The following is a 112,990-nucleotide window of genomic DNA, read 5'->3' as shown; positions in this document are numbered from 1 at the left end:
GTACTGGCACATGAGTACGTCTATTGACACCTTCAGCCCTAAAGAAGTATACGAGAGTGGCACGTCACTATGTGCCAGATCATTTCACTAATGTGCCCAAATATTACTGCTACAGCTACGCGATTCCTTGTTTAAATGAATTAAATTATGTTAATGGTTCAAAGAATGTCAGACTGGATGGTCGGCCCCCACACATTTTCACCTCACCAAATCTGGCCCTCGTTGCAAAGTTTGGGGACCCCTGGCTCACACCATCCAAGCTCAATGCACAGCTTTGTCTCAATCGGGGCCGGTGGCTCCACAGGCCAGGGGCGATCCTGCCCCTCCACCGCCTGAGGCAGCTTGCAGTTGCTGCCACCCCCCTCACCCTTTTTGTGCCGGAGGGGGTCCAGGAGGGTGGCAGAGAGGGCCAGGACGCTAGTGCAGAGAGCATAATTGTGCTCTCTGTGTTAGAAGAGCCAAATTTCTGGTATGAAAACTGGAAATTCAGCTCTTAAAGTACCAGGAGCGGCATTTTTGCCGCCCCTGGTACCTAGTGGGGCGCTGCCGTCTGAGGCGAGATTCTCAGGTTGCCTCATTGGTGAAGCACCCCTGCCACAGGCAATAGTGAGGAGGGCAAGAACAGAAATAATAAAAAGGGGCAGGACCCAGGCACTTCTCAACATTTTAAACTAAAAGTACATCCCAAAGGTATGCCAAATATAGTGCTACCTTCAATGTTTATCAAAAGATTATTTATTCCAACAATGTACACAATTACGTTATATGTCCCCTTTAAATTCTGATGCTAGTTGCACTGGTTTCTGAGCTGCCATGTAGTAATTATCTGTATTTATTACTAATCAGCCTTATATTGTGACATTTCTATTCTATGTGTACTGTATATTGTGAGTGGGTCCCTAAGCTCAGTAAGTGACAGCAGCACAGAGCATGTGCAGTGAATCAGCAGAAAAGAACATGGGGAGCTACTGGGGGAACTTTGGAGACACAGATCTTTTCTGCTAAAGGGCTGTGGTTGCCTTGGGCTGGTACAGAAGCACAAAACATAATGTACAGCATTTCCAGCTACTTATTTTATTTAGTTCTCATTTAAACAATGTTGAAAAGGTATTGGTTTCCCAGCAAAGACAGGTCTGTTAATCAGCTTGCCCCTATGGCCTGTATCCCTGTTATTATTATTAACATGCAGTGTCGGACTGGCCCACCAGGATACCAGGAAAACTCCCAGAGTCAGTGGACCTCTTGCTTCTAAACATTTGGCCTATTTCATGGTCATTCCCTATTTCTTTATGGAAACAAAAAGGCTTAATAATGGAAGAATAGAGTGTAGTATGTAGAGAAAATATACTAGGAGAATAAAGGGTGGGCCTTCAGTCTAAGATTTTGTGGTGGGCCCCTGGCGTCCCAGTCTGACAACGTGTATTATTAGAGCGCCAACATATTGCGCAGCGCTGATACCCGTTGCTGTGATGCAATTCCTTGTGATCGGATCACCCCGATATCGCCCACCTCACAAAACAAGTGGATCTTTCAATGAACGGCCATCTTCAGTGTCGGAATAGGACACCAGGGGCCCACCAAAAAAACCTTAGATCAGGGGTCCAGTCTTAGTACTGTTTTCTGCCTCTCCTCACTCAACCTCAATTCTCTTCTTTTCTTTACATACTATAATCTATTATTACATCTATTTAGCCTTTTTTGTTAAGGAAATAAGGAATTGCCATGAAATAAATGTTTAGAAGCAGGAGGGGCCACCGTGAGTTTTCCTGGTATCCCGGGTAGACCAGTCGGACACTGACCACCTTTACTGTAAGTGTAGCAACATGTGGAACACACAACACGAGGAGCTCCATGTCAGCAGCACTACTATAAACTTTGGGCCAGCCCTGCATTAAGACGCACAGTCGCTACAGATGATTTAGCCCTGGTGACTCAATATGCGTTTTCTTTAGAAAGCACCACGTCTTTTCCGGTCATAAGACTCCCGTCACCCCCAGTAACCGAGAAGCTCGCCAACGTGTTGCTAGGCAACGTCTATTAGAATCCGGAAACGGACCAATCTTCTTCCGGCACTTTCGCTCACCAAACCAAATACTCCAGCCGGCTCCGCCCACAAATTGCTCAGCATCACCGCGCCCTTTACCGCTGCTGCCACCACTTTCAATAGAGAACTTTCAGGCCCCGCCTCATTCCTGTCCATCATCTCACTGTCGCCCGGTCCCGCCCTAGCGTCAGACGTCACGTCAATCCCGCCCCCTCTCTCACGTCACTGGCCCTTGGCTGTGCCCGCTTGGTGCCGCCCGGTGTTTCCCGGTGTGAGTTGCCCTCCAGGATGGCGGCCAGCGCGAAGCGAAAGCAAGAGGAGAAGCATCTCAAAATGCTTCGGGAGATGACCAGCCTCCCGCATAATCGCAAATGTTTTGACTGCGATCAGCGCGGCCCGACATACGCCAATATGACTACGGGGGCCTTCGTGTGCACGTCCTGTTCCGGAATCCTGTGAGTAGCCGGCCCACATACCGCTAGCTGACAGTTTGGCCATGTATAGGGACGGGGGCTGCGTGTCGGGGGGTCGGCTGGGATATCTGAGCTGATGGGTAGTCCTGTTCCTCTGCAGTGTTACAGAGAGGGATTTAAACCTGCAACTGTCATTGCATGCCGGGACTAGTTGCCCATAACTGCAGTGGTACTAGACCAAGTCTTGCAGAATGATCAGCGAGTGACACATCGGCCCTTTAAAAGCCCATAACATGTTGCTAGCCTGATGAGCAGTGGGTTCAGCATTGTTTGTATAGAGGCATGCACAGCTCATTAGCCCCAGCTCATGGAAACTTTATAGCTGCCCTGAAAGCCAATGACAGGGGGGGATTTGTACTAAACTCTCAGCATGCTCAGACAACCTTTGGCTGCTAGGGATTCTTTGGTATGCACTCCTGTGTCTGCCTGGGGCTACAGTTCTGGAGAATAAACGCCCATGTTGCAAGTTGGCATCTGTAGTAAGGATCTTGCAATCCTCAGCATTTACTGGTGAGAGCTGTCATATCTGCTGGGCACAGACGCAAAGATCCGATCATACGAATCAACGTACGATCGGACTTCCCCCATCTCCCGACCTGCCACTAACTATTCCGACCAAATAAAGTAGTAAAAGAACAGATCAGACGATGTTCTGCCCCTGACAGCAATCGTACGAAAGTTATGTCTGACAAAGCTAGTGACAGTCTCCCACTGAAAATTGTACGATCGGCAATACATGCAGAGATATTATCGGTTAAATCGGTTAAATCTTTTAACGTGGCCATACACGGGCAGATAAAGCTGCCGATATCGGTTGTTTGGAACTTATCTGCCCGTGTATGGGGGGTTCAGACGGGTCTTCCCGATCGATATTGATCGGGAAGGTTTGATTTTTAACCGACCCGTCAGAGCCCCTTGGCGTATCGTAATTCGATCGTTCAGCCATACGGCTGAACGTTAGAATAACCCCTGATATAGCCATGCCGTTAGTGGCATATCGGGGGAAAGATCCGCTCGTTTGGCGATGACGCCAAACAAACGGATCTTCGAGTCTCCGCTGGACGAAAAATGTTGGGACTCTCCACACCCGATCCGAAAATCGAACGAATCCTCGATTCATACGCTCAGATCTTTGCGTCTATGGCCAGCTTTAACCTCAACCAAACGACCAATCTCTGCCGGACGTAATATGTCGGGACTCACCACACACAATCCGAAAATCGTACGAATCCTCGATTCGTACGATTAGATCTTTGCGTCTATGGCCAGCTTTACTAACATCTCTATATAAAGCTTAGGGCTTGAGCAGAAGGCAGTAAAAGCAGGGTCATTCCTGAACCCTATACACCTCCTCCAAAAAAACTAATGAATCAACTGTATTATATGTCTGTATTTCTACTGCTGTAATACAGTATCACAGGGCACTTACCTTTGAAATATTTGAACACTGCCTTCTAAATGAAGTGCACCGATATTGTCTGTATTATTAAAAGTACATGAATGGTTCTTAATGTCATTAGTTCTAATAAACCCCCCAAAAAGCAACTTTACAATAGGCAAAGTAGTTATGTATCACTGGCACAATTGCTTGTGCCTCTCTGTATATACTGGCTGTCTGTTTAAAGGCAAACCTCTTATTATATACTGTGATGAGAATCTAGACCTTGTGTAAAACTTTTATGGTATTACCCACTATAAAGCGTGGCAGGGAGAAGATCACATTCCAATGTAGTTTGCAGAAGGAAAGGTAACCTAGGCTACTGGTTTGCAACTTTAGGGCTCCTTTGTTTTGAATTGCATATTTGCATGTCAGGGATATACCGACCTGCCCTGGCACCATCCTGAAACCCTGAATGTGGAACTAAACCTGATGCAGGTGAATGAACATTGTAGCTCACGTTCCCAGAGAGATAAAAGACAATGCACTGAAATGAGAACCTGTATAATATGTGCTCTATAATATGTTGACAGAGTATTGTTGGCAAAATGTGTGCTTCATGGGAAAAGCAGGAAACTTTTTAAATACAATCAGTAAAAAATTCTGAAATTTTCTGAAATATTCAAGTTACTCTTCACTATCCCTCTCTCAGCATCTGTTTCTCTTCATTCTGTCTTCATGCAGAAGTTGGGTGTCAGATGGGTGTTCCTTTCCTAGCAGATGAATTAGAGCTCACTTAAATAGCTGAGTTTAGTACAAACAAAATCTAACCAAATAACTGCCTTTTGCACAAATTCTGCATGTAGAAAGACATGGTGTCTGGTAATACATCTAGGCAAACAGAGCTCCCCTAAAAGATATATTGGGTTTAACTGTCATTCAAAATCAGACTCCCAACTCCTGCATGAAGACCGAATGAAGAGAGGCTGATGCTGGAGAGGGGTACAGTGAAGAGTAACTTGAATATTTCAGAAACAGTTCTGAATTTTTAATTGATTATATTTAGAAAAGGTATTATTTCAGTTTGATGAAGCTTATATTCAATTTTCATTTATCGCAATAGTTCCCCTTTAAGGGCAGTTGCACATACAGGCCTTTGACTGCTGTGGTGCTCTCATTTAGAACCAAAGTGATCAGAGTGCCTTTATTTGTCATCACTGGGGGAGGCACACTAGCTCTTGTTGTTTAGGCTTATATAGTGATTGTCAATTGCACAAGATGTCCATGGCACAAGAGTTTGGGGGTTCTTTGTCATTTGTGTCCATCGGAGCACTATCACATTCTTTACACCTGATTATTTATGCCCCTAGCCTGTCCACTCCATAGATTCCATGTGTGATGGGATAGCTATATCAACAACAAAAGGAGGATACCCTTGATTGTGTACTTATAATCTACCCTTTAGATCAGTGCTGTCCAACTTCTATGGCACCGAGGGCCGGGTTTTTTTTTTTCTACATGGTGGAGGGCCGATAACGGAAGCCAGTGTTAGCCACTCCCTGTTTTAGACCACACCCATGTTACCGCAAGACCATGTCCAAATTAATAGCACACCAAAAAAACCAAATGGTTGGTGCTCACTGCAGGGATCAGTGCTGGAACTAGGGGTAGGCAGAGTAGGCAGCTGTCTGGGGCGCCATCATTGAGTGGCACACTTTTAAGGGGATTTTTTTTTCTTTTTTTTCAAGTGTTTATTTAATAATTTGTTTCAGTAATCATGGTCATCCAGTTGGGTGGAATTCATCTCCTTCACCTTCTCCCTCTTGCCGGCAAGTAATAGGTCCTTCTGTGCGGTGCACCGCGATGTGCATACACGCGACAATGACGTCACTGATGTGTTGGGTGACAGAGAGAGGCAGAGAGCTGGCGGCCTGCTTAGTGTGGCTCTCGCTGCTCTCAGCCTTGCACAGTTGCACTGACCTGAAGACATTCTTTCTATTTCTGTAAAGTGTGAAGCTTCCTGCTGGCACAGGCAGGTACAGATTTGGGGCCCATATGTTTGCTGTTGCTGCTGGGCGCTGGCACAGGTACATAAATACTTGGGGGCAATATGATGTGATCAGATTTATTTTTGGCTGCTGCTGGCACAGGTAAAGATTGGGGGCAATATGATGGCTGCTGGAGGGCTGTATAATGAATGGCTGCTGAGCTTGCTGGCACAGGTACAGGGGGCAGTAATATAAATTAAAAAATGTTTTCCACTTTCTTGCTCTCTTTATTTAAAAACCATCATGGTAAGGAGGGAAATGTTAATGCAGGACAGGGGGGCACTCATTGAAGCTCTTGCCTAGGGTGCCAAACTACCTTGTGCCTGCCCTGGCAAGGATGCCACTCATATGTGAAAAAAGCTAAGTCATATAAGACATACCCATAAATCCATATGCCTCCTCCTCCCCTGTGTATAATACAGTACCCCAGCATATGATTAAACACCTTAGGGGCCACTAACAATAATTTTCAATTGCTAACAAACCCCCAGAACAAATACCAAAGTATAACACACAGGGAGCATAGGGCAGACAGAGTATGGGACACACAGGGAGCATAGGGAAGGCAGAACACAGCAGGAGACAGGAATCAGGACCAGTCTAATATGCACTACATACAGTGACACAGTGCTGGTGCCCCATTAGCATTTTGAATAAAGTGGGAACAGGTGAACAATGTGGGCAGTTTCAGTCTGGGTCTCAGGTGTGAACAGTACAGGGCTGTGGGGGTATGAACAATAGAGGTTTAAATGTTACATATGGTAAATAGACACAGCACGCAGACTTTGATGTGGAGGGCCATATAAGGGGGGGTCGCGGGCCGCTAGTTGGACAGCCCTGCTTTAGATAATGGCTCTGACTTGTAGCTGTGCAACCTTTAAGGAATGGGCAATCAAATTATAGATTGCCCCATAATGATAGATTAAAGTGCTTAGTGCGATGAAATAAATATGTAAATATGAATTAATTATATACCTTAAATTAATTATAAATAAATTACTAAAAATTAATAAAGTGTCCAATGATAATTAATTCATTGACAAGTTAATTCCATTCATTAAAGTGCAGTGCTAATACATGATTAGTTAAAAATAGATAGAGATCCCCAATTAATGAATGACTTGATCAGTAACCTTAAAAAATTTTTAAGAGACACCTAAGACTAAGTGCTGGAGGGTACGAAACGCTCAAGGTGTGCCAAGTGGGGTGAGTATGTATCAAACTTTTAATGTGAATACTAATAAATAATTTATTTTTATTAACAATATGCCTTGGGACATATATCTTTTGATATAAACTTTTTGCGTGTTGGCTGCCTTTGGAACTGGGGCGTGTCCCTCTGGCTTAGATTCACAGAAATCAGCTGTATGGACTCCTGATTAGAAAATAATTTATGGCTGATGGTATAGCATGACCCCCAAACATGGCACATTCGATAACTGGCACATCACACAGAGAGCTTTGGCGACAATAGTTAAAAACAATTAACAGCAAAATATAACTTTCTATCCATACTAATAATGTATTAAACTTTGTGGTAAACTATCCATTGTCTTGCCATTTACCCTCCTTATGGAGCAAGGTTTGGGCGACAGCAGTTTCTTCCTTCACATGTATGATAGCAATTCCCTCCTTGAAATGACCTATCTGAAGCATGCTACATGTTCTTTGGGAGAGTGCTACTAGAGGAGACATGCTTAGTTGATGTAGGGCCCTAGGGTATTGCGTATAGATGTACACAACCAGTCACTGTTTTTCTCAAAAAAGAGGCTTTTAGGAAACCTCCTTTACATGAATTGAAGAAATCTAGAGGTCTCAGAAAGTAGGAGACATTAGACCTAGGGCACACAGACCTAAGTAACTACATACATCATATTTACGTATCATGTTGTCCTTTAAAGGAACAGTAAAAACAAAAAATTAAAGTGTTTTAAAGTAATAAAAATATCATGTACTGTTGCCCTGCACTAGTAAAAGTGATGTGTTTGTTTCAGAAACTCTTCTATAGTTCATATAAACAAGCTGCTGTGTAGCAATGGCAGAAATTGAAAAAAGTCTATATGGCACAGTTTAAATAGTGGATAACCGATAGCACCACTATGTACTACAGAGCTTATCTGCTGTGTAACCTGATCCGTTTCTCCTTTGAATGGCTGCCCCCATTGCTGTACAGCAACACTTCATTATATTTTTATTACTTTAAAACACTTTCATTTTTTGATTTTACTGTTCCTTTATGTTTATACATTTCTGCTTTGTAGCACTAGAAATGTTTGTATCCATTGCCCTTTAAAAAATATATTTGTACGTAAAAATTCAAGCTAGGTATATTGTGCAGTGGAATTTGCTTTTACTGGTTACACCCTCGGCTTGGCTATTCTGCGACACAGAGGAGGCCCATTGTTTAGAATGACATTTCTTTTTTTATTTAGCCGTACTATAAACATTGTTTTCCTAGTTAGAAACTGGGCACAGGACTCATGTACTTTGCATTTGTGGTGCCTCCATTTGTAGTACAGATGGACGTAGCTAATTATTTCCTATTAAGGACAATGTATTGTTTATTGATCTATAAGTGCAACATGGTTTATATGTGTTGTTTGTTTGACAATAGAGGGGAAGCCTTAAGCAAGGGAAACATACCAGTCACCAAGGAGGGTGGGGTAGCCTTGGCCAGTGAATCAAGAGGATTGTGTGTAATGAGGCTTTCTATAATCTGCATGTTTGTTTTTTAACTTGGTGCTGTATATAAGGTAGAAACCAGTAATCTAACTGGTGTATATAAGGTAGCAACCGGTAATCTACTGGTGTATATAAGGTAGAAACAAATAATCTAACTGGTGTGTATAAAGTAGAAACCAGTAATCTAACTGGTGTATATAAGGCAGAAACCAGTAATCTAACTGCTGTATATAAGGTAGAAACCAGTAATCTAACTGGTGTATATAAGGTAGAAACCAGTAATCTAACTGCTGTATATAAGGTAGAAACCAGTAATCTAACTGGTGTATATAAGGTAGAAACCAGTAATCCAACTGCTGTATATAAGGTAGAAACCAGTAATCTAACTGCTGTATATAAGGTAGAAACCATTAATCTAACGGGTGTATAAAAGGTAGCAACCAGTAATCTAACTGGTGTATATAAGGTAGCAACCGGTAATCTACTGGTGTATATAAGGTAGAAACAAATAATCTAACTGGTGTGTATAAAGTAGAAACCAGTAATCTAACTGGTGTATATAAGGCAGAAACCAGTAATCTAACTGCTGTATATAAGGTAGAAACCAGTAATCTAACTGGTGTATATAAAGTAGAAACCAGTAATCTAACTGCTGTATATAAGGTAGAAACCAGTAATCTAACTGGTGTATATAAGGTAGAAACCAGTAATCTAACGGGTGTATATAAGGTAGAAACCATTAATCTAACGGGTGTATAAAAGGTAGCAACCAGTAATCTAACTGGTGTATATAAGGTAGAAACTAGTAATCTAACTGCTGCATATAAGGTAGAAACCAGTAATCTAACTGGTGTATATAAGAAACAGTAATCTTACCAATATAATCATTTTGGCTGTTTGTGATTTGTGTGTCATGGATCTGTGTTCCCATGCAGTTTGGACAAACAGGGCTCAAATGTAGCAGGAGATCCCCGCATTTGCATTGGGACATAATTATGATAAGATGTGAAAAATGCTGAAAATTATGTTGCATATCTCTTCTATTGTAATTTTGGCAACACCCCGAGAGTGTGCTGTCAATGCAACTCTACTCTACTAATGCACCTTTACTCGGACCACATGCCAGATTTCAGCATATCCATCAGGTTGGTTAATAGGAAATATGTTGGCATCTGTGCTCAAAAGTGCTGTCCTACCCAATTTAGGACAGTGGCGAGGCTTATTTTGCAGTCAAAATATGTGATAGGAGGTTTCAGTGACAACGGAAATGACTGATGGAATAATATGAAATTAACATTGACAGTAATTGCCATCCCACTACTGGTCCCAGTAGCTCACACAGGCTCACGGTACACTAAGCCACCATAGTTATGCGCTGGGAATACATAAGTGTGCAAGCTGGGTACAGTTGATCCAAAAACCTGTTGTCCAGAATGCTTCAAATTATGGAAAGGCTGTCTCCCATAGACTCCATTTTATCCAAATTCTTCAAAATGATTTCCCTTTTCTCTTTAGGTTCAGTCCACACGAGCAGATTCGAGGGGTTAATTCGCCCCAGCAACTAATCGCCTCTTCTGCAGGGCGACAATCTCCCTGAACTGCCTTCCCCTTGCACTCCACCGGCTAAAATGAAAATCGCCTGCGGCAATGCACACGCAGCGCTTCGTTTTCTGAAGTTGCCTCACGAGGAAACCTTGGACGACTAAGGAAAACGTAGCACCGCTTGTGCATTGCCGCAGGTGATTTCGCATTATGGCAGGGGGAAGGCAGTTCGGGGAGATTGTCGCCCCGCAGAAGAGGCGATTAGTCCCAGGCGACTAAATCTGCCTGTGTGCTTGAACCCTAAACAATAAAATAAAACCTTATAATTGATCCAAACTAAGTGAAATTAATCGAGGCATTTTTGCACTGTGGCATTTTGTGACAATTTGCAGTTAATCCTCAAGTCTGGTTTGCAGATCTCCACTTTGGAATTTAAATTGCTTTTAGGTTGTGGGGTCACAGACACCATTTGAAATCCAGGGTGGTAGAAAGTCATAGGAATTATACAAGACCATACAAACCAAAAGATCATTGTCTTAGAATACCACTCAGTCTTTTTGCAATGCTACAAATTCTTGCTGTTTTCATGCAAATATATTGATAAGGGCGATGGATTTCCCACTTCACAGATTAGTAGACATGTGACCATGCTCATCTAATACTTTAGACCTCGGCGTGCTATTAAAATACATAGCGAATACAGGTATGGGACCTGTTATCCAGAATGCTCGGGACCAGGGGTTTTCCGGATAAAGGATCTTTCCGTAATCTACTAGAAAATCATGTAAACTTTAAATAACCCAATAGGATGGTTTTGCCTCCAATAAGGAGTAATAATATGTTAGTTTGGATCCAGTACAAGGTACTGTTTTATTTTTACAGAGAAAAAGGAAATTGTTTTTGAAAATTTGGATAAAACGGAGTCTATGGGAGACGGCCTTTCTGTAATTTGAAGCATTCTGGATAATGGATCCTATTTCTTTTAGAAATAGCTATATTTGCCTTTCCATGGTTATTCATTTGGTGGAATCGGTTATTTTCTCCTACAGTTCGTTATAGTATATACCTAATTGCTGCAGAACTGCCTTGTTGACAGACACAAGCCACTAACCTGTGCTAGGCACATTTGTCCATCGGTTAATGAGGTTACTGATTAACCTCCAGCACTGCTGCATTTTAAAACCCGGCCCAGTTTGTGCAGAAAGGAACTTGATCAGTCTGAAAAAGGGCACGACACAATTGTATATACTATATTCTTTTGTAGTTGCTACTGTAGGAGTTTCTTTACAATAACATGTTGGCAACTTCCCAATATACATTCATCACACATTTTCCAAAAAGTTTTTTTTTTTTTGTAAATGTAATTGCACTTCCAAGCAGGATTTGTTTATCCCTTTCTGTCCTCTGCTTCTGACTCATGTAACAGAAGTCAGTTCTCGTTTAATCATCTGCTTCTGTTGCATTGTTTCAGGAGTCTGAGCCAGCATTGCAGAGCATGGAAACAGTTGGATATTGCTGTAATAGCAATTAAACCAGTTAAAATCAACAGAAAATGCTTACCGTAATCTGTATTGGAAAGTTGCTTAGAATACATTTTTTAAGTATGCAAAATAATTTTTTTTGGGAGATCCTATTTAATGGGTTGGTTCCCCTTTATTTTAGAAATGATATAGAATGGCTAATTCTAAGCAACTTTTCAATTGGCCTTTATTTTCATTTTTATAGTTTTTGAATTATTTACCTTCTTCTGACTCGTTTCTGCTTTCAGATAGGGGTCACTGACCCGATCTAAAAACAAATGTTCTGTAAGGCTACAACTGTGTTGTTAGTGCTACTTTTAATTACTCATCTTTCTATTCAGGCCTCTCCTATTCATATCCCAGTCTCTCATGCAAATCATTGCATAGTTGCTAGGGTAATTTGAACCCTAGCAACCAGAATGCTGAATTTCCAAACTGGAGAGCTGCTGAAGTAAAAGCTAAATAACTAAAAAAAAACACAAATAATAAAAAATGAAAACCAATTGCAAACTGTTTTAGAATATCACTCTCTACATCATATTTAAAGTTAACTCAAAGATGAACAATCCCTTTAATAGCAATTATACCAGTTAAAATCAACTGAAAATGTTTAATCTGTATTGTAAATTGCTTAGAATACATTTTTTCATTATACAAAATAATTTTTTTGGGTAGCGATCCTATTTAAGCTTCCAGATCAGAGAGCAATTGTGGAGTGAATTCAACCAGTATTTTTCTTTCTTGCTGAATGACTATATCTAGTGGAAATTCTAGCAATTTGGGCAGTTTCCTGCATGTGAACGGCTTTTTAAGAGTTGAGTTTTAAGTGTCCCTGAGGGATTTCCCAGCAGCATCTGGTGCTTAGATTTCAGTTGGGATATATGTGTGTGCTGCATGCTGACACTCTGCCTACACAACAGCCATACATACTTGCCCAACTGTTGCGCCTCTGCATTCTTCTGTGGAAGCTTTTTGGCACGTGTCTGGCATCTGTAGCTGCCGTTCTGTTTTCTTTTATTCAGCGTGATTCCATGGAAACTCTGGTGTGAATGTTTGGATTGAGATCTCCTGGCAGTACTGAGAGCAGGCTACACCCTAACATTGTAAGCACAGTTCCTGTTTTCACATTTTTCATGGATTACTGTCATTAATTCTATATTTAAACCTATAGCACGAGTGCCATTTATGTCACTTACTGACATTACCATTTATATAGGCACCCATGCTGAACAACTGTGCTAAATGGCTTCATCTCATACAGGGACCCTCCACTGCTGATAGGGATGTTCCGAATACAACATTCACTTCAGATCAAGGGTCCCCAACCTTTTTTTTTTTTACCCGTGAGCAACATTCAGATTTAAAAGGAATTGGGGAGCAACGCAAGCATGAAAAATTTTCCTGGGGTGCTGAATAAGGGCTGCGATTGGTCATTATATGGACTGGCAGCCTACAGGAGGCTCATTTTGGTAGTACACCTGGTTTTTATGCAATCAAAACTTGCCTACAAGCCAGTAATTTAAAAAAAAAGCAGCACCTGTTTTTAGGCCATGGGGAGCGACATTCAAGGGGTCGGAGAGCAACATGTTTGGGGACCACTGCTTCAGATCCTAAGACAAATGGAACACCAGGCTATTTCTTTGCCTGCATAGAATCACAGGCAGAGAGAAGGCCGATTTGCTCCCATCCACATCTTGCTGTACTTGATCCCAACTAAGATATAATTTATCCTTATTGGAAGCAAAACCAGCCTGTTGGGTTTATTTAAAGTTTAAATAGTAGTAGTAGACTTAAGGTATGACAAGCAAAAAGATCTGTTATCCAGAATGCACCAGATCCCAAGCATTCTGGATAACAGGTTTCATACCCGTATTTAACCAATGCCACATAGCCTTTTTTCAATTTCAGCCATTGCTGCACAGCAGCTTGTTTATATGAACTATAGTAGTGTTTCTGAAGCAAAGACACCAGTTTTATCAGTGCAAGGCAATAGTACATGATCTTTTCATTACACGTTTCTTGGTGTTTTTGCTGTTACTGGTCCTTTAAGAATGGTCCCTTGACCAGAAAACTGAATGCAATTTTTGTTCAAAACAAATACAAAGCAGGCAGAAGATCCTATCGGGTGCGTGTAAGTTCTTGTGCTGTGAAAATATATTTATTTTTTAACCTCCACCTCCCAGATGCCCACCCACCTGCCTGCATCAGCTTTCGCAACCAGGCGGAAAATTATGATGGGTATTCTGCCAAAACTTGTGAAGTATTCAGTGCAAATCAAAATGTCATATTTAACTCCCATATCTTGCAAATAAGAAATGTGTACAGAAGAAACCCGAGTTTACTTTTTCGCTAAATTGACACTGTGTTTTATGATCCCATAAAAGAAAACTGTTACTATGGATTCTACGTTTATGGAGTTTACGCTGTTTGGGCTCAGTCCCCAGCTGAAAATAAAATCGGGGCTCTACTGTATTTTATAAACATATTGATGAATAGAGTACGGATTGCAAATGAATCCCGAGCAGCTTTGGACCTGCTATTTACAGACTGTGAGGAGAATGACTTGTGTTTAATATACACGCTGCCTTTTCACTAGAAACGGTTCTATATTGCTAGATAAACAGAAAGCCATAGAGCTGTCTTGAAAGACCTGCTTTTTCTCTGATAAATAGGCATATTGTATAAACACGGGAAATCCCGGGGTAAACAGTACATTTTACATGATAGTTTTTTTATACATATAGTCAAGGTATGTCCATCTCTGTATCTTTTTACCCCATGCTACTGTATATGGAGACTTTCATATATTCTTATCTTTCTGTAAATGTTTATAAACGTGTAATTGCTTCATTTTTCCTGACCATGTTTGTATGCAGAGGTGAACCAGATTTATTTTTCTCTGCAAAAGCTGAACATACTTTTAGATTGTACGGGCCAGAATCATCCCCTCCTTTGTAGTTTGCTAGTCCCCCGAATTGTCAGAAAAATATCCAATCTCATCTTTCCTATGACAGAGGCCAGGACCACCCAAAAGTGTTTCCTGGAAGATTTGCTCATGTTGGAACTCAGTTTCTGACTTTTACATTCACGTTGATAGTACACAAAGGCCATGCACTGTAAGATCTGCTTGTGTGACACAGTCACCTAATAAATTGTTTGAATTTTTAAACGTATTTTGGTCATTACTTTGTGGAGAAAAATTCACAATTTCTGGCTGCTGTTACATGTTTATGCACCCTTGGACTAGGGTGGACTGTGAGAATATGTTCTCCCCTTACTTTCATTGCCTTGTTATTAGATACCAATTTATAGTGGTGCTGCTACTGGCAATTTGCATCAATTTTGCCATTTTGTGTGAAAGTCACCTAATAATTAGCCACTCGGGCCAACAATCTGAATTGCCCAATGGGATTTTCTAACCAGCCCAATAGATATCCTTGATATCGGCTAGACAGCCTTTTTGAAGGGGCCAAGTCAGCAGCTTTTATCAACTTTATATATGGCCAATTACAGTTCTTGATAGATAGAGATAGAATGGGATACATAAATAGATAAATAGATAGATAGTTGGGGATCTCTTATCCAGATAGTTGGGGATCTCTTACTGACGGGCTGATGTTGTGCCTCTTTTGCTTTAAGACTTCCATCTTTACTTCCTGGTTGTGCCAAGTTACTGTATGCAGAAGACAAACTAGAAACACAGCTAGCAGGGAAGCCCTCTTTATAATGAACTGCTACTTATCTCAAAAACAAATGCTACTTAGGGCTATGATACATGGGACATTTTTCTCCAACGATTCATCTCGGTTACAGTGGGCAACTAAACATCACCCTTGATTGCGCTACACCAGCTAATCTGCAAATACCCCCTTGGGAAACATTTGTGGTAAGTAGCCACGCCGTGTACGTTTCCCTGGCAGTGATTCCCATGTTAGCCAGTGGAGAAGATGCAAGGGATGTTTTGTCATCCGCTGTAGCTGAGATTAATCACGGTTGATAAAAAGTGCAGTGTGTTATTGCCCTTGGGTTATTGTCACACATCGTGTACGCCAGTACAGCCTGGATCCGGATTTAGAAACAGTAGTTCTGGGAAACAATCATTGACTTTTTAAATGTTTATCAACTTCAGCGAGAGACCATCAAGCATGATCCTGTGAAACACTGCTCTGTATATAATTCATTTAATTATAAGGGAGACTCAAACTTACATAGCCATGACGTGCTCACAGAATCTGCAGCCAAAAAGAATATACAGGTATGGGACCTGTTATCCAGAATGCTCGGGACCTGGGGTTTTCCAGTAATTCGGATCTTCTTACCTTAAGTCTACTAGAAATCATGTAGATTTAAAATAAACCCAATCGGCTGGTGTCACTTCCAATAAGGATTAATTATATCTTAGTTGGAATCAAGTACAAGTTACTGTTTTATTATTACATAGAAATATATTTAAAAATTTGGATTAATTTGATAAAATGGCATTTACGGGACACGGCCTTCCCGTAATTCTGGCAGCAGACTTCACAGCATCCACCTTCCATGTCCTCGGTAAACTGACTGGGAGATCGGTATGTTGGATCATGCGCAGTTTGAGCAATTTGCTGGTTTTCGATAACTGCGTATGCTCTGAAATTGACTGAGATCTCCCAGTCGGTTTACCGAGGACCAGGAAGATGGATGCTGTGAAGTCTGCTGCCAGAATCTTCGACGAGGAGTAAAGGTGGCCATACACGGGCAGATAAAGCTGCCGATATCGGTCGTTTAGACCAATTTGACAGCTTATCTGCCCGTGTATGGGGGCTTCTGACGGATCTTCTCGATCGATATCTGGCCACAATTTTTACCCGACCGACCCGTCGGAGCCCCTTGGCGTATAATAATCCGATCGTTCAACCATACGGCCGAACGTTCGGATTACCCATGATATAGCCATGCCGTTAGTGGCATATCGGGGAAAGTTTGGCGAGTCTATGGCCAGCTTAAGTATAACATACGGGGCATTTCCCCGGAGGGGGGTAGTTAGCCTGGGAGGGAGGGGGGTCTACGTGGGGTGGGGGGCTATAGGGTTTTTTCTACAGGGTTTCCTTCTCCTTTAATAATGCTTTTCAGTTGCTCCTTTCATGGATTTTACATCAAAACATTGTCCTGATTATCCATTGTCCTGATGGCTGTTCGTCTTTTGTGAATGTTATTGTTAGTGGAATTAAGAAGTTTAAACCAAGACGCGTATTTTTGCCATTTTCCTGTCTGCACCTCCTACAGTCATGAACCAATCACATTTAATAACATTAAAGGGGTTGTTCTCTTTTTAATGTTTAGTATGATGCAGAGAGTGATATTCTGAAACAATTTACAATTGGTTTTCATTTTTTTTATCATTTGTGCTTTCTGAGCTATTTAGCTTTTTAATCAGCACTCTCCAGTCTGCAATTTTTAGTAATTGGGTTGCTAGGGTTCAAATTACCCTAGCAACCATCCATTGATGGAAGAAGAGACTGGAATATGAATAGGAGATGCCTCAATAGAAAGATTAGTAATACAAAGTAGCAATAGCAACAAATTTGTAGCATTTGTGTTTAATATTTGGTCAGTGACCCCTATTTGAAATCTGAAAAGAATCAGAACATGGCAAATACTTAAAAAACTATAAAAAAAATAGATAATGAAGACAAATTTATTATATAATGCAATGTTTAACCCTTGTCATTAGCGTTGTTATTATTATTTTTTATTTAAAAGTAAAACTGACCCCTGTGCTTGTATCCTTTCCGTACTGCTGCTTTAAAACGTTTCCCTGATTTTAATTTTTTTGTATGCAGAGGTGAATCCCGTACCATGGGGGTTCTACTGAATATTTGTATTCCTATAGTTCTAATGGAAATGTGTTATCTGGATTTGTAAGTGAAGATGAAAGAAAAGCGAGCCTGTTTTTTTATGAGATAATACCAAATACCCACCCGTATAGATTATTGGGTGGAATTGGCCTCTATCTGCCCTAAACATAAGTATTCTGGAATTTAAACACTGGATAAGAGGCAGAGGCCCACCCAACCATCCCAATTCCATGGTGATATTGCTTCATAGCAGCATCTGCAAATTTTAGTTTAAAAAAAAAAAGTTTATCTTTTACCTTGTATTGATATATGTACAACACATTACTTACAGGGTCCTTATAATCATACTTTATTCAAAAAGGTAAATGCTTTTACAATGCAAGTTACATTTAAGTAGAATTTTATACAGTAGATAGTCTATTCAGAAGTATATATGTACATTTAAAAATTAAGATTATTAAACTGAACAGTTACTACTAAACTCGCCGAGGTGGGTATATCACTGTAAGAAGGATGGATGGACAGGAGCTTAGTTGATTCTATCTGCAACATACTGAAAGTCTTTGGTGAACTTTAATTTAAAGGGTAGATCAACATTAAAATTCATTTTTTTCGAATTATGGTGGCAGTGGTATTCTATGGCAATGTGCAATTTGTCTTCTTTTGCTTTTTTGTTTTGTTGCTTTCAGACTTGGTATTTTAACTATTTTCTGGTTACTGGGGACTTTTAACCTTAGTAACCAGGCAGCAGTTAGGATATCAGAATGGCATATGAAAAGTATGGGGTCAGATGATTAAATATAAGCAATTAAATAACTATAAAAATTAAGCCTCACCATATGGTTGCTGGGGTGGTTGATTCTGACAACTAGACCATAAAAGAGGTAATAAATTTAAACCAATCACGGTAACAGGTGAAGACCAACTGAAAATTTGTTTAAAATACATCTGCCTAGAACATTTTAAAACTTCACCAGGTTATGGCACCCGTCATAGCTTCCCAAGGCCTTTAAAGGGGTTGTTCACCATTAAATTAACTTAGTATGATGTAGCGAGTGATATTCTGGGATAATTTGCAATTCATTTTCATTTTTTGTGTTATTTAGCTTTTTATTTAGCAGCTCTCCGGTTTGCAATTTTGGCAATCTGGTTGCTAGGGTCCACAATTATTATTTGAATAAGAGTCTGAAATATGAATAGGAGAGGGTATGAATAGAGAGGTGAGTAATAAAAAGAAGCAATAAAAATACATTTGTAGCCTTACAAAGCATGTTTTTTAGACAGGGTCAGTGACACCCATTTGTTAGCTTGAAAGAGTCAGAAATAATTTAAAAATGAAAAAAATAAAAGACCAATTGTAAATTTGCTTAGATGTATCAATTTTATAACGTACTAAGGGCTATTCCACACGGGGAGATAGCGATGCGTTTGCGGTCGCGGCGACAAAGCGCCGCGACAGTCGCCGCGACCGGCGCAGGCGACAGTTTTGTATGGGCGCCTATGTAAAAACGCCTGTGCTAACCACACGAGGCGATGCGCTTTTCAACAGTCGCCTGAAAATGCCTCGCCAGGCTTTTTCAGGCGACTGTTGAAAAGCGCATCGCCTCGTGTGGTTAGCACAGGCGTTTTTACATAGGCGCCCATACAAAACTGTCGCCTGCGCCGGTCGCGGCGACTGTCGCGGCACTTTGTCGCCGCGACCGCAAACGCGTCGCTATCTCCCCGTGTGGACTAGCCCTAAAAGTTAACTTAAACATGAACTGCCCTTTTAAATTAAGCGAGATCCCTTAAAACCTTTTGTTGTGGCTGAATACATTTACACCAACATTACTGATTCCTCTTTTGCCCTTCAGTTCTGTCGGTCTGTATCCATTGCTCAGGCTGATTGATTGCACTGGTAAGAGATCTTTAGTGTGTTGTGCCCACACACAGAGCAGTTAAGCTGTCAGCTATTGAGTCACTTAGAAGCAGTGCCAAACTATTGCCCACAGAGGGATCATAGGAACAGATTGAAGGATCACAAGAAAGCTGGATAGTTGCTGTCTAACAGTATTTCTGGCATAGCAGCCGTTTCCATAAGGCATGTTCATTGCTTCGATTTTTCTTGGTGGGTGTTTAGCTGTCCTCTTAATACCCGGTAAAGGGTATTGTGTTCATGGAATGTTCCTTCTTTTCCATTAAAGGCCCCCCCCCTCAATTTACTATCTGGTAACCAATCAGTGTAAAACAAGAGATCTAAAAAGCACGAAGTAGTGTTCTGACTATTATGTTAGACATCCAGTCACTCCAGCCTTTAAAGATTATATTATTGGCCAACTAACTATATTAGAAACATTTTTATTTTTCACAGCCTATTTATTTTTATACTGAACAATTCTTTTAAAGGTCGACCACCACTTTAAATTACAGCTCAAAACATACCTTACACATGTCTGTATTGTTTTTAACACAAATAAAATAAAAGAGTGAAACGTACAAATTACATACCAGTAAAAAAGTATAAAAAGGACCCTGCTCATTAGAGCTTGCAGCCTATGAGGCACAATGAGTGGGAAGTTGACTTTATCTTTATCCGATATCAGTCGTTTTTCTCTTTTTCCAAATCTGCAGCTAAAAGTAAATTCAGATTTCCTTTTGTTTTTCCACCGCTTTTTTTTTTATTTCTCTGCTTCGTAATATTTGGCTAATGGATGGAACATGGAGAGAGAAGCTTAGTTTCAGTGAAGAATGCAGGTTGATGGAGTAGTTTGTAGCAAGTAGAGAAAGATGCTTGTGAGTGAGAGAAATTGAAAGCGGAAACATTGTCATACTGAGAGCAGTATGTGGGAGTAGAGCAGTTACATAAAGGTAATTGATGGTGGTAAGCTTTGGGTAATTTCCTTGCAGATGGGTATTAGGTTTAATAAAGAGCACTTAGAATGCATGTCATCTCAAATCTAGCATAGTATGGCTGCCTCGTTCATGCGGATATAGACTACAGGGGGGAGCATGTTGAAGCTATATCAATAAAATAAATACAAATCAGATCTGCTTTGTATTGTATAACATAGCTCTAACTTGCCTCTCATTGGCCTATACTGGACAATCCTGTATAGTGTCTAATTAATGGGCTCACAGATACCATACAGGGTATTCACAGTATAGAATTTTAGGGTTAGGTAACCCTATATATTTCTATACACACACACAACACAACACAAACACACACAGACACACAACACCAAACACACACACACACACACACACACACAACACGAAACACACAAACACACACACACAACACCAAACAAACACACACACACACACAACACCAAACAAACACACACACACACACACAACACCAAACAAACACTATACATCAAACACTATACACACACACACCATAGTAAAGGAGGGCACATGCAAAAATTCACCAACTGCTGGGGGGTAGTTCTACAAGCACATCCACAACAATGACGCAACATTTGCAGGACTTGCTTAAAAAAACAACCTTTTTATTGTGCAAAATAAAAGGATTTAGACTAAAGGATTGACCTTGAGAAAGGTCCCGGAGTGGACCGAAACATCACGTTGGCTGTTTATATGCTCACACAAATATAATCTTTATTTTTGCACAAAAGTCCCAGTGTTGCTGGTCTTCTTGGAGAATATATGAAAATTTACCTTGCACCTGGGCACACAGTGGAAGCGGAGTGCCACCCTCCCTCTAATTGATGAGTCCAATTGCTGCGTGTGCAGGATTAATGGCCAACCAGGAATTGCACAGGCTGTACCTATGTGTAACATCCAACTGATTGGCCTACTGGCCTGTACGTGAGAAATCTGTCACTGACATTTGCTGTAAATAACTCACTTGCTTGACTTGGCTTATATAAAGCATGTTGCTTAAGCAAGGCAATGGATGAAAAATTTTGGATAATAGATTTCACACCTATATTATATTGTACAAGTCATGTGTGACATTAACTTAAAGGCATTGTCCTGGCTCTCTTATTATCTAACAACAGCCGAGTAGTTGCCTTGATGCGAGCAGTATAGAATTGTTAAGAACTAGGAAAGGAATCGCTGATCTACAGCCACCAAGCAAAAAGCCTGTCAATGAGCTGCACGCATTGTACTAAATATATAGACCATTAGTATAATGGTAAGGAGAGGGGCTGAAATACTTGTGTGCAGTACTTGCTAAGGGCTTATATCATGGAACTAAGGCCATAAATGTAAAATTCCTGTTTATAATGCACAGTGGTTCTCAGCAAGTAGAACTTCCTCGCTGCTCCCCTCCTCTCCCTCTTCTGTTTTATAAACTGAATTAATCGTTGGGAGTCTCTTGTTCCTTTGGGATAGATTAATTAGCACATGTATAAATTTATAATCATATATATATTTATATTGAGATGGTACAACATTTCCAGCTCCAAATCTTCAGCAGTTGCTTCACTTACAATTCAAAACGCAATGTTCATGCAAGAGAGTAGAGGTGAAATTCATCTAAAAATTAATATTTAGTGCTGTACAGGTATGGGACCTGCTATCCAGAATGCTTGGGACCTGGGGTTTTCCGGATCACAGATCTTTCTGTAACTTGGATCTTCATATCTTGTCTACTAGAAAATCATGTAAACGTTAAATAAACCCAATAGGCTGGTTTTGCTTACAATAAGGATTAAAGGGTTGATGTACTGTTAAGCTGGCCATAGACACAAAGATCAGGTCATACGAATTGAGGATTCGTATGATTTTCGGACCGTGTGTGGAGAGTCCTGACATTTTTCGTCTGGTGGAGATTGGTCGTTTGGTCGATCGGAGAGGTTAAAAGATTTCTGTCGGCTGCCGATAATATCTCTGCGTGTATTACCGATCGTACGATTTTCAGTGGGAGACTGTCACTAGTTTTTTTTTACTTTATTTAATTTGAATGGTTAGTGGCAGGTCGGAAAATGGGGAAGTCAGATCGTACGATGATTCGTACAATCGGATCTTTGCGTCTGTGGCCAGCTTTACTCTGCACTGTTTCATCTGGTGTATTTGCTTCAGAAACACTACTATAGTTTAAATAAACATGGTGTTGTGTAGTCATGGGGGCAGCCATTCAAGTATCAGGTAACATAGCAGATTCATTGTGTAGAATACCTTTGTATTCAATTTCAGAGTTTATCTGCGAAGTAACCTGTGCCTTTTCTGCTTTTCAGCTTAATGGTTGCCCCATAGATACACAGCAGCTTATTTGTATAAACTAAAGTAGTCTTTATAAAGCAAAGGCATAATGTTTACCAATGCAGGACAGAAGTACATGCATGTATTGAATTTTTTTAAAGCGCTTTTATTTTTTGGTGTTACCATTCCTTTAATTGTATCTTTGTTTGGATCAAATACAAAGTACTGTTTTATTATTACAGAGAAAAATAAATAATTTTTGAAATTTAGTCTGTGAGAGAGTGTCTTTCCGTGCTTTCTGGATAATGGGTTTCCAAATAAAGGATCCCACACCTGTATATAGCAAACAGGATTAACTCTCAAAGCAATTTTTATATAATTGAAAGGCAAGGGCCATGGAGGCTTGCAGGGTTGATGTGCTAGAGAAGCTTAGTTTATACGTTGTGCAGAAGAGAACCACACATCACCTAATAATGTGGGGTGCATGGGGACTGAAGCCTGCTGAATATTTGGTTGTGAATGGAGTTGGGACAGCAAGCATGAGAAATTTCAACAGAGACAATGTTTTCAATGGGACTATACTCTTCTTGAGCTGTTTAAATTTAAATGGAAATTAAATGGGTGGTTCACCTTTAACTTAACTTTTAGTATGTTAGTGGCCAATTCTAAGCAACTTTTCAATTGGTCTTCATTATTTACTTTGTATAGGTTTTTACATTTTTGCATTTTTCTTCCAACTGCGAACCGCCGCGAGTGCCTTGCCGCAGGCGTTTTTTCATTTTAGCAGGCGGAAGGCAGTTTGAGGAGATTGTCGCCCCGAAGAAGAGGCGATTAGTCAACAGGCGACTAAATCTCCCTAAAACTGCCCGTGTTTAAAACCTAAAGCTATAAATGTATAGTTATTTCTACTTTTTGTTACTCCTCTTTCTATCCAGGCCTTTCCTATTCATATTCCACTATTCCAGTCTCATATTCAAATCAGTGCATAGTTACTAGGGTAATTTGGACCCTAGCAACAAGAATACTGAAATTCCAAACTGGAAAACTGCTGAATAAAAATCTAAATAACTCAAAAACCACAAATACTAAAAAATTATAACCAATTGCAAATCGTCTCAGAATATCACTCTCTACACCATACTAAAAGTTAATTTAAAGGGGAACAACCTTTACATTTTTTCGTGTATTTAATTTTTATGCAATTTAAAGGACATTGGCTTTATTTTTGGTTCATGTCTTTTGAAGTCTCCAAGCTAAATTAGCGAAACCTTGCCAAGAATACTGTATAGTAAATATTGTTTTTGATGACGGATGATTTTTGTACCGGTTTGTCTCGTGAATCGAGTGCTCTGACCCTGGATGTATATGTAGACTCCCTGGCTGTATTTGCTAAAAAGAAAGGAAAACATCAAAGGAACAAGTGATTTAGACTTTAATTGAAAAAAGAAAGCTTTAGATGAATTATTGCTGAGAATAATACAGGTATGGGACCGGTTTTTCAAAATGCTCGGGACCTGGGGTTTTCTGTATAACTGATATTTCCGTACCGGATCTTCATACCCAAAGTTTACTAGAAAATCATATAAACATTAAATAAACCCAATAGGCTGCTTTTGCATCCAGAGGATTAATGATATCTTAGTTTTCAAGATCAAGTGCAAGGTACTGTTTTATTATTACAGAGAAAAAGAAAATCATTATTACATATTTGGATTATTTGGATAAAATGGAGTCTATGGGATATGATGACCTTTCCGTAATTTGGAGCTTTCTGGCTAACAGATTTCATACGTGTGTTACCTTGATTTTCTGCGTAGCAGGTTTATGAATACAAAGCCCCAGCTTTCCAGTTTATTTCTGTGAGCCATATATTCCTTGTAACTTCTGTAATGATTTGTGTGAAAGGCGTACACTGTATGTTATGCGTATATGTGCTATTCTGATTTCAAGATCACTGAGAGGAAAGGGTGTCTGTCTACCGGTGCTTGCGACACACCACAAACCCATTGCACAACAGCCACTGAAACTGAACAACCACATGCAGTGCCCCTATTCCCTTTCAGCTCTTCCTTGTGCAACAACAACAAGACAGCAGCCTATAAAGTTCTCTGGTGTGACTTTTAAATTGTATGATCTTTTGATCAGGGCTCTCTTTACCTCCTGTAACTTGTGGAATCTTTATGTATACAGTATTCACAAAAATAGAAACAAAAGGCACACTCACTCCAATGCTTCTGCATAAATTCAAACTGTTTTCATTTTTATCTTGGTGAGATCCCAGCAAACGTTTCGGGGTCAAGCCCCTTCATCAAGTGCTTCTTTATGTATACGCCTGTCTGTTGTACAGCGCTTCAGTATATGTGGGTGCTTTATAAATTTGTGTTCATAATAATCATTTTCCCTTTGTGATAGCAAAGCTTCAGCAGCCAACTTTTCTATTTTGCCATTGGTCTAGGCTAGCCGAGTGATATAGGCACACGGTTAGTTTCTGTCTGTACCTTGGCAAGTTATACAGGTATGGGACCTGTTATCCAGAATGCTCGGGACCTGGGGTTTTCCGGATAACGGATCTTTCCGTAATTTTGTTCTTCATACCTTAAGTCTACTAGAAAATCATGTAAACATTAAATAAACCCAATAGGCTGATTTTGCCTCTAATAAGGATTAAGTACAAGCTACTGTTTTATTATTACAGAGAAAAAAGAAATAATGTTGAAAAACTTGGATTATTTGTATAAAATGGAGTCTATGGGAGATGGCCTTTCAGTAATTCAGAGCTTTATGGATAACGGGTTTCCGGAAAACTGCCCCATACCTGTAATGGGGATCCGTTATCCAGTAACCCGGTATCCAGAAAGTTTCGGATTACAGAAAGGTTTTTTTTTTTAAAGATTTCCTTTTTCTCTATAAGAATAAAACAGTACCTTGTACCTGATTCAAACTAAGATATAAATAATCCTTACTGGAAGCCAAACCAGCCTGTTTGGGTTTATTTAATGTTTTAATGATATTCTAGTACAGGTATGGGACCTGTTATCCAGAATGCTCAGGACCTGGGGTTTTCCGGATAACAGATCTTTTTGTAATTTGGATCAGAACTATCGGCGAAAAATGATCAACATGACCTATAGGTAACCTTTAATGTAGATTAATATTTTCAAAAGAAAATTTTTAGTGTAAATATCACTTTAAATTAAGTCTACTAGAAAATAATATAAACATTGAATCAACCCAATAGGCTGGTTCTGTTTCCAGAAATGATTAATTATATCTTGGTTTGGATCAAGTACACGCTACTGTTTTATAATTACGGCGAAAAAGGGAAACTGTTTTTTTTTTAAAATTTGGGTTATTTGGATAAAATGGAGACTATGGGAGAAGGTCCGTCCGTAATTCAAAGCTTTCTGGATAACGGGTTTCCGGATAACGAATCCCATACCTGTACAGATTTGTATTGGAATATTAGGCTAAACTGTTTCACATGACATATGAATACATGCAATTAGGGCATTAGTAGTAAGGAGAACAACTGACACTTGTTCACAGAACTATTTGATAGAGGGATGTGAGTTTTTACCAATGTATATGCATCTTCTTCATTAGAAGGTATTACAAGGTCCCAGTAACCTTTAGGATTTTATCAATGAGAGATATTTCTGAAAACAATCTGTAGTCATGCTTGTAATTTATATAGGAAATAATGTCCTCCGAAATGTAAACTACAAGCATATTCCATGACCACACCTTGCACTAATCTAAGCTTAGTCTCCCAGAACAAGCAAACTGAGCATGTGCAGTGTCGCTGACACTATTTAGAAGATCCATAAAGGAAAACTTGTGTGGACAATTCGGAAGGCATAGATCATAGCTGTTGAACCTCTAGGCTGGAGCAGTAAATTTACTATAAAAATGTGCTACCCATATTGGCCATTATTTTGGATATTTAGTATATATAGCCGAGGAAAGCTGAAGATCTAGCACCCGATATGCAAGTACCATACTAAGAGCTTTAATCCTCTTTGTGCGTAATTCTTTGTAACTGAGTCAAAGGGATTATCACATGTTTAATAAGGGATTAAACATAAAGCTAGATTTGAAAATTCATGTTGAAGTGGTGTGTAGTATCTACTACACACCACCTAAAGGAGGAATGTGGCAGCTTCAGTGTCACCCTTCTCTGGATACGGCTGGGCAAGATTCCTTTAGAAACTGGACAAGAAAAGCAACTTTAGTGAACTTTGGCAACTTTCAGTTTAACTGAATATCTATGGTCCCTATCACATTTGCAGACACTATGGCCAATTTTATCCACAGCCAACCTGCCTGTATGTTTTGTGAGTATAGGAGGAAAGCATACTACAGGTATGGGATCTAGGGTTGCCACCCTTTTGGCCAGTGCAATCCGGGCAGGGGTGGGACCGGATCAGAGGCAGGGCTATGACGTAGTGATCGTTGATTGGCCCATCGCCGTGTCAATTACCGTATATACTCGAGTATAAGCCGTCCCGAGTATAAGCCGAGGTACCTAATTTTACCTCCAAAAACTGGGAAAGCTTATTGACTCGAGAATAAGCCTAGGGTGAGAAATGCAGCAGCTTCTGGTAAGTTTCAATCAAAAAATTGAGGGTTTCTGCTCCCATTGGAGGTGCCGGCGTCTCGTTTTTGGATGCCGGCGACCATTCTTGGACGCCGGCGAATATTCTTGGACGCCGGCGACTATTCTTGGACGCCGGCGACTATTCTTGGAGACTATTCTTGGACGCCGGCGACTATTCTTGGACGCCGGCGACTATTCTTAGACGGCGGCGACCGTTTTTGCGCTTGACCCGAGTATAAGCCGAGGTAGAGTTTTTCAGCATATTTTGGGGGCTGAAAAACTCGGCTTATACTCGAGTATATACGGTATAGGAAATCCTGCCCAGTTTTCCTAATTTGGAAAACCAGGCAGGTAGTTTTGACCCGGGCTGCCCTTCAAAAAACCTGGCTGTCCAGGTCAAAACTGAGCAGGTGGCAACTCTAATGGGATCCATTATCTGGAAACTCAGAATTACAGGCAACGTTTATTAAAGCAAAGAAGTGGAATATTCCTGAATGGCCAAGTCAGTCACCTGATCTGAACCCAATTGAGCAGCATTTCACTTGTTGAAGACTAAACTTCGGACAGAAAGTCCCACAAACAAAAAGTAACTGAAAGCAGCTGCAGTAAAGGCCTGGCAGAGCATTAAAAAGGAGGAAACCCAGAATCTGGTGATGTTCAAGACTTCAGGCTGTCATTGCCAGCAAAGGGTTTTTTAATTTGTCCAATTACTTTTGAGCCCCTGAAATGAAGTGTGTTCAAAAAAATGTTTTACTACTCACATGTTTATGCAATCTTTTTGTTCAACCCACTGAATTAAAGCTGGAAGTCTGCAGTTCAACTGCATCTAAGTTCTTTCATTTAAAATTCATTATGGTAATGCATAGAACCAAATGTTGTCTGTCCAAATATTTATGGATCTAACTGTGTAGTGATGGGCAGTGAGTGTGCGGATAGACTCACTGCTAGAAATGAGTCCGCTTCCCTGAGCATCTGCTTGGTGAATTCATTGCATCGCATGCTCACTGCCAGGAAACCTAATGGCACTGCTGTTATGTATGGCTGAGCAGAAACAACATAGGGGCCAGATTGTTAGCAGTTATTATGTTCCTTCACCTGATACTCCAAGCAATGGCAAGCTGTTCAATGAACACTAAATAATATAGACACCATTGTGCATTCGGATAGAAACGCCTCCTCCTGCAGCAGCAGCAGAAGAAAGATTACATTCTCTTCATCATAGCTCAAGCCTCTTGGGAAAGAAGATGAAAATAACCATCCTTCTTATATATAAGCAGGTGGTGACATTAAAGAGCCGGTAAAGCCCAAAAATGAGGAGCAATACATAAACACTCTGTTACCTGATGTTTTTCACAGGGATGTGAAGTCGTTACATAAATCCTTCAACTCCGACTCCTCATTTTATGATACCTCCGACTCCAACTCAGACTCCTCTGTTTTTAAAAGTACAGTAACACCACAATCTGAAAATTTATCAAATTAATTAAAATATAATGTACTGTGGCTCTGCACTGGTAAAAGCTGTGTGTTTGCCTCAGAAAGAATACTATAGTTTATATAAAAAGACTGCTGTGTAGCCATGGAGACAGCCATTTAAACTGGAAAATGGAGAAAAGGCACATGTTACATATCACATAACAGAAAAGCCCTATCCAATACAATGGTGTTTTATCTGTTATTTGTTATATAACCTGTGCAAACACACAGCTTTCCTAGTGCATGCTAACAGTTTTTTATATGTTAATTCATTTAAAACACTAATTTTTTGGTTTTACTGTTTGTTTAATATACTAATGTATTTTCCATGTAGATTGAAAGGAGCTAAGTACACAACATAAAAGGCATTTTATCACTGCCAAAGCTCAAAGATATAAACCATATCATTTTGTAATCGGAGTTAAACTACTTAAAAAAACAATTGGGAAAACCTAAAATAAGTTATATATTAAATGAACCTGGCATATAGCTGTAGATTAGCTGTTACATACAATCCAACATTAACTAAAGTATTGTTCTTAGAAACAGAATTGCTTCTGCCAGATCCTCCTTCATAGAAGCTCTTAAATCTGATTTGATTATTTTCACTGCTTGTATTTAAAGTCATTAGGAGTCGGTACATTTTTGGAGACTCAGACACCAGATACCCAAAATTGCTTCCGACACCACACCTCTGGTTTTTCAAAACAGCGTCTCCGATTTAAAGTACAGTATATTTGTTTGTTTCTCTGTTTATGCCTTTAGAACTCTAATAAACCCTCCAGATAGTTCACCTTCTGTGAGTATATGTCATCTAAAATCTATTTGTTTTGCATCCTCTTAGGCGCGGTCTGAACCCACCCCACAGAGTGAAGTCAATCTCTATGACTACTTTTACCCAGCAAGAAATAGAATTCCTACAGAAGCACGGCAATGAAGTAAGTTTATCTTGTATCAGACATTTGCTTATAGTAACCAAATATAACAACTATTGTCCCCACCTTATGATATATAGCAGCCGATTAGAGAAAATAATGATCTGTACAGGTAATGGGGGGGAAGAGTTCTGCACTTGCTGTAGTAATTCACTTTGGTTGGGGCTCGTTTGCTTGTCACCAATCAGATACACCTGCTTGGACAGTACATTAGAGCACAGACTTCTGTTCACACTGTGCAACTCATCATGGTGCCAGTGTTGCAACATACTACAAACTTGCTCTGACAATCTAAGTCAGATTGTATGTACATACACTTGTGTAATCGTGTGTACTCTGAACTGAACTCTGGCTTTCTCCAAAGTGAACTAGAAATTTGGCAGAATTTCCATTATTTATACTTTTCACCTTTTTTATTGATGTTCATATTGTATAAATCGGTGATCCCCGACCAGTGGCTCATGTGCAACATGTTGTTCACCAACCCCTTTAAAGTTGCTCCCAGTAGCCTCAAAGCAGGAGCTTATTTTTGAATTCCAGGCAAGTTTTGGTTGCATAAAGCGGCACACACTTATATAAGCATACACCTGGTTGCAGCTCTGGGGAAAAATACACAGTATAGTAAAATGCTGATGCACACCAGGAATTTTCTCTTTTAAAAAAATATTTATTATTAAATTGACGTTTTGGTCCTCACCAGGGACCTTTATCAAAATATATATATTATCCTTCAACGCTGCCCTTGGTTCTATCGCTCTTTCCATTTTTGCAGTCAGATCGACAGTAAAGACGGTGCAGTCGTTATATCGCTGATCAAGCTGAAACCAAATGAATGAATAAAACTTTTTTTAAATTTCTATTTCTGTCAGGTTTGAGTAGTTCCCAGTTATTTGTGTTCTCAGCAGAATGACAGGAAAGTCTTGTTACATAGCAGGAAAGGCTAAGAGATGACCTCTCTATCCTGCCCCAGGTACAAGGAAACATGTGCATCTTCCCCTCATATAATGACATGGCATTTTCTCTTTTATGACACTGTTGCACTTTTCATAATGTACTGAATGGTACCTTCAGGGCAAGGCCAGACGTGGCATTTTTACGTGGCGTTTTTTAAAATGGAACACTGGGCGTAAATACGCCACTAAAACCACACACGACCGTCAACGTGCATTTTTCATGCGTTTTTCAGCACGTAGGTTTCTTTTCCCAACATACACTTCTCATTGTTCTCTTTGAGAATTTGGACGCCATATTTAAAATACGCTGCGTATTTACACAAAGTGTGGTTTCAAACGTGCAGATCCCATAGAGTCTATTGATTTGGTAGTTTCTTATTCAAATTATGTGACTTTTCATCACAAAGTAAAACATTTCTCTCCCCTCACTGATTTGCATACAGTATGCAAATTATGGTTCGGATTTGGTTCAATATTCAGCCGAATCTTTCACGAAGGATTTGTCCGAATCCAAAATAGTGGATTCGGTGCATCCATATATTTTTGCAATGAAAATACGATCAGGTTGTATTAATTTTTGCAAATTATTTGTCTTTTAAGTTTCTTGTTTTTACTGTAGTATTTTTGTTATTGTCTGATTTAGTGTGGTTCATGCAGCATGCAGTTTTTAAACATGGAAAAACACTTTATTGAGGACAGTTTTTTTTTAAAAAAAACCTTTTATTTAGCATATTAAGATGTACATAGGGCAGCAATACATATATAGATATGGTATTCGTTATCCGGAAACCTGTTATACAAAAAGCTCCAAATTACGGAAAGACCATCTCCAATAGACTCCATTTTATTCAAATAATCCAAATGATTGCCTTGTTCGCTGTAATAATAAAACAGTACCTTGTACTTGATCTTAACTAAGATATAAATCCTTATTGGAGGCAAAATCAGTCAATTCGTTTTTTTTATAATGTTTAAATGATTTTCTAGTAGATATAAGATATGAAAATCCAAATAACGGAAAGATCTGTTATCTGGAAAGCACCAGGTCTGAGCATTCTGGATAAGAGATCCCATACCTGTACGTAACTTGCATTAGTCTCTCCTTGGAACATGCTAACACACAACACTGGGGATAGTCTCATATGTCTCTCATTAACAGATACCAGGCATCAACCACCAAAGCTTCACCCAGAATATGCCTGAGCTCTGCTCCAATGATGGAAATGCTTTAGGGTAAGGGCACACCTGGAGATTTGGGGAGATTTAGTCTCCCTGAACTGCTTCCCCGTGTCTTCCCCGTCTTTAATGCAAAAACACCTGTGCCAATGCACTTGCGGTGCTTCGATCTCCGAAGTTGCTCGAAGTTTACTCGAGAGGAAACTTCGGCCGACCTTGGAAATCGTATGGCCGCGAGTGCATTGTGCATACCTTAAGGAAGCCAGATGGTGTCAGTTAAAGGGTAACTGATACCTTGTTTATTTATGCTTTATGAGACAAGTGCCTTGATCTGAATTGTATATCTAAGCAATACAAAACAATGAAGAACCATCTGGTGCAGATCAATGTGCAAATATACGGCTACTTGTTAGATGGGAGCAGAAATGTGTTTTTAAAAAATATATATATTTGATCAAATTCCAGTTGGTGGTACTTGAATACCAGCACCTCTGGGCTTTTGTATTATTCACTTTGGAGGTGCATACAGAGCTACTTTTTAGGTCGGACAACTGTTCAGCAAAGACTGTGAGTAATACTGATATATTGTATTGTGAAAAATTTCAATTGTTGAATTTCCTATTATTCCAAACTTTAGCAATAGGACCTGTGTGTTTTTTTGTGTGTTGTTGGATTGTAAGAAGCGAGGAACTCCTATAACCTGCATGCCTACCGCTTTACACAATGCATATATTTTGTAGGTCAGTACAACTAAAAGCTTTGGAAAGTAATTATCATTTATTATAATGAAAGCTGACAATTCCATGATCACTTTATCCCTTTACTTGAGTGCATACCAAAATTCTTTAAAGGAGAAGGAAAGGCAAAACATAAATGCCTTTCTATTCTAAGTCTGTAGTACTGATAACTTACTGGAGCTTTTGAAAGTTGTCTGCCTGTTGTTCCGTTCAAGAATGAGCGCTCTGCGTGACTTGGGTGACATCACTGATTTGGCAGGCAACTTCCTCCTTGCTGCCAGAGGCAGCCTTGAAGCGCGTAGATAACAATTTATGTTCCGTGCGCATGTTTTAAGGGGCGCTGCTTTCTCTGTCGATGACGCACATGCAAATGCAGCTAGGTGCGCATCATTGTTGACCCCTGATAACAGGCCCCCCAGCCAATCAGATTAGAAGCGTCTCGGTACTAAGGAGATGCACAGGCCTAATTTAATGTATTACACTGGGGACAGCAAACAAGCATCTTTAAGCGATTGCGGTGCGCAGCGAGGGGACACTATATACAAGCAGGCTACGGTGAGGCATAAACCAAAGGTTTATTAGCTAGATTTATACACAGGTAACACTGGATTTATTATTAATTATCAGTAATGATATGCGCGAACTGCTTAGTAGGAATGAGCGCAACGTCATCAGTCACGTGCTCCAGGGGGTCACGGGTTTTTTTTACCGCGCATGCGCACTAAGGGAAAAGAGGCAGAGGAAGCATTCTTTCCTTTACAAACATGGCGCCTGCATTATTCAAAATGATAGCAGAAGAACAAGACAGATTGTAAGCGATAGGTTTGGCCTGGGTAAGTTAAAACTTTAGCGAATTAGGAGAACTTTAGGAGTACATTAAAGGTAGATAGGTAATGTTTCTTGCCTTTCCTTCTCCTTTAATGATTAGTAGTTTTAATATGTTCTGCCTAAGGAAATTTCATTGCTGCTGGTAAGTGCTTAGTTTTCTTTTTTGAGATCAGGACTTGGGCCTGCACTGTACAGAGGCCTGTTCTTCGTTATGTACCTGATAAAGTCAAGCAGAATTGACTGGTGGGCCTCTGCCATGGGACTCATAGCAGATGTAATAGTTTCTTGAGCACACTGTAATATTTACCAGGAAGCACTGGTGTTCCTCATGCTCAACATCCTTTCAAGACAAAGTCCACTCCAGCACAATAAAGAACAGAGATACCTTTTGGAGGGACATACAGAGGCCTACACAGTTTCTTCACTAAATTCAAGGAACACCACACAAACTTTTGAAGAGGACCCCTTTGTCAGGCACAGGTGTGGGTTTTCTTGTATCCACCTAAAATACAAGTAGGGTTTGTTTGGCACACCAATATCTTATTCAGGCAGTATCAGTGGTGCTCTGTACTTCTTCTAACCTTTAATGTTGATTTGTCTTCATTTTTTTTCCATTAGTTAATCCAGTTTTACTTGTCTTGTTGAGAAATGTTGTTTAGTCAATATTACATCAATCATACTGCCTTGTACACAACGTCTCCTGGGGCGTCTAGAAGAGAGATAATTATAGCTCAAGGAAAAGGCATACCTTTTTATATGAAGGGAAAGCTTTCATTATTTATCAAAGGTCGGGTTTGTGAGGTTTTTTTTTCTACCTCTAATAAACTCACAACTCAAATGTTTACTTATTTCTGAAAAATCCCAAATGTAAAAAACTCAAATCAATGCAATCAGGCGTAAAAAAAAACTAGCACAAATTGATCAAGTTTTTGAGCGCAAACCACAGAAAAAAACAACAAAAATCATGAAGGCTGAAAATATCTTCAAATGGTTCAAGGGACCTCTGCCATTGGCTTCTACCATTGACTTCTACATGACCTCGACAGATTTTAGCTTGAGTATTTTTGGATTCGAGCAATTTGCAGCTTTTTTTTATCCCGAAAAATCTAGTTTTTACTGAAACTACCGTCAAACTAGAGGCTGGCTTAAGTGGGTCTTAAAGTTCAACTTGCCCGAAAATGTCCAGCAATCACTGCTGTAGAGCAAGAGAGAACCAATGATAATTAGCAAAGAGTGTTATCAAGTCAATGATGGCCAAAAACTTGAGAAAATTAAGGCACAGTATAAAATTGAGCATAAGTGGAACAATTATTTCATGATATATAGTAGGTAGTAATCTGTTACATACAATACTATACATGACCTGAAAGGCAAAGAATGATAATTGCTTATGAGTGCTGATGGGTATTTATCATTATTAATGATTCAGCCAGTGGTTCCAGTTAATTGGTATTTTTTTCCCAATGTCTTAAATGCTTCCATTAGACAAGGCATCTAGCCTACCTAGGACCCTTTTCATGGATTTCTATCACTGGACAGATGTTGGATTGCACTTCTAGGAAACATTTCTTATCGTCTGTGACCTGCAACTCACTGATCAAATTGTAACATCTGCTTCAACATTTTTTGTGCCATGGCGATCGGTCGTTCAGACGATCGGACAGGTTAGAACATTTCTGTCGGCTACCGATAATATCTCTGCATGTATTGGCGATCTGATGATATCAGTGGGAGACTGTCACTAGCTTTTGTCGGACCTATCTTTCATACGATTGCTGTCAGGGGCAGAACATCGTCTGATCTGTTCTTTTACTACTTTATTTGATCTGAATGATTAGTGGCAGGTCAGGAGATGGCACGATCGTTCGTCCGTTTTATAGGTAAATCTGCACGTCTATGGCCACTTTAACATACTGTGGGTTGTTTATAAACACTGGGCAAATTTGCACCTGGCCAGTAACCCATGGCAACCAATCAGATGATTACTTTCAGTATTCAACCTGTTGCTGGCTGAAAAAAGCTAATCACTGATTGGTTGCTATGGGTTACTGCCAAGAGACAAATTTGCCCAGTGTTTAAAAATGAGCCCCACTGACACAAATCAGAGGGATATTAAAGGGGTGGTTCACCTTTAAGTAAACTTTTAGCTTTAAATAGAATGGCCAATTCTAATCAACTTTTCCATTGGTTTTCATTATTTATTTTTTATTTTTTTATAATTATTTGCCTTTTTCTCTCCAGCTTTCAAACCGGTGTCGCTGACCCCATCTAAAAAGCAAATGTTCTGTAAGGCTACAAATGTATTGTTATTGCTGCATTTTATTACTCATCTTCCTATTCATATTCCTGTCTCTTATTCAAATCAATGCATGGTTGCTAGGGTAAGTAAGACCCTAGCTACCAGATTGTTTATAATGCAAATTAAAGAACTGCTGCATAAAAAGCTTAATAACTCAAAAACCTTAAATAATAAAAAATGAAAACCAATTGCAAAATATCTCAGAATATCACTCTCTACCACATACATAAACGCAATGATGAACAACCCCTTTAAGTGCTGTAGGTTACAGTGGCTGACATCCAGAAAGCTCTAAAATACAGCAAGCCTGTCCTGTTTAAATATACTTACATTTTATATTTTGCGAATTTTCTGTAAAATGACTGTGAGCTGGATATTACCATAGCTTGCTTCAACCCATGGTGCTCCATGTTACAGAAAGGCCACTTATCCAGTGAATATTACATGAAATTCATCCCATACCTGTATATTTTGGACCAAAGTTGTTGAACTGGGTGGTCTTAGATGTGTTTGTGAATATGAAAGGCAACTGATGTAAATGATGAAAAATCTCTTTAAAAGCCTGAGTTTACAATAATTATTTAACAAACAGAGGACTTACGGTACAATGCTAACAAGGTTTACAACATCTAACTGTTGGATTAGGTAACTGATAAATAAATGGAACCTGAAGCTAGAGATTTTGACAAAACTGACAAACCCAGTGGCTTGTGTAGCCTGATTTCAGATGTCTTCCTTTTTTATGAAGTATTTATTCAAAGCTTTGTCTGTTAATTATATTTAGAAAAGTCGAATTGCTTCCTGATGTTTCTGTAATTGTTTCAAGCCCTGCTGTAGCTGGCAATGTTAGAGATCTTCTATTTACTTGTGATAAAGATGGATACCCACACCTTACTGACAAGGGCCATCTGGTACTAAGGCTGTTGATGTTGGTAATACAGGGGGGTCGTACAGTAAATAAAGGTCATGATGCTCTTAGGTTTCAAGCACACGGGCAGATTTTGGGAGATGCCTCATGAGGAAACCTTGGGCGACTTCGGAAATCGAAGCGCTGCGAGTGCATTGGCGCTGCCGTTTTGTCATTCTAGCACGGGGAAGGCAGTTCGGGGAGATTGTCACCCCGCAGAAGAGGCGATTAGTCGCCAGGCGACTAAATCTCCCCGAATCTGCCTGTGTGCTTAAAGGAGAAGGAAAGGTTAAAACTAAGTAAGCCTTATCAGAAAGGTCCATCTAAATATACCAGTAAACCCCAAAAGTAATGTTGCTCTGAGTCCTCTGTCAAAAGAAACACTGCATTTCTTTCCTTCTATTGTGTACACATGGGCTTCAGTATCAGACTTCCTGCCTTCAGCTTAAACCTCATTGCCCTGGGCAAGAGCATGCTCAGTTTGCTCCTCTCCCCCCACCCCTCCCTTCTCTACTGTAATCTGAGCCCAGAGCAGGGAGAGACTCAGGAAGGAAGTGATGTCACACCACATTAATACTGCAGCTCCTATTCTAAACAAACAGAGAGTTTCTAGAGCTTTTTACTCAGGTATGGTAAAATATTCTACAGAATAAATATAGCATTCTAGCTTGCACTATTGTGGCTAATCTATTGGCAATAAAATACCTCAGTAGCTTTCCTTCTCCTTTAAACCCTTAGCAATGCTTATGAGACCAGAGAGCACACACACAGCAGTTTACAGGAATCCCAAAAAACACAAATAATATAATATGAAAACTTATTGCAACTCAAAATACCACTCTCTACATAATACTAAAAGTTAATTCAAAAGTGAACAACCCCTTTAATACAAAGCTTTTTAATCTGCAGCAGCACCTGCTGGCAGCAGAAAGGGTCTCTTTTGCTTTCAACCCAGCACCATCATAGGATGTCATGTTCCCAACAAGTCACTTAATCAAATTTCTGCCGGGCCTGATGTCCAACATGGGTGCTCAACCTCTCTTGTGCAGAGTTGTCCTGGTCAACTGAAAGCGAATGGATTGGGAAGTGGAAATGTCTAGGGTCAACAACAGTTTACAATTCAGGGATCGACAAGTGCTGATTTGTGTAAAAATCATATATCCTCAGTTGGAACACTGCAGAGTCAGCACAAGAGCAATTCTTCAGAAGCTTAGCAAAATGGGTTTTGGTAGATCGGCCCTACATCTTCTTATCAACTGAAGTTGTGTGCCAGGTTGTGTGAAAGTTGGAAACGCTGGAAAAGTGGAAATGCTTCTTTGAAGGTTCCACTTAAAGGTATAAATGTCATGGAATTTCCTACCACTCGGTTGAACTGCAGAAGCTGCTTGGATGAGGGGCGATATGCTTTCAATATTTCTTAGCAAGTCCACTTGCTTTGGATTTAACACTAATCAATACTATATAATAGGGGTCCCAAACCTTTTATTACCCGTGAGCTACATTCAAATGTACAAATAAGTTGGGGAGCAACACAAGCAAGCAAAATGTTCCTGGGGTGCCAAATATGGGCTGTGATTGGCTATTGGTAGCCCCTCTGAGGACTGATATCCTACAGAAGGCTTTGTTTGGCAGTATACCTGTTTTGCGTCCAAACCAGGAATTCCAAAATAAGCAGCTGCTTCGAGGCCACTGAGAGCATCATCCAAGGGGTTGGTGAGTAACATGTTGCTCACGAGCCACTGGTTGGGGATCACTGCTGTATATCATGACCTGGAAGGATAAAACCTTCATAGAAATATTCCCTGGAGGTTCATGTAGAGGATTAGTAACAATCCATGTGTTGGGTGAAATGTAATAAAATTCAGAAAGAGAACAAGTTTGCGCACAAATAAGAATTAAAATCCACACATTGCAATGTAGTATTTTTCATTAGAATTTTATTGCATAGCGCATCTTAATTGCACATTGAGCACTTTCAAGACGTGCTTGAAGGTGGCCTTAACTTTTGGAGTAAATGTAACAACTTTTTCAGTAAGAAGTTTTATTACATGCACTGGGAAAAGGGTCCACAAACCATTTGTTACATTGGCACAAAGGCAGATTTCTTAAAAATATAAATATATTATTTATTCGCATTTTGAAAAAAAATTTTGCGTTAGCAACCTATATTACATTCCCCCAGTTGTGTTTTTATGGGCTGTTTCAGTAAAAATAACAATCCTACATTTTTGATAATTTCATTGTTTTGTTGAGATGGAAGTGAAAGAACTTGATTGCCTTGCACAGAGCCCTGACCTCAACCAAACTAAATACCAGTGAGATGAAGTGAAACACACACTAAAACGGGCATGGCGTCCAACACTTATGCTCTCGTGACTGAATAGAACTAAACCACAGCATCATTTTTTCTAGCATCTAGTGGAAAGCACTTTTGGTGTGATTTGTTATCTGAAAACCTGTTATCCAGAAAGCTCCAAATTATGGGAAGGGCATCTCCCATAGACTCCATTTTAATCAAATAAGTCAACCTTTTGAATTGTTTCCTTTTCTCTTATAATAAAGCAGTACTGTACCTTGTAATTGATCCTAACTAAAGCATAATTGATTCTTACTGGAGGCAAAACAACCCTTTTGGGTTTATTCAATATTTGAATTTTTTAGTAGATTTAAAGTATGGAGATCCAAATTAGGGAAAGATCCCTTATCCAGAAAACCCAGGCATTCCAGATAAAAGATCCCATACCTGTAGTATATTTTATAGAGTATGTCTGGGAGATCCTTCCTTCAAGAATTATTGCAGGGATTAAAATAATATTAGCCTATCCGAACCCAAGAAAATCTAGTTGTTTTTTTTACCCTTGTAAAGTGACTGGGAGACTTTGTTCTGCAACGTTTATCAGGGTGGATTTCAGCATAGACAGGATCCCTGTTTGTTTATTAAAGATGACTTTGCTTACCCTCCACATAATGCCTGTTTCTTCCCTTCAACTGCAGTGTTTTAGTAAATAGTTTTTAGAGATTCGTGTCAGCATACTCATAGATACCTATAGAGGCTGATATATTTGTAGTTTGCAGGCTAAACCATTGATATTGCAGGTAAGCCTCACGTGTTGCTGTCGGTTTAATAATAGAGCAGCCGTGCTCCCTAGAGTGAGGTTACTATGGATGCTAATGTATTTTTCTGGGCTGTAAGTTCATTATAAATGCATGATTTTATTCATCCTCGCTTCTCAAAGCTTTAGTGGGCCCCTCCTCAACATGAATTTAACCCTCGTTAGGGTAAAAACTACTACCTGTTTGTAAGCAAAATACATGGTGCTTATACCTTGGGGAGCGGTGGTATAAGTGTTTAAAAATCATTTCGAGGGGCAGATCTGGCACATGGTCCTCCAGTTGGACAGTCCTGATCTAACAGTTTAAAGGGCAGATTTATCAAAGTTTGTATCTTTTTTTTTCTGTGAATCATACTTTTTTTTTTTTTGTTAAAGGGGTGTATCACCTTTAGGGTAAGGGCACACCTGGCGATTCGGGGAGATTTAGTCGCCTGACGACTAATCGCCTCTTCTGTGGGGCGACTAATCTCCCCGAACGGCTTCCCCCTGTCTTCCGCTGGCTATAATGAAAAGTCGCCTGCAGCATGGCACACGCGGCGCTTCGTATTCAGAAGTTGCCTCACGAGGAGTGTCTACATCATACTAAACTTTAATTCAAACGTTAATTAACATAAAACATTGGCATCTAATAAATAAGGAAACATTCTTGAATGGGAGTTTATTTGTGTTACAAAACAAATACACAAATATGAATTTTGACAATTAACCCCCTTTGTGTTGAATTTATAACGTTTTCATTCAACCAGCATCTGTGAAGGTGATACTGCTAAAAGTGTAAGCCATCATACATCCCTGACATATGGCTTCAGCCTTTCCTATCACTACCATCAAGCCTCTTGTAGGTCACCCCATTATAGAAAGTAAATACCATCAGATGCAACCACTATGCTGGACAGTCACAATTCTTATTATTCTTATTTTTTTTTTTAAATTTTTGTAGGTATGCAAACAGATATGGCTAGGATTATTTGATGATAGATCTTCTGCAATCCCAGATTTTAGAGACCCACAGAAAGTAAAAGAATTCCTCCAGGAAAAGTATGAAAAGAAGAGGTGGTGAGTGGCATTTTTTTGTCTTTTCTTTTTCTCTTGAAAACTGTGTCTTATGCTTTTGCCTGCATATAAATATCTTATGAAAAGGGGCTCAGTAGGAGGAGAACAAAGTTAACATTTTAGCATTATAGATGTATTACACCCAGGTAATGCCTACTATGTTTAAAAATATACTTAAATCATCATCAATGGAACACTTCTGACACGCTCCTCTTATTTTCCTCTTTTGCTGTGCTTCTTCCCTTGTCACACTCCCAGGTACGTCCCTCCAGAGCAAGCGAAGGTTGTTGCGTCTGTTCATGCTTCGATTTCTGGGTCTTCTGCTAGCAGTGCCAGCAGTACACCGGAGGTCAAACCACTGAAAGCACTTCTAGGCGATGGTGCACCAGCATTGCAGTTGAATAAAGGGACCCCTAGCCAGGTAAGTGCTGGAGAAGGTTGAATAGGAACAAATGACCCATGTCATACATTGGGCATTCTCTAGTAGCTTAAACAGGGCTGCAATCGGAAATCATAGGGCCCGTACAAAAATATTATCAGGGCACCCCATATTATCAGCCCCCCAGCAGTCTAGTGGTTAAAAATCTTAAACGTAACTGGATTAGTGGGGCCCCCTGCTTTCAGAGAGAAGGGAGGGCATGAGGTTGGGTGCATGCATGGTATTCCCCTACACACACAACATTATCACATTGAAAGTTTTAAAAATGCCTTTAATGCTTTAGGACGCTAATATAAACAGTGTTCCTAAATATTAAAAAAAATTGTTGGGCAGGTTTTATATCAAGGGCACAGAGCATTTAAATTAATTTAAAAAATATACACCGTACTGCAAAGGGAACATTGTACACTGTAATCATTTGCCAAGAACTGACTTAGTCCTGCACTGCATGGAGTACCAGGTAATGTCCATGCAACCAATGTATATGTTTTTTAAGCACAAATACATTAAATATTGCTATTATTCAACTCACTTCCTAAACAAAATAAGATTCTACATGCTAAACATGTAAGAGCTGTCTGTGAGCTCATTGGCCCTGGTAGAGCAGCACAGGGATTGGATGGGCGAAGTTTAAACTTCACCTCCAGTTTATCTAATCCCCATGCACCTTTTTTGGGACTTAACGTCATTAGCCAATCAGCTCAGTGACAGCGTGGGGGCCCGGCTTTTTCAAGGAAGTGCAGTGAGTCCATGCCTGAGACAATTGTACCCCCTGTCCCCTCTGATGGCAGCCCTGAAATGTTTCAATGTTCTTAATGTATTGGTAATGGGTTGTATGCAGAGGATCTCTTGTATTTGTTTGTATGAATTTTGTGGTCACACTCTTTGCACCCCCTGCCTAATAGTTTAAAATGAGCACACTGCTTTTTTCCTTGTCTCGTACTAGTATATATAAGCAATGCAGAAGTATGGCACTCACAGTACTTGCTGGATCAATCTTCCAAAGGTTTATTTTGCTCAATGTTGCACTGTTTGATTCCTGACGAAGGTCCCTGTGGGGGACTGAAACGTTGAGCAAAATAAACCTTTGGAAGATTCAGGGGCATAACTACCAGGGGAGCAGGGGGTGCGATTGGGCCAGGGCCCGCACCCCCCTCAGGGCCCCCCGGCAGCTCGCACGCCACTGTCTTCTACGGAGTTCCGGGCGTGCGGAGGCCCGGCTGCACGTCCCGCACCAGGGCCCGCCCGCCTCTAGTTACGTTACTGGGAAGATTGATTCAGCAAGTCCGGTGAGTGCCTTTCTTCTGCATTGCTTAAATTATTTCTTAGCTCAGGCACCCAGGTGAAACATCTCTCTCTCTCGGCCAGATTTCGATCGGGCAGGGTAAAAAATATCGTCGGATCCCGGCCGCTGTTTGTTGATGCGGCCCTGCGATCCGACCTCCCGTTATTCGTATTTGGTTATGCTTCTACAGCATTGGCAGTAATAGATACACAAATGATTTCATTCTACTCTCTGTAGAGCAGAACAAAACAGCAGCACTTTGGTCACAGACTCATTCTTTAGCACATACTCAGGTTTCAGCCATATGTTGTCTATTGAATACTTTTCTGCTGTCATTTCAGGAATACCTTTGGGTAGTTGTTGCTCTTATACCAAGGGAATATAAGCACATATATAATAAGCACACAGCGGCCTGGTTTCTCTGCAAAGAGATGGGTGAGCAAGTAGAGCCTAGGCTAATCAAAGTACAGGCATGGGATCATTTAACTGGAAAACCTTCATCCAGGAGACTCTTAAAGGAACAGTAACACCACTAAATGAAAGTGTTTTAAAGTAATGAAAATATAAATAGTAAATAACAGATAACACCATTATGTTCTACAGAGCTTATCTTATCTGCTGTCTGCTGTGTAGCTTGAGCTTATTCTCCTTTGAATGGCTGCCCCCATTGCTACACAGCAGCTTATTTATATAAACAATAATAATGTTTCTGAAGCAAACACAGCAGTTTACCAGTGCAGGTAGGGTTGCCACCTGGCCGGTAAAAATGTTGCATGATTGCAATGTTAAGTATAGGGAAAAACCATAAAAACATAGGTATTTTTTTCTAGAAAAGGTGGCAACCCTAAGTGCAGGGCAAAACTTATATTTTTATTACTTTAAAACACTTTAATTTTTTGGTGTTACTGTTCCTTAAATACGGATGCCATTTCCCATAGCGCCAAACAAACAATTCTTGTTTTCCTCTTGAATAAGACAGAACTTTATGTACTAGATGTTAATTAAGGCTGAACCAATTCAACCTACACATTGCAAAAAGCACCTGACTCATAAAATCCCAGTTCCCAAGTGTTCCAGATACAGATCATTCACCTGTAAGTTAAATGGTCTTTTTGTTTTTTTTTTACTTTGCATCAACAAAGATTCCTAAATCTGAGTGCACACAGGGAGTATTTTTATATGGAAGAGAAGTGCTGAAACCACCTTTGCTGCCTCCCATTGATTTCAGTGGGAGCTGCCAGTACTGGCTGTTCTTGGCCTGAAAAGCTGGCCGTGTCAGGCAGTTCCCATTGATGTCAGGAAGCAGCAGGCGGTTTCAGCTCCCCATATGGCATAGCCCTTAACTAATTCACTCCCATTGTTCAAGCAGTCTCAGTCGTCCTAGGCAGCGGATGTGTTAATGAGTTTACAGGTAAAGAGCAGATGATCCTGCCTTGTCTTATGAGACAGGTGCTCTGATACTGTGTGCTCACTGTCTAGAATAATTGACAGGAATTTTGTTGAATGCCGGAAACGTAATTTTGTCAATAGTACAGGTATAGGATCCATTATCCAGAAACCCGTTATCCAGAAAGATCAGAATTACAGCAAGGCCACCTCCCATAGACTCCGTTTTATCCAAATAATCCAAATTTTTCAAATTGATTTCTTTTTTCTCCGTAAGATTAAAACAGTAATTGTACATGATCCCAAGTAAGATATAATTAATCCTTATTGGAGGCAAAACTAGCCTATTGGATGTATTTGATGTTTAAAGAATTTTCTAGAAGACTTAAGGTATGAAGATCCGAATTACAGAAAGATCCCTTAACCGGTATACCCCAGATCCCAAGCATTCAGGTCCCATACCTGTACTGTCTTACTAGATTGGGTGGCAGCAGGTTTACACTTTACAGAAATACCCTTTAAGTTAGTAGGAGCAGATTTTTTTTATACTTTAAAGGACCAGTAACATAAAAAAAATGTAAAAAAATTAGTTTCTACTTAATGTAAAAAAACACCAAGGCAGTTTTAACTTTAAATTCGCAAAGTCTCTATTAAGAAATTACTTAACGATTCTCTGCTTGCGCTCCTTTTCAGAAACGGCGACAGGGTGACAATCCATCTTGCAACACTCGATTTCCCCTCCCTGGCTATCTCCTATACAAGACAGGGAGGAGAAATCGAGAGCCGCACAATGGATCGTCGCCCTGTTGCCGTTTCTAAAGAGGAGCGCAAGCAGAGAATCGGTAAGTAATTTCTTGGTAAAAACGTTGTGAATTAAACGGTAAAACTGTCTTGGTGTTTTTTTTTCCGTTAAGTAGAAATTAATTTTTTTTTAAAAAAAATGTTTATGTTGCTGGTCTTTTAAACATGGCAACTACTTCTCCTAGGCCAATGAAGGGCATAGCATGTTTTTCTATTTAGGAGCAGTCACTCTATCTTAAAGTTGTTTTGTGCCTGCCCCCTCTCCCATTCCTTCTTTAGTTAATGAGTAATGCACATAAATCATTATCTGCTTTGTTTATTGTAAAGTGCAGTAACTGACCTCTGTAGCACACAGGCATTATTGCATTCTTACAGACATGACCTCAGGGATTGATTCTGATTTGCAGCAATTTAACCTTTGAGCTTTGTAGTGGACTGGCTAAATCCAGGGAGAGGCTGACCTATCGGCCAAATAACTATTTCTTTTTTGAAGTCACTATTTAATTTATCGTCCAGCCTGTCATTCAAACCAATGCCTGGTTGCTAGGGTAAATTAAACCCTAATAAGTTGCTGAAAGTCCAAACTTGAGAGATGCTGAGCAGAAAGCTACGTCATTCGAAAACCACAAAAAATATGAAGGCCAATTACAGATTGTTTGTCTCAGAATATGTCTTTCTACAGCATACTAAAAATTATTTTAAAAGTGAACGACCCTTTTAAAGGGGTTGTTCACCTTCAAACAATTAGTTTTCATCTTGATCACCAGAAATAACAACTTTTTCCAATTACTTTCTATTTTCTATGTGTCACTGGTTTTCTAATATTGAAGTGTAAAGTGTCATTTTTCAGCTTCTAAAGCAGCTCTGGGAAGGGGGGTCGCCAGAGACAGGGACATTATTAGATTATTATTAGATTTTGTAAAAACAGTAAAAAATAAATAATGGAAAGTAATTGAAAAAAAGTCATTAATTCTGGGGAGAAATCTGAAAACAACTGAAAAAAATGTTTGGAAGGTGAACAACCCCTTTTAAAGACAAGTATGGAGAAATAACACTACCTGGTTTGTGGGGTAAATTACAGCCTAGCAACCAGATAGCTGCTGAAATTTCAATATGGAGAGCTGCTGAACAATCTAAATAGTTAAAAAAAACATAAATAATAAATAAAGACGAATTCCAAATTGTCTCAATAATATCACATCATATTAAAAGTTAATTTAAGGGCAATGACCCTTAATTTATGAGTCTGAGAAAACCTGTGTGTCGTTTCAGTCTCCCAAAATCGTTTAAATTTACCTCTTGAGACAACTTCAAGCAATTTTGGGAGAATGAAGCGACACATGAGTTTTACCACCAGTGATTCACATTATTGCCTATGAGAAAGCTTTTAAGGAGACGTCACCTGCAGAAGCAGAGATTTATTGCTGGCGATTAATCTAATGTTGTGCTTTTCCCCTAAATATCTGCTCATTTTTGTAAGGTTTCCAAAAGAGCAGACCATTCCCAGATATGCCCACCTGGAACTTGGTGATATCAGATTTATCCCTTGGCTACATAATCGGATGCCAACAATGGTAAATGAAGGCTGTTGGACCCCTATACATATATCGGATTGGGTCAGCCCAATGTTGGTAGGCATGCTATAGCTATGCTCTGTTGCCTGTATTATAATGGTGTTATTGGTAAGGTGTCTAAAAGATATGGTAAGAAGTGGCCACACTCTCTTTAGGGGCACGTCCCACGAGGGATGGAGAAATTGGTCACCAATAGTAACAGCTGGCATTTTAACTGCAGGCAAATGTGTTAAGATGGTTAAAGATTGGCTTGTCTATCTCCTGGTCTCATTATCAGTCCTACAAGATTAATTCATTAAAAATAAATGTCCATGTAACTGCAATATATTTAAAATTCAAGCACTAGAATTGCTTCTATTTAAAGGGGACCTGTCACCCTAAGAAATAATTCCAAATTTTTTTCTGTCATGTTGGTTGAGCAAATTAAACTTTACTTACGCTATATTTATGATTTACATTTTGTTTCCTTCAGTCTTTGAATTCCACAATTACAGCAAACAGGCAGGAGCCATTTTGTGGACACTGTTATTAACACAAATTATGCATCACCCCAAAATCATTTGTATACCCCAGAATGAGGGACCTAATGCCCATGCGCAGTGCCGGACACAATTATAGAGAGTGAGGAGGAAAGTGGAAATGTGAGGAATGCAATGGCATGTAGGAAGTGCTGAATGGAAAGTGAAAGTAATTGACTGTCCCGCCTCTATGCCTCCAGCACAGAGGTGGGGCAGATAATATTTGAAAGCTCAGATGTTTTCTCACCTTTAAAATAGGTATGGAATTTTTTATGGAAAAAATAATTTTTGTTCCATGTTTAATTTGCAAAGGACTTTCATTATGCAGCTTTTTATATGTCGGTGACAGGTCCGCTTTAAAGGGGTTGTTGACCTTTAAATTAACTTTTAGTGTGATGTAGAGAGTTCTGTTCTTAGACAATTAGCAATTGTTTTTCATTTTTATTTTGTGTTTTTGAGTTATTTATCTTCTTATTCAGCAGCGCTCCCGTTTGCAGTTTCAAAAATGTAGTAGTAGCCTTACAGAGCATTTGTTTTTAGATGGGGTCAGTGACCCCCATTTAAAAGCTGAAAAGAGTCGGAAGAAGGGGCCAAATAATTAGAACCCTATTCAAAAGAAATAATAAAGACCAATAGAGAAGTTGCTTAAAACTGGCCATTCTATAATACTAACTAAGTTTTATTTTGCAGTCTCCTGTCGTCACTCGAAATCAGGTGCCCCAGGCGCATCATGACAAGAAACAGTTTGACCTTCTGAGTGACCTTGGAGCAGATATCTTTGCTACCCCTGCCTCCCAGCCCTCTGCCAGAGCTAACTTCGCCAATTTTGCAAATTTCAACAGTCATACAGGTACAGGAATGAGTATATTGAAACAAGTCATTTTCAATACCACTGTTCCCAGCTTATTTCTTTCTTTTATTTTCACACTAAAAAATTATAAAAATAGTAAAAATTTAATTTTTCCATTATTTTAGGGTTTCTGAATATTTCGCTATTCTGTATTGCAGATTCTGTTGAGCTGTTACACCCACTGTTTTCTTAGCATATTTTGTTGGTTGCCTGTGTCTTCCAAATCAGCTTTAATGAATCCCCCCTCATTTGTCACCACTAATAAGAGTAGAGTTAATAATGTACAGTGTTGTTGCATAATTCAGGATGCTCTGGTTAGCAGTATCAGGTGTGTTTGGACACAGGCCGGTTGCTAGGGAGAGGATTTAGTAGATGATGGTATACTCGATTTACATATTCTTTCTACGCATGCCACATTTTGTCTGTTTCTCTTTTTGAATAAAGAAGAATGCTGATTTCTCTATATTTATTAATGATTTTACAAAACGTGCCATTGTGTGACTATCCAACTAATAATCAAATATCTAATAAAATATACACCAGTCCATCAAAATTCATCAAATCAGCCAGGTTTATTCAATAATAGCTTTTCATAACACTAAAAATTGCCGAATTAGCTAAAATGTCCGCAATCTGCATCTTTGCTGCCTTTTTGGGCCTTTACAGCTGATGGTTATCGCCCCATTGGGCCTTTGCGGCTGACAGTTGTTGTCCTATTGGGCCTTTGCGGCTGACAGTTGTTGTCCCATTGGGCCTTTGCGGCTGACAGTTGTTGCCCCATTGGGCCTTTGCGGCTGACAGTTGTTGCCCCATTGGGCCTTTGCGGCTGACCGTTGTCGCCCCATTGGGCCATTGTGGCTTGACAACTGTCACCCCATTGGGCCTTTGCAGCTAACCGTTTTCGCCCCATTGGGCTTTTGCGGCTGACAGTTGTCGCCCATTGGGCCCTTGCGGCTGACAATTGTCGCCCCATTGGGCCTTTTATTAACACTAAAAATTGATGAATTACCGTAGCTAAAATGTCCACAATCTGCATCTTTGCTGTATTTAGGATCTTTGTGGCTTGACAGCTGTCACCCCATTGGGCCTTTGCGGCTGACAGTTGTCGCCTAGGGTTGGGCAAATTTTAGCCGTTACGTTTTGCAAAAAATTCGCCAGGGGCAAATTGTCCCTGATGCCCATTAAAGTATGTATAATTTTTTTGACGTGCGTCTTTTTTTTTTTTTTTATGGCGCACGCGTCCATACAAGTCTATGGGCGTCATTTCCATGGCGAAACAAGGCAAAAAAATTCGCCCATTCCTATTGTCGCCCAATTAGGCCTTTGCGGCTGACCGTTGATGTCCTATTAGGCCTTTGCGGCTGACAGTCGTCGCCCAATTGGGCCTTTGCGGCTGACAGCTGTCGCCCCATTGGGCCTTTGCGGCTGACAGCTGTCGTCCCATTGGGCCTTTGTGGCTGACAGCTGTCGCCCCATTGGGCCTTTGCAGCTGACAGTTGTCGCCCCATTGGGCCTTTGCGGCTGACAGCTGTTGCCCTGTTGCTGCCTCTTGGTCCTCTGATCATTGCTGCCTCTAGAGACTTAGTGGTTACCTGTTACTGCCCTTTTAATGCTATACTTTTTAGTGCTTTCAGGCATGTTTGTGGCCAACCAGGCACACTGTGGTGACGATGAGTATGAAAAGTGGTGCAGCACATGACAATGATATCATGCCTACACTAGATACAGTCTTGCCAAACCAGCCTTCCCACCATAATGTCATTGGCCACACTGCCAAGTGTGTGAATTCCGCCGGAATAAAATTTTTAAAGGCAAAGCCTGAGGTTGGTGTGCTTCATATCCTATTATTCAAGATTTGGCTGACTTGGAGGCAGCTTGGGAGTGGATGCACCCTGAAACAGTAAGTGGTGTGCTGAAGAAAATTGTTTTTTGGATTGGCCACATTGCACCAAGAGTCTGGGCCATAGATCAGAACCAATTAAATGCAATGAAGGCTGAAGTTGTCACAGAACAGAACTCAGAATGACCTGTTGCCTGGGTAGTTCAACCTCTGTCGATGTTTGTGTATGTTACTTTGGAAAATGAAATTCAAATGATAGGGAGGAAATACAGTAGATTTGAGCATTGTGTTCAGATCACACAGTGAGACGGTAGAGGCAAGTCTTAACGAAAAATATTTAAAGGATGATGGAATTATACTGAACACCTTGTTAAAAGTTTCTTTGATGCATGGGTGGTATTGTGGCAGGTTCTGAAGCATTTCTATACAATTTTTCTGCTTCGGTTTGTGAACATTTTCTACTCGTGAACCAATAAAGGAAGGCTAAATCCTTTATAATCCTTACATTTATATTTTCTAGTGTTCCCAGTAGTGCATTGTGCCCCATGTGTTGGGTTCACTGGATTAAACCATGTGTAAAATCCATGGGAGAGGGCTAGGAGTGCATTTGTGGATATTTAGGAAAGACCAATTACTCACCCAAATGTGCTTTTGTATCCAAAGAAAGGAAAATATTCAAAGTCAGAAGTTTCACATGGAGCTGTTGCTAAGGGGATGTTTGCATGAAAGAATATGTGAACCAAAAGACCTGCTACAGTTCTCAGCTTGATGTGGCCACCAACTTTGTGTGAGGGAAAGTGTCAGCTTCACAGAGAGCAAACCTATATTATCCTAAGACATCTCTCTCTCTGCCAGCTATAACTTGCCATTATTTATCATATCATAAACAGGCACTACTGACCATGACATGCATATCCATATTTATTGACTTTTGAAATGGCGTTTTTGCAGAAATAACGATTTGTAGGCCTGATTAAATTGATTTGATCAATAAAATGGGAATTTCCCTTGCAGATTTACTCAAACTACACTTTATAGGTTATAATGAGGTCTGATTACTAATAAATATCAAGAACAAGAGAGCAGAAGTAAATTAACCTCACAATTTAATTATAATTCTATCAATCAATTTGTGTTAGAGTGCTAACGTGCAAAGTGCTAATTCAATTAATTTGTGCTTTTTACTGTAAATTAACTATCTCAGTTCATTGGAAATTGATTTCATTTAAATGTAGGAAAAGTTAAAAATTTTGTTGTTTGCATGGGTCACTACTTGATAAGCCAAAGTCACAGATCTGTTATGAAAGTGCCGGCTAGCTTTTGGTCTTGTGATATTAGCCTAAAACTGGCCGTATATGTGCTGAAAATAGTCAGAAGGGGTCAAACAATTAGAAACCTATTCAAAATATGAACCAGAATGTTTTATAATTTTCAGTATGTATATTGGTGGGTTCCGGCTGGAAAACCGTGTCAGCCTGATGATTGGCTATATCCTATTTGTTCACCTTCACCTTTTTCATTACAGTGTTTTTTTCAATTACTTTTTAGCGTTAGCTCTAGTATTGAAATTTAAAGTTCTGTTTTTCACAGACTCTGTAAGTGATCTAAATTGATACATAAGTTGCCTGTCAAGTGGCCAAAGGGCAGCCCCACTCACACAGGCGCACAGGCAGACGCAGTCCCTCATAGGCTGACAGGGAATGCGAGTATGGCCGGTTGCGATTGTCGGAAAAATTGCGAGTTGCGACACGGCTGCAGGGGGCACAATGCACAAGGGGGCACAAACTTTCCGGACTTGTCCGGCATGTAGTTTCCTCAAGGCAGAGACCAAGGCAGATAGATCGCTGTACAGTATGCAGTGCCGAACACTTTTCCTGGCTCAGCCTTGAAGCCCAGCCGCCCCAGCTTCTCCGCAAACATGCAGCGGGTCTTCTTCTTGGAGATCACTGATCTGGATGGGCCTCCCGCCCCCCCCTCCCCCTCCCCCGGGCACAGCACTGAGAACAGCGCTGAGATCATCATCTTCACCGAAACAGGTGGGTCCTGCCCTCAGGTGCTCCAGCCCGGGGCAAATACACGGCTTTGGTGGAGATGGACCCCGAGGTGAAGCCTGTGGTGGTCGGATTCGATGAGCATTTCAGTGTGGGAGCTAATGGGGTGCCCGCTGGCATCACCTTCCTCTGAACACACACGGAGTTTCTGTAAGTTATTTCTTAATAAAGGCTTTTCTATTTTAAAGTTTAATTTGTCTTCGTGTTTTTATGCCGTTACCCCTTTAAACGTCAATTTTAGAAAACCAGTCCAAAAAAAAAAAAAGAAAGGAAAATTAAAAAAGTTTATCTCTGGTGACCAATCTGAAAACAGCCAAAGTGTTTGGAAGGTGAACAATTTAAGACAAAGACTAACACATAAAAAGATGAGACAGCGAAGAGTTTGTTAACCCTGTACACAGAACAGCTCAGAGCTCTATTTAAACAAACTCTGCTGATTAAGTATAAAAACAAAATGGTGCTCTAAAAATATTAAAATCATGGAATGCTTTATTTTTTTTTAGCATAAGTTTTGTTAATATCCCCCCTGTTATAAAAGGATATGTACTGTCTGTTTAAAATGTGTATTATTTTTCCAATTTATACTGTGTAACATCCACTCAGAGATTAAATAAAGTGGCAAGTTGCCACTGTGTGACATCCAATGCTGAGGACAGGGATCACCTTACCTAATGAGAAGCCATCAGTTTGTGAGTAGTGAGTGCAGTGAAGGCATAATTGCAAATTTTGATATTTTGTCAAATCAATATGTGAACAAAGAAAGCGGCACCTTTCTTGTTTAGACTGCTTCACATCACCATCAGCTTCTGCCACCAGAGGTGAGGGCTAATAGAGCTCTTGGTGCAGTCGTGCAGGTTCTCCGTGCCACAGATTTTGCTTGTTATGCGCATGCGTGTGATGTCACATGTATGTGCGTAATAATGGGCATCCACACCACTAAACATGGCCTCCTGCTGTGGGTGCCAGCAGTATAGTGCTCACAGGGGGCTCTTTTAAAAAGCATTTTAGTTTTTTTTTATTCTACTAACCTGTACCTCCTGTGGGGAAATTTTTGTTGGGTACCCTTTAATAAAGATTTTTTTTTTAAACAATAGTCAAAACCATCTGCCTCTAAGAGGTACTAAGAGGTTCAATAGAGCAGTGATCTTCCAGCAGTGACGTTTACTTACTGCAAGGGCAGTGAGCAAAATGCAATTTCGGACACTGTTATCATTTTCTTTTGACCCACAAAATGCAGCATTTTCCCCATAACTCCAGCATAATTGCAGTCACGAGGGGGAGATGCACTTGGTGAGAGGTTCAAAATCTGCTCTGTGTTTTGCATGACAATATGGCCTCTGGAGGTAGTTTTATTAGTCTACTTTTGGTCTTAAGTTTTACTTTGGTTGAAGAAGTGAAGGATAACAGCTTCCGCTTAAATTAATAATTGCCCATATTTAAGTAAAACTTCTGTTTAGTCATAATAATGCGTGGCAAAAATGTAGAAAATGTATGGACAAATAAACTTAAAATAGTTTATTTTCTTTGGAAAATATCGGTGCAGTAATGCATGCTTGTCTAGTTCAGAGTAGAGTGGTAATCTTTTTTTTTTTTTCAAAGGAGAAATCAACCTGTTCTGCAAAAAACCCATTTTCCTGGGCAACCTCTAGCCATATCAATTTCTGGTTTGAGAGAGAGTCATTTATCAGTTTTTGCCAGTATTGTATTGGAAGGGCGGTTGATGGATTTCCAATGCATTAATATGGCTTTTTTGGCATAGTATAGCAGCTGTAAGTAACAGATTCAAGAGTACGAATGGAGCTGCAAATCCACTGTGAACCCCAACAGAAAGAGTTCTGGTGAGCGAATATTTGGTAATGCAAGCTTTTCATTTAAGTATTAAAGTATTGCACCCCAGAATCTCTGGGTTACCGGACAGGACCAGAATATATTGAACATGGTGCCAATTTCAACTCTACATTTGGGGCATTGATCTGATACTGTTCCATAAATTTTTGCCAGGCTATAAGGGGTTAAGTAGACTTTGTTTAGAGATGGATTCCGTTACAAGCTTAAGAGTATCCTTCCATTTTTCTTCATCCAGGTCGGGGATATCTCTTTGCCATTTGTCCATAACTCTCTCAAGGTGAGAGGAACCAGTGGTAGAAAGTATATAACCAGGATAGGGGTTTTGTCAGGTCTTGCCTGTATGAATAAGTCTCGAGAGTTGTCACCTCTAGGTTTACAGGCCTTACTGGAAACTGTACATGAAAAGCGTGGAGTACTTGCAAATACCTAAATAGCATGTCTGGGTGGGGGTTGACTTCCTGTCGTATTGTGTCATAAGTTTTGCATTCACCCTCAGAGACAATATCCCTAAGAGTTTTTATCCCCAGCTGTGCCCACCTGGCGCTGCCTGGGGGTGAGTGAAAGTGGGGGAGGTAAGTATTGCTATAATGTGGGGACCAGGCTGCAGAGGTGCCCCGGACTAGTTTTTGAGACATCTGAAAGACATGTACCACCGGATGCATAGGAGTAGTGGTGACATAATGGGATGAGACACCTCGGTAGGGGAGTTTAGCGAGAGCCTCAAGGGAGCCTATGACTGCATCATATAAGACTACTGCTGAGTTACTCAAGTCAGGAATCAGCCACCAATGGGCATACACCAACTGGGCAGGAGTGGTTATCTTTAGAGGAGAGCTGTAATCTTTAGAGGAGAGCTGTAATCTTTAGAGGAGAGCGGTAATCTTTAGAGGAGAGCGGTAATCTTTAGAGGAGAGCGGTAATCTTTAGAGGAGAGCGGTAATCATTAGAGGAGAGCGGTAATCTTTAGAGGAGAGCGGTAATCTTTAGAGGAGAGCGGTAATCTTTAGAGGAGAGCGGTAATCTTTAGAGGAGAGCGGAAATCATATAGCAGAGCGGTAATCTTTAGAGCAGAGCGGTTATCTTTAGATCTTCAAATCGGGTTCTGGATCAATTATAGGGAATCCTTCTGTACCTGTACCAAGAACTGTAGAAGAGGTGTTTGCTATAGCATATTCTATTATTAAAGGCAAGCTATTTATAAGTGACACTGCCCCCATAAGGCTGGTGACACAAAACATATTCTCTGCCAGTGTATTTCACAAAAACATGAACCTACCCCTGATAGTGCCAGTACCAGGACTTTTTGGCCCAGAGATGCTCCAGTGATTGTTTTATGCTGAAATACACTAGGCAACTCCTGTTAATCAGCACCATTTGATCTTTGTCATATATTTAGCAATTTATAGATTTTGTGTTTCTAACTGCTCATTCTCATTAACTCCATTCTGTTATTCTTTTTGTTTTTTTTGTTTGTTTGTTTTCCTCGTCTTACAGCTCACAATTCTGCCCATGCAGACTTTGCAAACTTTGATGCATTCGGACAATCTAGTGGTGTGAATAATTTTGGAGCTTTTCCCCCGTCAAGTCAGGCACCCACCCCATCCTTAAACACAGGTAGTCATCCCTCGTACAAAGAAGCATGGGAAAAGGATTGTGCTTCAAAACAACTTCTTCTCTCTGTGCTTGTGTTTGTGTCTTCTCTATACCTCCGTTTCCCTTGGGGTGGTCCTGTGTTCTTCATATTCTATTCATGCTCCTATGATATAGCATTAATGACCTGCTTGCGTGTGTATTTGTATGTATGTTTAATATATGTATATTTGTAACACACACACACACACACACACACACACACACACACACACACACACACACACACACACACACACACACACACACACACACACACACACACACACACACACACACACACACACACACACACACACACACACACACACACACACACACACACACACACACACACACACACACACACACACACACACTGTGTTATGACCTGCTTATCATGCATTCCATTTTATCTTGTATCTTTAATATTGTTTTTATTGTGACATATAGCAGTTTTGTATGTTGCGGGTAAAGCTCCATAATTTGAGCGGGACCAGAACATTACTCATGAAGAGCAACGTGTTACAGTATTTGAATTATGGTGTCGAAGTGAACATCCCCACATCCAAGGAAGAAATGCTTATAAATACTCTTACTGTATCATTTCGGCCCAGATGAGCTATAAGTGCAAAATTTAGAGGTTCCACCAGCTGTGTTTTTGTGACATTTCTGGCTCTGGCTTCAAAATTATAAATGAAACTTGGCTTATTTTTATATGACTGGGTCTTTAACTTTTTCCTTGAAGTAATTTCATATTTGGCTAGGATATGTTCTATGAACCCATATCCTTTTTATTTTTTTAAATACATTTTTTGCCCATGAGCCACATGCAATTGTAAAAAGAGTTGGGGAGCATCACAAACATGAAAAAAGATCCTGGGGTGCCTAATAAGGACTGTGATTGGCTATTTGCCTCTGCCAGTTAAAGGAGGTTCTGTTTGGCAGTACATCTGGTTTTTATGCAACTAAAACTTGCCTCCAAGACTGGAATTCAAAAATAAACCCCTGCTTTGAAGCCACTGGGAGCAACAGCCAAGGGTCACTGGTCTAGAGATATCATGCTTGGCAACCTTCATGGAAGCGTACTAATCATTACAGAATTCCCTCTCACCTTAAATATTTTGTTTATACAAAATATTTACCCATCTCATTATAAACCAGGGGGATGGAATACATTTACCATTAATTTGCAAATACAGGCATTGGCTCTATTATGTGGAATTATTGGGGCCTGGGTTTTAATGGAAAAGCAAACTTTCTATAATTTAGAGCAGCATATTTTTAGTCTACTAAAAACATTTAAAGAAACCCAATAGGTTTGTTTTGCCACCAATATGGATTCATGCAACTTAGTTACCATCAAGTACAGGGTATTGTTTTATTATTACAGAGAAAATAGTAATCTTAGAATCCGATAATTTGGCCCTGCGGCCAATGATTGGATCATAACAGAAGTCTAGCATACCTGCTGGGTGAGGCCCACATCAACACCCTCAATTGATCATTGGCCAACAGGCCAGATAGACATCTGCCTGTTTTTTCTAGTTATCTATCAGGGAGTCCATCAGAAAGGGCCCATACACGGGCAAAAAAGGGGTAATTTAGCCTGAAGGGGCTGAATCGGGCATCTTAAATATAGCTAGCTTTACAGTAATTAATGTCCCAAGCCACCTTCAGAAGAAGCTTTATAGAGGGAATAATGGACCTACCACCAGTTGAAAAATAAACTTAAAGGGGTTGTTCACCTTTAAATTAACTTTTAGTATTATATAGTCAGTGGCGGAACTACCTGGGGAGCAGGGGGTGCGTGCGGGCCAGGTGCCCCCCCCGGCAGCGCCACTGACAAATGCGGCCTTACAGAGGGGGGTGGGGCGCGGCTGCGCGTCACGCACCAGGGACCGCCCCCTCTAGTGACGCTACTGTATATAGTAAGTGATATTCTGAAACAATTTGCAATTGGTTTTCATTTTTTATTATTTGTGTTTTTTGAGTTATTTAGCTTTTTATTCAGCAGTTCACTAGCTGGTAATTTCAGCCATCTGGTTGCTAGGTCCAAATTACCTTAGCAACCATGCAGTGATTTAAAGAAGAGACAGGAATATAAATAGGAGAGGGTCTGAATAGAAAGATGAGAAACATAAATAAGCAATAGCAATACACTTATAGCCTAGCAAAGAATTTGTTTTTTTAAACAGGGTCGGTGATCCCCATTTGAAAGCTGGATGGAATCAGAAGAAGAAGGCAAATAATTCAAAAACTACAAAAAATAAAGGGCAATTGAAAAGATGCTAAGAATTAGAATATATTGCTTCTTAAATCAACTGATAACATGCTGTACAGGTAGGGTGCTTTAAACTCCTTAAAGGGTTTGTTCACCTTTAAATTAACTTTTAGTATGGTGTAAAGAGGGATATTCTGAGACAATTTGCAATTGGTTTTCTTTTTTTATTATTTGTGGTTTTTGAGTTATTTAGCTTTTTATTCAGCAGCTTTCCTATTTGCAGTTTCAGCAATCTATCCAAATTACCCTAGCAACCATGTATTGGTTTAAATAAGAGACTGGAATATGAATAGGAGAGGGTTTGCATAGAAAGATGAGTAATAAAAAGTAGCCTTGCAAAGCATTTGTTTTTTTAGATGGGGTCAGTGACCCCATTTGAAAGAGTCAGAAGAAGAAGGCAAATAATTCAAAAACTATAAAAAAAATAAATAAATAAAGGCCAATTGAAAAGTTGCTTAGAATTAGCAATTCTATAACATACGAAAAGTTAACTTTTAGTGAACCACCCTTTTAAAACTCACCAAGAACTTCCATGACCATATTATGCAGGGCCTAAGTAGTGTTGGTAAGGATATAGTTTATTTGTTATACATGGATATTATGTATTGTCTATCACTAAATAACAATTAACAAAGTAAGAAATTAAACGTTTAAAATTAGCAAGTCATCTTTTAGATTCTACAAAAACATATATACATTAACATCACTCATACCAAGAGATATTCTCACTAGAAAGAACTACGTCCAGGTGATAGTTGCAAGCATAGTTATGGAGGCCCGTGTTCAGTTTATAACCCAGGGTGAATCAGTACAGATTCCTGGGAACAGACCAGAAGATAGCAGCAGTGCACTTAGCAGAAAAGACCCAGGGAAAAAATGGTTAGCCAACCTTTTGTTCTTTAAACAGGAATTAACTGTACGAATCTTCCCTTAAAGGGATACTGTCATGGGGAAAAAAAAAATTCAAAATGAATCAGTTAATAGGACTGCTCCAGCAGAATTCTGCACTGAAATCCATTTCTCAAAAGAGCAAACAGATTTTTTTATATTCAATTTTGAAATCTGACATGGGGCTAGACATCTTGTCAATTTCCCAGCTGCTCCTGGTCATGTGACTTGTGCCTGCACTTTAGAAGAGAAATGCTTTCTGGCAGGCTGCTGTTTTTCCTTCTCAATGTAACTGAATGTGTCTCAGTGGGACATGGGTTTTTACTATTGAGTGTTGTTCTTAGATCTACCAGGCAGCTGTTATCTTGTGTTAGGGAGCTGTTATCTGGTTACCTTCCCATTGTTCTTTTGTTTGGCTACTGGGGGAGAAAAGGGAGGGGGGGGTGATATCACTCCAACTTGAAGTACAGCAGTAAAGAGTGATTGAAATTTATCAGAGCACAAGTCACATGACTTGGGGCAGCTGGGAAATTGACAATATGTCTAGCCCCATGTCAAATTTCAAAATTGAATATAAAAAAATCTGTTTGCTCTTTTGAGAAATGGATTTCAGTGCAGAATTCTGCTGGAGCAGCACTATTAACTGATTCATTTTGAAATAAAGTTTTTTCCCATGATAGTACCCCTTTAAGATCATGTTTACAAAGAGTTTGCATTCTCAGACAACTGTGTTGCATGTTACTAATCTGTGATTGTCAATCTGCCTTTGCATGCTTTTTTTGTTTTGTTTTTTTATGAGGCTTTTTATCTTTTGTGCACCCTTTCATTTCTTCAATATAGCATCTTTTGATTTTTCTCTGCACCCTTTTTTTCTTCCCACCTTCCCTGCACCTTTCTCATGGCCGCCCAGCGTTCAGAACGCTCTCTTCCAGTTGCAGTTTTGGCGACTTTACGCCAGCTTTCTCTCTGCCGACCACTCACCACCGTAAGTCTTCCTGTCTCCATGGGGGAAACTCTCCTCTTTCCTGTTTGCTTTTGTTATATGTAGCTCTTTGTTGCACTGTAGAATAGAATGTTGTTGTGTGCGTTTTCCAATAACTATATCTGGTGCAGGTACATTTTTCTGCATTGCCTGCCTCTTTCCAATGACTGTGGTTTAGCATTGAAAGTTACTGGAAGTCACAAGTCACTACATCAATAGAAGTGACATTTATTACAAACTTGTTTTGCAGAGATATTCCCACTGGGCATATTCACTAATTATAACTTATTTACTTGTTTAGAGTCTGACTTATGCCATTGATGTTGGCACTATGTGAAGCACATATATTGTTCACTTGATGTTTTCATTTTTTCTTTTTAACTTATAAGACAAGTTATAAAGCATTATTATTATTTGTTATTTATATAGCGCTTACCTATTCCACATTGTTTTACAGAAATTAATTTATCATTCACTGCCCCAGTATCAATTACTATTAACCATAGTGCATGAGAATATGATTGTGACCTTTGATTGTATCAGAAACCAATGAACAAACACATAAACAGAGAAAAAATTGCCTAAGTGCAACCCCTGGGTTCCAGTCTGTACTTAATGTTGGTTTAAAGCATCTATGAGGATCTGAGATTTTTTCTGATTGGGTGCTGCTGGTTACAGGCTTTTCAGGGTCTGTGTTTGCAATGAGAATCTTATTCCCCAGAACACATATTCTCACTCTCAACGTGCTTTGCTGGTAATCCATAAATGTGTTCTAAGAAGCTTCTGAGTTATTACCTCTTTTCTTTCAGGCACTAATGCCAATGCAAATTTTGCTCAGTTTGACAATTTTCCCAAGTCATCCAGTGCTGATTTTGGCGCATTCAATTCGACAACACACAGCACGGCACCTAGCAAACCTGCCTTGAAAAGAATAAGCCAGCCTGCAGCTGATAAATACGCAGCACTTGCGGATCTAGACAATATGTTTAGCGTTGTACAAGGTAAGGACAAGGTTTAAATTATATTTTCCATTATCCGCAGTGCCTTTGTTTTATTGTTTAGGTTAACTTTCACAAACTGAGGGACTCTCAGCCAGTAGCAAGGGCTTAAAGGGATACTGTCATGGGAAAAATGTTTTTTTTTTCAAAATGCATCAGTTAATAGTGCTGCTCCAGCAGAATTCTGCACAGAAATACATTTCTCAAAAGATTTTGTTATATTTAATTTTGAAATCTAAATTGGGGCTAGACTAGAGATATTGTAAGTTTCCCAGCTGCCCCCAGTCATGTGACTTGTGCTTTGATAAACTTCAGTCACTCGTTACTGTTGTACTGCAAGTTGGAGTGATATCACCCCCTCCCTTCCCTCCACCCCCCAGCAGCCTAACAACAGAACAATGGGAAGGTAACCAGATAACCGCTCCCTAACACAAGATAACAGCTGCCTGGTAGATCGAAGAACAGCAGTAAAATCTAGGTCCCACTGCGACACATTCAGTTAAATTGAGTAGGAGAAGCAACAGTCTGTCAGAAAGCAGTTCCATCCTAAAGTCTTGGCTCTTTCTGAAAGCACATGACCAGTCAAAATGACCTGAGATGGCTGCCTACTCACCAATATTACAACTTAAAAAAAAAATACACTTGCTGGTTCAGGAATGAAATGTTATATTGCATAGTGAATTATTTGCAGTGTAAACAGTTTAATTTAGAAATAAAAACTACATCATAAAAATTATGACAGAATCTCTTTAAGTTCCCCTTACACGGGCAGATATAAGCTGCCGACAAATTAAGGCAGCATCTTATTGGGCAGTGTATGGGGGCCCGCGAATGGGTTTCCCCGATCAATATCGGACCGAAAGTCAGGCAGGTGTCAATCGACAGGTTAAAGAACTCTTTTGGATTAAGGACTGCATCAACGGAGTTCTTAAACCTGACCACCTGTATTCTCCTCGTCGTGATCAGATCATGGGTCCTAGGGTCCATTTTTGGATCAGCCCACCTCAAGGTGGACATATCGGGGAGAGAGGTCGCCAAATGAGTGGATCTCTATATGTATTGCCATCTTAAGTCTGACGGTCATCTAGGGTGAGATTTGGGAATAATACCTATATGCGATGTGATGATGGGCCAGACTAAAGCTGGCCATAGACGTTAGGATTTTTAAAAGATCTTTTCGTTATCATAAGACCAAACTTATCTTGAAACAATCGTTTAAATGTATGATTTGTCCATCAACTAGGGATGCACCTACCGTATATACTCGTGTATAAGCCGACCCGTGTATAAGCCGAGGTACCTAATTTACCTAAGAAAACTGGAAAAATGTATTGACTCGTGTATAAGCCTAGGGGCCCCATGTCAGATTTCAAAATGTGAATGTGACCCAGCCGCAACAATTGGGGGACACTGGGCAGGTACCTGTTACTGTCTGTGACTGACTGTGTCGCCGACCGGATTTCATGTTTGCTTCCCTCTGCCACCCCTATTTCATGTTTGCTTCCCTCTGCCACTTCCCCCCCCATCTGTCGCTCTCCCCACCCTGGCTGCTCTTCCCTCTGTCCTTCCCTCTGTCACCTCTGCTCTTCCCTCTGTCCTTCCCTCTGTCACCTCTGCTCTTCCCTCTGTCCTTCCCTCTGTCACCTCTGCCCCAGCCGGACTGCCTGTGACTGCCTGTGTCGCCGCCCGGAGCAGGTCCAGGAGCTCCGGGCGGCGCGTCCTTCCCTGCCGGCGTTCGCTTTCAAAATGGCGGCGCCCATGGCCGCCACGTGGGTAGCGGCCGGCGCCGCTACCCACGTGGCGGCCATGGGCGCCGCCATTTTGAAAGCGAACGCCGGCAGGGAAGGACGCGCCGCCCGGAGCTCCTGGACCTGCTCCGGGCGGCGACACAGGCAGTCACAGGCAGTCCGGCTGGGGCAGAGGTGACAGAGGGAAGGACAGAGGGAAGAGCAGAGGTATGACCCGCGTATAAGCCGAGTTTGAGTTTTTCAGCACATTTTGGGTGCTGAAAAACTCGGCTTATACGCGAGTATATACGGTAATCCAGATTTCGGTTCGGGATTAGGCCTTTTTCAGCAGGAATCGGATTCAGCCAAATCCTTCTGTCAGGCCGAACCGAATCCTAATTTGCATATGCAAATTAGGGGTGGGAGGGAAATCTGATGACTTTTTGTCACAAAACAAGGAAGTAAAAAATGGTTTCCCCTGCTCACGCCTAATTTACATATGCAAATTAGGATTCGGTTCGGTATTCAGCCGAATCTTCCGGGAAGGATTCGGGGGTTCGGCCGAATCCAAAATAGTGGATTCGGTGCATCCCTACCATCAACTAAAAAAACCTTTCAAACAATGTTGTCTAGTTGAAGCCAGGGAAACTGAGGGGAGCTGCCTGCTTGGCCCTGCAAACAATTGGACAATAGATCGATTTCACTGTGACCAATGAAAAATTTCTAACCTGGCCAATCAATTTTCTGACCGATGTCAGACGAAAAATCTTAGATGCACGATCGTTTGATTCCCTCTAACATACTCATACAAGAATTGGTAATTCGGGAAAGGAAAATCTTAACATCTATGGCCAGCTTTAGTTTCTAAATGGATATCCGATTCAAGGGTTCTGCTCTGGCCAGCCATGTTATGTTCTAGAGCCGGTGCCCCAAAAGTTTCACCCATGAGCCACATTTAAATATAAAAGACTTTGGGAGCAACATAAGCATGAGAAGGTTTCTGGGGTGCCAAATCTCATGTGGATTTGCAGCCTGTAGGGACTCTGACCATAAATCTGTTTTTTATGCAACCAAACCTTGCATTCAAGCCAGGAATTCAAAAATAAACACCTACTTGCTGAAACCAACATCCCAGGGGTCGGTGTTGCTCACAAACCACTGGTTGGGGACCACTGATGCTGAGTAACCTCTGTGGTTATGTTCCTGCTTTATAATCTGCTATTCGCACCTGATGGGACCATGGCTTTTTGTGCATCAATAGTACTGCTATGTTCCTATTGATGAATGCTACCAAGGAACTGTAGATGCAGCCTAAAAATAATTGCACTTTAATTTTTTATCCACCCAAGTCTGATTGTATAGAGGGAAGATGGTACAGATGGTCTCATCTTTCAAATTTAAAAATAATCCAAGAATTAATATTTGCTGTGCACACTAAATATTGCTCTATAGAAATGTGTATAGTTTATAACGCAGGTATATATTTGCTTTTATTTCTTCAGTTTGCATTTTAGCTGGTATATTATGCATTGCGTGATAGTTTCACTGCTTTCTTTCTGCTGGAGGGTAATTGTACCTTATCTTAAATTCCATCAAGTTCTTAAAGCAAATATCTGTTAACACTACAGCAGGATTAATCCTAGGGGCCTGTGTGTGTGGTGCTGCACAATACCAGAACTTGTTTCTTATTCATTTATTGTTTTGCAGGTGGAAGTAGTGGTCAACCAAGCAGCTTTAAAAGCACGTCTGTTCCTGCATCAACTGGCCCAGCAGTACCAGCACCTACAGACAAGTATGACATGTTAACTGAATTACACCTCTTCTAATAGGTCATTCATTTTCTCTAGTAGTGTTAGTAAGTAAGTGACTCTTGTCTTGCAAACCATGACCTACACTTAGTGGCTAGGAGCTTTCCATGATATATGCATCCCTAAAGAATCAGAAGTGTAGTGAAATGCATTGGCTTACATTCTGATGGGGAACAACAGACATATATGCTAAGGTCAGAAGCACAACCTTTACTTTCATCATCTGGCACTAAAAGGGTTAAACAGGTGTTTCATTTCACCATGAGTTCTAGTGGCATAACATCAGAACCACCTTATTTAAACACTTTAAAGTATAATGGAGGAGGACATTTTTGTCTGTCTTTTTACGGTACAAGGTAAAATCTATATGATCGACCTGCCTCCATAGTTCCACATCTAAAAAATGTATTCGGTCAGTGTGAATTTCGTGGGTGATTTTTACTGGGCCATCACGTGCAATGAGATCATGTAACATCCCATGAAGCTCTTCCTCCGTGCCACACCTCACAATAATACAATAAAACATATATTAAATATATGAATGGGAGATAAATAAGTGAAGAAATTCCATACATCCACGTTTTATTTTAGACAGGGTACAATCAAGTCATTTATTAGACAATTAGAGATTGGGGCACACTTGTATGTATGTATGTATGACTGCAGACCTTTATGGCTGAACTTCACGCGTGTTTTCAGTCGGAACGAGAAAACGCAGGCTCCAAATCGGATGTAGTGGCACGCATAAATATATAATGGGACTGAACAAAAAATCGCAAGTATAAACTACATTTCATTCGACACTACTGTCGAATGTGAATGCAGCAAGCTGCGTCTTCATCCGTCAGTCTTGTTGTGTGTAGTTTATACCTGCGATTTTTCTTCAGTCCCATTATATATTCACGCATGCCACTACATCCGATTCGGCGCCTGCATTTTCTCGTTCCGACGCGAACCAATGGAAAACGCTTGTGGAGTTCAGCCCTTATGGTTATGTAATTGTCCAGTTCCAGGTAATAAATGATCCACAATATTCAACCTTATGCGACTAAAGCAGATTATTCTTCCACCTGTGACCTAGTATTCGGAGATCACATTGCCTCCCTGCCTGGTCCCAAATAAGTGTCCGCATGTTATACATTGCTTCCTGAGTCTGAAACCACATTTGTTTTATGATCTTTTGACTTCCCAATATTAGCCCTTAACATAAAAGCCTCTTTATTTTACAGCAAAGTTTTCGGGATGGGTTCAGCAGCTCCCACAGCACACACGCACACAGTTGCATCAGCAGCAGGACCTTTTGCAGGTAAGTGAATAGGCTTATAATGATTTGTGTTACCTTGCTTCTGCTAAGAGCAATACATGTGAACCTGAAGCTCTCTGGAAGTTGTTGAACAGTTATACTGACATTTTCTTATAAACAGTAGAAATGCGTCAGTTTTGCTAATAATCATGGACTGTAACCTTTAATTCTTTATGCAACTACCCCTAAAATGACCCAATCCCAGTAGTCTTACCCACCCATCACTCTGAACAGGACTGGGCTGCCTGGGTGCAGTATAATCCTTTAATACACTATTCAGTTTGTACTGTGGCCTGTGGAAGCTCATTCACCTAAGCGCTGTTTGTTAAATGGAGGGGATAAGTAAGTAAGCTGGGCTGGCAAAAGAAGATTTCAGTCCTTAATTACCATTAATACTGATGTGTTCCTAGTTATAGGTATCTGCCTTCATCACTGTAAATACAAGAATCCCAACACAGCTAAAGGGTATATGTGTGTGTGGGGTAGCTGAGGCTTCTGTAATTTGTAGTTCAGCAACATCTGGACTGCCTCAGGTTTCCAAACCCTGACTTAGAGGGATAACAAAAAAAAAAAAAGGCATTTCAGCATGTCTGGCATTTGATGAAGCTGTGTGCATAGATAAACTGTGGCTGGTTTTGTTTTTCCATTGGGTCTTCCAGCAATATGAATACTGTCCGTCAAGTTCACGCCTCTCGTCTATGCCCCTGAATCACTTACCTGCAGCAGGGAAAATAAATGTAAATAAATACCATGTAAAATAAAATCTTATAAAATCTAAAATCCAATAGAAAAGGAAATTGTCACATGCTTTATGGGCTTTATTGAATAGCTGTTGTTGCTTTTTAATTTACCTTTTTAGCTCCTGCCTCCACAAATCCGTTTGTCTCAGCCTCTGTGGCCCCTGCCGTTAATCCATTCCAGACTAATGGCCGTGCCCCTCCAGGTAAGTAACACTTTATAATGTGAAAACCCTAAATTGTGCAGAATATGATATTTTTAGTAGCAACAAAAAAATAATGTAAAAAGGCGAATAGAAATGACATTTATGTCTATCCAGAGCAAAAAGCGAACAATTCAGCAAGTATCTGATGTTGATCTATAGAGATGCAGAAGAACAGCATATGGGGTGTGCCTGCGGGGGGGGGGGGGTTACTTCTGACCTCCCTGGTGACCCATTGAAGATGTTAATTTCATTTTCTTGTATTTAGATTGCACCGACACATTTCCACAGTGATTTACAGAGATTAAATTATCATTCGCTTGAGTCTCTGCCCCAGTGGAGTTTACAGTTTTAGGGTCAGGGCAAACTCGCAGATTTGGGGAGATTAGTCGCCCGGTGACAAATCTCCTCTTCTTTGGAGCAACTAATCTCCCTGAACTGCCTCCCCTGCCTTCCCGCCGGCTAAAATGTAAATCGCCGGAGGGATGGCACTCGCAGAGATTAATTTTCCAAAGACACCTGAACTTTCTTCGTCGGGCGACATCGGAAAACGAATCTCTCCAAGTGCCATTCCACCGGTGATTTAGATTCTAGCCGGCAGGAGGCAGTTCGGGGAGATTAGTCGTGCCGAAGAAGAGGAGATTTGTCGCCCTGAATAAGAGGAGATTTGTCGCTGTGCAACTAATCTCCCTGAATCTGCCTGTGTGCTTTGACCTAAGACTGTTTCACTTTCACACAAAGTAGGGCCAATGTAATTAGGAGCCAATGATCCTGCTTGTATGTGTGGGAGTAAACTGGAGAACTTATGATGATAAAACAGAATACTGAAAGGCCAGTCTGGAGTTTAGGCAATATTTATGGATGGCCAGTTGCTACAAAGGGCATGAACCTATTACCGTATATAAGGAAACTGTAAAAATGTATTTGTGTTACTTTATAAGTGAATGTACTCCCTGCTGTAGTGGTTTAGGCTCTGCAGTAATAAACTGCCTAACATTCCACTGTATAAACATTTTTGTCATTTACAAGTTAGGATACGCTTCAGCTTCATATAGTCGTCCTTATGTAGATGTTTCTCTGCCTGTGTCTTCTAACCTGCTGGTTACGTCCCTCAACCTTATCTGCTTTATGTAAACAGGGTACCTGGTTGCTATCCACAATCACAATTAACTGCTATGTTGATAAATAAGCCATTATGTTCAATTATCAGTTATAACTCAATAGTTTCCAAGCCAATCATTGCACGGTAATTCTTACCTATCCAATATACTGTATTGCAGTATGACCTGAGGACACTCACAGGCAACAAAGTTGTCTCCATTATCAGCCATTCATTAAAAAAAGTTCTTAAAGAATAAGTAAACCTTAAAAAAAACTTAATATAAAATTGCCCACGTTGCTTTTCTAAGCACTTTTGCAATTCACGTGAGTATTTTTTTCTGTTTTAGAGCTGAGTTTTTATTAACTGCCTATGTAATTCGTTTCTGTAATTGTACAGTCAAGAGACATACCTTCAGAAGGAAAACCGAGAAGTGTTCTGGTGTTGCTCAGCTCATGAAGGAAATGGGAAAGGGCATCTGAAGCTTCTGATGTATTTTCTGAGCAGAGCAACACCCGCACACTTTTCTGTTTTCTTTCTCTTTATATCTGGTGTTTCTCTTCGCAGGAAGGAAATGGGAAAGGGCATCTGAGATTTCTAATGTATTCCTGAGCAGAGCAACATCAGAATGTTTCTTTGTTTTCCTTCTGAAGGTTTATCTCTTTGTGGCCACATTTGTTAGTTAAAGTGAAGCAGGGAATGCCTGGGAAGGGAACATGTTGGTAGCCCACCCTACTTACCCCCATATGTAATAAAAGGCATTAAGTTTGCCTATGAGCAGTAACCCAGAGCAACCAATAGGATGTTTGCTTTCAAACAGCTGACCGGTAAATGCTACCTTCTGATTGGTTGCTATGGGTTACTGCTCCTGGGCAAACTTAGTGCCTTTTATTACATAACCCCCTAAGAGTTTAGGAGGAGATTAGCAAATAGAGCCATTGGGGATACCAAACAACTTTGCACCCTATCGTGAACTCTACCATTCCTTGTTGAGAAGGATAGACTACATACAATTAGCGAGCTGTCCCTTCCACCACAGATTATTCTGTATGCTGATATGTTAACTGAAAGAGTGTTTTCTTTTCTTTACAAACTGCATTTCTATTGCTAGGGGTACGAGACGGTCACACAGCAGAAGCCCCATTCCATGCTTTCCACCAGACCCGGCTAGCGACAGCTGCAGGAGCATTGGATGCCTGTGAGTAAATTGCCTTGTGTTCTCTTACTGGGAGTATAAAACCCCTGTAACAGTAAAGGCATATGATGCCATTGTAATCCTGGCCTTTGTGAATAATGCATGAGTTCAGAGGCAGTATAGCTATTCACACTCATGCATATGTCCATGTACTTGACTCCACCTAAATTCAGTGCTTCTGAGTGATGCTAAGATAGTGGCAGGGTTGGAATGATGTTGCATGAATGTTGACGCGCCCCTTAGCTGGAATACAGGGTCTACCTTGCATGCAACTGCTCTGCTGTGCCGGTGTCTGTATTGTAATACCAGCAGCTCCATGTGCCTTTAACCCATTTCATGCCCATAAGGCAGTGTGATGCTCTCTTTTCCCTACACAGGCAGAGAAAAGCATATTCGCTTCTTCGTGTAGCTCCGCGGACACGTATGGTGTTGCCCTGTGTGCAGCTACACTGAGCTGATTTTGGCCAGACAATACTTATTTTTGCTTGGGGCTGAAATCTTCTCAGTGTTGCTACACACAGTCTGACCCCATCAGTGGAGCTACATGAAAGAATGGACAGAGAGGGTTAAGCAAGGAACCACTTTCTGTTACTTAATAAAAGCAAAATCATTTTCCTATTTTCCCATTTTCCCCAAACACAGAGGCGATTATAGAATGGCCCAAAAACAGATAAACTCCATACACACACAGTGCCTTCATCACAGTAAGGCATCCACGCATGTCTGTGCCATTCTTCCACTGTAAAAGAAAAAAAGATTTTTTTTTTGTGGTATAGAGACTAACTTGTAAGATTGCAAACGTTCCAGAAAACAAAATTACATCACTTCATCAGACATGTTAATGTTGTTTCTATTTCTACCCTCCCTTCTCTTAAAGTATCCTTTGCAATGAATTTCCAGCCCCCTTCTGTTACAAACTTTTTATTTTTTTGTTACCACAAATCGCACTTTTTTTTCTAATGCTTCTTTTCTCATATTACTCAAACACATGATTTTTCCGTGATTTAAGTGTAAAAAACACAAAGAACTGTAATGAGGAGTACTCCGATAAAAGTACCTGCTCATAATTATTACAAAGGCCAGCTCTTTTGCCAAAACAGTGGTAAAACAATCTAAAGTGAGTAATTTCTGTTTGTCCTAAATAAATAGAGAAGAAATACACATGTGCCTTTATTTCTTTTAGTCTCCTGGCTGTTATTCCATACTTTGCATTCCATTCATTCAGTAAATTGGTTTTTGTTAATGATGAAGGCATGCATAAATACAGGGAAACCTTTGCAACAGAATGAGTTATTTTATGTTCTTTCCACAGCTTCCTTTGGCACAGCATCTCTAAGCATGCCCGCTGGCTTTGGCACACAGACACCGTACAGTCTTCCTACCAGCTTTAGCGGCAGTTTCCACCAACCTGCCTTCGCCCCTCAGACAGCCTTCCCCCAACAGACTGCTTTCTCACAGCAGCCCAATGGGAATATTCAAGGTACCCCAGACAATTGGGTGGATATAGATCTAAGTTTACCTGAAATGCTGTGTTGAGTATTCTGCTGTAGATAGTGAGTAGAAGTATAACATTGCAGTTGTGCAAGGAGATCATTTTTTCCCTAAATTCCCCTACAGAGATGGTCTTCACTTGCTCATGTGGAATATCGGCATGAAGTCAGGTTGTGACATTATTTATCAAGCCCCAAATTAGGGTCACGTTAGTAGAATTTGTGTCATAAACTACTCTCTCTGCCAGTTTGCTTTGGTCCCCAGAACTGGCCTTTGGGGCAGGTTTTATTTTGTGATCCCCATACTTCAGTTGGATTATAGAAATCGTGCTTTATGAAGCTGAAAATAACCACATGGGGCAGTCACCCATATGCACCACTTAGCTCTGTTTATAGTAGCAGTTGGATGTGAACTCTGCGCAAAGTCCAATATACGTTGTGATTGACAGCCGGACCGCTAATTGTGGACAAACTTGTCCACAGGTAAAAGAGACAATGGATTCAAGATTTTCAAGTAGCAGTGGTCCGGTATTCGGTACAGGGTATCGCGTAATGTGTCTGACCCAATATTTTGGATTATCAGGCCCCTTGCTGTCAGTGAGCTTCAGCCTTCAAAACGGAGTTGCTAGGTTGCTTGCATGGTCTTTCCCCAACAATCCCAACACCGCAAGTCCCTGCTTTAACCTATGACAAGCTTGATTTTGCAGGGAAAGCTTTCCTTATACAGGTATAGGATTTGTTATCTGGAAACCCGTTATCCAGAAAGCTCCGATTTAGGGGAAGGCCAACTCCCATAGACTCCATTTTAATCAAATAATTTAAAAAATGTCCTTTTCTCTGTAATAATAAAACAGGAGCTTGTACTTGATCCCAACTAAGATATAATTAATCCTCACTGAAGGCAAAACAATCCTTATTTAAGTTTTAAATGATTTTATAGTAGACTTAAGATGCGGAGATCCAAATTACAGAAAGATCCCTTATCCGGAAAACCCCCAGGTCCCGAGCATTCTGGATAATGGCTCCTATACCTGTACAAGATAGTGACTGCTCAGGAAGCAATTTATGGTCAGTGTGACAATGGGAAATATAAAAATAATACAGACAGTACAGTGTGTTTATGTGCTGTATCAAATAAAAATTTGTGAAAATATAGAAAATTTAAATATATACGCTTTGTTTTATAAGTTTAGAAAAATAAATTCACATGGGTCACAGTTTGTTTATATTCATACCTTAAGTCTACTAGAAAATCATGTAAACATTAAATAAACCCAATAGGCTGGTTTTGCTTCCAATAAGGATTAATTATATCTTAGTTTGGATCAAGTACAAGCTACTGTTTTATTATTACAGAGAAAAAGGAAATCTTTTTTTTTTTTTTTTAAAGAAAAAGATTTGAATAAAATGGAGTCTATGGGAGACAGCCTTTCTGTAATTCGGAACTTTCTGCATAATGGGTTTCCAGAAAGCAGATCCCACACCTGTAATAGCAGCTGTGATTGTCTGATGGGTAATCCTCCTCTAAGAAGAAATAAGAAGCATTGATTGCCCCCAATGGCTAATCCATCTAATGAGAAATGCCCTCTGGTGGCCAAACACTTGCTTTAGCATGAATTAATTATCCTTTTGCCCATAGGAATACGGTTGAATATACATCATTTATATAGATAGATAGATAGATAGATAGATAGATAGATAGATAGATAGCTGATGGGTTGGGGTTGCACTTTTCTTCAGAATACTAGAATGTTTTGCCAAAATATTCCTTTCTGTTTTTGTATTTGTGTGATAAAGGTGCAGGGTTTGCTGTTTTTGGGCAGACCAAGCCTGTCGTTACTCCATTTGGCCAGATGGCAGCTCCTGGAGTCTCTAGCAATCCTTTCATGGTAAGGTTCAATCCTGCTTTGTACAGCAGATTATTGTTTACATTATATGCCTTAAAGTAATGCATGCTTTATATATTCACTATTATTGTTTTTACATGTTTATATGTATTTACTACATTAATTGCTACAATATAATGTCCATGATTCAGTAAGTCAGTTAGTCAATTACATCGCTGAGTACCCAGTAAAACTGCTGACATCACTAAACACCATTTCTAAGAATAGAATTTACAGTACATTCATGGTTCTTGTGTGCTATGTATTTATAATACACAAGAATCGTGAATATCCTATAAATGATATCCTTATAAACGGTACATAGTGATGTCATCGGTTATAACTGTTGCTTAATGATGGCATTTCTGTCACATGACTGACTGGAAAGTGTGTGTGTCTTATATTAAATATAGAACCCCCTGTTGAAAAATATAAGGATATTAAGTCACCTTGGAGTTCTATGACCTGGATAAAAGCACTCAGACTTCGACCTTGTGCTTTTATGTGGTCACAGAACTCCTCGGGTAAGATCCTTATATTTTACAGTAGGGGGTACTTTATTCACTATATAATTCCATCAGTTCTAGCTGGTGGTGCCAACAGAAACCTGTATTTTATATGTAATAATGTACCATGTATTATATTATATATGTAAATTATATGAATTAAACTACAGTTATGCGACCTGTAATCCAGAATGAACGAGACCTGGGGCTTTCTGGGTAACAGATCTTTCTGTAATTTGGATCTTCATACCTTAAGTCTACTAGAAAATGATGTAAACATTAAATAAACACAATAGGCTGCTTTTGCTTCCAATAAGGATTAATTGTATCTTAGTTTTATTATTTGGATTAAATGGAATCTATGGAAGATGGCCATCCTGTAATTCGGAGCTTTCTGGAGAACAGGTTTCCTTATAACAGATCCCATACCTGTAGAAGGTTTTTAGAAGCCATGTAATATCCTTATTTTCACCATAGGGAATACATTCCCTATATAATTATATATGCCGACAAAAACGAATGGATGTTTGTCTTCACATTTTACACTCATTACACATTATTTACATTGTATCAATAAAACCTAAACCCTGACCGGTAACTGGGTAAACAGCTAAGTACAGGTATAGAATCTGTTATCAGGAAACTCATTATCCAGACTGCTCCGAATTACAGAAAGGCCGTATCCCATAGTTTCCATTATAATCAAATAATTCAAATTTTTATAAATGATCTCCCTTTTCTCTGTAGTAATGAAACAGTACCTTGTACTTGATCCAAACGGAGTTATAATTAATCCTTATTGGAAGAAAATAATCCCATGTTTAAATATTTTTTTTACTAGATTTAAGGTATGTGGATCCAAATTACAGAAAGATCCCTTCTCCAGAGAACCCCAGGTTCCGAGCATTCTGGATAATCAGTCTCATACCTGTATAGTAAAAGTCCTGAATGTGACACTGATCCTGTCTCTCTGTTTGCAGGCCGGGGCACCTTCGGGGCAGTTTCCAACTGGAAGTTCATCCACGAACCCTTTCTTATAGCCTTAGACTAACACAGGAGATTACCGGGCATCACCGTACATGTACTGCCTCTTGCACTTGTTTGTCTTGTTTAACCAGCGTAAGCTTTAAACACAGGGAGTTCTTTCAGAGCCTGCAATTATATATATATTTTTTTGTATTTAAACAAAAAAGGAGGACAAACAAGGTAATATGTGCAATTGGAAAGCCTTTTAGCATCAAAACTCTTCGCTGCCTGGAGGTTTTACTGGCAGTTTCGTAGCAGAGCGGAGTGTCAGTAGCTCCTCGACAGCGAAGGCTCTAACCTGAGGCATATCATGTATATTCAATTTGGTAAGTTATTGCAGATTCCATATTCATTAAGCTGCAATACTGTACATATATTTTTTCTTAGGGACTAGTTAATTATTCATATCAGTATTTCTAACTCTTTAACACCGTACCCGATGCTGGACAGCTGAAATGTTGCAGGTTCCGGATCCGTCACGTAAAAAAAAAACAGTTTTAACAATCTGGGGAGTGGGGATTGCAAAAGCAATGATGTCTTTATTACAAATTGTATTTGTTGACAAAAGACAAACTTTTATTTTGCCCAACAGAGCTGCCCATTTCTATGCGTCTAATCTCCATACTAAAGACTCATCTCTGCATTAAAAAGCTAGTGTTTTGCTACAGTTTGCAGGTGAAAATAAATAATAAAACATTAGAAAAATGTGCAGTGTGGCTGGGTGATTTATGTGACTCATGCCTTGTGCATACTGTGATTATTGGTTGAACTGCTGACTTGGGAGTCAGTAGCTGTGGGTGCTCAGCCTTTGTATCTGCTGAAATGGAAGAGTCCCTGGTTTAAATCTTCTTGGGAGTTCCATGTGATCTTGGATACGTTGTCCTATGAAATAAATGCTCGTTGTTGCTGTAAAGTGCTTTGCCAGTACAGTAACTACCTGTGTTTATAACTTTATATACTCATTATTATACAATATCTCTTGATTTTTCATATAGTCTTTTAATACGGTCTTAAGATGTCCACGTAGAACCAATAACACCACGTTGTGCCATTATTGGTATATGTGTGGCTCCCTACCAATGTCTATGCCAATGTTTAATGTTGGCCAGTTGACCATAATGTAAAGAAGAACCATAGCTCCATGGGACAATCAGGTGGAGAGGGTTCTTGGTTGGCCCACGTATGCCCACCTTTAATCTGCTGCTCGGCCTACACCAGAGATCCCCAACCTTTTGAACCCATGAGCAACATTCAGAAGTAAAAAGAGTTGGGGAGCAACACATGCATGGAAAATGTTCTTGGGCTGTCAAATAAGTGCTGTGATTGGCCATTTGGTAGCCCCTATGTGGATTGTAAACCTACATTGAGTCTCTGTTTGTCAGTGCACTTGGTTTTTATACAAACAAAACTTGCCTCCAAGCCAGGAATTCAAAAATAAGCAGCTGCTTTGAGGCCACTGGAAGCAACATCCAAGGGTTGGGGATCATTGGCCTACACTAAGAGGCCCATTTATCAAAGGTCGAATTTTGAATTCATGTGAATTTTTTTAATTAGAATGTCTAATATTTGATCGAATGGTTCTGACCCGAAAATTCCAATCGTATTCGGTTTCTCCCAAATAAAAACTCGAATGTCAGGAAGGCTATTAACATCTTCAGATGGCTCAACAGACCTCTACCACATGAACTCGGCAGGTTCTAGGTGGCGAATATTCTAATTAAGACCGCTTCCATGGTCGAGGTGTGAAAAACCTCACATTGAAATTTACATTCAAATAGGGGGATTAAAATGTAATATGTGAATTTTGACACTTGAGAATTTGAGTTTATTATTCGACCCGTGATAAATCTGCACCTGAATGTACATTGCTTGCTTTTAAAGGAAACATACACATTTCCAAAAATGATAACCTATTCCATAAGTACAGTTTACCTCTCATTTTTTTCCCCTTTATCCATATAGTAGGGAAGAGGGTATTTTGCAACACACCTGCCAAGCATACCTTTTTCTTCATGTATATCTAATATAAGTAATTCAAAAAACAACTGGACTTGCTGAGTAATTATTGAAGACGTTTCACTACTCATCCGAGCAGCTTCTTCAGTTCAACTGACTGGTGTGGGAAGTTCTCGGCATATGGACTCTTCCACTAATCCTATCTTACTTTTTCTTCATGCTCACCCTTCAGTCATTGCTAAAAATTGCAATTTATTTTACAAATATTACTTAGATTTTATGGTATCTCTTATGTACATGGACACAAGTAACAACAGTGAGAAGACCCTGATCCCCAACTGATCCACAGCCTACACTCCAGAGTTGGTGTTATTGTCAAGTATGATGATCATTCCAATTGCAATGAAACCAGCATTGGACTGGGAGGACTGTGGCCCAGCTCCCAGGCTCCTTGCCCCCAGCCACAACTTCCCCTCTGTACTGTGCCCAGACCCCCCCCCCCATGTACTTTATTTTATTGTGTTGTGGCGGCAATCAGGGCCAGGGTTGAGGTAAAAGTGCAGTGCTCAGGGCAGGGAGCAAGTCTGTATTGGCGGGGCCCACTGGGTTTTTTCCTCTGTGTCCCACCGGCCCAGTCCAACTCTGCCTGAAACATGTTCCTTGAATAACAGAGAGCTTGCTTAGTGTTTGTAATAGATGGATGTCTCTAAAATTGTGTCTGCTCCTTTGTAGTTTCTTCTGACTTCTGGCAGTATAGAGATATTAAGATGTAAATGCTTCTTACAAAGAAAATTCCCGTGATAACTGCAAAGTAGCATCCGTACACCAAAAACTAGGGAAAGAAGAGAAACATTGAGCTGTCAGATTGGAGAAATGTGCTTCTGGTTGAGAAGGAATAGAATTTACCACAGATCAGTCACTGGGCAGCAAAATATGTCCTTTAACAGAAAATGACATAAAATCATACTACTGGATATTTACATTGACTTGTGGCTTTGAAATGAATACATAATATATATTTTGATTTAATCAAATAAATGCTTCTTTACCAACAAGAGACTTCAGTTTAGATTGCAGATTCCGCTTGGTGCAATAATGTGTGAATGTTGGCCCTTTATTCTCCTATCTCAGCATTGTTACACCTCTAATGTCACAGTTTGAGGTCTAAAAAGAGATGTAGCTCTATAGCCAAAGAAGAACAAAGTATGAATACCTGTTTGAAATATTAATGGTGAATAAAGGTTCCCAAAATGCAGGGCTTGTCACCATAGGAGCAGCAGTCATTGTTCAAGCACTATTAGTTTAAATAATTCTTATTTAGCATTTAGTTGATCCAACTTGTCTTATTTGCCAACTTTGAGGATCATTGTATGGCAAAAAGTTTAATTTGGAACACACACACTACTGTCCCATGAAGCAATGTCAGCACAACAACTATATGTAGAGAGTGTGGGGGTTTTTAAAGGTGATCAGAAGCAAACAAACCTAACATTTATGGAAATGCCAAGTTGTGGCTAGTCTAAAGATCACCACCACTAGACTGGAGCAGTGGCAATGTCTCGTCTGAAGTGATAAGTTGCATTTTCTCATCCAGAAGTCTGAAAGAAAAGTCTGGGTTTTGCAGATTCCAGGGGAACACTACCTGCCTGAATAGTAAATAATATTTTCCCCACCTGAGTAACAATGTCCAGTGCCAGGCCTCGCGGATCAACCACAATTAGTGTCAGGATGGTCTGAAGAGCCAGTGCCACAAAGGTGTTAACCCCAAACATTAGAGCATATCGTTCCATGCTCAGATTAACAGCAATTTGAAACCTATGGAGAGAGCAGTAGACTTGTAAATGACAGTGCATCTGTTGCTATATGTATGGATCTACCTTAGAGTCCCTTCCTGTTTGCCTTTGATACCATGGGAAAATCCAAACAATGCTCAGTTATCGACTTCTACAAGTCTGGTTCCTTTTTAGGAACAATTTTCAAAAAAGCTGAAGGTCCCACTACATTGTTCAAGATGGAGCCTCAAATTAACTTCCAGGGATGAATGAACTTTTCTCAGAAAAGTTCAACTGACCCCAAGAACAACAACAAAGGTACTGGTGAAGGAGTAGAGCAATTGGGTACCAAAGTATAAACATCCACTGAGAAAGTCCTTCATTGTTATAGCCTGAAAGGTTCTTGTGAAAGGAAGAAGTACCTTTTTCTATTTTGGAGGAGGATTCTCTGATCAGATGAAACAAAAATAGAACCGTTTGGTCATATTGATCATTACTTTGTATGTAGGAAGAAGGGGAGTATTTAAGACAAAGAACACCATTCAAACTGTGAAGCATGGGCGTACCAACGTCATGGGGGTATTTACTGTTGCACTTTAGGAAATAGATTGCATCATGAGGAAGGAGGCTTATGTAGAAATTCAAAAGCAAAACTTTGAGATATCAGCCAGAAACTTGGTTGCTCCTATGCCTTTCAGTACTGCACGATCGTGGGGTGCTCTACCTGTTCGAAATCCACTTGTTGAAAGTGCTGGGTGGTCAACTTGAAGAGGTACATGTAGAGAATAATCCAGAAGCACATCAGTATATTGCTCAATGAGATCGGTGCTTTATTTAGCCCATGTGTATCCGAAAAAAGAGGGCAACGTTTCGGGCCCTTATGCAATCTTTGTCAAGGCTTGACAAAGGGTCCTGAAGGGCCCGAAACACTGCCCTCTTTTTTCGGATACACATGGGCTAAATAAAGCACCGATCTTATGAGCAATATACTGATGTGCTTCTGGATTATTCTCTACTATGCCTTTCAGTGTGACATTGATCTAAAGCATACCTCCAAAGTTGTAACAACATATAAAGACAAAGTAAGTATGAGTATGACATAAAAAATAAAGTGAAATACTCTATTTGACGGAACACAGGCAATTTATGGAAACTATAAGAGTGAAGTTGTAAAAATCCAGTTTGAGCAACTATAGCACAGGATTGGAGGTCTTAGCTGTAGACCCTTATTAAAGGATGTTTAATATCTACAGAAAGAAAGCAAGTATTGAACTATTACTTCCTTTTCCAGGGTAGAGAGCGTTGTGACAATTCCTTGAAACAAAGCCTGAAGGGAGCAAAAGTGTAGTGAATTCCTCATGCACAGAACACTTGCATCTGGGGCAATGACTGCTCTGCACCTTGAACCAGACTGATGCGCAGACTGGATAGAGGTCTATGGGTCGCCCACCTGACGCTGCCTCCAATACCAGAAAAAAGACATTTATTTAATAAGACTTGTGACACTGATCAGTAAGCTTATAAAAGAAAGTGACTTATTGTTAATATATAATCACATTTCTTGAGTTTAGGCAAGGATAATGCAGGATGATTGACACATGGAGCACTGTAAAAAAAAAAGTTGTCAGCACCTGATAGATCAGTAGAGGGGCAGCCAAACTTTTAGTGGAGAAATCCTGATACTGGCTGAAAATGTATGCAACATGAATGGAACCCAGAAAAAACAGAGGTAACATAGATGACACTAATAAAAAGCAAGTTATTTTTCAGGCAACACAACAGGTTTCTAGTTCTTTTTAGACTTTACAGGGCTTGTTTATTTTTTTATTTTTTTTAGATGTATAGGTTAGATTTGGCTGTACTTACGTAGCAATGGTGATGAGGAGCATGTATGATGACTTGAATATCAGGTACCCCGCATAGCACATCCAGATGTTAATGCTGTAATCCATAAGGAATAGGGATCCCGCATCCACTGCTGAGAAAATGGCAAGCGCCAGTTCTCCGGAAACTTCCCAGTTCACTTTAACATAACCAACCACAAAAGAGGCTAGTGCTCCTGTAATGTAATGGTAATGAAAATAAGGTACACCATTTCTTGAGTGACTCCCAAACTTTGCATAACTTAAAAATGGATGCCAGGTTTAGGAATTTGTATGTATTCACTTTTGTGGAGTGCTCACCTCCCCGGAAAAACACTTTTGTTGTGTCAGGCGCTGTACTGGAGGACCCACTCCTGCCACCGGGTCACAACAATAACTAGAGAGAAGTACCAGCAGCACACTGAAATACTTACTGTAATAGTGTACAAAAATAATTTATTAAGCCCTCATACAAAAAGGCAATGTTTTGAGTCTACCAGGCCCTTTATCAAGCCCTGTGTTACACCATATCAAATTCTTTAAAAGTGAGGAAAGGGTTGTGAGCACATGCTCCACTCTCTCCCTGTAGTGACATCACCAAAGTGTTAAATATAATTAGAGATTATTTCAATCCAATCCGGTATAAAGTCCTTAATCCAGTGAAGAAAATAGTCCTAAAAGTATTTTTAGTCTATCAAAGTGTCCAAAATTGTTATAAATAAAGTAACAAATTGATATAGTGAAGCTCATTTGTATCCAAAGAAATAACTAAAGCAACAAATAGATACTGTAAAAAATTAACATCATCTCACTATGATCTAGCATACCTGAGACGCCAGTAAGATTCCCTCTGCATACCGTACTCGGCACTTTTTCTTAGACACTTTATGATATGCAGAGTGTGTTGTCTGCACTCAGGGTGTTCTATGCAGATCTTCAGTAACCTTAGATAAGGATTCCTTAGATTCCTCACTTTGATATGGTGTAACACAGGGCTTGATAAAGGGCCTGGTAGGCTCGAAACATTGCCTTTTTGTATGTGGGCTTAATAAATTCTTTTTGTACACTATTACAAAGTATTTCAGTGTGCTGCTGGTACTTCTCTCTAGGAATATGTGTGAGAATCTGCACTTTTGGTATAGAGTGAATGAGCAACCTAACACTAATGTGCATAATCTCTCCTCCACTGGAAGATATCACATGAATTGATAACCAGGTGCTCTGATGGTGTATCCAGTGGCGCATGACTATTTAATGGTGTCCACATGAACCCTCTATTGTGGAATAATGAGAACGACCTACAGTAAAATTATCTTCATTATTTATATATATAACCTTACCAATGAATACATTTATAGTAGCTCCTGTCCGTTTAGCAGGACATACTAACATTGTAAGACATGTTCATCAGGTTCAACCCATCAATGTACAACTTGGTGTTACTGTTCTAGAGGAACACCAAGATAATCTTACCTAGAAATGTCGAAACAGCTTCTACACCTCCATTGTATACAGTTGCGTTTTGAGCAGGTTCAACGTGTTCCCACAAAACCTGCACATAATTTACTACTTGGTTGTATCCGGCTGTTGCAAGAGCCCACCACAAAGACCAGTAGATGAGCTCCTTTGAGGAATAACAATGCTTCAGGTCTTTACAGAGCAGCCATAGGACCTTGAAAAAGTGATTGTTGGTTGTGTCCTTCTTCTCCTTCTCCACATCCTCATCATTCTGTGGTGTGGGCTCCCTGGATGCCTCTTGAACAGGTTCTTTTTCCATCCTTTTGTGGAAGAACATGGTCTTACTAGGCATTGGGAGAAATATGGAGGCTACAAAAGCCACAGAAACTGAGGCCAATGTAATGACATTGAGATAGAAATATGACACTTCAGCCAACGACACCAAGACTTGTCCAAGCACAGCGGCAACTGTAAACCCCACTAATGTTACACTCCTGCAGTAGCTGGTGACCTTCTGGTAATGTTCAGCATCAACCACGCTATAGATGTAGGCATAATAGGCTATTTCTGTAGCAGTGACCATGCCATAGACAAACTCCATTCCTTGCATGGCTGAGACTCCCTCAGCAAACAGCAGAAGAACCCACACAACGATATAACAAAGTCCCTGCAAGATTATGACTGGTTTGTATCTCAGGTAGTCAGTGAGCAGGAACACGGGGAATAGAATGGCGAGATAACTGTACGTCCATACTGGGAACACCGAGTTTGTCACCTGCAGTGAGAGAGCCCATTCATATAAATGATCAACCATTTATAATTTTTAACGTGCCAAATTAATATTTTTTAATATTCGAAATAACTTTCTATCTTTCAGTGGGATACAAATTTTAAGGATAAGATAGCTACTTAATTCATAATGCACATGTAATGACTGGGGATAAGAGACACAATGGGGTAAATTTATCAAAGAGTGAAGTTCCGCCTCTAGAGTGAAATTCCGCAGCTCTCAATTCATTTCTATGGGATTTTGAAAGGCGTATTTATCAATGGGTGAAAGTGAAAGTTCACCCTTTGATAAATACGCCTATAAAAATCCCATAGAAATGAATGGAGAGTGGCGGAACTTCACTATTAACTTCACTCTTTGATAAATATACCCCAATATGTTTCACATGAACTAAACATAGGAGTCATATATATTTATACAATATGTATTCAATGAACGACATAGATTGTATTACAGGTATAGTATTCATTATCTGGAAACTCGTTATCCAGCCAGCTCCCATAGACTCCATATTAATCTTGTACTTGATCCCTAACAGAGAAAGATCCGTTATCCGGAAAACCCCATGTCCAGAGTATTCTGGATAACAGGTCCCATACCTGTAGTCAGTTGTTGTAAATCATAAAAAAAACTAAAAATAGCAGGTGAATAAGAGTTATTATTGATGCTGTACTATTTGAAAATGAGTGAAGTATCCCTATGTAAGAGGTTTGTGTGGGTGATGTGGCAGCCTGCACTATACTGTCAGTCAAATGTATTTAAATCATTTGACTTCATAGGGGGAGATTGTAGCTTTCTTATAGAAAAAAGCAGGGTAATCTGTCCTCATAGTAATGCATTAGGGGCTGCTGATTGGCCCAAGCTTACCTGCAGAGGCAAAGGCGCGAAAACTGGGAAGTTATAAATAGAGGCCCAAATCTGGAGTTAGCTCAGGCGCCTGCAAGATGGGCAGAGGATTCTTTCCCACGCACCCTGTTTATTTCAGATTAAGAAATATACTGTATAAATGTAAAAAAAAAAAAAATTATTGTCGCAGCGGGAGAATATGGAGAATTGTTTTATTGGGGCTCTTGGCTAGTATATATGGCAAAGCCATCTTATCAGTTTATGGCAGCCTATGTTTGTTTCATGTGCAAGTCTGGCTAGGTGAAATTAAGGTAATATTAATTTCTGGAAATTTTTGGGCATTTTCTGTTAATAAACGGGTTGTTTCTTGAGTCTTTATTTTACAGTTATGTGTTATAGTAAATATATAAAATATATAAAATGATAGCATGGTTCTGGATATTCATGCTACATACGCCTCCCATGTGTTTCAACTTCCACTCTGCAGGAGATGACAACACTTATCCTGAGGGATTAAAGAAAGATGTATATACTGTAGGACAATATATTCATCAGTTTGCTTTGACATATAGTGTAAATATGCCTCTAAAATAAAATAAACATACTCTTGTACCACAAACCTTAATAAACCATAATAATGTTGGTTATATAGTCTTTATATTCTTATGAACAGGTGCGTAACCAATGCTTGTTTCAGCCAGGCTGTTCTCATTGTATATTCTATTCTGCTTTTTTATTTATTCATTTGCACTTTCAACATAGTTAATTTTTTGGTATTATGGTAATATCAGTTTCCTATTAAAAAAATAACCTGACAAATAAAATGTTCTACATTTATGGTTTAAATGAATGAGAAGCAGTTTACACCATAAACCCCATCACATTCCAGATACAAATTTTGGGCATTTAACCACCCATAGCCAACCGGTCCATGTGTAGCTCAGCCCAGCCAATCTTAACTCACATTCTAGTAAGCCATGACCAGGTTCAGAACTCTGATTTGCCAACATCAACATTGGAGCTATGGGAAAGGACAAACAATATTTTTTTGGAATTTTAGATATTTTCTTTCAAGCCTCTCATGTGATACTAGGGGCCCAAGATACATTCACTCTGAACCCTCCCTGAAATGGCTCAATGAATTGGTACAGTTTATTTTTTACAATGCTTCAATTTTTATTACTTGATAGGAAGACATATATAAAAAGTGTCTTTTGACAGTGGTAAATTGTTCCTTTAATGTAATATGCAACTATCAATGGACTGCCGCGCTATTTGCACTACAAGCAGTTCAACAATGTTTATGTACATATGGACTATGTAAAGATATATAAGGGGATCATATAATAACCTCTCTAATGCTTTGTTTACCAGTAGACACAAGGTCACCATTCCGATTACAAGAAAAGAGGTTCCGTCTAAATATTCTAAAGGGGTTTTTTGAAGATGTGGAATTCTCTCCCTGAATCAGTTGTACTGGCTGATACATTAGATAGCTTTAAAGGAACAGTAACACCAACAAATGTAAGTGTTTTAAAGTAATGAAAATATCATGCAGTGTTGCCCTGCACTGGTAAAACTGATCTTTTTGCTTCAGAAACACTACTATAGTTCATATAAACAAGCTGCTGTGGAGCAATGGTGGAAATTTAAAAAAGGCTATATGGCACAGGTTAAATAGTGAATAACTGATAACACAATAATGTACTACAGAGTTTATCTGCTGTGTAACCTGAGCCTTTTCTCCTTTGAATGGCTGCCCCCATTGCTACACAGCAGCTTATTTATACAAAAATAGTAGTGTTTCTGAAGCAAACACAGCAGTTTTACCAGTGCAGGGCAACACTGCATTATATTTTCATTACTTTTTAACACTTTTATTTTTTGACGTTACTGTTCCTTTAATAGGGGTTTTGGCTAATACATTAGATAGCTGTAAGAAGGGGTTGGCTGATACATTAGATAGCTTTAAGAAGGGGTTGGCTGATACATTAGATAGCTTTAAGGAGGGATTGGCTGATACATTAGATAGCTTTAAGAAGGGGTTGGTTGATACTCTAGATAGCTTTAAGAAGGGGTTGGCTGATACATTAGATAGCTTTAAGAAGGGGTTGGCTGATACATTAGATAGCTTTAAGAATGGGTTGGCTAATACATTAGATAGCTTTAAGAAGGGGTTGGCTGATACATTAGATAGCTTTAAGAAGGGGTTGGCTGATACATTAGATAGCTTTAAGAAGGGATTGGCTGATACATTAGATAGCTTTAAGGAGGGATTGGCTGATACATTAGATAGCTTTAAGAAAGGGGTTGGCTGATACATTAGATAACTTTAAAAAGGGGTTGGCTGATACATTAGATAACTTTAAAAAGGGGTTGGCTGATACATTAGATAGCTTTAAGAAGGCGTTGGCTGATACATTAGATAGCTTTAAGAAGGGGTTGGCTGATACATTAGATAGCTTTAAGAAGGGGTTGGCTGATACATAAGATAGCTTTAAGAAGGGGTTGGCTGATACATTAGATAGCTTTAAGAAGGGGTTGGCTGATACATTAGATATCTTTAAGAAGGGGTTGGCTGATATATTAGATAGCATTTAGAAAGAGTTGGATGGCTTTTTAGCATGTGAGAGAATACAGGGTCATGGAAGATAGCTCATAGTACAAGTTTGTACATTTTGGAGTCAGGAAGGAATTTTTCCCCATCTTACGAAAATTAGAGAGGCTTTAAATGGGTTTTTTGCCTTCCTCTGGATCAACTGGCAGTTAGGCAGGTTTTATACATAGACTTAAAAGAACTTTATGGACGTGTGTCTTATTTTCAACCTAACTTACTGTGTTACTATGTAACTACTTCATTATTCATAATTCAGTACCCAAATGTAGAACTGCAAGCCATGCAAGAAAACTGCTGAAAATTTTAAAGAAACAAATGTCAAGAGTTTAATTCTTAATTCTTATTGCTCAATTGCAGGTTTAACAATCTTACTGTGTTTGGTGGGGCAGATCATTTCTTATCTGGGCAGGAGCAGACTTGTACAGCATTGGCATGAAGAGACCTGTTCTACCAGTTGGTGATTGGAATGAATTAACATGAAAAATCTGACCTTTAATGCAGCTTACCTGCTCTATAGTCAGATTGTGGTCCGGTCCTGTAAGGTATGGAGTGAGGAAAGGCTCTGAGGGTCTGAGGAAGGTGAAGAAGCCATAGAAGCAGAGGAGAACTGTTGGGTAAACCCATCCCCTGGTGTTTATGCAGCCAGGAATATCCATGTTTCCGGTGTGCCAAACGGATGATGTTAAAACCTTTCAACTGCCTTTTGAATGTTACCAGCTCGCCTCTAGTTAGTTCCATGTGCAGAGGAGGTTAAAGTACATTGTCATTGTTTGGAAGGGAGGAGCAAAGAGATTCACAGATTATAGGTTCATCAGATGCAGGGAATGTTTATTAGCATTAAATGGCAACATCAATTTCTCAATGATCAATGTGGGTACAATTGCTAGGTGCAGAAACATAATACATAGATGGGGTTATAAAAGACACTGGGCAAATCTGCACCTGGGCAGTAACCCATGACAACCAATCAGATGGTTGATCTCAATGTTCAGTCTGCAGCTGGCTAAAAAAAAAGCTAGCCATTGATTGGTTGTGCTATAGTAGAGTCTGAATTTGTTGGCACCTTACCATCAGTCCCAATGGAAATGCTGGAAAGAATCTATGGGCTTCTAGAAGCTGCAGCGGAACAATAGCTGATGTGTTAAAGCTTTCAGCACTTTGTGGATAATGAATTAACTTTATTAACACAAAGCTGGGTTTCACCATATCCCTGTGCCTTTTCCATCCAGACTCCTATGTAGCTCAGGACAGAAAAATAGCGTGAATAGAAGAACAACCGCTGTACTAAATAAAAGCAGGGTGATTTTTTTTACAAACAATAAAATATTACTTTGCCCAATGCAAAGTTTATACATAATATATAAATTTGTTTTCAACATACGGAATAGGTGCTGCAGAGATACGTTTCCCTTTCACACCCATTCCCTCAACTGATGTAAATTGTCCGTGACTTGCCATACATGGCCACGTAGTTGCGATGTATCAGAGCACAAGTCACATGACCAGGGACAGCTGGGAAATTGACAAAATGTCTAGCCCCATGTCAGATTTCAAAATTGAATATAAAAAAAATCAGTTTGCTCTTTTGAGAAATGGATTTCAGTGCAGAATTCTGCTGGAGCAGCACTATTAACTGATTCATTTTGAAAAAAAACATGTTTTCCCATGACAGTATCCCTTTAAGAATTTTGCATAATATATATAATATACATGTGGGCTGTTTTATGTGATATATTTTTACAAAGACCTGCATTGATCAGGAGTGTAGTTTCCCTTGCCATTTCCACATTTTATTAAAAGTGCCCAAAATGTCACAAAAAGCAGTAAATGCCATACACCCATTGTTTTCAACAATCAAACATAAAAAAACCCTCTTATGTAAGTTACAAGGTTGCACAGCAAGGGCAATGCGGAATTCCTAGGCCACTTCTGCAAGGCTTGTATTTTAGAGTTGGGAGTAACTAATATATACTAAACTAATTGTGCCATAACATTTAGAAAAGAAGGAAACATAATTGAGATCAATGAGTAGTGGGAAACATAAGAGAAAAAACAGGAAAATATAGATTAGAATGAAACTGAGCACAGAAACATCGGAAGACACTTCCAGCATCAGCGAATTAAGCTTTTGCCAGTGTCCAGAAGGGGAGCTTCTGTTACACAAGCATTATATGAGAAGTTCACAACTACTAATATCATGAAAACATGGTTGCTCAGTGTGTAGCACTTTAGTCTTCCAGCACTAGGTCCTGAGTTTGAGTCTGGTCTGGGCATTATATGCAAAGGGTTTGTATGGTTTCCTCCCACACTCCAAAAATATACAGGCGGGTTAATTGGCTCCTAATTAATTTGAGAGGGACCATGGATTGTAAGATTGCTGGGATGGGGAAAGGTGTATTTTCTCTGTAAAGTGCTGCAGAAATGAGTTGTTCTATATAAATACCTGGAATTAAATAAATCAATTTTACATGGTTATGTGGGTGGGTACAATCTCCTTTAAGTGTTCCAAACAATTAAGAGGGGCAGCTTTGAGGAACCAGAAAAGTGAAGGAGTAAAGCAATTGCCATAGAACAAAGTAGAAGATTGCACTTCTGGTGTCAAATATTTACAACATAGGTTTCTCATTGCTCATTATTGGGTTTGTTACCTGCAAAACCTTACAATGAGATAAAAGGCTGTATCTTATGCTAAAGAACGTAAAGTACTGGGTGTGCAATCTGTGTTCATAGTGGACTAATCAATAGCAACATTCTTTCCTATGAAACAGCACACACAGTTCCTGATATAAATTGTGTATATAAAGACACAGCGGGAGCTGCAGATTGGGTCAAGAGGGTCAGGACAGTTCCTGCTCTTGAAATATCCCTGATGTCTGTATATTTCAGTTAGTTATCTTGGGAATCCAGACATTTATCATATAGTTCAGCTGATTGTGTTGGAACAGTTGATCATAAAACAATTAATATCCACCAGCATTAGAGATTGGCCAACATCTTTGAATTTATTGGCCTTCCAAAGTCTAGTTGACCTGGTGTAATCACGTGTTGTGTAATATGAACTGAAGTGAAATGTCCTCACAGGGAGCCATAAAACTGCATACACTATTGCCAATAGGCCAGATAAGATGATGTTGCTCAAACACCAATAGTGTTGTTCACAATAATCCTTAAAATATTATATCTACATTAGAAATGAAATATGTATGACTCAGGTGCCCTGCTAAAGGGCACAAAAATGTACTTCTACTGCCATCCCTTGTGGAAAGTTAAAGCTTAAGACTGTATATTGTGTATTTGATGCTTAGTCTTTATAGTTTCTTTAATATATATATATATACACTATATAAAAGAACCACGGAGGATGGGCAACTTGCCTGGGTGCTGGTAAATAAAGGTAAATAAAGTGACATAATACGACACTCAATGGGAATACTTGTGAAAAATCAAGATTTATTGAAAAAATCTGACCTTTCGAACACCAACTGTGCTTTTTCTCAAGGATAACTCGAGGACAGCTGGTGTTCAAAACATCTGATTTTCTCAATAAATCTTGATTTTTTTCACAAGTATTCCCATTAAGTGTGGTACTATGTTAAAAAATGTGACCTTCACCCGACCTCAATCCGCAAAACCTTAACCCACACCCTACCCTTGCAACCTACCCAGACTGACCTGTACCCCCATCTTCTTTCTGTTTACACTACTTCTGGGCTCACCTCTGGTTCCAAAACAGGGAATCTTCTGTATCAAAGGAGGATTGTACTTCTCGAGTCTGACCTGCACCCAATCCCAGGTTTCAACCTGAACCCACCCAACTGGTGCTCAACCCTTGGCCCCGCGTGTTTCGGGTCAACCCGCACATCACTGGACTAATCCAACTCTAATGGAAAAGAGGCAGTGAAATTGAATACCAAATCTAAATAAATGATGTGTAAGGGACCATCAGGAGACCTGGAAACGCACTGACCATACTTACACAAACTGATCAGTAGTGAACCACATTGTTGAGAAAAAATACTAGGGATGTACCGAATCCACTATTTTGGATTCGGCCGAACTCCCGAATCCTTTGCAAAAGATTCGGTTGAATACCGAACCGAATACTAATTTGCATATGCAAATTAGGGATGGTAAGGGAAAAACATTTTTTATTTCCTTGTTTTGTGACAAAAAGTCACGCGATTTGCATATACAAATTAGGATTCGGATACGGTTTGACCAGGCAGAAGGATTCGGCCAAATCTGAATCCTGCTGAAAAAGGCCTAATCCTGGCCGAATACCGAACCGAATCCTGGATTTGGTGCATCCCTAAAAAATACATGGGCTGACAAATGATCAGCCCAGTCTTAAAATAGTGTTTGACTTTTCGAATACCTTAAGTCCTTGACAATTCAGGGCACCTTCAATGTGCAAGTAGCTGCCCCATGCGCCCTGAAGGTTCATACCAACTCTACCTCCCTCCCTAGAGCACCACCAAAATATAATGGAAGGCAGTCTGCATAAACAAGTTTGTTGTGGGGACACTGCTCCCTAGTGATCTTCCATTTGCCTATCCCAACATTGCGTAAACCTGTTAATTCCAATCTATGAATCATTAGTGTACTGCAACACAGTCAGGTTACAGATCTCAAGCAATGGAGTGGCTCTTTCCTAAATGTAATTGTCTTTGGTTCCTAAACTGTAGTTCCAGCTCTTTCCTTTCAACAAGTATTGAATAGCACCAATCCCTTGTCGTCTGTCATGCCACCCCAAGACATGCACATCCAAGGTTACAGCCAATCAGTTTATTACAGAAAGATTTTTATTTCAGTGATTTTTATTGCTAGAAGCCAAGCCATAACAGGTATATAAATGTACAGATTCATCGATCCATTGATTCATTGATTAAAACAAACATTGCCTAAAACTAGCTTGTGGTTCCAGCTGAGGTTATCAGTTCAGTCCATAAAGCTGAGTCTCAGACTTGATTGCACTATGTAAACTGTTCCTTGGGCTCCTGCAGAACGTTGAGATGAATATATAGATGTTCCACACAAAGAACATACCAGCAATGACAGCGTAGTAGCACCCATACACCAAAAACTGCAAAACAATATTGGAATGATATTAGACTTTTTGCCCTATTATTTATAAGCATTGGCAGCAAATCATTTAGCAGTCATTTTCGGCACTATCCATTGGTCACTTTCATGCCACTATCAATATCAGACTGGGGGTCCCCCACACCCCCTCGTTCCCCAGCCTCATACCACCCTCTGGGCCCCCCCATCCCAGCCACAAAGTTCCCTCTGGCCCCCCATCCTCGCTGCAACCCCCTCCGGCCTCCCGACAATACCATTTCTCTTCTCAGGGTCAACGGGGGCCAGAGAGGCACTAGGCTTCTTATTTAGTAGGGGTCCTAATGCCAAACTCAATGCATTAGACCTTTTGATTCATCATCATAACTTTATATTGGAATCTTGCCCTTGTATATACAGGTATGGGATCTCTTATCTGGAAACCCATTACACAGAAAGCTCTGAATCATGTAATGGCCATCTCCCATAGACTCCATTTTATTGAAACAATCCAAATTTAAAAAAAAAAGTATTTCCTTTTTCTTTGTAATAATAAAACAGTGCATTGTAAAGGTTGGGACCTGTTATGCAGAATGCTCGGGACCTTAGGTCTTCCGGATAACAAATCTTTCTGTAATTTGGATCTTCGTACCATAAGTCTACTAGAAAATAATTTAAACATTAAATAAACTCAATATGCTGGTTTTGTTTCCAATAAGGATTAATTATATCTCAGCTTGGATCAATTACAAGGTACTGTTTTATTATTACAGAGAAAAGGAAATCATTTTTAAACATTTGGATTATTTTGATAAAATGGAGATAATGAATTTCTGGATAACAGATCCCATACCTGTACTTGATCTAAACTAAGATATAATTAATCCTTATTGGAAGCAAAACCAGTCTGTTGGGTTAGTTTAGTATTTAAATGATTTTTTAGTAGTCTTGAGGTATGGAGATACAAATTACAGATCACACGAATTACAAGATCTGTTATCTGGAAAACCCCAGGTCCCAAGCATTCTAGATAACAGGTTTCATACCTGTACCATTTTGTTAGATGAGACATAAGTGGCCAGGGCCGGAACTAGGGGTAGGCAGAGTAGGCACGTGCCTAGGGCGCAAAGCTGTGAGGGTGCCAGGCACGTACCTCCTCTGTCGCCTACCCCAAGTCCGGTTCCTTCTCTGGCCGACTGTTCGCGCTTTATTCGCTTCTGCGCATGCGCACACGAGCGCAACTTTGCGCATTCGCACACGAGCGGAACTTCGCGCATGCGCGCATACTAAATAGGCGCTGCGACTGCCGGGCCTGCCTAGGGCGCCTGCCCACCAGCATGGCCCGGCTCTGTAAGTGGCACATGGAGTTGAATTATGTTTTAATTATGGATTGTGGCACATACAGTACCTCTCCAATTGATTTTGCAATGATCTCATTGTCATACCATTAAAGTGAGAATTGAGCTGGTTGTCAACTCCAATTGGTCTGCATTTGTTTAAAATAGTTTTTTAACTATCTGCCTACCTATTCTGCTTCTTTCTATCTTGCAATTAAAATGCTACCTGGTTGCCTCAATCCATTCATACCCTCTACTCTTCCTCTTCTAGTCTGACATTCAACCCACTACCTGGTTTCTAGGGTAGTTTCAGTAAATAGCTACTGAAATGTCAAACTGGGGAGATGTAGGCAAAAAATTGAAGGACAAGTTCTTAGGAATGACATACGAATTTGCTTATTGTTGAACCTGGGAGGTCTGTGACTGTTAGTTCCAGTTATTTAAAAAGATCAGTAATACATCAAGAGATGTTTCTAACCCAACACTGATCATATGATCATATGTAAAATCCACTGCTGTAAAGTATAATACTGAAGACAACTTCCCCCCTGCCTGAGTATCAGATAATATTCTAGAAATAAGATATCTGCCAGTCTACCTGACTGAAAATGTCCAATCCCAGACCTACAGGATCCACCACAATGATAGTGAGGAGGGTCTGAAGCACCAGAGCTGCCAAGGTGTTAATGCCAAAGAGTAGTGCGTAATGCTCCATGCTCAGATTCACGGCAACCTTGAACCTATGGATGAGACAGCATTGTTAGATAAGAATAATAGGAATTGTGAAATGGGTTTTTAACTGCAAGCACTTTGTTTAGAACAGCAAAACAACACTAAATTATCTTAACATAATTATTACAGAGATCTGAGATGAAAGAATACAATAGTAAGGATGTCCTAACAGGCCCCTTGCATCAGTAGATCATGAAATATTTTTGTTTGCCCATTAAGGATCTTTAAAATCACTATCACAGCATCATTACACCACCTGTCTCCCTCTATCTCTTTCTTATTTCATTACTGTCCACTTCAGGAGGCCCACTGTACCCTATGAGCATTGAGCTCCACTCACATCTGAACATGACATGCTATAGTATTATATATTATTATTTATTATTATAGGAGACCCAAGCCTCTTCCACAACAGTACAGGTATAGGACCTGTTATCCAGAATGATCAGGACCTGGGGTTTTCTGGATAAGGGGTTTTTCCATAATTTGGATCGCCATACTGCTAAAAATCATTTAATAGGATTGTTTTGTCTTCAATAAGGACTAAATTTGATTAAAATTGAGTCTATGGGCGATGGCCTTCCTGTAATTCATTGCTTTCTGAATAACAGGTTTCCAGTTAACAAATCCCATGCCTGTACTGTTGTGTTGGTGTGACTGCCAAGCCCAGCAAAATTCTTTGATGTCATCACTTACAAACACCTCATTATATGACTCTCTTCTCCAGCATTTGGCAGACAGTACTCTGAAATCTTAATTTAGGGTACACCATACATTAATTCCATGGATTCCATGTCTGTCTTCCCATAGGAATTAGTGATGCACAGGTCACAAAGTTTATGACCTGCATTAAGCCCTAAACTACCCTTTATCAATCTGAACCCACTGATGATGTAATGGAGGGGGAGGAGCATGCCATTAATGTCACCCAATGAGGAGCACTCACTAACAGTTATGTAGCTTTGAAGCAAATGAATCTGCAAAGGTAGCTGTATTGTATAATAAACAGAACACTAGTTAAAGGGGGTTATTTACTAAAATCCAAATTTATCTCATTGTTCCAATAAAAAACCTCGAACATTAATTTATTAATAAATGAACTCGATTTAATCGGATTGGTAAAAACTCTGAAAAAAACTGGCAAAAACCCCAATTGTACGATTTTTGGCTCCTCTCTTCCGAAAAGCTAAATTTTTTGGAATTTTTGCCTGAAAACCCTCTAAAAAGTCAGATTTTTGGGCTAAAATCAACTCAACCTAACCTAACGATAACCTCAATTTGGGATAGGTGCCTCTCCCATTGACTTATACAGGACCTTGACAAGTCTGAGATGGAGGTTTTTCGGATTCTGGCTTTTTGTTGCATCGGGGGTATAATAAATCTCGAAAAATTTGATTTTTTTCCACTACAAATTCAAGGTTTTGCCCTAAAAAACTTGATCAGAAAAATCAACGGTTTAATAAATAACCCCCTTTAATGTATTATAAGCAGAACACTCCTCTCTGTGGAGTAGGACATTTGGTCCCTCAATTTAGTGGGGAAATGTGTGCTGAACAATTGACTTACGTAGCTATGGTGATGAGCAGCATGTAGGAGGATTTGAATATTAGATATCCAGCGTAGCACATCCAGATATTCCTGCTGAGTGCCATAAGAAAGAGAGCTCCTGCTTCAGTGGAGGAGAAAACAGCAAGAGCCAGTTCTGAAGACATTGTCCAACTCACCTTCACATGTCCGACCAATAAAGACAACAGTGCACCTAGAACAGTGATATATAGAGTTGTAGCCCCTCATTTACTATTGAAGATAAAAGTGGTAGACAGCACCAAAATTGTTTTGTGCCAACCAAGTGCCAATGCATCCATTGAGACTATATATGACACAATGTTGAGATTGCAATGGAACCCTATACTGTAAAGCTGTCGTTGACCTGGTGATGGCACCCGTAGCTCATTCTGCCAGGGTGCACTTATTTTTTGCACCTGCAAAACGTCAGACAATTGAGGGGCATGGAAGCATACACCCAAGGCTCAGCCATATGATGTCTTTTTACTGTGAGTACAGCTTAGACCCAATTGCATGGCTATTTACTCATTGGCACCATTTTTCACTTTCCATATTTATCACATTGCAGAAATTACACTGGAACTTATGGATAATACACTGAATTATGGGGAAAACATGGGTCCAATCCCTTTATTAAATAAGCCCCAATATCCATATGGAATATATAGATATATATATATATATATTAACTTACCAAGAAAAGTGGACAAAGCCTCGACTCCCCCATTGTACACAGCCATTCTCTTGGAAGATTCCACGTGCTCCCACAATATTGGGGCATAACATATCAGCTGGTTGTATATAGGTGTTGCGAAAGCCCACCAAAGAGACCAGTACAGGATCTGCTTGGAGGAGTAACAATGTTTTACTTCTTTAGAAAGAAGAAAAACTACTCTGATGAGGTGTTTTGTGCTTGTGCTCTCTGAAGCGGCGTCCTTGGCCATGGCTTCAGGTTTTATTTTCTCTAAACAAGGAGATTCTGCCTCTTGCACTGACATCTTCATTGTGTCCCCTGCTATTTCCTTATGGAAGAACATGCTCCTTGTAGGCATGGGCAGAAATAAAGTGAAGACAAGTCCCACTAAGGTCAGTGATAGCGTCAGTACATTAAGGGTGAAGTAGGAGACCCCAGCCAAGGACAGTAACAGCTGTCCACCCAAGGCACCAAGGGTAGCACCCACCAATGTTATACTTCTGCAGTAACTAGTAACCCTCTGATAATGTATTGTGTCCACCACATTGTAGATATAAGCATAATAGGCCACATCACAGGAGGTGAAAATGGCATAGGCAAACTCCATCCCTTGCATACATGGGACACCATGGGTGACGAGCATTACGATCATGGAGATGCTTAATCCCAGGCCTTGCAGGAATATCACTGGTTTGTAACAGAGGTAATCCGTTAGCAGGAACACCGGGATCAGTAATGCCAGGTAGCTGTAGGTCCAAACTGGGAGCACTGAGTTTGCCACCTGCAATTGGTAAGTATGTTAGAGAAACCCATGCTTACAACAGGAACAAATAAAAGCATGCTTTTCAAAATACAAGATTTATCCGATTCATGCTTATTATTGGAATCTTTTAGTTGAAATTGGATGTAATTCCAGGGTTTCCACTGTGGCTGTGTCAATATGTGCAGAACTCTTGCACCAACACATTAATGCATCAATGTCATTTTCAATGTCTGAAAAAAAATTCAGTACAAATCAAACCATAAGGCCAATTGTGTTCTGGTGGTGCATCAGACACAACTGTAATGCTACTCCCCTTGCCCTTGCTATTATGCTGGAGGAAAATATTGCATTGTGGGTAAAGAAAAGTGTCTGCAATTGCACCTTGCACACTGCACTGCCCTATAAAGTTATTATAGAAAATATTTAGACACCTACTTTTGCAGAACCCAATAGAATGAGCATTGCCACTTAATGGCTTCTTGATCAACTAATTTTAAGACAAAATCGCCCATATGTAATAAACATTTGCCCAGGAGCAGTAACCCATAGCAACCAATAAGATGCTTCCTTTTGATTGGTTGCAATGGGTTACTGCTCCTGGGCAAATTTAGTGTCTTTAATTACATAACCACCAATATTTATAATACTCAAAAGTGATTAATGACCTCTAACATATACCCTTGTAAATGGTGCTTAGTGATGTCAGCAGTTATATGTCATATGATTCATTGAAATCATAAAACATTATTTACTGCCTGTTGCATTGCCTTCTGAATAAAACAATGGGTTTAGTTCTTACACAGGACGATAAACAGGGGGTCAAATGCCATTCATGACAGCACTGTAGACTAAAAACCTTTCTAATATAATATAGGACTTATTCATCTCCTATTCATAATCCAGTCTCTTATTCAAATGAATGCATGGTTTCTAGGATAATTTGGACCCCAGCAACCAGATTGCTGAAAAGGCAAACTGGAGAGCTACTGAAAAAAGCTAAATAACTCAAAAAACACAAATAATAAAAAATGAAAACCAATTGCAAATTGTCTCAGAATAACACTCTCTACATTATACTAAAAGTTAATTTAAAGGTGAACAACCACTTTAAACAGAAGCTCAAATGGGAGAGTTAAAGCAGGAGAGTATGAATGCTTGTACATTCCAGGCATGAGCTATAGAATACGTATATTCCTTTAAACTGGTCTCTTTGTTTTTTAAAGGCAGAAGAATACATTTTTTAGATGAACTGGACTTTGTACATAATTAATATAATTAATATTTATATACTTGAACTTGCCAGCTGATAGGTGAATGCCTCTCGTTCCCGACAGTAAAATAACATATATTTTGTTATACAAGAAGAACAGGTTCCACTGGCGTTACAGGTAGTAAAATGAGGCTCTTAGAATAAAAATGAAAGCTTTGAACTTGGGCTGCAGTATAAAATCCACTTGTAGAAGGGGCTGCTATAAAGAAATGAATTAGAAATGCATATTTCAAAGCTGAATGAACCAGAGCAGAGCAGCATGGATCTAAATTTATTTCTGATGAGCTGCATAGGTTTGCATTTTATTTGCATCCTGAGGTTAATTGGCATTTTTGCTCCCATATGGGGCCACACACCCTAAAGTTGGTGACTACACACTACTTGGGGATATTAGTCACTCAGCGACAAATCGCCTCTTATTCGGGTGACTAATCTCCCCAAAATGCCTTCTTGTAAATCGCCGGCGGGATGGCACTTGGATCACTTTGTTTTTCTGAAGTCGCCCGAAGTTGCCTCACGAGGAAATCTGAGTGTCATCCCATGGCGATTTACATTCTAGCCGGCAAGAAGGCATTTCAGGGAGATTAGTTGCCCGAATAAGAGCTGATTTGCCGCTTGGTGACTAATCTCCCCAAGTAGCAGCGTGTGCCATCACCCTAATGCAGGCATGGACAACTAGTGGCTCTCCAAAGGCTGCTGGGAGTGCTGAGTATTGTAAGGTGATAACTTGCAGAGGAACCCCAGACGCCCATCCCTCTTCTAATGGTTTTACACAATATAATCACTCGAGCCAAGAAGTCTTGGTTAAATAAACAAAAAATGGCACGTATATATTCTTCTATGAAAAAAGTATATATATATATAGTTCACCAAGGGTATGTCACCAAGCGGTCTTATCACAAAAAACCAAGTCCAAGGGTGACTAAAAATTGCAGAAAAGCTCAAAGTGAGTGAAAAGACCAGCAGTTAATAAATGCAGTAGCAAAGTAATAGTATCATTTGAAAAGTATTTATTGGGACAAGTATAGTCTAACACGTTCCGTGCCAAATGGGAACTTACTCATAATCATTTATCTTCGTTACCTTGTACAGATATTAAAAAGTGAAAATGTTAATAAATCAAAAGAGACTTGGCCTACCTGCACAGCAGTCAGATTGTGATATGGTGCTACAAGATATGGGATGATAAAAGGGTCTGTTGCGTTTAGGTTGACAAAAAAGCCATAGAGGCAGAGAAGAACTGTGGGGTATATCCATCCGCTGGGGTATTTCCTGCAGCATAGTTCCATAGCTCCTGAGTGTGGCACATGCACTGCCTTAGAGACTTCAGAGACCCTTGCGCATTGTCTCCATGTAAGGGAGTGATCTGTTCAGGTAAATGGGATGCAGAGCGAGCGGAGCAATGTGTGTTTGCTTATGTAAATAGAGACTACATACATCAAGGAAACACTATGAAATGGAAATTAATGTTTGTGTTGAGTATTTTGCCCTTAGGACCATGAGCAACTTTTACTGGGAAACTTGCTATTGTGCGTCACTGTCGTACATCTCCAATGTTCTTGCCAAGTTTTTTCCTAAGGGTCAGTGGTGGAGACAAGACTCAATCAAATTGCAACCAATCAAATTGCTGCTTTCATTGTTCTACTTGCAGTTGGCTTTAAAAAGCTAATCACTGATTGGTTGCTATAGGTAACTGCCCATGGGCAAATTTGCCCAGTGTTGATAAATGAGCCCCAATGGGTCCCAGTTACTATTACTTGGCATGTGAATGTGAGCAAGTATCACAAGTCCTCTTTCAGCTTTAGTGCATATACTTTATGGCCAAATGGATGTGGATACCCCATATCATGACACAGGGGCCACTGCATTATACAGCGATATTCGTGACAAACCCCTCATCCAAATCCATGGCATTAGTTTGGGCTATGCCTTTTTTTTCTGCACAATGTAAGGTTTATATAGAACGGGAGAATCGCTGAGATGGGAGAGAAAGAACCTGACTGGTCTATTCTAGAGGGAATCCTACAGAGTGGGTGTCGATTTGTCTCTAGAAGATCAAAAATCTTGAGAAATGTTTTGTCACCAAGTAGAATTAAGAATGATGTCAAACCTACCTGGTTGGAATACAAAGGTAGTTACAAGTGTGGGGCTAAGAGGTGTGTAACATGTAGTTCTATGAAAACTAGGGATATTTTTTCCTACCATACATATAACAAAACGTATAAAATTTACCAACTTATCAATTCAATTTGTATAACAGACCAGCAGGGCCTTAAAAGAAGATGCACGGGGACACATTACTAATATAAAAAACAAATCAGAGACCACAGTGGCTAAGAACTTCTCAGACTGCTCCTCAGTAGGTATGGGCGAATTTTTTGACGCCCATAGACTTGTATGGCGTTGTGCGAAAAAAAAAAGAAGCGTCACCCATAGACTTTAATGGACATCAGCGTAATTTCACCGGCAGTGATTTTTTTTTGGCGAAACGAAACGGGTCAAATTCGCCCATCCCTACTCCTCAGGAAATTTAGACTATTTTACAATACAAGGAATACAAAGACTTGCACCCAGGACCGTATTTAGGTATATTTATGTCACCCTAGGCATCAGACCTAAACACTCCCTTACATTGTGCGCGTGAAGTCGCTTCTGGGTATTTCCTCTGCCCCCTACCCCTCACCACCTCAACTCCGTCACTGGATTTCCTATGGAAATCCGTGGCAGAGGGTGGGGGTTAAAAAAAAACAAACAAAAACGTAAAAAATAGGCACCCGAAACTGTGCTGACCTAAGCACATGCCCTCGGGTCCTTAATATAAATACGGCCTTATTTGTACCTTGACCAAAGAGGTTTAAGGTAAGGTAAGGTATAAGGTAAGGTAAAGTGATAAGGTTAAGATGAACAATGAATATGGTTTTAAGGTTGTAATTTTAAGGTTGTAATTATCCTAGCAACCAGGCTAAAAAGCAATCATTATAACTGGTTACAATGAACAATAAAGAATGACGATTATGGGCCAACCAATCATGTTACCGCTTTGTTCTGCATAAAACCTGCTTTGAATGAGGGATGCATTGAATCCAGGATTTCCCTGGGGATTTGGCTGAACAGCAGTTTTTAAAGGATTCAAATCTATCCAAAGTTCAACCTAATCGAATCAGAAACCTTACAGGCATATGGGTTCAGACAATGAAAATGGAATTTTTTAAAATTCAAATTGATGCATTTTTAATGATTAAAAAAAATAGACAAATTTGGGTTCAAATTTGGTTTCATACTTGGCTGAATTGTTTAGGACAAATCAGCATTTGTCCAAAAATTATGGACTTGTTGCATAGCTGCTAAATTTGAATCTTTTTTTGGGGGGGAAGCGAAAAGATTAAAGCATCACCACTAAGCACAGCAATCTCAACAAAGTATGGAGGACACAGAGTCATTCGGATTCTACTAGATTATTTAACCCCATGCATGCTTCCTCCAGATATACATAAAATCCTGTCCTCCCTTCCAACTACAACTGATTTACAACAAATGGCACAATCAATTTAAAAAGCTCATGAGGAGGAATTTCAGCTCTACAATGAATAGGTGACAGACTTGAGGGAATGGATTCCAATTTGGAGGCTATGATTTGCCTTGTGGACAAAACTACAGTACATGGAGGTCCAATGATCCAATAATCTGCCTGACACAGTGAAACCACAAGACCTTGAGGCAATCCTCCAGGAGCTCTTTATCCATCTGAAGACAAACACTAGAATCCCCGAAGGGTACTGGAAGAGTACACAGATCACTAGCAAATACAGCACATTCTGACTTTGGACATGTATACTGTTTGCAGAATTATAACACATTCTATATCTTGAAATCCTTGAAATCCCCTTGGAGCTTCATGTATTCCAATATCCTCATATTACAGGCCGTACATTATTTTTTTTATAATACACAAAAGCCATGAATATATTGTAAATTATATCCTTGTAAAGGGTGAGTTCTGTTGTCATCAGTTATAGCACGAGTAGTGATGTCATTTGTCACAAGACTCACTGAAACTGTAACTTGTGTTTTATAATAAATAAAGTACCCCCAGTTGCAAAATATGAGGATATTAGAAATTACCTCAGTGTTTCATGACCTGTATAAAAACACTCGGCCTTCGGACTTCGTGTTTTTATATGGTCATGAAACTCCTCGGTAGCTTATAATATTTTTATAATTTATAAGAGGGGGTAATTTATACACAAAAGACATGAATATCTTGTAAATTATATCCTTATAAAAGGTGAGTTCTGATGTCATCAGTTATAAACGGTGAGTAGTGATGTAATTTCTGTCACATGACTCACTGAAACTTGCGTATTATAATAAATAAAGTACCCCCAGTTGCGAAATATGAGGATATTAGAAGTCACCTCGGCCTTGGGCCTCATGTTTTTATATGGTCATGAAACTCCTCTGTAACTTATAATATCCTTATATTTTACAAGAGGGGGCACTTTATTTACTATATACTTTACTGTGTGTGTGTGTAATCCAACAGGATAAGTTATACAGACATCAAGTGGCAATAGCTAATGCAGTTTTATTTCTAAGCTAATGCTGTGCTGTCATCTTGTGGCAATAATTGGTAAAGCGTTATTTCTAAAGTTTGTACAGTATCTTTTTCATTTTCAACCACAGACACTTATAAAGGCATAAAAACCTATGGTAGTAAGGTGCTATTCCCAAGGTTAACCTACCTATGGCATAAAGTTCACATATTAATTAAGTGGGTAGTGATTACACTGCTTTGCTGTTGTGTTTATGTTTATGTTATATTGTCCCTGATTAAAGTCATGATTGGGTCTGCCAATTTTAGCCCACAGGGAGGTATTAAGAAATTTAACAAAGATTATGAAACGCAATCAGAATATTTTTCATTTGAGCTTTCAAATACAGGTATGGAATCCGTTATCTGAAAATCCATTATCCAGAAAGCTCAGAATTACATAAAGGTATATCCTCCATTTTATCCAAATAATCCACATTTTTAGAAATGATTTCCTTTTTCTCTGTAGTATTAAAACAGCACCTTATACTTGATCCCAACTAAGATATAATCGATTCTTATTGGAAGCAAAACCAGCCTATTGGGATTATTTAATATTTACATGATTTTCTACTAGATGATCCAATTTACAGAAAGATCAATTATCCAGAATACCCCAGGTCCTATTCATTCTGGATAACAGGTCCCATAGCTGTTTATTAAATTTACATTATATATATATATATATATAGACATTTGAAAAAGCAGCCCAAATATTAAACATGGTAGTTACCTAAAATGCATTTATATAAATTCAGAAAAACAGGTTTGTTAAGGAATATACAAAATAGTAAAAGCAGATATAAGAAGACAATTGACACAGTAGGCCAGCCTAGTAAAATGCTTACTTGTAATTAAACATTGTTTCACAATAAATATATATGTACTGTATATATATATATATATATATATATATATATATATATATATATATATATATATATATAAAATATACACAAAAGCCATGAATATCCTGTAAATTATATCCTTATAAACGGTGAGTTCTTATGTTATCAGTTATAAACGGTGAGATCTGATGTCATTTTTGTCATATGACTCACCAAAACTTGTGTATCATAATAAATAAAGTACACCCAGTTGCAAAATATGAGGATATTAGAAGTTGTTACCTCGAAGTTCCATGACCTGTATAAAAGCACTCGGCCTTCGGCCTCGTGTTTTTATATGGTCAGGTAACTCCTCAGTAACTTATAATATCCTTATATTTTACAAGAGGGGGTACTTTATTCACTATATAAAATCAAACATATACAAGGAATGAAACCCGATTTCGAATGGGCAGTCACTGTTGATGTGAAGGTCGAGCAAAACTCGAGCAAAAACCCAGCACGTTCCCCTCTTTATGCCCCGCCCTGCTGTGACATCACAAAAGGGGGCTGGGTGGTGCTTGCGTGAGTATATAAATTGAGGCGCACAGGCGGAAATGGGGCAGAAGAAGACTTTGTGTGGAAGCTGGCCCGAACCTGCCCAACTCGCGGGTAAACTCATGGGTCCTGTGGGCTTCGGGCCAGCCCACACATCATTAGCAGTCACTGATTAATTAAAATGGAATTTGAATTAATTACTCAAAAGAAGAAGGTAGAGAGAGGAGATTATTGAGTGTATTCGTGAGTAAAAAAAACAATCAATTTGCAACAAATTACATAACTTGTGGCCACAGATTACCAGTAGTATAGCCACTAGTTTTTGCCCACGTGCAATGTATTTTGTGGCAAATTGATTAAATGACAGTGTTGTTGGTAGTTTGTGGCCACAGGCACTATATACAGTATCATGAGTATTATTTCCCAGACCATGCCTTAGATCATTACCAACACCAATACTTCATGTGTTTGTGGAATATTAATCTTATACATCAACATTCCTTGGCTCTCTCCAAAAGCTCAAAGTACATATTGTGCAGCAGCATTTTCTCTCCCATATACTCTTTTAATCATATACTCTTTTAACCTTTAGAATGGATGCAGCTCCATAATGCATCATTTTAAAGGATAAGTAAACCTTAAAAAATCTGAATGTAAAATTGCTAAGGGTGTAAGTTACATTAATTGTGTATATTTTCTGTTTCAGAGCTATTAAGTTTTTATTAAAGGATAAGTAAACCTTAAAAATAAGCGAATGTAAAACTGACGAGGGTGCACTTCTGCAATGTACAATAATTATTTTAATTCAGAGATATTAAAAGATGCATGTACTGTTAACTTGAATGGATTTTGTTACAATAGCCCCATCTGCTGGTCCTTTTCTGACCCGTCTGACCCCCACGTAGTCAAGGAAGTTGTCAGGAGAACTGCTCTGGTGCTCTTCTGGTTAGAAACATTTCTAACCTTCTAACATTTCTTTCCTAACCAGAAGAACCTCAGAGCAGCCCTCTTTCTTTCTCCTGAAAAATTCCTTGAAAATTACCAGCAAGTGGCATTGTTTTAACAAAATTCATTCATATTAACAGAACATGCTTAAAATTGACATTAAAATAAATAAATAATGAATGTACATTGCAAAAGAAGCCCTAACGTCCCAGGTGCTATACGCTAAAACTGATCCTGTATATGATATGGAGAGGGGAAGTAGAGGGCAGGGTAATGGACGTATATGTTATAATAAAAGGGATTAAGACGTCTCTGACTGTGGCCTATTCTCACATTCCCCGTTACATATCTCCTACCCAAGGTGCAACAATTGAACTTCCACAGGTCCAGTATTGAAGCCACTGGCTACATTTTAGGTCATTATTTCCAGCCTTATGCTATACATTGGTAATAACATGTTGTTCCTGCTCACTAATAGTGAAGGCTGAATTTTTTTGCAAAGTTTTGCAGCAAAAAATGGCCATAGGCTTCAATGTATTGTGCTGAAAAAGTCGCCACCAAAAATTTGCATGGTTTGGAAAAAGTCAGCACATTCATTTCAATGTGTTTTATGAATTTTCCCAGTTTCACAAATTGTTTGTTGAAGTGGAACAGGACAGATTCGTTCATCAGTTCACTAGAGCAGAAGATGAATTCCATGATCCCTTTCGTTAGTAAGTTGTTCATTGAGAGAATATGGCTCATATTGCCGGGGGTTACAAATTTTCATCAGAAAAAACAAACTTTAAGGGGCAAACTATGCCTAAGTTAAATTAAGAGGATGAGTTAAAGGATAAGGAAAATAGACCTACGTGTATGGGCCAGAGCAAAGGTCCCTTTACGTGAGTCACATAGAATGTATTTTGGATCATTGTTGTACCTTCTTCTTGCTTTCGGCAGTGTAACATTGTGTTATTATTAATTGAGACTGTGTGAACTATTCTGCTAGTGTAAAACAGTCCAACTGAAAGATTAGGCTGCATGTGAAACAACTGGTGCGTTCTATTCTAAGCCCAGGCTTCTTTGAAGAACTATGTCGAGTAGCAGCCTGCGTTGATGCATTCACTTCTTATCAAGCAAATGATGGTGTTTCAGTTTTACTGAAGTTGACCTGTCCATTATATTTCTTATTAATTTCCTTACTTCAGCGATACTGCTTCTATGTCTCACATTAGGTGCTCACTGCCATGTGGAAGGAACAAGAAAAGAAAACAATCCTATTACACTTGGGGGCCGATTCATGAAGCTCGAGTAAAGGATTCGAATTAAAAAAACTTCGAATTTCGAAGTGTTTTTTGGGCTACTTCGACCATCGAATGGGCTACTTCGACCTTCGACTACTACTTCGACTTCGAATCGAACGATTCAAACTAAAAATCGTTCGACTATTCGACCATTCGATAGTCGAAGTACTGTCTCTTTAAGAAAAACTTCGACCCCTTACTTCGGCAGCTAAAAGCTACCGAAGTCAATGTTAGCCTATGGGGAAGGTCCCCATAGGCTTGCCTGAGATTTTTTGATCGAAGGATATTCCTTCGATCGTTGGATTAAAATCCTTCGAATTGTTCGATTCGAAGGATTTAATCGTTCGATCGAAGGAATAATCCTTCGATCGTTCGATCGCAGGATTTGCGCTAAATCCTAGTCGAATATCGAGGGTTAATTAACCCTCGATATTCGACCCTTCATACATCTGCCCCTTACTGTGATTTTATATTTCTAGACTGAGACTTAGCCGGCTCAAGGGCAGGAGAAGAAAAAGGCACATAAACGGTTACAATCCTATACAGAGAAGAAAGAAAAAAGGCACATTGGGAAACGAGAAGAGAATTTTATATAGACAGGGGAACAAACTGGGGAGATCTTGGATCATAGGGAGACGGGGGAATAATGGCAGGAAAAAGGAGAAGAAAATGAGAGTTGGGTAAATTGAGAGTGAATGGCAAAAAGGGAAAAAGTAAACGAGAAAAAAATTTCACATGAGGGTGAGGAAAGAAGGAAACAATGGATGATATAGACGACCCTTACCTTATTAATTGCACTATTTTACTGCACAAAAAAGGAGGGTTGTGGGTGCACTCCTAAGGCGATATAAAAACATATTAAATACAATAATCCCCTGTCTAAAAAAAGAAAAACAGAGTTTTTTGTTACAAAGTTATGATCATAAAATGTATAAGCCACCATACCACGTCAAGGTAAACCCCATACGGCGGTCCCTAACTTGTTTACCTGTGATCAAAATATAAAAGGTCATATACCTCTCTGCTTAACAGCATTACTCCTTTTTTGTACTATTTTACTGCACATTTGGGTAATTGTGCAAAGCCTGCTGAACTATTACTGGCAGTTCACTGTCCAAATGAAGAGTGTAAAGAGGTCATTTATAACCTGCAAGTGCATTTTGTAGCCTTACAGAGCATTTGGTTTTTTGACGGGGTCTGTGACCCCCATTTGAAAGCTGGAAAGAGTCAGAAGAAAAAGTTATATAAAAAACTATAAAATATAAGTAATGAAGACCAATTGAAAATGTGGTCATTTTTTTAAAATACTAAAAGTTAAGTTAAAGTGAACCACCTCTTTAAAGCTACTTGTGTGTAAAGCCACTCATTGCACAATATTGTAGAAGGGAACCCTGGAGCTACCACCACCCTCTTAGGCTCTCAAATGCCGCAGCTAACTGTGCCTATAAAATTGGGTGCAGATATCATTTCAACGCTCAATGATGGCAAGAAGATCTAGGCTTGGTATAAAGTATTGCTCTCAGTTGGGTCTGATTGTCCTGAAAGGTATGTAGAGAAGCCATTTAGGGGACTAAGAAAAAGAGTTGTTGAACACATATGAAACAATTTCACCAGTCAGCTCCATCTAAACTGAAGTTTATGGGGAGTGAAAAGGCACTTTGGTGTGGAAGAAAGGTAACTTGGATAGTAATTATTTTATCCTAAAAATGTAATGTACAAATTTAAATGTAAATCTCCTTTTGGCCTGAATGAATGATTTATGATATTGTGCTTTATCCAGAGATATGTGGAATAAAGGTCAGGCATGGATAAAATGTATTTTCCATAACTCAAATCACCAGTGACAATTTACTGTTAGATCCTACAAGGATGGATATAATGAACTGAGTAATCAGTACAGGTATGAGATCCTTTATCCAGAAACCCTAATCCATAAAGCTCATAATTACAGGAAAGGCCAGTAGACTTCATTCTAAACAAATAATTCAAATTTTATAAACGATTTCCCTTTTCTCTGAAATAACAGTACCTTGTACTTGATCCAAACTAAGATATAATTAATCTTATTGGAAGCAAAACCAGCCTATTGGGTTTATTTAATGTTTACATGATTTTTAGTGGGGCTTAATGTATGGAGATCCAAATTACAGAAAGATCCATTATCTGGAAAATCCCGAGCATTCTGGATATGAGGTCCCATACCTGTATAATAAAGTGATCCATTTTGGAAAGTTAATGAATGGTTAAAACAATGCTACCGTCAGAAGTATTTCACTATTGCTATGCTAATCATATTTGAATAATAATAGACAAATAAATGGAGACTGATAAGAAGGTTTATGGACTGATATGAGAGCTACCGATTCCTTTACACATAAGAGATACGTTTTATATTGCTGATACAAATATGTCATTACAGGGTTACAAAAAGGCTGCTTTTGAGATGCAATGAAGAAGTGGTTACTTATTTGGCTGAGAAGAGGGTGGTCTATTCATTGGCCCTGACAAAATCATGGAAGTAATGAAACACTCAGACGTGGACAATGTGCCGTATAAACATGGAATGCTGCACAATTCTGGCATACAGATGTGCAAATTAGTGAGCGCCAGTGGATACAGGCTGCAGTGGATCCCTGTACAGTTCATGAATGTCTATGCATATTGTGTGTTTTATTATAATTATGTTTATGATCCCTGCTATCCCCTGAGTGCCTTTGGGGTTTGTGAGAGAGAGACCTTGCCCCATGTGTATTATGGGCTTGCTGCACCCACTATGAGAGGACTGGGTGATGGATGGGCATCTATCTATATAAATTCTGTGCCACCTGCTTGTCTTGAGTTGTATGAGGTATCTGAGTGGGTAAACTGGAAATCTGCAGGATTAGATTGTGATTAAGGTGGCCATAGACGCACAGATATTATTTTATGATATTTGGTGAACGTATGACGAATAGGGATGTAGCGAACGTCGGAAAAAAAGTTCGCGAACATATTCGCGAACTTGCGCAAAAATGCGAGCGGTTCGCGAACGGTTCGCGAACCCCATAGACTTCAATGGGAAGGCGAACTTTAACATCTAGAAAAGACATTTCTGGCCAGAAAAATGATTTTAAAGTTGTTTAAAGGGTGCAACGACCTGGACAGTGGCATGCCAGAGGGGGATCAAGGGCAAAAATGTATCTGAAAAATCTGCCTGTGTGTGCTTGGAAGAGATAGTGTAGGGGGAGAGCTGTTAGTGATTTCAGGGACAGATGATAGTAAGCTTGCTGGCTAGTAATCTGCTTGATACTGCTCTGTATTGGAGGGACAGAAGTCTGCAGGGATTTGAGGGACATTTTAGCTTAGGTAGCTTTGCTGGCTAGTAATCTACTGTTCTCTTTAAACAACTGCCATACGTTGACCTTGTAGGCATTGTTTGCCCAGTTTTTTTGGACGCAGCCACTGAAGCACAGTTGCCAGAAAAAATATGCCATATAAATGCTGAAAATAGTAATTTTTCGCCATACGTTGACCTTGTAGACATTGTTTGCCCAGTTTTTTTGGACGCAGCCACTGAAGCACAGTTGCCAGAAAAATTATGCCATATAAATGCTGAAAATATAAATTTTTTTGGTTGCAGCCACTGAAGCACAGAGGCCAGAAAAATTATGCCATATAAATGCAGAAAATATGCATTTTTTTGGTCGCAGCCACTGAAGCACAGTTGCCAGAAAAATTATGCCATATAAATGCTGAAAATATAAATTTTTTTGGTTGCAGCCACTGAAGCACAGAGGCCAGAAAAATTATGCCATATAAATGCAGAAAATATGCATTTTTTTGGTCGCAGCCACTGAAGCACAGTTGCCAGAAAAAATATGCCATATAAATGCTGAAAATAGTCATTTTTTGCCATATACGTTGAGTCAACGTATGGCAAAAAATTACTATTTTCAGCATTTATATGGCATATTTTTTCTGGCCTCTGTGCTTCAGTGGCTGCGGCCAAAAAAACTGGGCAAACAATGCCTACAAGGCCAACGTATACACTACTACAGCGGTGGATACGGATTACGTAAAATATATTATGGCTGCTTGAAAAAAGTGACTCCGGTGTTTTTTCTGGAGACGGTAATATTATGGATATTTAGACAGAATGTGAACAAGGTCACACAGCTCGATGGCGGGTTGAAGAAAACAGTGTGCAAATAATGCCTACAGGGCAAATAATGCCTAAAGGTCAACTTATACACTACTACAGCGGTAGTAAAATAAAAAAAAGTAAAATAAAAAAAAATGAATATTAAAAAAAAAAAATTAAAGTTGGTGCTGCTGAACTACTAGGAGCAGCAGATTAGCACACCAGTCCCACTCCCCAACACTGCTAGACTAATAGCACTGGGCTCTTATAGTAGTAGTAGTAGTAGTAGTAGTAAAACAACAAAAAAATAAATAAAAGCAGTCCTTACAAGGACTACTGTTATTGCAGCAGTCAGCAGATGAGATCAGAAGCAGGACAGCTGCCCACTGCAGCTACATACAGAGCACTGCAGTAGAAGGTAGATTACTAGCCAGCAAAGCTACCTAAGCTTAAATGTCCCTCAAACCCCTGCAGACTTCTGTCCCTCCAATAACAGAGCAGTATCAAAACGATTACTAGCCAGCAAACTTTCAACTGTCCCTGAAATCACTAACAGGCAGCAGCTCTCTCCCTACACTATCTCTTCAGCACACACAGGCAGAGTGAAAAAACGCTGCAGGGCTTCGGTTTTTATAGGGAAGGGGAGTGGTCCAGGGGAGAGCTTCCTGATTGGCTGCCATGTACCTGCTGGTCTGGGGTGAGAGGGCAAAAAAAAGCGCCAACAATGGCGAACCCAAAATGGCGAACGTCGCGCGACGTTCGCGAACTTCCGGCGAGCGCGAACACCCGATGTTCGCGCGAACAAGTTCGCCGGCGAACAGTTCGCGACATCTCTAATGACGAAATATGAGCCAACCAATACTGGCTAAAGACTTAAGGTGGCCATAGACGAAAAGATACGCTCTTTTGGCGACATCGCCAAACAAGCTGATCTTTCCCCGATATGCCACTAACAGGCATGGCTATATCGGGGGTAATCTGAACGTTCGGCCCTATGATCAGATTACGACGAGAGTGCAATAGGTTTCAGCGGGATCGGTCGGGACAAAATCAAACCTGTCCGATCGACCAAATGACCGATCTCCGCCGGACGAAAAATGTCGGGACTCTCCACACACGGTCCAAAAATCGTATGAATCCTCGATTCGTACGATAGGATCTTTGCGTCTATGGCCACCTTTAGACATCCTCATATCTCCTGAGAGAATCTGCTGCACACCTGAACTGCCTTCTGTCCTTCTATTTGAAGCCAAGACCTCTTGATTCCTGTCTCTTTAACCACTGGGCCAGGAAGGCAGCAGTTCAAACGTAGCTCTGCACCTAAAACACAAAAACAAAAAGGTTATCTGACTCATGATGTACGGGTTGAGTTATTTTGACCCGCACCCAATCCGAACCTGCCTGCCCGAGGAAAAAATCACTTGTGAAATACATTTTTTAAGCATCCATACAGCTTAGTGGATATTCTGAGTCGCTGTTGTGGTTGTTGTCTGCAAAAATTCTAATGATTTGCCCAACATATACTGTATCTCTGAAAGGCTGCTCATTATTTATTTATGTTAATTATTTCTTCATGACATGAGGTTTGAGCTCAAAGTGGTCATTTACTGATGGCAGGGCAGGTACAAATAAAAAAACAAGAGGGGGAAAGCCACCATGTTTGTCACAGTTTGCACACTGTCCCGCCAGCAGCACCTCTGCCCATAGATGCAGAGTGCAAGCACCTGTGTACAACCTATTGTAAAAGCTCTGCCTTTGTTTGGTCTTACTGTATATGTGAGAGGCAGGCAGGGGGTGGCATGTAAGTGCACTAAATGGTATTATTTTACTTGAGTTCCATGAAATGTATTCTTTAACTTGCACATTCCATAGAGTTGTATTCTTTATTTCCTTTTGTTCACAATTCCTATTTTCCATGGCAGGGATAGTAATGCTCTTATTTTTATTGCCTTTGTACAGGCAGAGAAATCATTTGCATTTTATAGTTTCAATGACTTACAGCAACATATGTTATTACAGCTCACATATTATTTTATGGCATTTTATAAACATTTCTGATGTATATATACAGTATATAGCTTTTCCCCATGAGGATCACAGCACTTTACAACCTCTCTTTAGGAGCCATGTACAGTATTAAAGGTCAAGGTCTAATCCTTCCTGATCAACAATTCTACCATTACAGTCGCCAACTTCCTCTTCTGTTCAGTTAATAGTTTTCTCTGATTCCTAAGAATTGTTTTCCTGTACAAATTTCTCTTGCTTTAAAGTACAGGTTGCTATGTTTCTATGAGTCATTGCTCACTAGATCAACTACAGTTCATGAAAATGTGTGATAAATACAATAAAATTGTAATAATGTTACCCAGCTGGCATATTGTGTATGGGGGACTTGTCATCCTTGTTCATGGTAGAGAAAGTTTTGTGTCATCTACTGGCTAAACAGTAAAATGTCCTTATTAAATGCTAATAACGGTGTACCTGTATGGGCCTCTTGTGAAACTTGCAATTCCATTGGAACCTGAGCTGCCGGTGTTTAATAGCATATGTAGGGGCCACTGGCTGACACTGCTCATTGTGAAACTTGGCCAAATCATAGAATTTCCTACAATCTGGCCCAATCAGTTGTTGAATGAAGCTGTCTCTTTTCTTCCAAAAAGTAGCGAAATGGCAAAATGCATTAAATTCAATGGTGGTTTTTGCTCAGTGTGACTTTTTCGTGCTTCTTTTTCAGTGCACTATATATTGGAGTCTTCATGATGAAACCAGGGGGACAATTTTGCTTATAACTATGTGTGACCACATGGGATATGTGGACTTATACTTTCAGCATGTCTGGTACAGTCATAATGTCACCTTGAAATTAGTGCCAAACAGACAGTATAGATCAGTGATTCCCAACCAGTGGCTCCTGAGCAACATGTTTCTCACCAACCCCATGGATGTTGCTCCCAGTGGCCTCAAAGCAGGTGCTTATTTTTTAATTCCTGACTTTGCGGCAAGTTTTGGTGCATAAAAACCAGATGTATTGCCAAACAGATTCTCCTATAGGCTGCCAGTCCACGTAGGGTCTACCAATTGCCAATCACATCCCATAATTTGCACCACTGTGACCAATTTTGGCATGATAATGTTGCTCTGCAACGTTTTTTACATTTAAATGTTAACTGTTGGGGAACCCTGGTATAGATGTTGAAACAGACAGTGGGGTTTCAAATGACCATAGCCACAACCTCACCTCCCTCACAATGAAGAAGCACCTTCACTGTTTTAAATGAAAGTTCAGTTCCCCAAGTCCCCAATCCCCAAGGGGTGACCTCTTGTTCTTTGATATGTTCCATGGGAAAAAAAGATCCCCCACTAACTGCCTACAATGACCTCTAATGTACGTGTAAAGATTAATAATTTCCCCAATACACTTATTTAGTATTTAACAACTAACTATGAGTGTCACGGCCGGCACCCGATACCAGAACAAATGCCAAGCACCCTGGTCTCGGCTCGGCTTCACCAGTAGTGTGACCACCGTTGGGCTTCAGGAGGAGCCCTCAGCTTACTTGGGTGCCACCTGGACTTAACGAGGGGTGCAAGGCGAGATGTTCTGTCTGGCGAGGGGCACAGCTGTTAGCAGAGTCTTTTGGGGTGAAGGTCACGGTACAAATGGAGCAGGCAAGAGAATCGTCAGACAGGCTGGGTCGAGGCAGGCAGATATCAAGAATCGTCAGGCAGGCAAGGGTCAAACCGGGTTGTCAATCAAGGGGTTAAGCAGGAAGAGTTGTCGTAGGCAGGCGAGGGTCAGGATACAGAATGCAGAATAGTCAGGAACAGGCTGGGTCAAACACGGGTAATCAAACAGACTAGATTCAGAACAGATCAAACGCAGACGGCTCAGGAACCACAAGAAACAAGTTCTATCACGGGCATCAGTCAGCAGTCTGAATGGGCCTTTTATACTATTTGAATTTCGTGCCTTTGCGCGCTGACGTCACACATCAGCGCACCTGTGCCTTTAAATATCACAGAGGCGCGCCGCGTGCGCCCTAGAGATTCGGAGCCTGCGGCCTAACGTGCGCCCACGCGATCCGGCGCCTGCGGCCTAACCGAACCCGCACGACATGGCGGGCGTCCCCGCCGAGGGGGCGGCAGGCGTTCCTGCCGTCCCCCCACTAGACCACCAGGTATGTCTCTTACAATGAGGTTGCTAATTGTGGGACTTCCGTGAAGGTTGGCCAATTTGTAAGTCTGGTTCCCATCTTTTACGTCACAAGATTTTATTAATGCAGGGGATAAAAGTGTAAACATGACATTTAACCAAATTAGTATCACTTCTGTATTACATAGTTTCCTGCTGGGAATGAACTCTGGACCTGCTGACATCCAATTGATGCAAATTTATTTTCCCTTTCTGCTAAATTTTAACTTTGACAACATACAAGAAAGCAAAACAATTACTGATACCAGTCAGTCTTTACCAGATACTGGATTTGTGGGATTCTCCAAGATGACTTGCACTGAAGCCTGGTCATCCTGTAATGGATTCTTCCTTCTGATCTTATCTTTATTGGCTATTGCATTTAACTTGACCCCACTGATTGCTGATTATGTGGAAGATGGAAGACTCTTTGTTAGCCCTATCTCATGCTATGAATGGTGGCTGCCCGGTTTGGTTGGAGGAGGATTGCTGGTAAGCAGACTTTCTTTTCTGTTTGACACCATGTACATAAATAAGAGTAACCTGGATTAGCTTGCACCCCCATCATCCAAAAAAAAGTAGAAAAATGTTAGATAATTGAACAAAGATGTAGGCACTAAAAGATAAGATGGCATTTGTGAGATTCTATAT

General features: G+C 39.8%; 5 protein-coding genes across 7 annotated transcripts in view; 2 read left to right on the top strand and 3 right to left on the bottom strand.

Annotated features, from left to right (window-relative positions):
* The first annotated feature begins 2,130 nt into the window (after positions 1-2,130).
* agfg1.L (ArfGAP with FG repeats 1 L homeolog) lies at positions 2,131-73,807 on the top strand. Of its 3 annotated transcripts, XM_018263936.2 has the most exons (15): positions 2,131-2,499; positions 29,593-29,686; positions 40,637-40,752; positions 41,008-41,170; positions 47,443-47,602; positions 54,836-54,955; positions 59,053-59,127; positions 59,934-60,125; positions 63,557-63,641; positions 64,887-64,963; positions 65,820-65,903; positions 68,111-68,197; positions 69,507-69,674; positions 71,482-71,573; positions 73,057-73,807. In XM_018263936.2, exons 1-15 carry the CDS (start codon positions 2,333-2,335, stop codon positions 73,114-73,116), a joined length of 1,740 nt encoding a protein of 579 aa, XP_018119425.1. In that variant the 5' UTR covers positions 2,131-2,332; the 3' UTR covers positions 73,117-73,807. The 3 variants fall into 3 exon arrangements, with proteins under 3 accessions (XP_018119425.1, XP_018119426.1, XP_018119428.1); XM_018263937.2 differs by lacking the exon at positions 59,053-59,127 and having other exon boundaries at positions 2,136-2,499; XM_018263939.2 differs by lacking the exons at positions 54,836-54,955; positions 59,053-59,127 and having other exon boundaries at positions 2,136-2,499.
* A 1,483-nt stretch (positions 73,808-75,290) lies between these two features.
* Positions 75,291-85,273, bottom strand: LOC108717127 (thiamine transporter 2). The gene is made up of 5 exons (XM_018263940.2): positions 84,910-85,273; positions 80,166-80,925; positions 78,697-78,889; positions 76,732-76,873; positions 75,291-75,890 (listed from the first exon to the last, which is right to left on the bottom strand). Exons 1-5 carry the CDS (start codon positions 85,057-85,059, stop codon positions 75,765-75,767), a joined length of 1,371 nt encoding a protein of 456 aa, XP_018119429.1. The 5' UTR covers positions 85,060-85,273; the 3' UTR covers positions 75,291-75,764.
* Positions 85,274-89,150: 3,877 nt separating this feature from the next.
* Positions 89,151-93,634, bottom strand: LOC121393944 (thiamine transporter 2-like). The gene is made up of 4 exons (XM_041563797.1): positions 93,622-93,634; positions 93,097-93,319; positions 91,397-91,538; positions 89,151-89,486 (listed from the first exon to the last, which is right to left on the bottom strand). The coding sequence occupies exons 1-4, from the start codon at positions 93,632-93,634 to the stop codon at positions 89,337-89,339; spliced, it is 528 nt and encodes a 175-aa protein (XP_041419731.1). The 3' UTR covers positions 89,151-89,336.
* Positions 93,605-97,165, bottom strand: LOC108716370 (thiamine transporter 2). Its single transcript, XM_018262467.2, has 2 exons — positions 96,963-97,165; positions 93,605-94,571 (listed from the first exon to the last, which is right to left on the bottom strand). Exons 1-2 carry the CDS (start codon positions 97,110-97,112, stop codon positions 93,699-93,701), a joined length of 1,023 nt encoding a protein of 340 aa, XP_018117956.1. The 5' UTR covers positions 97,113-97,165; the 3' UTR covers positions 93,605-93,698.
* A 15,428-nt stretch (positions 97,166-112,593) lies between these two features.
* The window catches only part of tm4sf20.L (transmembrane 4 L six family member 20 L homeolog), an 8,739-nt gene continuing 8,342 nt past the window's right edge, over positions 112,594-112,990 (top strand). Inside the window, exon 1 of the mRNA XM_018262466.2 lies at positions 112,594-112,831. Coding sequence (XP_018117955.1) covers positions 112,649-112,831 — 183 coding nt within the window. The 5' untranslated portion in view covers positions 112,594-112,648. The remainder of the gene's footprint in view (positions 112,832-112,990) is intronic.

Source organism: Xenopus laevis, chromosome 5L, assembly GCF_017654675.1.
Source record: "Xenopus laevis strain J_2021 chromosome 5L, Xenopus_laevis_v10.1, whole genome shotgun sequence".
NCBI classification, from domain to species: domain Eukaryota; kingdom Metazoa; phylum Chordata; class Amphibia; order Anura; family Pipidae; genus Xenopus; species Xenopus laevis.
This window is presented reverse-complemented; position numbering and strand designations above follow the sequence as displayed.

Excerpts from the sequence above, each read along its gene's own strand:
- LOC121393944 (XM_041563797.1), bottom strand. Across the intron at positions 91,539-93,096 it reads CTGCTCATCACCATAGCTAC|GTTCAAGGTTGCCGTGAATC; the intron begins GTAAGTCAATTG and ends TCTCATCCATAG. Across the intron at positions 89,487-91,396 it reads GATTGGACATTTTCAGTCAG|TTTTTGGTGTATGGGTGCTA; the intron begins GTAGACTGGCAG and ends ATTGTTTTGCAG.
- LOC108716370 (XM_018262467.2), bottom strand. The coding sequence starts at position 97,112 with ATGGAACTATGCTGCAGGAAATACCCCAGCGGATGGATATACCCCACA. Across the intron at positions 94,572-96,962 it reads ACAATCTGACTGCTGTGCAG|GTGGCAAACTCAGTGCTCCC; the intron begins GTAGGCCAAGTC and ends TACCAATTGCAG.
- agfg1.L (XM_018263936.2), top strand. The coding sequence starts at position 2,333 with ATGGCGGCCAGCGCGAAGCGAAAGCAAGAGGAGAAGCATCTCAAAATG. Across the intron at positions 2,500-29,592 it reads ACGTCCTGTTCCGGAATCCT|GCGCGGTCTGAACCCACCCC; the intron begins GTGAGTAGCCGG and ends GCATCCTCTTAG. Across the intron at positions 41,171-47,442 it reads ATAAAGGGACCCCTAGCCAG|TCTCCTGTCGTCACTCGAAA; the intron begins GTAAGTGCTGGA and ends TTTATTTTGCAG.
- LOC108717127 (XM_018263940.2), bottom strand. The coding sequence starts at position 85,059 with ATGGATATTCCTGGCTGCATAAACACCAGGGGATGGGTTTACCCAACA. Across the intron at positions 80,926-84,909 it reads ACAATCTGACTATAGAGCAG|GTGACAAACTCGGTGTTCCC; the intron begins GTAAGCTGCATT and ends CTCTCACTGCAG. Across the intron at positions 75,891-76,731 it reads CACTGGACATTGTTACTCAG|TTTTTGGTGTACGGATGCTA; the intron begins GTGGGGAAAATA and ends TTCTTTCCCTAG.